Source organism: Chelmon rostratus, chromosome 10 (assembly GCF_017976325.1).
Source record: "Chelmon rostratus isolate fCheRos1 chromosome 10, fCheRos1.pri, whole genome shotgun sequence".
Classification (NCBI taxonomy): Eukaryota; Metazoa; Chordata; class Actinopteri; order Chaetodontiformes; family Chaetodontidae; genus Chelmon; species Chelmon rostratus.
In genome coordinates this window covers 19,233,848-19,376,698 of record NC_055667.1, presented here as the reverse complement: position 1 = coordinate 19,376,698, position 142,851 = coordinate 19,233,848, and the positions used below count along the sequence as shown (strand labels likewise).

General features: G+C 44.0%; 6 protein-coding genes across 7 annotated transcripts in view; 3 read left to right on the top strand and 3 right to left on the bottom strand.

Moving 5' to 3' along the window:
• The window catches only part of nup210 (nucleoporin 210), a 25,632-nt gene extending 4,669 nt beyond the window's left edge, over positions 1–20,963 (bottom strand). The window contains exons 1-35 of the mRNA XM_041945378.1: positions 20,379–20,963; positions 19,933–20,072; positions 18,734–18,865; positions 18,048–18,144; positions 17,606–17,756; positions 17,105–17,237; positions 16,717–16,875; positions 16,382–16,450; positions 16,172–16,278; positions 15,373–15,513; positions 15,099–15,236; positions 14,755–14,910; positions 14,165–14,363; positions 12,998–13,143; positions 11,829–12,047; positions 11,407–11,580; positions 11,084–11,276; positions 10,660–10,766; positions 10,227–10,331; positions 9,686–9,787; positions 9,402–9,530; positions 9,016–9,143; positions 8,797–8,932; positions 8,638–8,700; positions 7,956–8,135; positions 7,759–7,839; positions 7,514–7,645; positions 7,059–7,217; positions 6,577–6,668; positions 6,245–6,419; positions 5,002–5,177; positions 3,488–3,708; positions 2,949–3,085; positions 2,031–2,145; positions 1,016–1,162 (exon numbers count right to left, since the gene is read on the bottom strand). Of these exons, the coding sequence (XP_041801312.1) occupies positions 1,016–1,162; positions 2,031–2,145; positions 2,949–3,085; positions 3,488–3,708; positions 5,002–5,177; positions 6,245–6,419; positions 6,577–6,668; positions 7,059–7,217; positions 7,514–7,645; positions 7,759–7,839; positions 7,956–8,135; positions 8,638–8,700; positions 8,797–8,932; positions 9,016–9,143; positions 9,402–9,530; positions 9,686–9,787; positions 10,227–10,331; positions 10,660–10,766; positions 11,084–11,276; positions 11,407–11,580; positions 11,829–12,047; positions 12,998–13,143; positions 14,165–14,363; positions 14,755–14,910; positions 15,099–15,236; positions 15,373–15,513; positions 16,172–16,278; positions 16,382–16,450; positions 16,717–16,875; positions 17,105–17,237; positions 17,606–17,756; positions 18,048–18,144; positions 18,734–18,865; positions 19,933–20,072; positions 20,379–20,539 (4,900 nt within the window). The 5' untranslated portion in view covers positions 20,540–20,963. The remainder of the gene's footprint in view (positions 1–1,015; positions 1,163–2,030; positions 2,146–2,948; positions 3,086–3,487; positions 3,709–5,001; positions 5,178–6,244; positions 6,420–6,576; positions 6,669–7,058; positions 7,218–7,513; positions 7,646–7,758; positions 7,840–7,955; positions 8,136–8,637; positions 8,701–8,796; positions 8,933–9,015; positions 9,144–9,401; positions 9,531–9,685; positions 9,788–10,226; positions 10,332–10,659; positions 10,767–11,083; positions 11,277–11,406; positions 11,581–11,828; positions 12,048–12,997; positions 13,144–14,164; positions 14,364–14,754; positions 14,911–15,098; positions 15,237–15,372; positions 15,514–16,171; positions 16,279–16,381; positions 16,451–16,716; positions 16,876–17,104; positions 17,238–17,605; positions 17,757–18,047; positions 18,145–18,733; positions 18,866–19,932; positions 20,073–20,378) is intronic.
• A 5,702-nt stretch (positions 20,964–26,665) lies between these two features.
• Positions 26,666–49,952, top strand: LOC121612516 (fibulin-2-like). The gene is made up of 17 exons (XM_041945445.1): positions 26,666–26,739; positions 29,002–30,462; positions 36,578–36,692; positions 37,027–37,156; positions 38,302–38,491; positions 39,374–39,592; positions 40,350–40,460; positions 41,016–41,117; positions 41,870–42,001; positions 44,862–44,999; positions 45,789–45,929; positions 46,155–46,283; positions 46,876–47,001; positions 47,412–47,528; positions 47,637–47,765; positions 48,177–48,300; positions 48,499–49,952. Exons 2-17 carry the CDS (start codon positions 29,118–29,120, stop codon positions 48,854–48,856), a joined length of 3,606 nt encoding a protein of 1,201 aa, XP_041801379.1. The 5' UTR covers positions 26,666–26,739; positions 29,002–29,117; the 3' UTR covers positions 48,857–49,952.
• A 25,027-nt stretch (positions 49,953–74,979) lies between these two features.
• Positions 74,980–82,880, bottom strand: LOC121612384 (protein Wnt-7a-like). Its single transcript, XM_041945233.1, has 4 exons — positions 82,544–82,880; positions 81,685–81,911; positions 78,814–79,085; positions 74,980–76,650 (listed from the first exon to the last, which is right to left on the bottom strand). The coding sequence occupies exons 1-4, from the start codon at positions 82,612–82,614 to the stop codon at positions 76,168–76,170; spliced, it is 1,053 nt and encodes a 350-aa protein (XP_041801167.1). The 5' UTR covers positions 82,615–82,880; the 3' UTR covers positions 74,980–76,167.
• Positions 82,881–83,651: 771 nt separating this feature from the next.
• Positions 83,652–87,185, top strand: fbxw12 (F-box and WD repeat domain containing 12). Its single transcript, XM_041946382.1, has 10 exons — positions 83,652–83,826; positions 83,911–83,948; positions 84,051–84,217; positions 84,313–84,437; positions 84,849–85,055; positions 85,154–85,318; positions 85,454–85,664; positions 86,112–86,293; positions 86,396–86,526; positions 86,643–87,185. The coding sequence occupies exons 1-10, from the start codon at positions 83,728–83,730 to the stop codon at positions 86,740–86,742; spliced, it is 1,425 nt and encodes a 474-aa protein (XP_041802316.1). The 5' UTR covers positions 83,652–83,727; the 3' UTR covers positions 86,743–87,185.
• Positions 87,186–87,758: 573 nt separating this feature from the next.
• Positions 87,759–93,785, bottom strand: ptpdc1b (protein tyrosine phosphatase domain containing 1b). Its single transcript, XM_041944908.1, has 9 exons — positions 93,761–93,785; positions 91,219–91,378; positions 90,986–91,066; positions 90,746–90,864; positions 90,532–90,669; positions 88,953–89,980; positions 88,261–88,443; positions 88,050–88,160; positions 87,759–87,935 (listed from the first exon to the last, which is right to left on the bottom strand). Exons 1-9 carry the CDS (start codon positions 93,783–93,785, stop codon positions 87,759–87,761), a joined length of 2,022 nt encoding a protein of 673 aa, XP_041800842.1.
• A 2,916-nt stretch (positions 93,786–96,701) lies between these two features.
• LOC121612594 (protein bicaudal D homolog 2-like) lies at positions 96,702–139,540 on the top strand. 2 transcript variants are annotated; one of them, XM_041945589.1, is made up of 11 exons: positions 96,702–97,206; positions 114,277–114,489; positions 123,304–123,456; positions 124,248–124,462; positions 124,561–124,801; positions 126,589–126,846; positions 126,964–127,167; positions 127,280–127,828; positions 128,365–128,516; positions 133,718–133,949; positions 137,262–139,540. In XM_041945589.1, exons 1-11 carry the CDS (start codon positions 96,967–96,969, stop codon positions 137,262–137,264), a joined length of 2,460 nt encoding a protein of 819 aa, XP_041801523.1. In that variant the 5' UTR covers positions 96,702–96,966; the 3' UTR covers positions 137,265–139,540. The 2 variants fall into 2 exon arrangements, with proteins under 2 accessions (XP_041801523.1, XP_041801522.1); XM_041945588.1 differs by having other exon boundaries at positions 133,718–139,540.
• Positions 139,541–142,851: the final 3,311 nt, after the last annotated feature.

Genomic DNA, 142,851 nt, shown 5'->3' with positions numbered 1-142,851 from the left:
ACAGTATTTTCCCATCAATCATGCACAGCATGTGCATAAACAGTGTGCCTTTGTTAGGTTTCAAATAAATTTTTATTGTGGAAATTTAGAATACTTCTGGTTCCAAAAAAGACGGGACACTTTGTAAAATATAAATAACACAGAATGTGAACATTTGCTAACGCTTTTTGACATATACTAAATTGAAAACAGTACAAAGACAATATATTTAATGTTTTACCTCGTTAACTTCATTGATTTTTGTAAATATCTGCTTATTCTGAATTTGATGCTGCAACACGTTTCAAACAAGTTGGGAGAGGAGCAACAAAAGACTGAGAAAGTTGTGGAACGCTCCAAAAACATCTGTTTGGAACATTCCACAGGTAAACAGGTTGATTGGTAACAGGTGATAGTATCATGATTGGGTATGAAAGGAGCATCCTGAAGAGGCTCAGTCGTTCACAAGCAAGGATGGAGCGACATTCATTGCTGTTCGAACACATGACTGGATAAAGGATGTTACTGCATGGGCTCAGAAACACTTTGTAAAACCGTTGTCGCTAACAGTTCGTTTGCAAATGAATGTTTTCTGTTTATTTATGCTTTACACAGCGTCCCAACCTTTTTTGGAACTGTGGTGGTAAAAAATGATTGGTGGTTGAAAATGATGAGAAAGACAAAACAATCAATGTTAGTTATGGACAGTTAAGAGATGTTAAGAGGTAGTCTTCAACCACTAACTTTAAAAAGGGACGATCTGGAATTTAAATGTAAAAAGAAGGGTAGCCCGACACCACAATTAAAAACAAAGGATTGGACTGTGCTATGGTGCATAAATTAATTGACTAATGTTAGTTATAACAATTAAGGTTCGTTCAGTGCTGTTTGTCAATAAGGTTTGATGAGCAGCATCTGTATATAATGAAACAATTCAAGACAGTCAAAACGCTCACAGCCTATATACAAATATAAAAGACTCACTGCTTCTTTGACCGTGAACATGATTTCTGGTCAGAATTAAGATCAGCCTTACCAATGCTGGAGTCAAAACTGGTGTACGATTTGAAGACATCATTGGCAGAGAAGCCAATAGCATCACTGGTAAAGCTGAGATGGCAGCTGACAGAAGTCTCTGGCTGCAGCTGAGAAATAGCTTCAGCCTGTGCAGGGGAACAGGTTCCTGCAGGGTAGAACACACTGGCATAAGATACCTAATCTGTTTGCTTCAGTGCACACTTTGTCTTTAAATCAAGAAAAAATATATTAATATTAATGACTTATTTATAAATCTAAGTTGAGAAGAGTGACCACTTTTGTATCTGTCTGTTAAATGTGAAGCAGCTGTTTAGCTTATTTTAGCACAAAGACAGGAAACGGGGGGAAACAGCTAGCGTGGCTCTGTCCGAAGGAAAAAACATCCTCCTAAAATACATCTGAAGTTTACTAATTAATTCTTTATATGTTGTGCATTTAATCCAGGGCTGCTCAAAGTGGGGCCATGGGACAACATTGGACTGCCATAAGGTCCAATTTGGCACACCAGACATTTCTACGGAAAGAAAATCTAATTGCTGTTTGTGTTGTTTTATATTTTGTGTGGTAAAAATGTGTAAGATCCCTAATTATTAATCGTTTTTCATAAACACAGTCCGTGGCCCACCATTAATTTTCAGTTTGGGCCCTCTGAGGGGAAAAGTTTGGGCAGCCCCGGTGTAAACTGCACAAAAAGCGAAGTGTAAAAATGACACTTGGCTGCTTTACGGGGGTTTATGTGTTGGACTATTCCCTGGCTCTGAGCAGTTGCCAGTCAACCAACGGACACTCTAAAAAATTACAGGTTGCAGTTAAAAAAAAATAGTCCAGCCCATAATCATCTTTAAAAGAGCAAATTGTTGGTTTTACACTTTGACAAGGTAGATGCTAAATGTGAGCTCTACAGAGATGATCAATCTCCTTGTCTAACTTTAAACAAGAAAGCCAATTAAGTGCATTTCCTAAAATGTGGAACTATTATTTGAGCGAATGCTTCACTAAAACCAAGTCAGTACCAATGAGGTTGGTTCCTTTCTCTCTGGTGGTGAGTAAGACCTTTGTTTCTTTGCCGTTCCTGACAGCTGTAGCCTGCGCCATAGCTGCTGTCCTTGAAGCTGCTTCTACTATTACCTACAGACCCATACAGAGAAAGAAAACAGCCAATAAATCCTGAGAAGATTCAGGTGTGTTGCTTGCAGTAATCACAACATAATTCAACATCCAGAACTAATTGCTTACATCAATCAGAATCAGACTGTCAGTGAAACATAACTAATTAAAACACAGCTGAGATTTTAATGTAACATTACTGCTACCTCTATCAATGACTCCTCTCACACTGTTGAAAAAACATCTCTCTGTTCAGTTCATTTCATCAGAATTCCTGTGAGCACCTTTCTGTTTAAGATAAAAGACCTCACACCAAATCTCATCAATTCTTGTTCTGCTAATCGGAAATATTCATAGAAAATTGCAGGTTACATTCAGCTCATGAGCAGGAAGGATAGAGTATGGTGACACTCTGAGGCAGAGCCAATTAATCCTTTCCACACTCAATCATGTATGAGAATCTCAACAGCCGCAGTGCTGTGCACACACGTTAGCTTGTGCTTTCCTGAAAGGTGATGATGGATATACTATATACTATACACCTGTTGTCGTCTGATTCTCATTATGATATATTGCTGAAGACTGATACAGGATGATGCACTGATGAAGAAGATCAAAGTCTCTGGAGAATAGAGATGTCAAGAGAAGAAATAAAGAGACCGGAGAGATGTGCTGTTTGCATAATTAGAACACTCAGAACCTGTTTCTTGTAGCTCATTCATCACAGCCATGATTAAAAGGGAAACAATAGATACCAAGGTAGACACAGTCTCTCAGTGAAGAATTGCAGCTAAGACAGCAGTTACTACCTACTGATAACATACCTCTGTGTATGTTTTCAAAGTACCAGGTATCTCGTAGTACACAGTAACTGTCCCAGAGTCTCTGGCTACTGCTGCACCACTTTTAGGGTCCACCTGAAGTACACTATCAGCCGAGGAGCTCCAAGTACCATGAACACCTGCAGAGAAGAGAAGAGTGTCCAGCTTTTAAACAATATTTACACTTTGCTAAACTAAACCGGCTTATAATATGCAAGGTGTAAAATATATGGATCTCCTCAGCCAAGAGGAGTACTATAATTTAAATGGACTTAAGATAAATAGGTACTTTATCCTTACAGGAAATTCAATAACACGCAGAGCCAGAAAGATGCTTGTACTTCCACTTTAATCACAGACAACAAATCAAATAAAATTGAACTGTGTAAAGATAGTGGAAGAGCACAAAAGCAGATAACACTTTACCATTAAAGCCAAATCTGAAGGTTGCATTTTATAACTTTCCAGATTGTTCTCCTTTGTTCTTATACATATACACAATGAAGTGTGTGTGTTGACTAAAGAACATGTAAATCTCTCACCCTCTGGACTGGTTAACTGGGCGGTGAAACAGACCACATCCCCCACCACCAGTCTGTGGGCCTCATGTGGGTGGATGGCATGCTCGACAGGTATTGGAACGTAGTCTGCCACACCCATGTTTCCACTGTCCCACACGGCAAGTAGAGTGAGGCCTACATTGACGGTTCTCACTGTCAGAGTGTGGTTACCAGGCCCGACCCCCACCTGTACCAGGTCGTCTCTGCAGGACAGAACCGAGGTGCAGGTTGAATTATGGACTGTGGATTTTGTGCCCCGTCACTTGCATTGATAACATGTTTGGATATGCAGGAAGTAGGGACAAGTACAGCAACCAAAAACTGTTAAATCCTTCATCCACAACCCTCATTCATCCCCCTACAACTTGTCATTTCAATAAACTAATTTGCAAACATAAATGACATTGTCTTTGTTACTAGCAGAGTTGGTAAAATTTGGCCAATACTAATAGACATGCATAACAAAACAAGCTTCTTGTTTTGAAAATCAATACTTCTCATTCCTTTGTTTAGATTATGTTTTCCATTGCAATAATTGTTCTGAGCCCTATTTTGTTTCACATTTTTCCCTCTTGCTTTTTGTTTCACTTGGTCTGACGAATAGGGCTCAACTGCTACCACATCAAAGACCAGTAAAATCCAGTCCTTTAAGACTCAGTATGATCTTATCACAGGCAGGCCCCCTTAGTCCCAAGACTATCAGTCCTTTACCACTATGATTTTGATGGTTTTCCCCTAAAACTGTCTGTCAACACCTTGAGAACAGGGTAATAGAATCAATTTATTGTGCAGACAGGTGAGGGAGTCCCTCATTGGGTGAACAGCAGTGCTCCTCCCTGCCCACCCACCCATTAGTTTAGCTCACTCACTCAGCTGGAAACAATCCCATCTGAAATGAGGTTGAAGGAACAGCCCAGTAAATTAATGTTGTGAACTCCATGTGCAGCCTGCCTCTGAACCCTGCCATGACCTCAACTACTCTGGAAGTACTCTACAGATATTAATGCACACAGTCAGAGGAATGGTACAGTGTATCATAGCACTAGTCGAAAATATTGTTGTGTGTAGATCAATATCAAATCTATACTGTCAAAAGAAATCATGTTTTAACAATGTAGAGAACAATGATTGATTCCAAATGAATACATTTTCTGTTGAGCTGGTAGAGGGTGAGTAGTTTGTGGGTTGACATGACTTGTCTGGCAGAATTTGAAATAAGGGGAGACATTAGGTCACGCAAGGCTGGGTGAGGTTGCACGAATGGACCACTCAAAGAGAGGCCATGCTACTCTCTCTCTATATATAGCCCAGAAGAGCAGGATAATAGCTTTTCAACCTTGGGGCACTAACCAAACTGCAAAACATACCCTCCTCCATCCTCTGCCTGTCTACAAGTCATGTTTCACGCGTTGAGTTGCACTGTTTATGAATTATGTCAGCAAATAATACCTGAAAATAGTGTGTTAAAGAAACTATTGATTGTCGTGGTGACAGACCTGTTGGTGGAAAACGTAAGGTGGGAGTTGGAGCTGTGTAGGGCCTCTCCAGTGCTGGCATGAAAGTGGACAGTGAAGGTGAGCACTATGCCCAGGGGGAGGGCTTTCAGGCTCTCTCTGGTGTTCGTGTGAAGCACCGGACTGGTACTGAAGCGCACGTAGGACACAGGCACCACCTGAGGAACGAAGGAAGAACCAGTGTCACAGTCATAACTGCAAGGACAATGTCAACTGTTATTTCAAGGGTCAATGCCACTGGTGATGATCGCACAGTGGCAATACTACTCAGCTCACTGAGAATTAATCTGGATGTGAGAATACAGGCAGCTCATGGATCAGAATGACAGATGACACATGGCTACTTGATACACTGACACAATGAATGAAAACAATTTTTACAAAGATGCTGCATAAAAATCTATCATGTCAGAACATCCCTTATGTATTCTTGCTAGGGCCTGACGTATGGGAAAATAGCGATTTCACTTTCAACCATTGCTTTGTCTTATTTTTGTTTGGTGGTTTGGGGCAAAATGAAAACTCAAAATGGAGTGTAACTTATTCTAATAAAAGTGATAATTGGTGCCAGTTTTGGCGATGCTACATTGAGTTACTGCTAATGCAAACTGAACCTTTCCTACTGTTGCAGCTTCACATTAAAAGCATTTGACTGGCAGAACATGAGCTGACTTTTATTATGAAGTAGTCACAAAAATGCATGTATAAAACAAGACAACAGTCATTTTTGGCATTTTTTGACAGCAGATCAGTAATCATGGAGTAATGGAACAAGAAGGAGGAGCCACAGTGAGCTGTTAGGTACAGGCTGCAAACTTCCCAACAAGGTGCTTCACAGTAAGATGTTTGCAGACTCCTGCCGTGTGCAGCATAAAATCAGATCACCATTGCTCACAGAATGATGAAAAAGGCCAATTATTGACTGTCTTCTTGTCTATGTATACAAAAATAGTTTGTTGAGCTGCCCCCAGAATTCTGTGACCTGTAGTATTACCCACATTAGCTGTTACCACTAGTGACTACAGGTGTCACCAAATCAACCACCTCTTTAACCTGGGTCGATTGGAATTTGAAACATATAAAAGTTTAAGCAGATTGACATGCACAGCTTATATAACAACACCAGGCAACGGGTCATGGAGATGGTTTTTGCTGTTAATAACCACCAGATACTGCCTCAACCAATAATGTGAAACACTTTCCATCCAGTGGCTTTCGAACTGACCTTCACTGCAAGGATGAGAGTCTGATTGACACCAAAGGTCTCTTGTGAGGTGATCAGCAGAGAGGAGGTTCCAGTGAGAGAGCCAGAGAAGAGGAAGCCCTTATCATCCACTTGAGCGATAACAACCTGGTCAGGGCAGTCCAGCATCCGGTAAGACAATGCACCCACACCATCCCTATTAGGCAGAGAAAGACAATCACATCAACCTTATCTGATTTCTGTACATGTTTCTATCATTTTGCACTGTCCAATGAAAATTTTTGAAAAGAATAATCTCTCTGCACACATTTTTTGAACACACAAAAACCAAGGGGTAGGCAGCTGTAACTCACCTGTTAGTTTGGAGTTTGAGGGCTGAGTTCGGAGCCATCAGTAACTCCTCAGCCTCTACTTCGGGATTAAGCATGTGCAGTTTGTCATAGACCTTGATCAAAGCAAAATGTTGAAACTGCAATTATTAGAGGGCTTTAATCATTCTTTGATGTTTCCGCACTAGTGACATGTCATAGTTTAATGCATTCTGAGGCTGGATGCATTCAGCTCCGACTAATCTGCAGTCTTATCACTTCACAAAGTTAACAACTTCAGATATTCCATAGCTCAGCAAAGATCAGTGCACTGCTGCCTTAAATGACGGCTTTTTCTATTATAAAGGAGCAGGGGGACATGGTCATGATTAGCACAGCAGTCCATAAATCTTCATAAACTATCTGCATATACAGTATTTATAATACTGATGCTCAGATATGATGTTTACAGTATTGCCTTTTACTGGTGTATCCTTATGAAGAGAGCTGTAGCCACAGTGCTGTACCTGGATCTGGATTTCATCTGTGAGCTGCTGAAGATTCCCCACTAGTTGCCCTGCACTGGGGTCAGACACTCTGAGCACCACCTTCAGCCCTGTCCGCCCTCTTGTTCTTCCAGTCACCCTCATGCCAAAGTTGTGCTCTGACTGGAGCTCCACATTAGCCTGAAGGAGACAGGCACCGTTATGAGAATGGCAAAAATAGCAGCAGCAAATCAAATAAAAAGGCAACAGTGATGAGGAAGTGGGGACAAGGCAGAAGCTGACAAGGAAGCAGAGACAAGGCAGATGACGTTTTTGTTTTTTTTGTTTTAATCACACTGTAATGCAGGGACAACACATCTTACGTCAATCTGATAAAAGGATCAAAGGGACAGTGGGAACCAAAAATAGGACTGGTTAAGTGGCAGAAACTGCATGTGATATGAAATGCAACCTCAAGCATCCTGACTTAAGAGTACCTCAGTGTGTCTTGGCTGGACATCCAAAATGTCTCTCTTGGTGGTGGACCAGTGGAAGGTGAGGTAAGGCAGAGCACTGCCAAAGGAGAATGGTGTTTGACTATTGGTCAGACCCATTACATATACAGGCATCTAGAAAAAGAAAGGAGATGAATAAAGCAATCAGTAAGAACGATATCGCCCACAGACAGGACTGAATTCATTTGTTTCCAGATAAAAACAATCATACTAAAGAATAATCTTACCTGTGCTCCTGTCTTGATTCTTGTGATAGGTGCTCTGATCCGAATGGCCACCAACTGCACAACCTCAACTTCTACTTGATCCTGAGGACACAAGAGGGTGGACCTTTAATCCGTAAAATCTAAATCAGCCATACATGAGTCCACATCATCTCTATATATATATATCTCTATCTACACACATGCACACACTTACTTACCTGAGACACAACAACTAGCTTCCCAGTCTCGGCATCAACAGCTTGGACCAGTCCAGTCACAGTGACATTACCGATGGTAACACCCCTGACATGGCCCATGCCATTGACAGAGGCCATTTTCTCATTGGAGATAGAGAAAAGGATATTGGACTGAGGCTGAGGGCCACCCTCTGATGTGATCTATAAATGACAGCAGGAATGAAGGGGGTGGGTGCAATAAAGGGAAACAGGAAAGGGAGGAAAAAAAAGTATCATTATTACATGATTGATCTTGACAACACTGACAGGTTAGTCAATACCTTCCATTTCATTTTTCCATTAAATGCAAGGCCTGATAATTTGCTGAAAGCTAGTATCCTTTCTGTATTAAACTACTGAAGATCAGAAAAATGGAGATCCAACAGAAATAATATGCAGTATGTGTATTACCAAGTTTAATGTCAAGCAATTGGGAGGCCTCTTGGATGGATGGTAAATGATTTCTTATTAAAGCATGAGCTGAGGCAAATGAAAGGCGGGCTGGATGTTAAACCAAGAGCAATTAGGCTAATGTCATCTTCCAGAAGAGTCCTGGCAGAGGGCTCTTTTGGAAGATAAACTGAGGACCAGATGAACTCCTCTGGCAAGATGAACTGAGGCCAGCTGTTTCCAGACTACGCTTAAGCATCCATATCATACATACCTGCATCATGGCTCCGATTAACAGAGTCATTTTCCTTGGGATGAGCTTGAACGGCGGAAATACCTACAAGTTAAAAAAAAAAAAAGAAATAAGAAAAAAACTTCAAATATGCAACATATGCAAGAGTCAAAATATGAACTGACATTTAGGAAATTGTACCTCAATTTGCTGAGGTGCGGATGTAATTTCTTTGGAATCTTTATCCACAACAACCGCTGACAGAGTGGTCTGACCAATTGAAACACCTTTCACCAGGAAAACAGCTGTATCATTTTCTGTGGACTCCGCTAATGGCCTGCAAAAAAGTATTTAGACATTTACATGAAGCCTTGCAAGTGCTTACACCCTCAACCTAAACAACAACAACTTAATACTTACTTTAGAGAGATTATTGCAGAAGCTGCCTTGAGTTTAAGATTCATGAAATGGAAATTGATGGCTGGGAAGGGCTTCTTATTAGAATCCAAGACTCTGACATAAGCTCTCACAGATTTGCCAATCTCCACCTGTAATACAGATGAATGACATACATCATTAGAGTATAATCATTTTGGTTCACAGACAGGACAAATCTAATGATGCTAATTCAAAACAGCCTCGCTTTCATGAAAATAGGGAAGGAAAGTGCAAGAAGAAGACTACCATATGTAGTGCTTAGACATCACTGGAGCATTGCAAGAATGTGTAGTACTGATAATAGGGATCAGTTAATCAAGCGGGGTCTGGACCCTCCAAGATGAGGGATTATGGGGCTGGAAACTGACCTTGTCAACCACTCGCACATAAACCTCCAGGATGTCAGAAACGTGTACTGTGGCCATGGCAGGAGCTTGAAATGCCAGACAAAGGTCATGAACCATGACCTTCACCTTCCCTGGGTGGATGGAAGAAACCTGGGCACACGCAGCAAATCAGAGAGGATGTTTTCATTGTCAAAATCTCTATTCTCTGCATTAGATGGATTTTTGAACAGCGTGGAAATTATGTTGCTCAATATTCTAGTTGTGTATTTCCATGAACTAATCCCATCACAGATGCTACGTCTTACCTGAACTGTTCTTTGGGCCTCCTGGAACACCACGTTCACAGTCCCTTTAACACTGGTATTGACAAAGAAATAACCTGAACCTTCGTGCAGGGCCAAGTTCGCCTGCAAAACAGAATACAATCAATGCCTTTTGACTCAAATCATTACATGTTGCTTTCCAATTCACAAAACCGTCCCAGTTCAACCTCACGTTTTCCTGAAAGCCAGCTGGCCCCGCATGTGACATCAAAGGGGACCTCTGACCACACTTGCTCTTTAAAATCCTCTTAGACAGGTCACTAGCTTTTATTTAACCCTCACACCTGCCAAACACTGCTCCTATGTCACACAGGATTAGGAGGGGGACTCCCACTGGGGGAAGGGGGCAAGAGATATAAGTTTCCGCTGTGTCTGGAGCAATGATTATTAACATCTGAATTCCTTGGGTTGAGTTGAGAAACAGGCCATGAAAAGCCAGTGTTTCCGTGTTCACACATTCGAGTAAAGAGATGAGAAGTGATTCGTACGTGAGGGCCACAGGACTGATAAAACTGTGTCTTACCCGCACATCTGGGTGGTTGTATATGGTCACTGTGTCAGGAAAAATCTTCACATCTTCAACTAACAGGAGCTCCAGAGTGGCTGAGACAGGGGTCAAGGGCTCATACTGTCCAGAAGAAGAAGAATTGAAAACAAATTAGTTCAATGGTTATACTAACACACAAGCAGTATGCTGGTAATGCCAGATTATGAGTACAAAACTGGATCTATAAATGGAAAAAGGAAGTTGAAGCTGAGCAGCTTTATAATCACATGTGCAAATTGATTTAAATGGACAACATTTCCATCAGTCAGCTCTTCATTTGGTCAAAAAAAACTCAACTGACAAAGATTTGACTGGGAGAAAAATGTTTGCAGATCAAAAGAACATTATACTGAGGTTCAGCTTCTTAAGAGGGAGTGGAAAAACTTTCTGACGTGGTGTATTCACTTACTGGACTGGGAACTTTGGCTGCTGCCAGATGTGAAACCTCGTAACCCAGAGTGGTCACTGTGATGGCAGCAATGCCTGTCTGGTGATGGACAAGAACTGGCCGGCGTCCTGCCACAGACAAAAACACAGAAACAAAACAGTAATTACACAAGCACCAATCCAAACTATTTGTCACCACTAATCTATGGAAACAGACAGCAAAAAAAGAACAAAAAATGTAGTGTCCCTTTGACAGGTGAACGGATAATTCTGTCTGCCTCCGCTGTTTTAGAATTAAATCCTGCCTTTCTCTCCTGCTTTTGCCTCATTACTCTGCAAATGCCTAAAGAAAAGAATGAAGCTAAGCTGACAACCCACTCTTTCTTAAAAACCACAACAAAACACAAACGGACTGGAAAGGTTTAAGGCAAGTCACAATGTTTTACCGTGAAGTTTCATCTGTTTGTTGCCATCCGCGAACAGCAGCAGCTCCATGGGCATTGTAGGTTCAATACTGGCCACCGACACCTTGGTCGATTCCCACAACATGCTCAGAGAGCTGAAGTTGTCAAACTTCCTTCCTTGTTCATCAAAAGCAGCCAAGTCCAAAATGGGGTTACGGTAATTTGAAACAGGTACCTAGACAAAGGTATTATTGATCATTTTCCAAAAATTACACGTCCACTGTGGACAAAGGTAAGAAATAAATGCAAAACAAATGCCAGTCTTAAAAAGGGAAGGCATGTGTGTGACGGGACTATATACATACCACTTGTTTGTTCTGCTGCAGCAGCGGGCAGGTCAGGTCCAACTGTGGGCTGGTATACACTGGGACCAGGGTGAGCCGAGACGGAGGGGCACACACAAATTTGACCACTGCCAGCTCCACAGCAGGATAAGGATTGGTCACACTGGCCTCATTTCCCACCGTCACCTCCAGCACCTGAAGAATAACATCATGACAACTTCGTTGAAAGCTATAACTACTCTGAGCCATCATAGTACCACAGCAAGCACACTCTCGTATACACAGTGGTAATATGAATAACTATGGTTACATTATAAAAGCTTGGTGTTCAAGATATTGCGTTTATTCTCAAGGTGGCAAAAAGCTTTTAAACCTAACCATACAATTCTTCAGTTGGCTAAATGAATGGTAAATAGAAACAATATGGTTTCAGTAGATCCCACCTGCTCTCCCAGGGCCCTGCAGGTTGCTCTGACCCAGTGCTGGTTGTAGTTGTGAGATGACGGACTGGTCAGAGTAAGGCTCACGCTGGCCTCGTCCTCGGCTCTCAAGTTGCAAAAGAACTTTGATGGCTCTAAAACCCAAGGCCGTGGGCCGCCCTCAAACAGCATGTCTTTAGATGATCCGAGAGTCACCACGGCCACAGATACAGGGTCAATCGCCTACCAAATAACATTATCATGATGTGTACAAGTTCATACAGTTACAACAGGACACTTCAAGGAGGAAATACTTTTAACAAATGTCAGCAACGAAAAAGAGAGAGATTTTCAATCTCAATTGCACAATTAAAAAATGAAAGCTGGTATTGGTCTGTATCAGCTTGGTCATTCTAGTGTTAAGAGGAACTTAGCTGGGGAATGTTGAGTAATACTTCACAGCAAAGAACCAAAAATTGGGTCAAACTTTAGCTGCTAGGGCAAAACAAGTGGAGAAACATCCCAAAAATGTCTGTAATATTTTGAATAATACTATTCAATGCCATGAAAAAAAACACATGGCCTGAAAAGTGGTGCACCAAACAGCATGTTACTATACTTACAAACGGTTTATAGTATGCAAGAAAAGCAGTTATTAGTGGTTCAGGAGTAGCAAAATGTTTCTTGATGGGGGATTTGGTCACCTCATCGTTATACGCATCATACTGTTTAACTAAGTGCTCTACCATAACAACTGAAGACAATTTAATTCTCTTGCAGCACTAGAGCACAGGCGTAGAAAACAAATCAGAGTAGCGAGTGTATAATGTATAATTAAAATGCACGGAGCACAGAAGAAACCCAGGAGGAGAACATTTTAACACTCGCTGATCGTCGCGTTTCTGCCTTGATTGTAAGGAGAGACTGTGTGTATGAACGTGCATGAGCTGGTTTGTTTCCTCAGGAGACAAAAGCTAATTGATGGTTTGAGGTGAGAATAAAAGCAGATCACAACAAAGACTTCAGGTACATTTCAAGATTTTTCCACCATGCAGATGCCCCATAGCATTCAAGCAGAAAAAAAGTATTCTATTAAATAAACAACAAAAACTTAGCCACAAGGAAATTAGCAAATGGCAAAAATTATACACCTCAAAGTTCAGGTCCTAGAAACGTGAAACCTTTACACTCACTCTGAGAGGAACATAGGCAGCAATGGTGATCTTGGCACTGAGGTGAACGTTGCCATGGGAGTAGCTGACCGTAAGCATGGTGTACCCAGAAGCCAGGGCCTTGGCTCTCACCCCACTGCAGTGGTCCTGGCCTGGAGTCAGCCTCTCTGGATCAGGACAAAGAGGGTTGGAGAAAGCCAAAAAGTAAGAGATAAAAAGATGCAATATAACAATGTACAAGCTACTACAATCGTTCATACAGGTAAACTCATTAATCTTCATATCTTAAACCATACTGCAATACAGCGAAATATTACTACTTGTCCCATTCCAAGTCTTCTGATTAATAATACAAGTAGACTGTAGATCTTGCTAACAGGGGAACTTTCAGAGAGATAAATGTTGCTATGACAAGCCATAAAAAATTAAAAATGGCTCAATGTTAGAGAGGATTGTGCCCATACTGTTTTTCAAGCAGGGCACTTCCAATGTTTGCCATTGAATTCATTTGGGTGGCTGACTAACATGGATTTGCGAGTACTGAAAAAGATTTTTGTACTCATTATTTCTGTAATTCTTTCTTCCATAATGTGAGACTACAATTGAAGGTGTGAACTGATTAAAAAGTTTCCTGTACTAGTGTTTTAATGGGAAATTGTACAAATGGGAAAATTGACTGTAATAATCTTTAATAACAATTTTTATTATAAAGGTTTTTATTACAGTTATTACTGAGAGAACCACGATGAACACAAGGGGGGCCCCCCTCCCACATGGCACACAGGACTGAACACAGCCGCACTTTGGTAAGTACTTCACATTTTCATGAATGAGAGTCAGCAACATAATTAGCCTCCTCACGTAAGCCCCACGAGTATGTTCACTCCAGCACTGTTAAATAAAACATACCCACAACACATTCGTGCTTGACTCTGGTTAAATCGGCCATCCATTGGCTAACAGTCATGAGTCATATTGATTAACACTAAACGGAGTGATACGTGAATGAGTCCCACGACTGGGCATCCATCAGTTACTGATCTTAACTGAATACCACTCGACCTGGAGTCCATGAGTGAATGCACAATATGCGAAGCATAAAATCAGCTGTTACACAACAGGATATTGTGTTCACTCTCTGTTTTTAAAAATTTGTTTCGACACGTGAGCCAGTCAAGTCAGACTCACCGTCTAGTAGTTGGAAGACGCCGTGGTTGTCCTGCTCGACCTGCAGGTCAAAGTGGGAGCAGTCACTCAACATGACGCGCTCTTTCTCCACCTCCTCCAGCACGCCGAAAATCCTGAGGGGCAGATCCAGAACCAGGCCCACCCTGGCCTCTACTGGGCAAGGAGCAAAGTCCATGGCCACAGGCTCAACAACAAACACCTGAGGGAAAACAGGATCAAAAGAGTGAGAGAGAAAGTGCATTGGATTGAGAGCAGGCTTCAAGCTAAAAGACCGTAATGTACTTTTATGGGACCACAGTTATCATAAGTTAGAATAGTGTTTTCAGTTCTCTTGAATTAACCTCTTTAAGTACACAAAATACTTCCATTAGATATGACAAATCATACTTTAATAAAAATTAAAGATGAAAGGAACAGAACGAAAACTCACTTTTATTCATCTTTGAAAAAGTTGCAGCGACAAGCAAAATGAAAAAGAACTGACTTAAAGAAAACACTGCGTATAGGATTATCACTCACCATAACTTCCACATGACTATTTAACAAGTGTGTTGTTTCACATTCACAGTGAGTTTTAAAGGTCAGCCTACCTTCATCTGCCCAAAGTGCAGTGGGTTGCGTAGATCATGAGCATAAACTATGCTGACGCCAATGTCACTGACTGTTGTCATCACTCCTTTCACGGTCACTGTGGCGACAGCTGTATTGGAGGAAGACCAGCTGAAATTTCCGCTCCCTCCTGTCGCCTGTCACAAGCACCAGACAATAGGATATAATCATAAGCACCAGAGTGACACCTCTCTGAGTGGCAAAGAGTAACTGCTGGAAACACAGTTTCACAGAAAAGGAGTCCCACGTTGGACTCTTTAGCCTTTGACAGATTCAAAGCCATTCAAGCAGCAAGTCGGCATGCGGTCTGAAAAGGAATAATTACCTTTATTGTGTACTGATAAGCTCCAACCTTGGGCTGCCATGGAAATGTGAGGATACTGGGGCTAAGAACTATAGGGTTATAGATTTCTACATCCTGTTCATTGTGGACTGGGTTGGCGAGTGTGTGGACTCTTCCAGTCTGAAATAGAACAGAGGCCACAGGAAATGATCAAGCTCTCGACTGAAGCGGAGGAAAAGGGGCAGAAGGTTAACGCAATAATGACACTCCAGCTGAAATACAGACTCAAAAGGGTCACGGTTGCAATTTAACTCACTTCATCCACAACAGCACTTAGGGTAGCATCGATGAGAGCTAGGCCCTCTTTGAGCGCTTTGACACGATGATATGATCCATTCAGAGAAGACTCCTGGAGTTCAAAGTACTCCGCAGGGAAACCGGTGCCAATACGGACATTCTGAAAAATCAAAATGACCCACACGCAGATTTTTCAAACAAGTGCATGTGACATGACTCTAGATAGAAGCCTGGTTTCAAATTATTACAGACTCTGAGGTTATCTTTTTATGTTGTGTTAAAATTTTGATTTATCCATACTTCAATGGTGACCATTTTCTCATCACTGGTTTGAAATATTGGCTAATAAAATGTGCACTAAATCTCTTCTCTAATGTCTCTCAGATGTGTTTTCGGGCTGCTTCCGATTAAAGATGACCAAACCTTTTTGCTTTTTTCCATTATACATCAACTAGGAAAATCCTATTCAATTTATTGGAATCCAGGCCTGTTATCACAACTAATAAAAATAAGCGAGTTAAAACAGAGCAAATGAACAAAATATCTGCGTAAGAAACAAGAGAGAAAAACAGTATTGACTGCTTACATAAGTACAGCAGAGGTTGTGCTCTTAACTGATAATGAAATGTGAAATATTTGATTTTATCCACACTTAGCACAATGTGCTGGTCACAGGGTGGGTCCAGAGTTTATTTCACAAGAATACTCAACTGACTTTCACAATTACCGTCAAATTCTCTAGCGTTACATACGCCATTCACACATGCACAAGTAAATTCTTCACAAAATAAAAGCGGTGATTTTTACTGCGTACTTACATCCGAGAGGTAGATTTTGTTGCCAGATTTATCAAATACTTCGATGAGGATATCATATACTCTGCCTGTTTCGAGAACCCAGCTTTCTCCGGGATGGATTTTAAAAGCTAAACAAATTACAGAGAAAACAGATGTTAGCTACATCTTTTATGCACTGAGACTACGAAACACTTCCCATTATGCTTTCAATGGTAAGAGTAAGACACAGACCTAGGTAGCCTGGTTCAACCACATACAGAGTGCTGTTGGGTAGGCGAGACACTCCTTGCATTCGAAGGCCTAAGCAGATGCCACTAAGGAAAAGGCACACTTCATTGAAAATGACAGCTCTAAACTTACTTGCTTGATTTTTGCCAAACACACAATTCTACTCCTGGTTAGTATTTCAATCAAAACCTCTGCTCACAGATTAAAAAAAACATGTGTTGATGTAAAAACACTTCATTACTGCAGTTAAAACACAATTCCAAACAACATATTATCATCTTAAGATGTCGAAGTACAAGAAATTATACCATAACAAGTACAATTTTTCAGAAGGATACTCTTATGATCCAGCACCACGTTGATGTGTCCCAGCTGCATAGCTGTAACTGTGGAAGTACTTTGATCCAGACCAGCCACAGCAACATCTGGGTTTCCATTTGCACCAACCGCACTGTTCTGAAGGTGCAGTTCATACTGATCACAAGGCATAGAGAGCTCTGGACAAATGCAACACAAGCACAAATTAGCTTAAGAGCTGGCATTCCTGCACTAGACAGGAAACTGTAAAGATGGCACAGGTGCTCTGTGACATCAATGACTGAACCACATTTTTAATTCACATTTTAGGCATCAAACGGATGCGTCATGAGCTGGGAGTCATACAGTGCAGTAACAAAAGTAAAAAATAAACAATGTACTTTGCTCATCAATAAACAAGAGTCCAACCTGTGATTGTGCCCTGTCTTATCTTCAGGACTCTGTATCGGATGGAAGTTCCCGCCAACAAATAGACATCATGTGCAGGACTCAGCATGATGTTCTCTAAAATCAGCAGTCTCACCTCTGCTGCACCCACATCCTGTGGTACAGATGCCATGGTCACAGAACAACAAACAAACCAAACTGAAGTAAACCGGTTGCAGTTTTCGAAAGCAGCTAACAGAAAGAAATACGACTTTCACAACTGATTTGACGTCATTTATAAGGCAAGAAGGAGTCGTTACTTTTATGCAATCTTTTGCTATCTCTATGATGTGTCTCAGGAGATGAGCTACCGCGCAATTTAACCAGAACTTATTCTACTCTTCTGATTTCCCTTTTTCTATTAAAAATAGACCAGAAAACCTTAAGGCTGTCTGTGACCGTAACAATACAATGGAATATTTCAACTCTGTGCTGGGGTCAACAGGCAAAAAAAAAAATCGTATGTACCACTTAACAGCTTACCTTATATAACGGCTCTTGTATTTTGGCCTTCAACTTAGCATGTCCTGTTTTCAGTCCTGACACCAAAATAATATCGCCCTGTTTCCCAACACGCTCCATTTCAGATATGTATCCAGGGGGTGTGTATGTGGACTCAGAGAATTTGAGTACCCTTGAGGAGAGAAAAGAGACAGATTAGAAAATATATAGAGACTCAACTCAGTATGGTCCCTCGCATCTGATTTCAGAATGATTCATTTTCTGGGGAAGAGGAATCAAAGATTAAAACAGAAGCATTACACTATTTCAGCAAAACAGGATAACTGTCTCGGTGGTTTTATGGTAGGTTAGCAAATCATTGTAGGTTCATCATTTTATCTCCTGTCAATTTGCTATCAGATTAAAAACAAAAAACAGAGTGCTCAGTGGAGTTCGAGTGAGGGATCAACACAGGGAAGCCTACCGTAATGAATTGTAGGAGTCAGAGAATCCATTCACATCTACATCTTTCACTAAGGTCCAGTCAAACACTAGACCTGAAAGGGTGCTGAAGGTGTTTCCTGCAGTATAAAAAAAGAGGCAGACCTTAATTCTAAACACATGGCTTTCTGAGAGGGGAACACTATTTGCATGGACATTTTAACCTGTGTTATAAGGCTGAGGTCACGATCCTTGAATGCATAATGGATGCTGAGCACAACTTTCTGAAAGCTCCTGGCAGTCGAATTAGCAAAAACAAAACCAACAGGCATTTCATTACGGGATACTAGCCGTCCTTTTGCAATCTACTCCATCTGATGAATCTAAAATGCACTTTTAAAACAAAGCAAACAAAAACAAAACACCAGGCCCTGGAGTCATCATCAGAAAGAGTCAGGCTGTAGCTACAGCTCATTAAACTAAGTGTGTCTGCCCTAAATGGAACCAGTCACAGTAGCAGCCTGAGGGTAAAGAAACCCCTGTCTAAAGCCGGCTCAGTCACCATTACTCTGAAAAGTCTGAGGAGCAAATAAACAATACGGCATGGACTCATGGAGTAATATTACAAGTATTGATGTAACTTATTCTGAATAGTCTTAAGGGGATATTGAATTATCAGTAGGCTATGACGAGAATCACTTTATCCTGTGAAAAGTTCATATGTGTCACCTTCAGAATCCAGTGCATGAATTTTGAGTGCCAGTGGTGAGTCCTCAAGATGTAGCTCTCTGGTCGTCGACACTATCTGGATCTCACTGATGATGTCGACAATAGCGTCGCAACGCAATACCTGTCCTGTAACTGCAAATGGAAGTGGAGGCAAAACATCTTATACACAGCACATACTGCACAGTATTGCACTTTCACAAAACAATAAAAAAAACCCAGAAATAAATGGCTTTGAAGGAACCATAATTCAAAAAGGCAGAGCAGTAATTCTTGTTGAGGCACAAAGCATAGAAATTTATTCCTCCCTAAAACACATACTTGATCATATGCATGGAGATTGAAATGGAGATTGATAGCTCTAAAGCATCCTCTTTTTTTGGCAAAATGCTCAACACTTACCTACCAAGTCAAATGCTGGGCTGTTGCAAGAGCAATACATTACATCACATTGTGTTATGGTAAACAGAAAACGTCCGGAGCGAGTTTGGCCACATTCGGCAACTGTGATCTGAAGAGATAGTCTTTGGGTTTTTTTGTTTAAAAGAAACAATTAAGATGCATGTGCGAGGGCCATTGTGTCTGATTTTTCTGATTACAAGGAAAATGCTCACAATTGTCAGTCACCCATGACTGGCTAACAGTGCCACAGGCAACAGATGACATACAGCATTTCACAATAGCAAAGAAGGAAGGGGAAAAAAGTGTTGTGCAACAGAATGACATTATGCTCACTAGATATGCTACTCTGAAGGGAATTGAGCTCATTTTCCAAATGCTAGACATTTCTATATCACCAGCATTTTGATTCTTAAACAATTTGAAACCCTCACAATACACATTTCAGGGTTTCAGTCTTTTCAGGAGATAATGGTCCAGGACATAACAGACAATATCCCACCGTATACTATTAATCTCATATTGTATTGTACTGCCAAAGTGCCTGTGAGCAAGGTACCGAACCCCTATCTGCTCCACGCCCTGCACTATGCAACAATCCCACCACTCACACCTCTCCAAAATTAATGCATGTCTGTGGGTCCTGTTCGTGCATGCGTGTGTATATCTTGGCCTGTGTGTAAGTGCAAGAAAATAATAGAAGGAAAAAATTGATTTTCCTCAAGGTAACGTCCCAACTCAAAGACAGCAACAATTCTTGAATGAGCTACTGTGTCATATTAGCAGAGCATCCATGTATTTACCAACATCTTCAGCCAGAATGATGCTGGTCAGTCGGGAGGGCTGGGTGGAGAGAGCCTGGAGAACAGCTCTTCGTGAGCAGCCTTTGCTGCTGTCTTCATCCACAGCCTGGATGCTTGCTACCTCTGGTCTGGTGGAAGACCTGGAAGAATATGAGCAGAAAAACAGGGCATGTTTACAGGTGGAGTTGCCATTTATCACACCAACAATGTAACCTTATACTGGACCTCACTCTTGGGGTGGAGGTGCAGCTTTACTGTAAACTTGAATGGATTAAAAAGTGAACACAATAAAGGCTAGCAAAGGTAATTTAGACATCCATATTCACTTCAAATGGATTAGCAGTTTTATGGCCCCAACACATTGCCATGAACTTACTACAGTGTATACAGTACAATATACCATGTGGCCTCATGCCTCATGCAATGACACACGTTTTTCTACTCACCATCTGTAGCAACCTTCAGTAGTTTCCAATGTGAAGTTAATTTTTGTACTTCTAGCAAGTGGTAGCAACACTTTGGGAATATTTAGTTTCGAGGAACTGTTAACGTGAATCACAGTTTTTAGTAACAGCAACACGAACACCGATAACTTGAACGAAATCATTTCCGCTCATGAGATAGTAACGATTTACTGAGAGCGAATCCAACGGTCGAATGAATGAACGCTGACTTTCTGTACTAGCTAAACTTCCTTCGTGCCATTAAGTTAGCTGTTTGTGTAGTAGTTCTGGAGCTGTGGCTCTGAGACAGACGTACAGGTGAGCTAACATTGCTGCTGAAGCTATTTCTCAACTAAAACACACGCTGCCTTTCCTGCTCAGGTTCAGTTTGTGTCAGTTGGACGGCAGCCACATGATGATAGCAGTTATAGTCCTCTAATTCAGGTCCTTCGCTTTGTTTATCCTCGAAGTTGCTTCGAAACACACAGCGCCTGTAAATCTAAAATTCCTACTTTCACATTAATGTATACAGTCAGCACACAATAGCTTAAAGTGAGCACATTTCGTACAAATACCCGCCATTAGCAATAATTGGACTTCCAGTGTGCATGCCGGGAGTAGGGAAACGTCATTGCCGAGGGCGGGCATCGGGGCGGTGACGCGTTCTCTTAAAGGTACAGTTCGTTTGTTTTGTTTTTTCAGATTTCCTAGTCTAGATTTTAAGACTCTACTAGTGCTGTTGAGTTGTGTTCTGATAATTATTTGTGATCTTTTATCCCTCTCATGTACTTTATATAGTGGTGGACAAAACTTGAAACACCATACGAAAAAATTATATAAGGAATTACCATAAAGTTGCATGCACACTGAACTGACTGTGCATGTAAGTGTTTGATTAATTCTTGACAATCATAGCCGATAGATCTACATATCCATGTACTCTAGCCATGTAAGATAACACAAACCAAGCATTGCTACATAAGACATGTCTGTTTTAGGACTTGGTTGGCATTAGTAACTGAATCATTTGTGTACAGTATAAGTGATTTTGTGTTATTTTATATTAAGCTATAAATCATTCTAAATAACCAGACGAGACAGACCATCATGAACTGGTTGCCAGTCATTCATGCATTGCATCTTTCTGATGCATGCAGAGTTTGCCTGTCTGGATCTTCAGCATGCAGTCGAGAACATGCAGTGCATGATTTTTCACCTCTAGGTGTCACTGACAGCTACCTGTAAATTATTCTCACCCAGGACAGCAGTGAATAGGGGACAAGTTCATTATATGACAGGTTAAAGAAAAGGGGACACGTCATCAATGCCCTTGAGCCAGTGAGATGTTTAGGAAAAGAACAGTGGTTAAAAAGACTACTGAAACTGAGATACATGGCAACATGTTTAAAAGTGTAATGCTGTGTAAAAGCATGAGCAAAACTCTACGAACACAAAGCCTATTTTTCCACTCATTTGTTTGTGTGTGAGATCATTTTCTGGCATTAAAGTTGGCCCTGAGATAAAACATGAATTGTTAACAGAATGTTAATTATACAGTCCCCGTTCAATTGGCTGCATTATTTCTGATCCATCCACTCATCCGCTTTGAAGTTATTATAGCAACTCTCCTTCTGGTTTGTGCCTGTAGTTTTTGACACACAGAGGGATGCACTGCTCTATTTGCAGATACACTCTGGTATTGAAGTGTTTTACATAATGCTGCTTTGTGCCAAAGGTGACATATTGTTGGAGTCAGGGAGCGCTAGTAATGAAAGCCCATCACTGGCTGGTGCACTGTTCCAATGGGTTGGCTTTAATGACAACCATATAGTTGCAACTGCAGCAGTCTACACATATGCTGTATAGGCATACTTCTAAGGTGTAGTGATGTAAAGTGATGGCTGGTCCAACTTGGTCTGATGGTTTCAAGTTATTTTGGGTTGAAATAAAATGGCACATTTCTTTAGTACAATGACGGCAGTTGAGGATGAAACCTGAGAAGTCAGTACGACTTTATTTTATTGTGGGCTTCAGTTCTACATTTAGTTTCGTCCTTGTGCCCTATCCATGGGCAGTGAATGCACAATTGATGTTAGGAGTGAATGATGTAATGTCTGAGAACATGGAAACAATACCTGAATGCCATGCTCTGTGTCTGTAGCACTTCACATGGAGGCTGGTGTCTAGACAACACAAAGTGCAGCACCAGACTGAACACAGTCAAAAGGAAAAGTGCTTGTGATGTAGAGTTGTTTCTGGGCCATGGACAGATTGTTACGTGATTTCCTCATTTCAATCTGGCAGAATTGGAGCTCAGCAACCTTTAAGCATATCCTGGGATATACTTTAAATTAAATCAATGTCTCTGCAATTTCCCAGCTTGGGATAAATAAAGTATATCTATCTATGTGTTTGTGTTTTTTCTGTCATAAAAACAACAAATCTGCTACTATTTTTTAAAGGCTGGCCTTTCAGATTCTGCTTTGTTGTATACATATAATGGTCATCTACTTTTATATTGGGAAATGGTGCCGCATTATATACCACACCTGAAGTCATCAAAGCATTTCGACTGTGCTATTAGACTTAAAGCATGAAGTAACACCCATACATTGCACATAAAATATTCTCCCTGTGTCACAAATGGCTGCAGCTGCTTTGCAATCCTGTCTAGTGTCTCCTCATCTGGCATGCATCAGCAGTCACATCCTTCCTGGTGTGAAGTCGGGAAATTTTCTTGGCCACCATGCTTGGCTTGGTCCAAACAAGTGGGTGCAGAGGGCCATAACACTTACTTAAATGCTTACTCAATGGCAATATTCACAACTGGTGGCTCAGCTTTCACCAGAAATGTAATAGGCTTTGGAAGGGTCACTGCTTCAAATAGTTTGGGAGGAACACAGCTTAAAAGTCCCCTAGGTGTGAGGCACAGTTAAAACTGCTGTAGGTAGGCATTATAAAAGGTGTTACGATCCAGTGAAATCAGCCTTTGCCTCGGGGAGCTCTCTTGTGCGTTCCAGTAATGTAAAAAAGGACAAGGAGGTGGGACTAGCTCAAATGTGTGATAAGACTACTGATGTCCGCAGGGTCTTGACTCTGCAGCTTTCTCAGCAATCTGGTGAACTTCCTGATTTACTGGCTATAATGAAGGGGGGGGGGGGTCCTTAAATAGCAAATGCTCCCTTGAGAAGTAGTCATATACCTTTTCACTTTCAGATTAACTTGGTCTACATCAAGTGAAACACAAGGGTGGGTCTACAGAGCTGTGCTGTAAGTATTAAATCCCATTACAAAATCTAAATTGTGGGCTTTAAATCCCCATTTCCATGGTATAGGCATTAGGTGGATAGAGCTGGGTGGGTTAGTCTTTCATGATCATGGACAATAGAGGTGTAATCTTTCCAAAATGCTTCCATGTGCCTGACATTTTACTCACTGCTCTTCATTCAAAATTTAGAGAAATTAATTTCTCATCTGAATTCACATCAAGTAAAATTCCACTAATATTAGTCTGTTTTAGACCGTGACCATGGTGTTGAAATCACACTGCATTTCGATTTGTTAAAACGCGGAAATACACATTTTGCCTATTTCAAAGCTAAACCAAAAGCTGTTGCAAAGTGGAGCTGCAACCCCACAGCAGACGTGCCATTTAACTACACCCTGGAAAGTCTTTACAAGACACAGGTGGGCAGTCACTTTCACCACATTACACTAGGGTCTTAATTTCCCATGCTGTAGCCCCCCGCAGAGCAATAGTGCCTGGTCTTTGCTGGATCACTTTAAAGACTTCCCCTCTTCATCTTATTGACCATCAGCCTTGTGTTGACTACATACTGGTAAAATGTTTTTTTTTTGAGACTCTATGACATTTATTGGTCATTAGCCACATGCCAAAACACTATTATTAGATAATTAAAAAAAATCATCTGGCACTTTGTGTAAATACTTGTTGCTGGGGTTCTTGCATAATTCTTATATAATACTGTAATGGGATGATGTGTTAGGATGATTCCACATTCAAGTCTTTGTGAAATGACTCATGAAATGAACAGATAGTGGACTGGGGGATACAATTTATCAATTTAGACCACCCCACACCCCGTCTGTCTGACTTAACAAAGCTTACAACAAACACTAAGAGGCTGTATCCACCTGTTTAAACAAAAGCAGAGGATCAGGACAATGTATCATGGACAGATAACATTAAGGCCTGCTGCATTAGGGGGCCCAAGCAGACAATGATGTCACTATCGCTGGCATCAGTTTTAATGAAAACCCTGAAGAATATTAAAGCTTTGCGATCGTCAAAAGAACTGAGGCAAGAATGACTTCACTCTGCTTGGAGAACAAATAATAAACACAGCGTATCAAACCTTAAACTTTAATCCAATAGTGTGAAATAGAGAAAGTGCCCATTAGATACATTATTATGGGACCGGGTTGCAGTCAGTGGGCTTGGGCAATTAGTAGTGGCATAAGTCACCATTCAAACATGCATGAATGAGAAATTACAACAGAGTGGAGTGCAATTACCTCTCCCAAATCAGTGCGTGTCAGATGACATTATCTCGCAGGCTGAGAGCCATTACTGAACTGAGGGTTTCTAGCCCCAGAAGAGTACTGAGAGGTCAACTACTGTGGGGGGAACAGACCATTTGGTCCCTGCCTATGACATGAGGACATCTCCCTGGAGACAGAGGGCCTCAAATGTTCTGAACCGACAAGGCACTAAGCATTTAGGGGTTCATTTCTGCTTGACCACCGATTTTTATTACAGCGCTGATTTATTTTTATGTTGAGACTGTTGAAAGTGTACAATCGAGAACAAAAAGCAGCATGTGTGGTTGTTGAAATGGCACAAGGGATAATTTACATCTGAAGTGGTAATTGGCAGAACAGCACAGCGTATTACGACAGACATGTTACTGCAGGTGGCCATGGATAATGTGTGTTACGCAATCTTTGTCATTTGTACAACATCTGTGGAAGAAAGGCTCATGTAAAATTTCCTTTGATGGCGTTTTAACTTGCCTACCATTCTGAGGGTCAGCAGCTTATGGGTGTTGCCTGGTTGTGTTTTTGGCTCCATGGCAGGGCAGGGCTGCGCAGAAGAGTGACAACAGCCTGGGATTATCCAAGACCACTTAGCTCATGTGTCCACGTTATTAACGATCACAAGGTCGGGTAAATTTCTAGCTGATCTCGCATTCAGTGCGCCTGTGTCGTGCACGTGTCTCCTCCTGTAGGGGTGTAACACAGCTTGAATAACACGCACAGGTCAGACTGATGTTTAACTCTGTACTAGGAAAATCAATAGGATTTAGAGAGTCGTTATGTATCGCAAGAATCTGCAGTTCTTTTGGCTCCAAGTCGGAAATATTCAAAGTGGAGAGTAACTTTAAAGCTGAATTGTGAATTAGATGAGAGATAAATATTTCATTCAATCAGGAAAGACATTTAAGAGCACCTGGGGGGGTCTTCACAGTGTGTGACTGGTGCAGCTGCATTTGATTATAATGAACAGAGAAAACTAATAATGGGGCCACTGGCTCATCTCTGTCATTGATTAGTCAAGGGAGAGCCCTGAAACAAAGTGGCCAATGGCCCCTGTGGCCCCTGTGCCTGTCTGATCAGTCTATTCATCCACTCTGGCTGCTTTTGTCTATATTTATTCTCACTAGTGACTCAGTGACACTGAAGCTGAAACAAAGAGAGAACTGGAGAGATACTCAAAAGCTAAAATCCACCACAGTTTGTTTAGGACAGACTCTTGCACCAGGCAGTATATCAAATACAAACGATTACAGCTGTAATATAATTAACCCACCCAAAAGGCTCAGTGGATAAAGATCACAGACATCATGTGGTGTCTGATGATGCCTGTATGGGCTTGAGTTATCAGAGTGGCTTGTTGGCATCTTGTGGAGAAAACAGCATATCAGTCAATAAAGTGGCACCTAAGATGTGGAGCTGTGAATATACTGAAGTCAAACTGCGAACATGCACATATACAAACCACAAACTGTAATGTTCTGGAAAGATTGTATGACCAGACACAGCGTCATAATTAAGTGTCACTATCACTTTTTATAGGTACTGACAGCACATGTTTCCACTGACGTCGCTACATGGTAAGTTATTTCTTGTATTTTGGATGATTGTAATGCAGAAAAGGGAACAGAAACCATTTAGACGGAGCTGGAAATAATTCTATGGAAGTTTTGTCCCGCCCTCCCAAAAAAAAAAAAAAAAAAAAAAAGGGCCGGGGCGCTTCCAGCTTGCGAAGTCGGAGTCAGGGCATAAACTTTACGCACAAGTTTCCTTTGGGAGCACATCAGCACTGCAAGGTCAGAGACGCAAGGTAGGCAAAGTGATTTTTCTGCATAAAGACAATCTGTGTCAGTGGACGATCTGGCACATTGCGCATTTTGATTTCCACTTGACGTCCCTCCAGACAACATGTGAGCAGGACAAATATTTAGATTTAGATCAGTACGGTCATATTTTGAACCCTGTGTGATGTTTGTTCGTGAGATAATTCATCGTAGCCTACTGTTAAATGTTTTAATTATCCTAGACTCTATGCCCTATTTAATGCGTGCCCATACGACTGTAAAGTCTAAACTGAGAAAAAAGTGAGGTTTGATCATAAGTGCTGCTAATCGGTCCTCGGTTTGACGGCGAAGTGTCCACTTTCAAATAATACTCAGAGAGACATTGCTATTGACGTGACCGTCATTGACACATTTGGGGACTGAGGGACAGCTTGTTCGCTCGTGGGTTGAGGAATTAGTTGATGCGGGCAAACACTACTTGCACGTGCGTATGTGTGCGCGCGGGTCACAGTGCGCAAAAGGATAAAGGTCAGTTTTTGGCTACTGGGATGGCAAAGCACACAGCTGCTGTTTGAAATGCGTTGCAGGACATTCCCCGAGCTGCATAGTTGAACAAACAACCCAACAGAATATTTTCATTCACTGAAAGCAGCTCTATCGTGGTCTTTAAAGGTACAGACAGATGAGCGTCATGCTCAGTCCATCAGATTGCCTGATCACAAAGTGGCCTTTTGTCTGTGTTAAAATTCCCCTGTCAGTTTTTATGAAAGGTGTAGACAAAAACACAGTTTGGGCTTCGGTGCTTTTGGGTTGAGCACACCATCGCAGTGGGCAATGTGCCTGTGAAAGACTGCAAGATCTGTTAAAATGATTTTGAAGCAGCACACAAAGACATCATTGATTCTGTAAATGGAGCTGCAGTGCACTTTGTGTTGTCCTGTGGCTATGCCTGTTTTGTAAAGCAAGGCAGAGCTACAGATGTTATGGTTTGTTCTGATGACCCCTGGATGATTTTGAAGGGGGCTTGATTTTATTCGTGATTACTCTTAAATAGATTCACTGCATGTTTTGTGCTGCACAGGCTGGAATTAGGTTTGCCAATATCAGCACACAGGCACAGGATGATGCACTTGAAATAACCAGGTTCCCACATGCCTTTTTATTTTCTAAAAAGATCAAGATCTTACCTATGTACTTCTAAATACTATATTTTGCAGCTCCACACTTTCAAGAACACAAGTATAGTTGGAGAAAAAGTAGTCATCATCATTTTTTGCTCTCTGTAGCTGCTCCTCTTTTAGTGGGAATCTATCCCAAGGACATGCTGTTTGGGAAAAATGTGATAACAAAATAGGCCGTGAAAGAGCACCACTGAAAATTGGTTAGAAACATTCCAGCAGGAAATGTCTAAAGAAAAGTTTGTCATGCAGAATGATTTTGAGTTAATCTCTAATTCTGGACCAGACCTTTCAGCATGAAATGTCACATAAGTCTCTCGCCATTGGCACAAACGCAAGCAGCGAGGAAAAACAGGAAAAGTAAAATAGAAAACACCTGGTTTTCAATATGCTCTCATTTGAAGTCACATCACTTACTCACAGGATCAAGCCTGTCACAGTCTGTCTTTGTGCTGCCACTCTGTATCTGAAGAGTGTATCAGACAAAGAAGAGCTCCAGAAATCTCATCAAATCTATTCATTTCTATTATTTTATGCTTTACAGTAAGTTTTATTTTGTCATGATAGTGTTTCTGCTGGTTTACAGCAGATGCAACAGTGTTTGTTGTGTGTTGACCTTGCAAAGAGCACAGTCTGCTGGAACAGTTCATGCTCCACCAGTTATCACAGGCAAAAATTAATAATGGACTCAAACGACTTTACAGTATTTGCACAACATCCCTGCCACATTCCACGGAAGTGTGACAAACTGTAACATTGTCGTGGAAGGGAGGTTTTGTTATTTCAGCATTGTTTCTTCAGCAACTGACAATTTTTGTTGGGCTATTATTGTACGTTTTTCCCTCAGTCAACCTTTGGCCAAATTTTCAAGCGCAATCAAACATAAACCACAGCTTTCATCTCCTGTGGTGCCAAAAGAGTAGGCACGGAAAAATGTATACTTGGCACGAGGTCAAATTAAAGCAGACAAGTTATTAAGTTAAAACATGTGTTTTTGATGATAACCGTGAAAACAAACCAAAAATAACAGGACACTGATTGTTATCAAGCTGAGCGCCAGACAACTTTTTGCACTGTGAATATGTCATTAAGCACTGTTTACTTTCACAGGCTAAAAAGACACAAATTCTCTCTCAACTGGAATAAAATCTAGCCTGAAGAGACGCCTGCTTTGGAGAACGGACTTGAAGTATTTCATATTTTTTTAAATACTTTTTTAATGCAAAATGAACATTCAGAGGGCGACGTTGTTTTTCTGTTGGATGATTCTGTGCATGGACACCTGTCTGAGCCAGAGAGACTGCACAGGTGTGGACTGTCCTGTTCTTCAGAACTGCATCGAAACGGGTTTAGAACAGGGCGCCTGCTGCCCCACCTGTACGCAAAGGGGCTGCACCTGCGAGGGCTACCAGTACTACGACTGCATCCAAGCAGGGTTCGAGAAAGGGAAAGTCCCAGAGGGGGAATCTTACTTTGTGGACTTTGGAAGCACTGAATGCTCCTGTCCGCAGGGAGGGGGGAAGATAAGCTGCCGTTTTATTCCATGCCCTGAAATTCCCCCCAGCTGCATCGATATTTTACAACCTGCAGATGGATGTCCTCAATGTGGGCGAATTGGCTGTACGCATGGCAACAAGAAATACGAGGCAGGACACTCCTTTCAGATGGACCACTGTCAGGTGTGCCACTGTCCAAATGAAGGTGGAAGGTTAATGTGTTCACCTATCCCCGGTTGTGACCTTCGTAGTTCTAATAAGCCCATGTGGGTTACGACCACTAACAACAACAACCCTTTGAGAGATGTTAGCAGTCGCCATGACAGCCGACAAACGAGTCCTGTAGAACCATTTTCCAAGCTGGCGCTGGGAAACACTCTCCCACTGTATAAGCAGGACCCACCCAGTCTTGGCAATGAGGATTATGACTATACGTTGGCAGGGCCGACGTCTTCCACTATGCAAAAGCTGGCCCAACCACTGGAATCTACTACAGTACCACCAGCTTACCCAGAGTCAAGCTCCACTTCATTTAAATCCCATGATGACAAGAGACATGAGCTGAGAAGGACGCAAAAAAGCCCTGATCCAGAGCGGAGCAGAGAGTCTGAGGTCACACATAACATGGATCCAACCACTGCGGGGACTCAGGGCGAAACGTCAACGTCGCTAACAACCACACAGAAGGTGACCACAGAGAACCACAGGCCGCAACAGGAAAGCGGCGAAAGGGCCATTAGACATAGCAGTGACAGAAACAGGGTGGTGCAGGATGCTTTAAAAGACACAGCATACGGCGCACGTGCAAACAAGGGGTCCAGGCACAAACACAGTCATGGCGGTCACACTGGGAGTCACGGCGGCTCCCGTTCTGTCGGCCATAAGGAACAGGAAAAGGTGTCGGTGGAGCGCAGGCAGCTGCTCGGTAAAGAAGAGCAGGGCTCATACCCCACGATACAGTTCAGTCCCACCAGCAAAGCTCCAGTCAGGATGAGGGAGGATGGAGAGCAGCCTCAAAGACAACCCCAGACCCTCTACAACTACCAGTCTCAGGGTTTGGAGGGAGACGCAGAGGGTAAGTTAGCACCTTTTTAAGGGTTTTAAACAATCCTGACCTTTTACGATCAACAGTATCCCAACTCCTCTGCTTGAAAAAAGTGCCTGAAATCAGTCCATTTGAAAAGAAATCGGAAATCTTTTGATTCATTCAGCACCTACATCACAATACATCACGGCATGATGATTTATAGCCTGATAATGACAATGTTAGGTTGTTAGTTTTTCAGAAGACATCTTCCACTTCCTTCTCTCACATCCTGTCTTTTGAGGAGGAATTCATAATCACTCTATTCAAGCTGGCGGCGGTCCAGGAAAAACAATTGTCCGTGGAAAGGCTGTTTTCCCTAGATAGCATTTATCTACCTTACTCAGAAGACAAAAGAACCATACTAAGTATGTACTCATGCATTCAAGTTGAGAGAGTGCTGTATTTATTTCTCTAGAGGGTTGTAAATAGTGAGTAATAATCAGCCTGACGCCGTATTTGCATTCTTATGCTTCTAATGTATCTGATAAACCCCGTAAGAGCAGCTGAAATTGCAGTTTCTCTCCCTACTTTGCTTCGGTGGGAGCTCTAGGGTCGTGCCTCCTGCCTGTGTCCTTCATGTGATTATCAGCTTGTTCTCAAGCGCATCAGCCCTCCTCAGGCCATATAGGCCAATCTGCTACACGCACAGAGAGACAAAGCAGATGATAAAGTGATTACAAGGATGACACTGCGCTGGAAAACATCACGTCTTATTACGAAACATCATGTTACCTTACACATATGCAATACATCTGAAAAATCTTTCCCTTAAGATTAATAATAATGCCACATAATAATCCAAATGTTGTAGCTTTAGTGAATAATGGGATTTTTTGCAGTTCCATAAGTGTTAATGATTAATAAACTGCCTGCCAAGGAAAACTGTATGTTACTAGACTTCACTATGAAGTGAGTGGGCTAAATTATGAATGAGTGAAATGTATTAACCTTGCCATTTCATCCGTATAACCACTTCAGTGACTGGATTACTCATTGGTTCAGGATTCTGAGACCTCTTTCTTATTGGTGGTGTTTTGTCCGGCTAACCACAATCTGTAGGTGTGTGGTTAACCTACTTTACAGCACTATGATGTTTGTTGAGACCTGTCAGGACTTTTCTTTCCTTTCAGCACCTGGCCTCCATAGGTATGTATAGCATATGCTGAATGCATGTGTGAGATGTCTCTGGGGGTGAACTTCAGAGGTACCTTTTACCAGCGTTAGGTTGGAGAATACAGGTTAGAAATGCACTTTTTTTGAAGTCTTGGTAGAAAATGTGAAACTGTGGCAATATAGAAGCTATTCTAAGGGGAAAAAAACAGATATTTGCTTTGACAGACGTCCTCAGAAGTTTTCCACACTGTCCATAAGTGCTGTAGGACAAAATCCAGCTTTTCAGCTGTGAATTATAGCTTCATGGAAGAGGCTTTGAGTTGAAAGTCAAAGTATGATTTTTTTTTTTTTCTCCTGGGATAAGGAGCTCAAACTAACTGGTCTGGCCACTCAGTCAGTAGGATTGACTGACACCGTGAGGGTTCACTGTTGAAGGTCATTGGACTAAGGGAAGATTTCCAGAGTGGTGACATGTTAAAGTACAGGAAAAAGCCATCTGATAAGGCTCTTGACTAATGCTTGTTATCAATGCCATTAGCAGAATATGCCGGGGTTATTCAGAGAGGAAAAAAGAAAGCATGAATAACAAGAACACAACCATTTTTCACTGAACATAAATGGACTGCCTCTGCAGTGGAACACGGCCCAAAATAAATGTTTTTTCTTTCAGTCAATAACTCCTGCCATTTGCCCTCTCTCTTTCCAACTAGACGCAGTGTGTGCTCAGAAGGGGGATGGGATTGTTTAGGCTTTCTGATGCTGGGCTGGACCTGGTATAGGATTTCTTGGGAGCTGTACCTGTGAGCAGTATAATGCCCATGTGATGAATGAGACCACTGTTGTGGCTTGATTGCCAGACGCTACTCACTGCTCCCTCACGAGCCGGCGTGATTACCCGTCTCCCGTGAGGCTGCTGGTTTCCCAGTCTTCCCCGCAATCACCTCATCTGAAGCACGACTCCGCACGTTGTCCCCTCAGTAACTTCCCTTCCTACTTTACCGAGCGTAACTTTGAACAAAACTAGAATATGGACACACAAACTGAAGCTTAAGCATCATCCGAGGCGAGGTGGAATCACTGAGGAAGCGCTTGTTCCTGCATCAACAGCACTGTCACAACATGCTGCATATGGGAGCGGGCTGAGCAGATGTATAATTTTCCTTAAGATAAAACGGAGGGTGAATTCCAGAGCTGGTCATGTGAGAGTTCATTCCCACTGTACCGCTACTGTGAAGATCAGTTTGAAGGAGATAGCTCGCTCTGGCCAATCTAGGGTGCCTTCCAGGTCACTTCCAGGAATTTTGGCGTATCTCCCATCCACAATGTGTCCTTACTGAAAAACCGCCCGATCCACATGTCACCCATACTTATAAATAAAAAACCATCTGCTCCAGAACCAGGAAGCCGCTCATAAAAGAGAGCCACCGTATAAGTAGAGAGAGATTGATGATATATTGCAACACAATAATAGATCAGCTTCTTGCACCAATGTGCATTTCTCTCATTAACGTACAAGCAATGTGCAGCTGTATACAGATGTTTTCAAACTTGCAATGCACGATTTTTCTCCTCCAAATGTGAAATAGAAATATCTTTCATATGGAATCTGGAACATTTATATTGACTAATGTGATGATTTCTAATGCAGAAAATAGCTGCTTCTAATGTGACTTGAAAAGGTAATATTATTATTCCTCAGTGTTATTTTCGGCCATCACGTCCAAAATCAGGATTTGGACGGATTTCCTCTAGCCAGAAATGAGCAGATTTCCTGTGTTCTGGTTTATGAACACACCTTGGAATATATAAGGCATAATAAGGGAATGGGAAACAGGTTCAGATTACAAGACTGGGGAACATTTTGTCAGAGGCGTGCAGGGGAATACACTTAACCAATTTAATATGCAAACAGAATCTCTGATGCTGAGGGGTCTATCAAGGACATATGTGGCATCTTTAGGAAATTCAAGCTATAAGTTATAATAATTCAATGCACCGTTAATGACAAATCTTGGCAGGGTGTATTTTGGTGTTTGGTGCAGGATATTTAACCACAAGGAGGTGTAATTGGATCGGAGGTTGTGAAACCATCAAAGACTGAGTCGAGCCCTCTAGGCTCGCATCAACTAACCTTAACCCCGATTAAGACTACAAAAAGGTGGATCACATGATTGCTGACTCACAGTCTCAGAGAGATTAAGACATTAGTCGGCAATAACTGAAACCTGAAATCATGGCGACAGCAGTCCTCCCAGTTATGTCACAGCCAGCTGCTCTTGGACAGTGATTGTGTGTTTCAAAAGACACTATCTCTGCAAGTAGTCATGTCGGAGGTGAGAAGAACATTGTGTCAGTCCCTCCTGAGCTTCACACAGGCCTGCACACACACACACACACACACACACACAAAGAAACACATGCTTTTAAGCTTTCAGCATCAATCATCGGACATGTTCGACCACATGACTTTGTACGTCACAGACACTCAGCATGTGCTGTTATCCGCATTGTTGGTCCTGGTCTCTCCAGCCCACCTGTATTGTAAATCACTGCCAAGTTCACAAAAGCAAAGACACATGAGCCTTGATTAGTGGCAGCACGCTGCTTTATGACACCTCCAGACATGTTGAGAGTTGCCCCTTTTAGTTGTTATTCTGGCTCCATATTTTCAGAGGGTGTGATGTCACCAGTTTTGGATTTGGACAACAACAAAGCATCTGGTGTCAGTGCTTGTCTAATGGGCAAATATAATGACAAGCCTGGAAGAGAGAGATGCTCCTCAGCCACCTTTCAAGTGCGTAATTTAGATCTCCATTGTGCAAGCACAATAAATCAATTTAGCTAATTATTGCACAGCTGAATGGAACAAGTTGTGATACGGCCTTGATTAGAAGGTCTGTCAAAGAGACAGGAAGAGACCTTGTTAGACTGAGATACAGCTCGGCTAAAACAGTTTAGTATTGTTTTCATCCCCAGCAGCTATTTTGGTGAAACAAAGTCTTGCCCCAAAGTCATTTCATCCACTGAAACCTCATGAACTGTATGTATTTTGACTGCATACATCCCACATTCTGGATGGGCATATGGAGCAAATTTGTATTATGTTCATGGCGGGTGAACTGATTCCACCTGGAGAAAATGAATGGGAGGCAGAAGAAGGAGGATGAATAATTATGTTCCCTGTCTTTTAATATACATTCACTCCGGTTCAAAGGGACTTGTTTAACTGCACAGCTGGCACAGATACTGTAGTTATGTATCAAACAGTCATTGTGCCTTTCAAGGTTTAGATTCTCTCATTTCTAAACCTTTAAATTATGCACGCTGCAGCAGTCACTTGCTCCATTCTGAGTCATTGCCTCAGTCTTATTATGCATAGGTGAGGTGAGAGGTGTTTCAACAAACATAAAGTGGATGTGGGAGTTCAAAAGCTGGCATGACCTTGGGAATAGATTTGGAATAGCCTCTGCGTGACCTCCAGCCTCATTTAGCAGACCATGCAATGATTAATTAAAGGTCAATTAAAGGTTTTAAAAGGTTTGATTTTGTCCAGACTGAAATATCACAGCTAATATGTGATAGATTGTCATGAAATTTTGAATAGATTCGTCATCCCCATAGGATGCATCCCACCTACTTTGGCAATTCTTGACTTTTCTAGCGCCACCACAAAGTTCACATTTTAGTTTTTTTTTAAGTGAAATGTCTTGGCAAATATCAGATGGATTACCATGAGATTTAGTACAGACATTCATGCTAGTGACATCAATTACACTTCATCTAATGCCATTATCAGCTCAAAATTTTAATTTCCCTCATAATCTTCTGACTGACCAAATATTCACTAAACTAATGACATCCCCATCAGCCTCAGCTGTACTTAACATCCGAATTTCCCCGGCTGGGGATTAATGAAGTCTTATTGTATCTAATTGCATATCTTACTTTGTGTTTAAAGATAATTTGCAAATGTTTATGCTAGCATGTTAAACTGAGATGGTGGGCAAACACCTGCCAGACATCAGCATGTTAGCATTGTTAGCATGCTGACATTAGCATTTAGCTCAAAGCAGTAAGTGTCTAAGTACAGCCTCACGGAGCCACTAGCATGGCTGCAGACTTTTTATAATCTGTTCTCTGTTACGGTTTTGCATCTGTGCTACGGTACATATTTACACTATCAGCCTGAAAATGCAGCAAAAAACAGTTGCGCATTACATTTTGATTATATATAAAAGCAAAGTCTGTTCTAACACTCCAGTTTGACATAGCAGTGGTCCAAATCTCACAGCAAATATAATTATGATCACGGATAGTCATAAATCAAGTGGTCTGGTTCTGAAGAGATTCGACAAGTTAAAGTTAAAACACTCAACGCTCCCTTAAAACTCTCATCTTAAAGAGAAAATTGTGTTTTGTGCATATCCTGCCTGACAGACGTTTTGTCTCGTATGGTGTGACTGACTGTGAAGGCATGAGTGTCATGAGATGAGTCTTCAGTAGTGCAGGAGCTACAAATCAAAGCTGGAATGCACTGCCCTGTTATTGAAGGAACACGTATACATTTTCCTGTCTGTTCCCTGACCCAGTTTAAACTGAAGCGCTTATGTGCTGCTCTTTCACTCTGCCCAGGCTCTTATTAGCCAGGATGTAACAAAAAAAGGACGATTTTACTCTGAAGGTAATTTTATGGAGTCTTGGCTTTCATATATTGCCAGTGAAAGTTGGTGCAGAGTCGAGGGGTCTGAAAAGAAAAACACAGTCTGCACTTGCTGTTCTCAGCATTTAGTCACCAAAACCGGCTTCTGAGACAAGAGTTCCACTTCAAATATCCTGTAACCAGATTTTACAGCATCTCACTCGTGGGACTCTGAATGTTAACCATCCTCCTCCAGCTGAATTGTAACCATGATTTTTATGTGATTCCTCTGAAACACTGGCTGCACAGAGTGGGATAAATGTGGAGCTGTGTGTTTGTGTTTCATTACAGTGTCTGCCAGGGAGCTGGTGAAGACCTGCTGTGAGACAGGGGAGAAATGGGCTTCAGCTAATGGTCACTGCAACAGCATGGAGCCACCCACAAAAGATAGCCGCTCCATCTGCTGGTGAGGCCACTATTAAACTCCTGTTCATGTCATTTAGCTCTGCACACGGTAAATCATCTTAAATAGTCTTTTGTGGAAAATTATGCTGCTTATCTATTTTATTTGACTTATTAGGAAGGTGAATTTGAAGATTGATTAGTAAAGTGACATAATGACCAAAAAAATTTCAATTTCTCCCGATAATTAAATTTAAAGAAACATGAAAACACCTTTCAGCCGGCTCTGTAGCAGCACTCGTGGGAAGAATAGCCTGCCTGCTCGTTGTTGCCGTAGGGCCACAGTTGCAGTCCAAACACTTCTTCTGTTCTTTCTCCTGTGTGCCTTTCACTGCCAGGACTGCCCAACAACAGTGCTGCCTCGGCTCCCTGGGAGAAAGTCGGTGTTTGGCTGGAATTAATGCTGCCCGAGCAGGAGATATGTGTCAAGAGAATGCCAGCGATAAATGTGGGATCGATTCCTACAAGGCAAGTATTTGTGACCAGATACCGCGGCAAAGGAATTAGGAATTAGCAATTGATAAATGCATTCCTCACAGTAGAATTGAAAACATGTGTAGATGGTACTAGTCTGCAGCCAATAACAGTCTTCTGCAGTGTTTGAGCAACTTTATTCAACGGATCTCCTCTGAGCTTCACTGCTGTGGTGCCAATTCCCTGTTATTCAATTACCTTATTTAATTTAGACAAAATGATTTCTGGCCAATTACAAGTAAAGATTCCCACAGTCCTATCTTCCAAGCAGACCTCAGCGATTGGAAATGTCAGATGTGAATTGCTTGACCCCTCTGAAATTGGAAACACGGACTGATAATTGATGTGGTAAAACAGCAGCAGTGGTGGACACGGGGCTATTATGGCTGTTAATAGGGGGTCAAGTTCTGGTGTGTGTGTAACTCGTCCAGATTGGCAAAGCCACTCGTTTGCCATCTGACCTGTGCGTTGAAGGATACTTACTCACCTGCCCAGAGGCCCTCGAGCAGCATGGGCTCATTGTCGACTCTATGCTGCAGCACAGCTGTTAAATATTGGCTTTCACCACCTTCCTGTCGGACCCCTGTAGATTTAGTAATATTATGCCATCCTCAGCCACAATACATCATAGTGGTCGTTACTTCAGTTTTATGTTTCACTCTGCCCCCATGCAATCTTACTGATGATCTTGCTGAGAGCTACAGAGTGAGAGGCTGTAAGCAAGGGGAGAGTTGCACCAAATTCATGCTTGTAACTATCAAAGTTCACTTCAACGAGATGAAAAGTTTACAGCACGCTACTGGCTCCGGAAGGCCATTTAGACATTTCGCCAAAAAACATGTCTATATCATGGTGGCGCTAGAGTAAATATCAGGGGATCTCCATAGTCTATAATCCTCTGCACGCCATGATGCAATATTTTATGGCGATCCATCTGATAGTGGTAAAGATATTTCACTCTTGACCAAAGTGGTCAGACTAGCATCTTTAGAGCCGTGCTGCTGGCGTAGCTAAACACAAACCACGCATACAGTGACAACTCAGTGCAGCTTTTAGGTGCTCTGTCAAGCACAGCAGCCGCTCTAATGAGCTACATGATCCATGACTGCATGTGTAAAGACTGACTGTGTGACCTGCAGGAGTGCTGTGACTGCTGCGCTCTGGGGCTGCAGTTCCGCAGCGAGGGGCATCGCTGCGAAGCCCACCCGTACCTGGGCTTTCACTGCAGGCACGTCTTTGTGACGTGCTGTGAGGGGGAGGGCAGTCAGGACGACTGGCACTCTGTCAGAGAGAGGCCCGCTCTCACCTCCACTCCAACACCTAAAAAAGGTACTGTCAGCGAATATCACAAAGATTCATACACAAAAATGCTAATGCATAGTTTGCTCCATGCCAAGAGAGGGGATGCTGTTTGGTCAGGGCATGTAATAAACATTGGTGCGCTGCTGGGAAAAACACTGATTTAAACCAAAGACAATCAATTTTCTTTATACGAGCTCTTAAAAGGAAGCGTTGCAGTAAGATTCCCTAACCCTGCTGAAAAATGGCACGTCTCGGTGGCCTCCCAGAACAAAGTATAATAGCCCAGAACACCCCTGTACTGTAATTCTAAGAGATCTAGTGCCTGTCTGCCTGCATGGCATCACATTAAATCTTTTTAAACCATTACCCTGTCGGTAGTATTCCTGCACTGATTTGGTTTGGCTATAGCAAGGTGAAGCATTTCAAATACATGTTAAAACAGCATGATCTGTCTTGTGGTCATGGGGGATCAGATGTCTTTCATTAGGATGTGTTCCTCTTTTATGGTTGGTTAACTCATTTTTATTTCCACGTGATGACAAACACTCATTCGGGATTAGACACATAGAAAGCATCTGAAACACAGCAAGACCTCCTTCAGTTACACAAACACAAAGCAAAATACATTAATGCTAGCATTATATATGCTGCACTAAATCTACACAGCTCTTTTATTGGAACTTGTATTTTGTGCATCTCGGTATGCCGTGTATGTATTTTTAAGAGCCCATCTAAGGAAGGGCGTTGCAAACTTGTTTAGGATATGAATAATGTGGTATGTGGCAGTGGTTCGTGCTGCGTATTTATCCCTGCAAAAATAAACATTCCTATGAAAACAAACGAGAAAAGAAATAATTTTTATGCAGTTTTACACCGTTATGCAGTTTTATCTCTGTCCATGTGCTGCAGTATCTGACAGCCCGTACCCTAAAGAGGCCTTCTCCATCGGGGAGGAGCGTGATGGGGAGAATGCAGTGGAGGGTCCGGTTGAGGTGGAGGACATGGACGAGTGCCTGATGTATGAGGGCAACATCTGCCACCAAAGATGCATCAACACGCCAGGCTCTTTCCGGTGTGAGTGCTTCCCTGGATACGTGATGCAAGAGGACGCGTTCACTTGTGCGCAAGGTAAAGTGAGGACCACCAATCTTGTTTTGTCGCACAGTGCTAGCAGACATTTCCAGCGATGCACTGGCAACAGGAAAGCGACTCTCTGTGCCAGTTGCTCTTTGAAATGTGATTTACAGTCTGCATTCCTGTCAGGAAGACCCCATTTGTTGTAATTTGTCTACACATTCACAGTGTATTATTTTCCTGGTCTCTTTCCTGAGTTCCTTCCTGTCTGCAAGCGCTGATACTGCCTAATAATAGTTATTTTAATCACCCACTAACATCCCTTTCCTGGACTGACAGCAATGCTCAACTAATCACCTCTCTGCTGTTGTCACAAAGCTCTTCAGCTTTTCACCATTTGAAAATCATTCTTTGCACAAACCGAGTGTCTCCTCATATGTGCAGTTTAGACGAGCTTTCAGGTAACGCCGTGCGACGCTCTTGCTGCAGTGTACCAGACTTTAATCAACGGTGGCTTTCACCAACACAAGCCTGTCTCAACAGGCTACTAATGCCAGAGCTCTCAGCAAATTACAGTGAGGGATGGGGCTCACTAATAAAACCAAATGTTTGTCTGCAGGCTGTGCTTTTTCCTGCCTCACCTTCGCTGCTATTCCAACTTTCATCTGCAGCCACGAGCCTCATAGCGTTGGATGAAGATGCAGGAATTGCACGAGGTTTAAGCCTCTAACTAAGACCGCAGTAGACGGAGAGGTGGAATTCTTGATTACAGTGCATAGCTCCTCTGATGAGATTATTCATGTTTCTGCAGAGACGGTGGACGAGGAGAACAGACTGAAGGAGGATGACAGAGCGGGAGCGGAGCCCACTTCACCGCTTCCGCCTCCCACCGAGCGCCCCGTCCCACTCAACCCCTGTGAAGGTTAGAAACGTGCAGCTTAATGAGATGAGAGGGAGCTGCAGGCATGACAGCCCGCAATGAGCACTTTCGTTCATCCTCTCGTCTTAATCAGAGGCTGGAACAGCTCGTCTCGATGTGGTCGAGTGTGTTCAGAGGAGAAGCCAGCACGGGCTGCTATAGATTGACATGTTGTTGTTTCAAACTCAGCCTTTCCACGAGACGTAATTGTGCTGCAAATGTCAAACACAAGCAGTGAGATGGTATCAAAGGTTAGCTTGTTTTCAGCGTCGGCCGCTCATGCTCATGAGTTCTCCATATTATAATCGGAGCAGGGTCACTTTTTGTTTCTCTTGTTTGGTTTCCATGACAACAGGGTGGAGGTTTGCAACACTGTGGGCCAAAAGTAGGAAATACAATATGACCAGGTCAGGGATCAACCTGGAAAAAGGAAATGAGTGAACGGCAGTACAGTAAATAGCGTTCTTGTCTCCCACCCAGAGCCACAGAGCTCTCCTCTCTTTCACCCTAAATACTGTTGTTTGGAGCAGTAGTGCAGTATGTTTCATTTGTCCTCAGGAAGCAACCCATGTGAGCAACACTGCACCTCAGTGGGCGGAAGGCCACAATGCTCCTGTTTCCCAGGATTCTCCCTTATGGCTGACGGGCGCTCCTGTGAGGGTAAGCAACTAAAACCGAGTTGTAACGCTGAAAACATTTTCTTGCGTCACACCAAGGTCGCATGTGGAAGTTTTGTGCGGTCATGCATGTGAAAAACGGCCTCAAACTTAAGCCCTGAGTTTTGCTCCAGTTCGGTAGAGTTTCTTGGCAAAGGCTGTGTGCCACTGATTTGTCTTTTTCTCGTAATCAGTGCTTCTAGATTTGCAGAGGAGATACAGCCATAACCCCCTTCACTCTCAGCAACACACTGTGATGCAGAAAAAAATATATATATATATAAATGGGAGACGTTCTTTTCATCTTGTTCCTGAACCGAGTCTCTACTGGAGGGATCATCCCAACTATCCATGCATTATCACAATATATCTCACCAACTGCATCCCGTATATACCCGTTATTCCACTCAGAATGCTGATGGACTGTGTCTTTTATCTGATCAGATACTGCTCAGTGTGTCCAAGCTGTCTCCCTGGGGATATATCTTTAAGTTAAGCCATAACCACCGGCCTGTCTCCTGCTCGACAGCAGCCGACTGTGTCACAGAGAGTGGCTCAGTATGGTGACAAATTTCTCAATGTATGTAATCTCTCTCCCAGAGGAGGGTCCGACCTGTCTCTTTAATCTGCCGCTAACTGCTGACTGACACACAGACCTCAGTATTTTTGTACATCTCCTTCTTAACTTATTCATCCATCCTCCTCTACTGTGCACTGTGACACATGCGTTTTTTATTCTTTTTCTTAAACGTCCAGACGTTAATGAGTGCTTGTCCGCACGTGCCTGCCAGCTGAACGAGCGCTGCGTGAATACTGCAGGGAGTTATGTCTGCCAGAGACTGATCACCTGTCCCCCGGGACACCAGATCAACAATGATGTTTGTGAAGGTACAGCACACCTTATCAGCATCAAAGTATTGACTTCCACCCACTGTGAATATGTTGTAAATACCAGCAGGAAAGTGCGTGTATAACTGCATGTTCACAATGTAAGGAAAGCGCATTGTTCAGGAAAACAATCACCTTTACCACCCTTGAGAGTAAGTATTGAAAATTTGATTTTTTTTTTCATTCTTCAAATCATGTAGTTTCACATGTAAGCCATGAGGGAATAATAAGAAATATTACTCCAAAGAGCTATTTCCATTGAATTTGCTTGCTGTTAACTCTCAGTATTAAGAGCTGCCTGCTCTTAGTGGGTGGCTCCCAACTTTGAGATGCAATAGTAAACCTCCCAACACGTCTCATTATTTCCATGCACCATAAATTGTGCCTGTGCAGAGGTCTCACTCATAAAGCAGCGGCAGTGTTCAGGAAGAAGGGCCTCTAAGATGAGTTTTAGATGTGCTATAAGTGCTGTTTGCCCCTGCGAATGGGCGTGTGCAGGTAAGGAGACCCAGCTAATCTGCAGCTACTTGTGAACTTAAAAAATGTTCAATCAGGCAAGATGGGCATTTAACTGGAAAGTATGTTTAACGGTAGGCCTCCAAACAGCTGCAGCTTCAGGACATCGGCTTAAGTGCAGAGTGAGAAAACATCCCCTACCCATTCCGTATTCATGACTTACTAAGAGGCTGTAATGAAGCGTTCCTTTTGCCTGCTCTCACAAATGAAGCAAAGTCACCACACAGAGAGAAGCTGAATTATTTCCCACCCCCTTCTATAAAGAGAATGACTCAGTTAAGACCATGAATTAATTGTGCAATTGTGTTCATCAATATTCGCCGTCTTCCTAACCCAGTGTGTTCAACAAGCTTTAATACTTTGCACCAGATTGACACATTTTGTGCCAAAAGTCACACCCGCTCTTTTCTGTGTCATAGCTCAAAAGCAACATGCCCTGATGTCATACAAATATTACTTAAAACGGTGCAACCTACTCTTTCCAGTTATAGCAGTTTCTTATTTCAGACCTTGAGTGATCAAATGTATTCATCAAATTGCTGGGAGCTACTGCAGCATGAATTTCTGTAGTGCAGATTTGCCAAACATGTAAACAATATTAGGTGAAGAGGGGAGCTCATGTGTGGCCCACAGCTGACTCAGGTACCCATGGCAACATTACACTTCCTGCTTACATCATCTAAAGCATGTAGGGCCAAAACACACAATTTGGATTGAATGTTTTTCACAATTATCAGATTTTTTGACAACATGGCATCACAACATGCTCACCTGCTGATGGTGTATAATGTTCCCTATCTTTGCTTAGGTTGACACTAGTTTTGCAGGTGTTTGGTCATAAACTAAAGCACTAGACACACGAAACATTTGACTAGATGATGGTGCTAGATGAAAGGTCAGAGAATTCCCAGAGGTATTACAAATGTCTGTACTGAATTACATGGCAATCTGTCCAACAGTTGTAGAGCTATTTCACTCAAAACCGCAAATCCCCACCTCATGGTGGTGCTAGAGGAAAAGTCAGGGGATCATCAAAGTCTTGAGGATTCATCATCTGGGAATCATGGATCCCTGCAATTTCATAGCAATCCATCTAATAGTTGCTGAGATATTTCAGCCTGGTGGATCAACTGACCGAACAACAGATCGGCACTGCCCTGAATGGAGCCACAGCATTGCTATTAAACCGAAATAATTTTAAACTGTGTGAAGGTCCTCTGTTCATAAAAAAGCTACTTGCACATCCATAGTATCCTAATGGCATCTCAGCCAAACTTATTCTGGAAATAACATTATACTGCATGTCTTGCTAATACATGTAGTGAGGATGCATAAGCATGAAAACAAAGGGAGTGAAAAAAGGGGGAGAAACAGCCAATTTGAGAGGTTAAACTGTCACAACAAGTGGACTGTTTGACGTTTGTAGGTTCCTTTAGCCTGCTGCCTTCGCTGGGAGGTCACCGCCAATCCCTCACACATTTATCCTGCTTCCTGCCTTTTCTCTCTCTGTCTCCGTCGGTGTCAGGCTCACTCAGCTCCTGCCGACTCTGCCAGGCTTGCGTCACGAGCGAGATGCTCAATCACTATCTGCTGTTTAGGGACCTACCCTATATCAGCAGGGCTGCCTGCCAGAGCAGGTTTAGGCCTCTATATGGCAATTACAGAGGTGAAATCCTGCTAGCCTGCTTAAAAACTGAAGACATTCATGCATTATGCACACACACACACACACACATGCACTCGCACACACACACACACATGCACGCCAAACCACATTTTGTGTTCTTTTTTTGAGGTGGTGATTTCCCTCCAGCTTTGGTTCATACTACCACAACAGATGTGGAGGGCTGATTGACAGGAGGTAAATCCCTTAGTAGACAGGTGTTAGAGGACTCGGGGGGAATATAGTGCAATGTTCATTCACACACTGCACAAGAAGACTATTGCATGTGACTTCTGCTGGTTTTGAACTCATTAGATACATCAATCTAGCTGAAATATTAAATCGTCATGCAGGCTATTCTGGCTGTAAAGTGTGATTAGTATAGATACGATTCCTAAGTTGTAATGCAGCTATTTTACTCTTGATTAACCTCTGGAGTGTTGACCGGGAGAGCGTTATGATAGAGGAACTGCAGTAAAAGCGAGTACCTGTACAATCTGCCATTTAACCACAGTGCCATCCAGTGGCGGAATTTGTCACTACATGCACATCTTGCAATGTGGACCGTGGTTAACACATGCGGTGGATTATTAGACTCAAACTAATAATGTTTGATTTGTGCTTCATTTGCAATTACTCATTTCTTCAGTCCTCATTAGCTCATGTATTCATCTTCTCCAGATATCAATGAGTGTGTGCAGCAGAGCCATAACTGTGGACCCGGCTTTGAGTGTGTGAACACAGAGGGCTCGTTCAGGTGCAACCCTAAACCTCGATGTCCTGTGGGCTTTAACCAGGACGCAGGGGGCAACTGTATAGGTAAGGGCAATCACTTTCTTCGTAAGATGACGATTTGATTGCTAATGTGCATTAGAGTGAGCTTGAGGCCAACATGGAGGTTTTCACTCCATTATGCATTTTTTTTCTGGTTTTAATTGTGCTCGTAGTGGAAATTAACTGATAAAGTGTTTGTCTGGGATTGAGAAAAAGCCGTTGAGCTATGAATATGCGTCAGCGTACAAGGGTGAAAGAAGCAAGCTTTGTTTTACATAACAGTCAGTATTGTTTTTTGTTTTTAGAGATTCCCGATCTTGCACAAATGAATGAACGGGGCCAAGCACAAAATTTCCCCACCGGTGAATCACTGTCCGTGCAGACGCACAATTTTACGCCATGCAGGTGAATCAGCAGGGCTACAGTGACAGAGGGGTTAAATGCCACACAGACAGGAGATCAGAGAGGTTGCTGTTAGGGGCTGCAGAGGGGTGGATAAAAGCCAATCCTCTGTCCTCCTCCAGTACAAACTGATGCTGTGGAATTAGCCCCCAGGGGCAGGAACTGGGGCATGTCGAGGCAGCCGACGCCCCTGTAAGAGAAGCGTAAAAGAAATGCTCTGAGAAATGAGAAAATCGAGAAAATGTCAGACACACACACGTACAACAAAGGTATCCAAGGGAATGGAACTGTGTGATGTGTGTTTGCTTTGATTTCACTGTGTGGCTAAAGAGCTGCCCTCCGGTCTCTCATGTCCTGCCTTCGTGCCTTTGGGTCTTCCCTCTCCTTCTGTCTCTCTTCACCTTCATCTCTCTCCGTCTATCTCTGTAACAGACATTGATGAGTGTGGCACTTTGGCCCAGCCATGTAGCGTGGGATTTAACTGCATCAACACAGAGGGATCCTACATGTGCCAGAGGAAGATAATATGTAGCCGTGGCTATCACGCCAGTCCCGATGGATCCAGATGTGTTGGTATGATTTGTAATTGTTGCACTTGAAGAATGTGTAATCTGATGGTTTGATATAAAGACTTTGAGACTGTTATGTTTTTCCAAATTAGCAAAGAATGAAAAATATGTGACACTAAGGAGACGGTAATAACAACAGATCACATGCAGTCATGAAGCGACAGCAGCCGAATGTCGCTGTCACTTTGCTGAGTTTTCCATCTTTCCACCGTTCGTGTGTGTCTTGTAGATGTGGACGAGTGTCAGGGCAGTCTGCATCGATGTGGAGAGGGCCAACTGTGCCACAATCTGCCCGGATCCTATCGTTGTGAATGCCAGACAGGCTATCAGTACGACTCATTCAGGAGGTTGTGTGTAGGTATGTTGGACATCGTGCACATCATCATGCAGAAGAAGAACAAGTGCTGCTTTTAAGACCCTCCTGCTTCTCCATTTCCTGCTCATTCTGCTCTCTCCACTCTTCCATTGCTTTTTTTTCACCCTATGCACTACTGTAGAGCCACCCATCTTCTTCGTGCGCCTCCTCTTCTTTGTCTGCCTACTCTGCTGCTCCTGTTTATTATTCTGTGGTGGGAGAGCTGCTGCTGTTTCCCCCGACTCCGCTGCTGGCTCTTGCGCTGTCCACCGGGCCGATCGTGTCTCCTGCTGAAGAGGACTCTGTTCTCCCCCTGCTGCTGCTGCTGCTGCTCCCTCTGTTTGTGATTCACAGTGTTGTGACTCTCATGATAATGGACTCTGCTCAAGTGTTTAGACTATCAGCAGGCAGCTGGTCCCCTCACAGCACACTTGCCATGCACGCAGGCACACACAGGCATGCACGCACACAGGGTCGTGCAGGGCAGCAAACCCGCTCATGCTCGGCTGCACATGTGCACTTGCACACATGGGTGCAGACGCACAAATGCAACACACACTTACAGTGGTATGACGATGCTGCTTCTTCCCCTCAGATGTAAATGAGTGCTGGCGCTACCCAGGCCGCCTGTGTGCCCAGACCTGTGAGAACACCCCAGGCTCCTATGAATGCTCTTGTACCTCTGGCTTCCGCTTATCCGGCGATGGCAAGAACTGTGAAGGTGCGTGTGTATTAACGTCTGCCTGCATGGGTGTGAGAGAGCTTGCGCATCCATGTGTGCATGTTGGTGCATGCAGTTGTATTTTTTTGTCAATCTACGCGTGAAAATATGCCTGTGTGTGTGTTTGTTGGTGTACCAGGCTTGTGTGTGTGTGTGTGTGTGCGTGAACAGTACAGATTCCTAGACTGAGCTGATATTAAAGCTGGCCACTGCACAGCATATTGCTGAAGAGAGACGGTACTTAGACATAGTGTATTATACTCCACTTCATGCCATGCCTTCAAGCAGAAACCAGTAAAAGCATAATTGGCTTAATAACAACATCTTGTTTATATGTTAGGATAAAAACATTGAAAATCCTTTGATCAAGTGAATTGTGACAGTAATGAGCTCTAACCTCTAATCTCCAGATATGAATGAGTGTTTGGCCAGCCCATGCAGTCAGGAGTGTGCCAACATCTATGGTTCCTACCAGTGCTACTGCAGACAGGGCTACTACCTCAGGGAGGACGGGCACACCTGTGAAGGTGAGGCACGCTCTATTACACATCACAAATCCCGTATTTATACCAAACCTATGTTTGGACAGGTTTATGAATCAGTTTCACATGATTTACTGCCCCCTTATCGTCCAGACATCGACGAGTGTTCGCAGAGCATCGGCCATCTGTGCACCTACAAGTGTGTGAACGTTCCTGGCAGTTACCAGTGTGCTTGTCCTGAGTATGGATACACCATGTCTCCAAATGGACGCTCTTGCAGAGGTGAACCCCCCCCCCATCCCGCAAAAAAAACCAAAACCAACAAAATGCATACACTCACTGCCTCATTGCAAATGCAAGAGTTCTGCTCTGAGGTAGATTTAGTAGATAAAAATGCCTTTGCACCCATTTATTTTTTACAGAGAGCGTATAGTAATGGTTATACACAGATAAATATAATTGGTACTTTTACAGTGGCTCAGTAATTACACAGGCTGTAAAACTTTATTGGACTAAAAACCTTGTCTCGCTAATTTGAATTTTTTGCTTGAGCAGCCCCCCCCACAAGGACTAGTTTTAGTCTTACATGTTTCAACAATGAGGCTTCAAAGTTCAAATTGTCCCGTGAACACACATTTCCTCAGCTGCAGGCGCTAAACCAGCCCTTGTGTATTTATTAATTATGTATTTTAGATATTGATGAGTGTGCCACAGGGGCCCATAACTGCTCTCTAGCTGAGACCTGCTACAACATCCAAGGAGGGTACCGCTGCCTTTCTCTCAACTGTCCACCAAACTACCGCAAGGTGTCCGACACGTGAGTGATAAAAATCTGTTTGCCAGCTTTCAGTATGATGCATTGTGATCTTGTTATCCATGTGAGGTTGGATAATTCTATGAAGGGTCTATTTTTTTCGTTTATCTTGAACTATTATCTCAATGAATGGCTTTTATCTCTTATGTAAAGAAGGGCTATATAAATAAAGTTGCCGTACCTTCCCTGTGTCCCTTGTAGGCGCTGTGAGCGGATCAGCTGTCCCAACTATCTGGAGTGTCAAAACTCTCCTCTGAGAATCACCTACTACTACCTCAGCTTCCAGTCCAACATTGTCATCCCTGCTCAGATCTTCCGCATCGGACCCTCCCCCGCCTACTCCGGAGACAACGTTATCGTCAGCATCACGCAGGGAAACGAGGAAAACTACTTCAGCACCCGGAAGCTTAATGCCTACACGGGTGCCGTGTACTTGCACCGACAGGTTGAGGGTCCGAGGGATTTTTTAATCAATGTAGAGATGAAGCTTTGGAGACAGGGGACGTTTACCACTTTCCAAGCCAGGATCTACGTCTTCATCACAGCCAGCCCGCTCTAACCGTTGGAGATGTGCTGCGGCCACTATGGACCTTAATTCAGTTGATGAGGACTTTTCACATCACTATTTAACAATGCCATAAAGTATACCACTGTTTGTCTCAAATGGTTTGAGTAGTTAATCTTGCTTATGTCCAGTTGAAGTTAATATTAAAACATTGCTGTGAGAATAGTGGAACATTCAGAGAGAAACTGTTGGTTTGTGCCAGTTTCTGTTTTCACTGCAATTGCATGAGAATCCCACAATGTCAATGTCTTTATTTTTCACTTGAATTGCAAATATACAGCACATGTCATTAATTTCCAATGGAAAACACATTCCGCGTTTGCAAAAACCTATTAAGATCTAAATCCAAAATAATATGTTTGGAGCTGCAAAGATATTTATTATACCACCAGGATGAAGCAATTAGCCATTACTTTGATTATCTTAACCAGATGTCAGTAAAGCGTAAAAAATGATAACAGGCAACCTCTAGCTTCTGCCTGTTTTTCATACTGAGAGACTTTCTGTTATCAGATGATGTGTAATTTGACAACACTGTGGTTAAAGCAGGAGAAATTGTTTTGTACGAGTTCCCATTACAGTGCCTAATCAACTATATCTCTTTTCTTTGCCCCTGCGCTGCTGTTTTTGTTTTGTCTTTGAAGTACTTTATATTGTATAATTTTATATTACTCTATATGGTGAGTTTTTTTTTTCTATAAGACACATTATAGATGGATGTATCATATTTGTTATGCTAGATTCACAAGCTGCAAAGTATTTTAGTAAAATATTAAAAAAACACCAATGTGATTTGGTGACTATCGGCTAATTTTATTTATCAGTATCGCTTGTGTTTTGTTTCACAGTCATTCCCCACTAATTCTCACTCGACATACTTGTTTGATTATGCACCAATTCATGCCTATACACGGTATATAGTCAACATTATTTCTCAGTGAAGCTGTTAAACTATATAATCCATTCTTGTCAGGGCATGTCACACAGTAAATATCCATGCCCATTTACATACCTGTTCACACCTTGCTAGTGAGCTCAACATGAGTGTCACCCATCAACACACGCCTGTTTGACGCATACACACACTTAATGAAGGCTAATAAAAGCAACGATCGTGTGGTGCTTGATTTCTGCAATAAAAGTATTGTAGTCTTCTTATATTTATGTGTTACATCTCATAAACTCTGAGGTTTGTCTCCATCTACTGTAAGTTATGACAAAGAAAGGGTTACACTGCCACCTACAGGATGAATGCAGTCCTACACCCTTAAATTTGGTGTTGCATTAGTGCCTTAAACAGCAAACAGCCTTTAAAAAAGGTGCACATAATTGTCATTAACATGCACCAGTTGAAGTATAAAGATTTTATAAACAAAGGAGCTAAGATCTTTTTCTTTTTAATAAGCTCCACTTGAAGCTGTGAGCTGTTCTTCTTGCCCTACTCAGAGTTCAGTGAACCTCCTGGACCTGCTGTAATCATCGGAAAGGGTGTGTGTGTCCCTGTGACAGCTGTATTAATGCATGTTGCACATCCAAACAGGGCTCCTCGCCAGTTTTCTGGTCCCTGAGATGAATTATGCTGTCGAAGGTCATTTCGACTGATTTCTGCACTAATTTTAGTCCCTCGCTCCATGCTGGGTGAAAATATTGATGGCCCAAAGTCCCAAAACAATCAGCGAAACATTCAATACAGCTTTCTCCTCATGGAGTCAAAGATGTTCCTCCTGACATAACTCATAATAATAGCTATGTGTGTGTGATTTAATCAAGCTTTAAAGCATGCCCAGTGGCTGAGAAGCCACTCTTGGTATGTACAATACATACAACGAGCCCTCCAGCTGTGATTGATGTCTCTTTCCCCTAATTAGCTTTATCTGCTCTTCAAGATTAGGTGGTGCTGTGTTTCAGGGACAGTGAATCACGCATCCTAGACAAGGGAAGATACACACATCTATTATGGGTTTAGGGACACTGACAGGAAGTTCTGAAATCTTCTGGACAAAGGGAGAGGGTCTGCATGAGGGTTATGGGACGGGATGGTTACCGAAGAGAAAGTTATAGTGCCACAAAGTCACTGTGCTAAAGATCGCTACGTAGCCTCACTGTTTGCCTAATATCGACTGATAACATCTCCTATTAAACAAATCTTGAGTAAGGTAAAGCAGACCCTTAATGATATGATGCTGCATGATGATTTCTGCATGAAATAGATTTGTGTTTGGTTGCAGGGGATCTGGGGGACGGTCTGGGGAAATCTGGGTTAGGAAAATGAAAGGGGAATGCTCTCCCTTCAGTAAATGATGACATGCCCCTCAGCAAGGCACTCAGCCCACATTACTCCAGTGAAGATGCTTTTTAGCTGAAAACAGAGGACTATTTCTTAGTGCATGTGGATGATTTTAAATGATATGTGTATCGTTTGCAATTTTTAATGTCCCACATATCTTTTTGTCCAACTAACTATATAAAATTGTGACAAAATCTAACTCCTCTTAAAATGCCACTTTTGGAGGGAAACAAACAACTGCAGGCGACTGCACAGCTTGTGTCTGGGTGGAGGTCGGAGCAAAGGCGGGGTGGATGGAGTGTGATGAGAGGGGGAGGAGGAGGAGGAGGAGGAGGAGGAGGAGGGGGGTGTTACAGACACGCTTGTCTTTGATAGCTCAGGTGGTCATCACCTGAGGGGGAAAAGAGCGTTAATGGGCATTCTCAGCAGCAGACAAGCACAGGCTAGCGCTCCCTCTTCCCCGGCTGCCATAAACAGGGGGAAGTATGCATCATTAGATTAGGCTGAGGGTAACTACATGCAGTCAAGCCCACTTCATACAGTAGCCAGCAGTGTGCAGAGTGCACAGACTCATCCTCTGGCCTCCCACCGCTCACTGCGATTGGCTGGGTGGGAAGTGGGTCTTGAAGCACGGCTGTGCAATTGGTCACCTTGTGGAGTGATTACGTGCACCACAGACAACGTTATTATTGTAGATTATGTTATGTGTCAACATTTCTATTAGAAGCAATTATATATGTACAATAGGGTATGATGATTGATCATTGACAGATCACCTTAATTACATTAGGAGACAACAGAGATGCCAGCAGAGCTCAGTCTGTGAAAAACCCAACAGTGGAGGTTATTAAAAGGTGAAACAACCCTGCAGCAAATATGGCTTCAATGGGTGGGTCATGATAATCTGCCACAGGAACTGGGCATGAAAAGACACAGAAAATATCAGTAAGGTTTTACTTCAACAGCATAGTATAATAAAAACAATAATAAAAACTTGGGACAGAAAAGCAGAGTGCTTAATGCTGATGGAAAAAGAAAAAAGCAAAAACAAGAGAAGAAGAGCAGAGAAACACAAGACTGAAAGACAGCAAGAGAGGAATTTGCCTGAGAGGAGAATGAAGGGAGGTATGTAAGGTTGCCTGTCACTTCTGAGGCGCCCGATAGCTCTGCCTGGGTGTCATCGCATCACACTTCAGAGGATATTGCACCATATCCGTAATATTCCTCCTGTTTGAATGGAACTGATCAAACTACATGCACGGAGGAACCTAATCAGGCCCTTAAAACTGGCATTTTGCCTCTAGTGTGACCTGTGAGAAGGCCAGAAGGAGGAGATCCAGGTTAGAATATGAGATTTAGCCCTGAGGACAGACACAGAGTACAGCAAGGCTCATCCCTGCGGGAGCGAATTGACCAGAGGGGAAGCTCTTCTCCGAGGCTCCCTGGGTGGGAAGATTTACTGGAGCCTTAATCACAGGTCGACACTCTGACCAATGGGAGAGGAGACACAGGTGATGCGCTGCCTTGTTAACTGCTATTCTGACAGAATGTAATGCCAGACATCTTTGGCATGTGTGACTTTTGACACCACAAACCGTGTTTTTTTAACTTTCTGGATGTACTGTATTGACTAACTCACAATCAGAGTTACATTTACGGGGCTGTGTAGTATGAAATGTGTCAGTTCATCAAATTCAAAATGATAAACTGGTGTTGTGTAGCCATGCTGAGTTTTTGGTTTTATATGCTGAGGTCTTTAACATATCCTAAATTGAGTTAATGATCCCCAGAAATTAATACATTTGTTGTGCTGAGTATCTTCTTTTGAAGAAATAGTCCCCATGAAAACTGTTGATGGTGTGTTCTGTAGATTATCCACAGTAACAGACTGTTTTAATTTTATAAAATATGAAAAAATGTAAAATGTAATGATTATTTTAGCAGTAGCTCATAGGTAGTAGCCTATGTATGCCTACCTGCCTTGATCTCCTCCCTACACCGACTAATACTACATCACCTCATTTCCTAAAGGCTTCCTGGCAAAAGCTTTCTGGTAAAAAAGGCTTGAAGGAAAACTTCTTCCACATGTTGTAGGTTGGTCTCTGTCAGCAGGTCCTTCACTTTGATCCAGAATGAAATATCTCAACAACTGTTAAATTAATTTCCCTGAAATTTGGTTCAGATATTCATGGTGCCTAGAGGGTGAATCCCACTGGTGATTCCTGGACTATTCCTCTTGCACCACCAGCAGGTTAAAGGTTGACATCTTTGGTTATGAGTGAAATGTCTCAACAGCTACTGGACGTCTTGTCTTACAGACACGTCCACTGAGGATGATTTGTAAAAACTTCGGTGATCAGCTTTTCATCTAAGGTCAACATCAGTATCATCAAAAATTTGATATTTTAAGACTTTGCTTTATGGATTTCGTGTTTAATGCTAATTAGCAAATAGTAGCATGCTTACCTCCTATGAACCTCCTAAGCTTCAGTTTCTAACGTTACCATTGTGCGCATGTTAGCATGCTGATATTAGCATAATGTATAGTCTTCCTGTTTGTCGTTTGGAAGAGCTCTTCAACAATCACTTTGCAGATATAAGATCAGGCATACATTTATGTGAAATAGTTGATTAACACAATCCAGTTTTAAAATCTGACAATAATGTATTGATAATAACAGAACAGAAAAAAGCATAAAAATAGGAATTGTGAAGTCAATGCAGGGTGTGTTCACCTCTGTTCAAGCTGATATTTAAAAGCTTTAACTAAATTATTGGTGCCAACATCTGTACGTCATAATTAAATTATTATTTCGTCTCTTTGATGATGATGTTGCCGATAATGAGAATGACAATGCTTCGGTATAGCAGTGTGTGTCAGTAAATCACCTGGCATCCAGATCGTTTGTGTTTATCTAACCGTACCAGCAGTCCCTCGAGTTGTGATTTTTTTTTTAAAAAAAGGGCCTCCCCAATTTAAGCGGTGAAATTTCACAATATTCAGTAAATGAATTTGCAAGATGCAACAGGTACCGTGCTGCTTTCATGACTGTCTGCATACCAATGTGACCGCAGTCTAACTATTACTCTCTTTATCTCTGCCCCCTCCGGCACCAGGGTAGAAAAGCCTCTGTTCTCTTTCCAGAAAAACTCTTCTTCAAAACTCCTGTGGGATATGTACATTTGTTTGTGTTTACCCCTACAGCAAAGTCGTTTTATGACAGGTCTGTCATTTATAGAAAGCAAAGTAAATACGGGATTCTGAAAAATGGCATTAGGACAATTCTGCCTGCGCTTGAATGATTGGATATGAAACAGAAAAGCGTATCTGCTGTTGTACTTAAGACAACATTCTCACTCAGATGTGTTCTCTTGCCCGCCACAAGAGCGCTGGCAGTGTTTCGTTAGAAAGATTGATGCCTGTGTGTTTATCTGGTGAAAATCCTGTTGTGTGTGGCAGTGAGCAGTTCCAGTCTGACTGACAGCTGCTCAATATTCTTATTCACAAACACAAGCAGCAATCAGCATAAATCATGTCATTCATTGCACTTTGTGCGCTTCGAGAGATATTTTTTTAACGACAGGTTGATTTGTTGTTATTTCTGTCTAATTGTCTAACTTGTCACTGATGCACACGCTCATGACTCACGAGCAACACGCCCAGATAATGGTCTTGTTGCACTGGGAAATTTCCCTAACGCTTCACGATGACTTGCGGGCAGCCTAGCGGACTGTAAGGATGCCCGTTTGCGCCCGAGGCTTTTAAGATAGTTCCAGATCCGTTCTGGAAAACAACTTCACCTGACATACAGCCGTTCTTCTGGCTGACAGGGGTGGGGGGGCACCAGTGGAAAGTCTCATCATGTTGAAACAGTGTCACTGTAAAGGTATGACAGAGAGTTCTGAGGCCTGTCATATCTGTTTTCCTCTCTGACGGAGTGGACAGTGACAGTTTGTGTGTGTGTGTGTCATTGAAAATAAAGAAAAAAAGAAAAAAAGAACACTTACCTGCATAGAGGTATGCAGAGAGCTTTGGTTTCATCTGGCCACGTTTTGAGATGTCCGTCTTAGGTCTAGAGACTATATGCAAACGTACATACATAAATACATCAGTTGTGGAATTTATAGTCCAGTATCATTAGTATACTTGTACTCCACTATATCTCAGAGGCAAATGATGACAGCTTTTAAGACAACATTTTTTCATACCCTTCCGGTCCGGTGAAAACAACTTATCTCCGAATGTGGTGATGTTTGAATGCTTGTGATCAACTGAAGGATTAAGTGTTATTTTATGGGTTGAAAGAAATCTTCTACTTCTAAAACTGATTAAACCACTCAAAAGCCCTGTTGGATTAGCTGGAAAATGCGTTGTCACAAAGCTGAAAACAGCCTGTACTCTGTACAACAAACAAAATCTCATTCACTTCCACTGGATGAGATGAGGCGGCAGAAACTTACAGGCTGATATGTCGAAACCTAAAAACTATCCGCATGGCCAGATGCCACTTTAAGTCAATGAGAAAATTCACTCCATGAGCAGTTTATTAGGTTTTATACAACAGATCTGCCACAAATTCTACATTTAGGTAGAAGATTATAACGTGGATCGTTACAAAATGTTTTGTTGTTGTTGACATCGTCAGACTGGTCTGCAGTCCAGTTCAACACCTCTGCAAACTACTGAAAAGGTAGAATTTATGACTGAACATGATCTGAATTTTCTCTGCCGTTTGAGTGAGCACGTTGACATATGTTTAAAAAGATGCTGCTTTTCCTTTCAGTTCTACTCAGTAAAATAATAATAAGAAAAGCAGTCTGCCAAAATAAACATTTAGATCAGCCTATGGAAAGATGGCAGGACTCCAAGATACAACTCCACCACCCACTCATCATCTGTGTTTAGCACCACTGAGTCACTGTTACTGTTCTCACCCTCCTATCTCCACCACCTGCCACATATCTCAACGTTACAGGTGTACTTTCTCGCTGCTTTGGCAAATCACCATCCACCTGACGCACGCGACCTTGAAGTTATCCATAAACGGCCGTTCCAGTGCACCGACAGCAAACAGAGCGAAGATGGAGACCTCTTTGGTCCTCTCACTGGTGCTGATACTCTGCTGATGTCTTCCTTCAAGGTTTTTTAGACCGAGGAAGAGAGGGCTGAGATGCCGAGGCCCAGGACTGAAGCTGATGGAGGTGAAGAAGAGCTGGAGGAATGTGAGCGACATGGTGGTGGAGCGGGGAGTAGATCTAAGGCATCTGACAACTAGAGTAACAGCTGCTGAGAGCCTGGTGGAAGAACTGCAGGTGGAGAATACAGGTACACTGTAATTAAGGGCTCACTTTATAGCAAAATAGATGGAGCTGAGCTTACATGAGCGCTCTCATTGCAGCCATGGAGGGCAGGATAACCGCTGCAGACGGTTTGGCAGAGGATTTCAACCCAATCACAAGTGGCCGGATTAGGCTTATTTCATTTACTTAACTGGCCTGTTGGTTTCACTTCTATCAGTTGTGACTGTTCTTTCCTGTCTGTCCTTCAGGTTACTTCACTGCACCGGTAAGAGGAGCGTATTACTTCAGATTTACTATCCATGTAGCGCACACTTATGTATGTTAATGAGAATGGACAAAAAATACTTGTCACAGATGACCGTCACTCCACATCCAATGACGCTGAGGACAATGTGTCCAATGGTGTAGTGCTGCAGTTAAAAGTGGGAGACGTTTCGATACAAGTTGGTGGACATTTTTTGGGATGACCAGTATCACAGAACAGCTTTTAGTGGATTTCTTCTCTTTCCTTTGTAAGATATTAGAATTGCCAACAGTTTCATTTCACCAGTGACTATTAACTACAGTGTCTTTATAACGTCACAAAAAGTGCATTTTATTTATTTTTTGCACCATAAAACAAGGTTTATGACAATAAAAGCAAAAGTTTTTATTGACCTCCACATCTGATTCTTCTAATCTTTCTCCCATTTTCTACTGCTTTCCTCCATTTTATTAATGGAAAGAAATTCAAAAATACTTACACTTACACATAATATGGACAAAACGGTACAACAAATGGTTTACCGGCAAAAATGAATATTCACAATATTCACATAATATTCACCTCTAACATCATCAATAACATTTCAAAATCAGCTGAGAAAATTAACTAGCAGCCATAAACAGAGGCTGCATAGGACAGCCTGACCACACTGGGATAAAATCACTGTGGTGAATAAATGAACTGTAGTCTTGTTTTTCTGCTGTATTTGTGTGTATGAATTCTGAAACAATATATATTTTTTAACAATCTAAATATTTTTTTGTCTGGACATAAGCATGATATACCTGATATAACAAAAGCCTTAAAGCCAGCCCCTTTTATGGTGGGTTCAGACTGCACAAATCTAGCCCGATTTTCATGCTAAACGTCCTGTCATGCAGTGTCTGGGATGCTCCACGACACCCTGACAATAAGACTAGCATGTCAGATTGCTGCCTCAGTGTTCAGGCTCAGATCAAGAAACTTTCAGCCCCAAAACCCCAGCTGAGAGGAACGATGACATCGGGGAAAGGGAGCTGTTAGCAGCGAAAATGGTGCTGGAGAAGTGGTGCCTCTGGCTGGAGGGCTCAGAGCAACCCTTTGTGGTCTGGCCCGATCGATCACAAGAACCTTGCTTATATCCAGTCTGGGAAATGGCTTAACTCCTGTCCTAACCGTCTGTTTGTGCCTGATTCTGTCCATTCGCAAGTCCTGCAGTGAGCTCACATGTCCTGGTTTACCTGCCACCCTGGTGTCAATCCAACCTTAAAGGTTCTGAAGAGACACCTCTGGTGGCCCAGGATGGGGGCTGACACCCCCAGTGGAGTGTGAAGCAGCCTGTTCTGTCTGTGCTCAGAGGAAGGTGTCACATCAGGCACCTTTTGGTCTCCTCAGACCACTACCCATTCCTGGCAGTCCCTGGTCACATATCGCGCTGAATTTCTTCACTGGCCTACCTGTTTCACGAGGTATCACTGTTATTCTTACCATTTCTGACCAGTTCTCTAAGGCTGCTCACTGCATTGCTTTGTCCAAGCTCCCCTCTGCCAGGAAAACTGCAGGGATATTGGTACAGCATGTGTTCTGTTCGCATGGAGTTCTGTCAGTCAGCCTGTCCTTCAGTTTTCATTCCCAGACCAAAGGCCAGTCAGAGAGGACCAATCAGGACCTGGAAGCAGCCATAAGGTGCATTGGGCCTAGCCTCCTCTCCTTCTGAGCACAGCTGCGCTTAATCACGCAATCAAGACTCACCTACCTTCACAGTATTTAAGCACCAGGGTCCCAACCAGTATTCACTGAATCGTCCAAGACCCAAATAACCGTAAAGTACTTTTTGTCAGTTTTTGCTTCCCTGCAACCTGCTCTCACTGAAGAACCTGGACCTGTTGCTACCTGGACTCGTCTTCTGCATGTTCTCCTAATATTTATCAAACTGCCAAACTTTTCTACATTCTCCTGTCTACTCTGTTTGAGCGTGTTAACGCAATTTTCTTTGCAAGTTGTTAACAACCCTGATTCCAAACAAGTTGGGACACTGTGTTTTGACATATACTCAACTGAAAACAGTACAAAGACAATATATTTGAAGTTTCACCTCATCAACTTCACTGATTTTTGTAAATATCTGATTATTCAGAATTTGATGCAGCAACATGTTTCAAACAAGTTGGGACAGGAGCAACAAAAGACTGGGAAAGTTGAGGAATGCTCCAAAAACACCTGTTTGGAACATTCCACAGGTTAACAGGTTCATTGGTAACAGGTGATAGCATCATGATTGGGTGATTTCCACGAAAGAAAAAATCAAATTTTTATGTGAAACAAATCTTAAAATTACATCTACATAGTCTTTCTCCCTCACTGTTAAGTTTGACTGCTGCACACAAGATGTCTCTTACACAAGACTGAAGCGCATTTTTCAGTGAAGGTGCTTTGGAGGATTCGAATTTCCACATCACGCTTTTATAAATTCCATACTGGACTGTGATTGGCTTCCAAAGGGGCTGTGATGTCACAACTGTGATTGTAGGCACATGTTTCAGACTCTAGATGTAAAGTGCATACAAAGAAACATTCCCCATTCAGCAGATTCATGTAAAACTCTGCACATCATTCTGCACAGATAAGGAGCTTCAACCAAAAAATATCCTTCATGTACTGCATGATTCTCAGATATTAAACTTATGAGCCTCTCACAGTCAGATCATTGTACTGTATATGAAATACAATACGCCTGACATAACCACAGTACATGTATATGTAAGGATGGATGCTACTGTAGAAGCAACTGACCTGCACCTTATTAGTGAAAATGAGGTCAACCTTTTTCAAACACAGCCTTCCAACAAAGACCCACTTTGGATAAGGTGGACACATTACGTTATGAAAAAAAAAAAGTAGGAAAAAAACTCAACAAATTCCTCAGATAAAAGTGGAAGAAAATGACATCTCATGAATGTGATCATTGTTTCCTTTCCTTTGGTGTTTCACATCATAAACCTCCCGGAATGCAGCTGCATCAGCGTTTGAGCTTTGACTAAATCCATTCAGACTCTTTGTTGTGCAGTCACTCAGATCGCACAGGCACACACACGCATGCACACGCACACGCACCTACACAACACCACACCTCAGCTATCAGCCATCTACTATGGCTCTGATAACCATGATCAACACACAACACAGAGCCGTGCTTAACTACACCTCCATTCACGGTCAGTGTCTGTGGTGAATTCCTTCTCTCTCTTTCTTTCGCTGCCCTCTACTTTCCCTGTTATTTCCCACAATGCACAGAGAAGACTATCAGCCACAGCTGATCTACAAGCTATCAGATGACGGTGAAAATTTCACACCCTTGCTGGAAGATATACTCTGTAAAACACATGTACCACTGTGGGGTTCGTCGCTTGTTGAGACTCCTTCTGCCTTTTGAAAGAAAAATGGAGGCCAGTATCAAGCGAGACCGCTCAAAGGAATAATTCAGCTGTGTTTATGGAAAGAGCCTGGAGTGCACTGGAGACGCGGCGTCTCCTTTGAATCTGATGAGGAGTTTAGATCAGACCTGCAGCTATGGTACAGCTAAGGAGCGCTGTTAGTCTGATCAAACAGCTGCCAATATGAAAAGGACTGCCGTATCCTCTCAGCACCCGGGGCTGTGTGAAATGAATACAGCTTCTCTGGTTTCCCTCTCACAGGCACCTCTTGGGTTGGAAACATTTTTTCATAATTGCATTTAATTCTATGTTAGGTGTCCCCACAGTGCCACTATTAAGGTTAAGGCTAAGCTGGAGAAGCTTTTCAACCTTTGTCATCGGGGCTTTTGCTCATTTAGAGGTAGTATCATTGATCCGACGCTAAGAACACAAGAAAACACACAACATATTAAGTTGTATCCCTGTTGTTTTCAATATTCCAATTATTCCCATGAACACGGTGTGTTTTAATTGACTATGTGTGTGATATTGTGAAATCCCCCTTCGCGTTGGCATATTTTTTAGAGCTGATGAATCAGATGGCTTGGGAAATGGATCTTAGTTAAGAGTCTTTAATGAGAGTGGGTATTCCCAATTTGAAAACCTTAGTCATTGTTTCATTAAGGTAGTCTTTCATTAGACTTTTTTTTTTTTTTTTTATCTCTGGGAAGCTTATAGCGTGAGGGCTCATTAAAGCTGTGACAGTGCTGGGAAGGCTGCGTGCCTCCTCCATCTCACTTGAGGCTTTTGCGAGAGGATCTATTGAACTGTGAATGTTTTGGTTCGGGCCTAGTTCACAAGAAAGGGTTGTGTGAAGTATCGTCGATATAATTTGTGGGCATCGTCTTGGTAGGTCAGGGATTTGTTGTTAATACAGCAAGAAAATCACACAGGAAAAGCACAGCAGCAGGCGAACATGTTAAATTGGTGAAAGTGTACAGACACACTCATGCCTCCACTTGCATGCATGTGCCCCCCCCACCCCCCAACCACACACACACACATTCATACGCACATACACACACACACACACACACACACACACACACACACACACACAAAGGGAATGACAGTACATCTTTTGACTTTAAAATTAAAGGACAGATTCATTATAGGATTATAAAGTCAGCTCTGGAAAAAAGAATCAGTATTTTGTGAGATTAGCATCAAATCTTCATGGAGAATAACTAATTATGGGGTAATTTATGACAATAGCATTACAGTATTGCAAAGTAAATTAAAAATTCAAGTAGATCGTCCTCTTAACCTAATTTTCTACACATTAACAGATGCGAGACAAAGTAGTTGAAAAGTGAATCTGAGTATATTTTGCTCAGTCTACCCTTTTATTAGCACATTTCAGGAATAACTGTTTGCGATTTTTTCATTTGTATATGATATCATAAAAATATAAATTCACTCTTACAGGAGAACTTGGAAAAGTGCCATAATAGCAGTTTATGATACAGTTGTATGCATGTGGGAGCCCCCAGTAGGTGCTATTAGTCTTCTTTTCTGTACTCCGAAAACATGTTAGGTGCAGGCCAAGGCCCCAAGGCGAGCCGAGAGTAAATGTGCATTCCTTTCTGCCTGATTTAAAAGAGAAGTCTCATCTTTTTTTATGCACTTAGTTGATCAGAGATCATCAGGAGGCATTCCTTGATCAAAATCATGACTGTGAAAAGGTAGAAGTCATGTCACCAATCTGGAAATTTACTTTCAATGCCAATTTTTTGGAAGTTTCAGATGCTCAAGGGAGAGCATGCAAATGCTGAGAGATTGAAGATAAGAGCAGATGTAGTTTAGGGCCCAGCTCAGACTAGAACATCTCTTTTGGCAGCAAATGAAGGTGTGTTTTAAATCATATGCATGGCATGTTTGCGTATAGCAGAACATTGTGCAACAATACAAAGGATCCAGGCAACAAATGTACACGTCTGCTTCCCCTGCCCTGTTTGCACTGTGCATTAAGTCTTGGTGCAGACAAGGTGCAAGCAACAAACACACAAAGAACCACACACACACATGCAGAGACTAATGCACAAGCACAGGTATGCACACAGAGGGCAGCTCTGAGCCAACAATTCAGTGGAAATGAAGCCCTGCACTGTGGCCAGAGTCTGCAGATGCATATCTGCTCAGAACCCTGAAAACACCTGATTGTACTCAGATTCAAACGCTGAACGTTGTAATTGACCAGACAACAGATGGGCTGCACAAGCAAAAACACTCAGGAATGTTTCTGCTTGCTAAAGCTTTGAGCCATATTCAAAATTATTCTCATGTTAAATGATTTTACCCTGGAAAAAGCTGCACTGGTGTCCCAATGAAGTAAATTGTTATTACAATAGATCTTGAAAGAGGACACAGTCTTGCTGATGGAAGATACCTAATCCAGGCTCAGTCAGCATTATCCACCATCTCCAGGTAAAAGAGAGGAACAGCTTTTGCAGTTTTGAGACTTCTGCCATCTGCAGGCAAAGTGTGACACAATGTTGTTCCACATTTATTATAGATTTTATCAGGTAGCACAATTGTTAAGTGCAAAATTTCACACAAAGTGTCCAAGAGCTTAAAATATGATCTATCATGTTCTATCTTGTTTAATCCATATAAAAACGTATACTGTAAATACGGTAAAAACTACACCAGCACATGGCTTCCCTATAAAACAATTATTTTTACACTATTTTCAGTACATGTTGTTCTATGGATTAAACACATGAGCTATAAAGTATTAATTAATTAGCTGTAGAGGTGCTGGTAGGCAAATTTTGTTACCTTTGGCCAGAACCATGCTAGCTGCTCAGTCGTGGTGCTAAGATGACTGCAGCTTCATATTTACAACACAGACATGAAAGTGATTAATCCTCTCACGGGGTGTTTATTTGCACCTGGGTGAGGATACTCATAAGGAACCTGTTCGGCTATTTACAACCATCAACAGGTGACCAGGTAATATAAACAGCGCCGGAGTCTGCATAAGGAGGAGGTTGTGGTGGATGAATGGGTCACCTGGTTGCTAGCAGCACCTGCCGTCTTCTCATCTCACTCTCGACTGGAAAATTAAAAAGTGTATTTCCCAAAATGTGGGACTATTCCTTTAATTTATTTTGGATTTGGATTGAAATATTGGATTGGGATATCACAAATCTACATCTACAGCTGACATTGCTTTGCTTTCCTGTAGGTGGCGCTGACTGACATTTGTGCGACTGCTCTGATGAAGACCAAAAGGCTTCCCCTTGCAGAGAGACAGCGTCCCACTTTATGTGAATGAGAGGCTTTGTGAGTGAGTTACAGCGCAGTTCTGTGAGACGCCTTTCATCCAAAAACAAAAAATAAAAGACGAAGAAGAAGTAGAAGAAAAACACTGACGCAGTCTTATTTGCTTTGGCTTGGTGCTTATCTACCGTGATGACATTTGTTTGGTGAGACACACAGTTGGGTGGCCCCATGAGGTTTCATGAGAATCAAAACCTGGATATACAACTGTGACTATCTCCTGTATGTCAATCTCAGTCAGGCTTTGAAGTTGCAGTTCCGCAAACACTTTGTTGATTATCTTGTGTCCTCGCCATTCAAATCAAGTGACCTTGTTGTGTGTGAGGTAAATTCATGATGGGAACAGATATTTCACTATCCCACAGCTCAGTGAGACACATCGCCCCTGGCACAAGACGTTCTGCTTGGTCTGAATGACAAAATAAGTGATCTGCCAGTGTTTCATCTTAGATGGTGGCTAATTTGTGTTCCCGTTGCAATGACATAAAATTATGCATACATTTTCTTCCTGTTCTGTTGACATTTAACGACATGGCCTTTTCCCTTTTTGCACGGCAGTCTATTAACCAGTTTCAAGCTTCCTCTTCACATAAGTATTTTTACCTGCAGGGCTGTGTTTTCTGTGTTTTCGCTCTACTCTGCCTCATTGACTCTAATATGGGCTTCCTGAATGGGTTATCTTCAGACTTGTTCCCACAGGAGCTGATGACTCAAAATGATTTCAAAGATGCATGATGAGAATGCAGATCTTTGTGGTCTGAAACAACTGGATTTGTTGTGATTTATCCTACAGACCCTAATCAAAGCTTCAAAGAGAGCTAAATGTGGCAAACACGGAGCACAGAGGCCTACAGAAAATGGCAGGACAGCTGTGTTTCTCCTGCGCTGGGTGCAGATTAGAAGCCCAGAGGTCCTGAGGCAAGTGCGTTTCCCAGTCCACACCCTGTCACGTTCCCCTTCGCATTAGATCGGTTATGCAAACAACAGAAGCTTCTGAAGAGAACTCATTTAGTTTGCAAATTGAAGTTTGAGTGACTCCAAACAAAAAATGGCAATATCAGCAAAATATGGACTGTGATTCAGCATTGACATGAACTGAGACTAAGGCTCACCATAAAGTAAGGTACATAAAGCAATGCTGTTTTTAGTCATGCTAGCATTCTAGCGCTTTCTTGGGGGGTGATGGGCCCACCACTTTGGTCCAGACTGGAAGGCTTTAACAATCTTTGGACGGAGTTTTCCTCTATCGCCACCATGGGGTTGACATTTGTGGTGAAATGTCTTTGCAGCCATCGGATGGATTGCTATGCAATGTGCTGCACACATTCATGCTCCCAGCAGGTGATCCCTTTGGTGATCTCTTGACTCTTCATCTTGGGCAACCGTCAGGTCAAAAGTTTAATTTGTGCAATATTATGATTGACTACCTGCAAAACTAAGGACACTCCCACCAGCCTCAGCTGTGCTTTGTATTGAGTGTTGATTGGCTAATGTTATTTATCATTATAAACATAAAAGCCACTAAACATCAGCATGGTCACTGTGAGCGTGTTAGCATGGCGATGTCTCAAAGCGATGCTGCACCTGAGTACGGCGATGTCTCAAAGCGATGCTGCACCTGAGTACAGACAGAGCTCTTTGAATTTTAGCCTCATGATAACCGACACATTAACGCGGTATTGTTTTCTGTTCTTTAATAACTGCGCTTATTAATCTGCGATGAGCGCTGGAGGTGTGGCTTCATACCTGACATCTCATCAGCTGGCACGAGGCATTCCTCACACAGCTCTCGCAGCCAACCTGCTATGGAATGCATACTGTCTACGTGGATCTGAGCGAGAGTAATAAATTTTTCTGTGGGTGAGCAATGGGAAGAGTTGTTTAATGATGAAGAGTTGAGGCTTGCCTTGGAAGAAACAATGTCACCCGAGTAATGAGCTGGCGTCAAGTGTTTGTTATTTCAAAAGGCATTCTCCCTCTTCAAGGTGCAATCGTCATACGCTTGTGGACTGTGCTGTGGCATGTTGTTCTCAAAGGAAAACGTCAAAAGGGATTTGTTATTGGGATTCTCAAAATACTGTCAGTCTGTAAAAAAAAAAAAAAATCCCAAAATAGTATGACTAGATTAGATTGGGATAGATCGCAAAGTAATGATATATTTTTAAAAAAATTAGAATGAATAATAATAAATTGAGCCCTTTTACTAGCCATTATTGCTTAAGGACAGTGAACTTCTATTATGTGAAGTTGTTGTTTGGCACAATGGTCCTTCAGGTGGCTGATATCTGATGCACTCACATTTGCACGCCTCTAGCTGACTGAAAGCAGGCCTGTTGTGTTTCTAGACTCTGCACGGATGCATTGTTTCAAACCATGAACCCTTTGAGATGAAGATGTTTCAGCGCACAAGAACAGGCAGGAACCACCACGCGCGGCGGAGTTAGGACACGCACATGACGACAGGTATGCCTTAAACAAACTCGCTAACTCTGCTGTTTGCGTGCGCGAGATGAGGATAAACAATGATAAATAAACAAAAGTGTTTACCACATTTTAATTAGCCCCTGTGGATGTAATGAGCAGCTTCCAAATCCCTCTCTTAGGCTCCCACAGGGTGCAGGGGCACTTATCCTTCCCATAAAACGGAGCACAAGCCTACGAACCTAAACACCCGGGGCTACTTAAAGCACACTGCTGCATTGTGGCACGTTCCCACCGCTGGATGCTTGTTGACTGTTGCCACTTGATTAGTTGATTATAGCATGAAACACACTTTGTGACTGTTTGTACAATCAGACAAATGTAAAACAGTGAGTTTTCTTACCGTGAGACACCCTGTTTACCTCAGACAGAAAGTCATCAGGCAGCGTGTTGACTGTTTCCTTCGCGTTTACCATCAGCAAGCATCTGCACTTTTGGTGTTAAATCACTGTGTTAATGTAGGAGGGCTAACCCTCTCCTCATGGCAGTCCTTTTATTGCCGTTTTCCTACACATGAAAAGAGGCTTCCATGTGCAAATACAGTTATGCAGGTTGGCTCAGAACTCAGGAGGAATGTGCTGCTCTTCCTTTTATTGAATGCATAAATTCAGGAAGTCCAAACATTAGCCGACAGTGCTCGCCATCTGGGAGAATTCTCGGGCAGCGTGCATAGATGTGCGCACGCAGTCAATCCCACTCATCCGTGCTGGGATGATACCTCTGTCAGTGTGGCCCTCTCAGATGGAATTACTGTCATAGTTGGCAGGATGACTCTCTTCAGGTGATAAAAGAGGTGTTGATACAGAAGCATCTGGCAGGCCTCTGAGCTCCAGACAGATTCTGCTCTCACCCAAATCTATCAAGCCACAGACGACACCTGCTCGGGCCGTAGATTAGCCTTGTTAGCCAATATTGTGAATTTCAATGAGCTCGCGTCTTGCGTGTGAAACAAATATTGATTGTGTTGACATAACTTACATTAATCACAAATGCTCCCCGGAGAGGAGGGTTCATACTCACCTAAGTCATCTCCAACAGCTCCAACACAGCTCCGACACAGCAGGGGTTTTCCTGAATGTGTTGCCCAGGGCTTGTTTTCGAAAAGTTTTGATTGATTACCAGGATTTAGGGAGGAATCTCGCACAATTCGCAGTTTCTCCCACAAGGATTCTTGACGCCCGTGGCATTTAGAGTTGTAGCTCGAAACAGACGGCGGCGGTACGACTGGTCTTCTTCGGGATGCTGACAGATCTGTTCATTGAGATTTGACTGATGTCGGTTTATAAACTTCGCTGACTGTTGTGTACTTTGCATCAAAGAATGGCTGACAGCCGGTGTGACTGCTGTGTCAGATCAAACTTGTTAAGGGCTTTTCAGCTTTGTTATCAAATAGGCAGGTAACAAAACGAGAGATGACCAAGCGCATACGCACACTCGAACTCCTTACTGTCTCGTCTGTGTCTATGCATTTGTCCTTTCTGAATCACACACACACACACACACACACACACACATCTAAGCATGCAAAGATACCTCTTCTATCTCTCAAATGTGGCCAAAACCCCGGAGGGACTAAAGCCATTTTTCATGTAATTACAGAAAACCTGCCTGACTGGCTCTGAGGCAGCTTGTGAAAGGAGGGACCAAGGCTTTCTTACACTGTACAGTACATCTAACCAGTTACTGTTACTGCAAAAGCTAATTTCACTCATTTCACTTTCAGTCATTGGCCCAATTCTCTCAGCACAGTGGCTGGTTGAACACCGCAAACCTCAACTGCAATATTAACCACCTCCTGATACTTCTCATGTATTTAAACGTAATTTGGGCTTTAAAATGTGTTCTTTTGTAAAGGATTTTTAATGAGGTTTTGTTATTGGATGACAGCTCGGCTTGTACAGTCCAACAAGCAGATTTCATCCGAGCTCCGTGTTCTGCGTCGAACACAGCTTGTCTGATCCCCATCTTTACCCCGCACGTGTCTCCAATCTCGAGCTTTCGGCCTCGCTGCTCATGCATGTGTTCACGATGGTGGAATTTTTCCGCGCAAATATATCATCATATGACCCAATGCTGACAACTGCAGTCTGCTGCAGTGAGGGACAGTAGTAGAAAGGAATTTCCCCCAGGACAGATCAGTACAGACTCAGTGAACTGACGCTGTCTTTGGGGTGTGCGGCAAGTCTGCAGCAGCGCTGGAGGAGGCAGCTCTGAGGTAATGTTTGTCTCTGTCTCCCTTCAAGTTAAACCTGTCATTAGAGCGCTGACGAACCTGTCACAATGTGACTCCTTTTTCCTTTTTATTTCTCCTCGGAGAAATGGCTCCTAACTTGACAGAATACTGTGATCCAGTGCAACGCTCATCAGCAGCAGCAGAGGAGGCTCTCGTTGCTGCCGGTCCCTGACTGTAGGGGGCGACGATCACTTTGTACGCTCTCGTGATGCATCATTCCTCTCTTCCCTGATTATCAGTAAAAGTGACATCAGCGGATAGAAAGTGAAAACAGGCTATTTTATATGCTCCAACATACCAAATATCACCCAGATTTGATCACATAAGCCATATTTTCCTGTGATGCTTTTTTGTGCCCCAGATTGCCTGCTCATTACCATTCACTTGTAATACTCCTCAGTGTTGAATGCAAAAGTGAGACATGATAATTCCTCTGTTTATGCGTCAGGACCCCGCTGACCCCGTGGGTACTAATGATTTTACAATGGCAGCATGCAGCATCACAGCCCATATGTGCTGCAGTACAGTTGTTTGATGTCTTAACACGTCTCCCGCTGATGCCTTTGAAGGCCTGCCACCTGCAGCAAGCTTCCACCTGTTGTAGGCTCTGGTGTGGACGTCTCCAGCTATCTCCTGCCAAGCTTCGTCTTGTAAGAGTTGTAGCTCTCTTGCCAAGTTTCTTGTCATCAGCATAAGCATCTCTGGCCTTTGGTTAATGTTTTCTTTATACAGCTATAATTAATATTAATTTATTAACGATGAATCACATGACTGCTCTGGGAAGGGGGTCACCCATAGTGATGCATGCAGCTCCTCTCAACTCCACTGGGCTTTTTAGCCTCTTTCAGCTCAACAGTTTGATTTTTACGGCCCGCAACTTTGCTGTTTCGCAGCTAAAGAGCCAGATATTCTCTGAGGAGTTGGTGGAGACCAAAAACAGAGTTAGAAGGAGCGTAATACTAGAATTAGATTAAATCAAAAACATATTGATTGAATGCTAATATTTGTGTTATGAGTTATGGTCTTACCTGTCACACACTAATAATTTGATTGCTGATTAGCAGCCTACACAGATGAGAGACTTTTCTTAAAATTTTAAAATGACAAGTGAAAATTAAACATTCACCATCGTGTACATTTCAGCCACTGATAACATCGGGCTGCCTCGACATGAAGAAAACTTGTTCGGCACAGTACTCGAGGAAGGCCGCCGATCTGGATACATCCTCATTCTGCTCTGCTTGTGTCCTTGGCAGAAACCATCGGCTCAGGTGCTACGAGGAACAGCTTCCACTGCGTGTGAGTTTCTGTCATAGCAGATGCAGCTTTGTTCAGCCCACTCGTCCTGTCATCAGACACCCATCCTTTTGAAGAGGCATGATTCATAATGGAAGTGAGCACTGTGGTTATCTGTGCCAACTGACAATCCTCCAGCTGCTTTTGTTCCCTCTTCAGGAGTCGCGGGTGACATCAGATCATAGTCCGGATCATGTTTATATGCTTCCCCTTATGGCATCTGTCGGCGATACACCTCTGCTACCTCGCTATGATCCCCATAATGCAGTTTTCTCTCTCCATGTCCTGCTAATATCGCTGTCTGCACATGGTAGGCTCATTTCTTTGGCTGAAAAACAGCAACGAATCTAAAGACTTCCTGCCAGAAACCCTTTAGGGTGTTTGTCACTGTCTGGCACAGTTTCAGGAGTCACTGTTCATCAGGCTTTTATTCTGGATTTAACTAGGCCAAGAGGAGACACTCGCTAATGAATGGCCAGCCAAAAAGAAAGCCATTTGTATTGCCTGCTCTCGCTATTGTAAAGACAACAACAGCAATATAACATTACAAAAAACCATAAATCACCAGACTGTAGGTATAAAGCCTCTGTAAAATCATTAAAGGCGAGTGAAAGTGAGATTCTCTCCCCTCAATCGCTCTCTTTATCCCTTTTCCCTTTTGTCCTATTCTTTATCTCATTACCATCACTGAAGCTGACCTCAGAGCAGAGCATCCAGCTGTGTTCCCCTGCCCTACAGACAAACCTCTGACCCCGTGCTGAACTGTAGGATCATCCACCACTGTCACGGCCTCATCTACCACTGTCACCGAATGACCTCCACGACTCTCTGAGGTCACTCGGTGCACATTACCTACTCGTTTCGATCCAGTTCTTTTAAAGTGGATTAGGAGCTCAATAGTGGCCGTGCGTGCTCTGCAGGGGAACAGGTGACGAATGGAAAATAAATGAAGTATGTTTAGAGGAAGGAGCAGAATGACCGGAGGTACCACCTGTCAGACATCTCCACAGAGGCCTTTACCTTGTTTACAGCCAACACTGGCTGTTATTTACAGGGAGCCAGAGACATAAAACTTCATACAAGTGGTTATTACAGTTCATGACATCAGTGAGAGGAGCTGTGTACGCAATTAACCACATGCAAAGGCCACTTTGTGACCCACACACACACAAAATGTAATTGTGCAGAACAAGTTTTTTTGCATGTTGTTACAGCAAAATCTGCTTCTTTGAAAGTCTGTTCCAGGATATGCATTTCAATCCAGCAGCAGGGGATAAAATGAAGATAACATGATTGAAAAGGTCTGTGGCACTGACTTCAAAACACTTTTGTCACCAGTATTGTGGGATACATATCAAAAGAAGTACTTTCAGGTATCTCTTTACCTTTCCTGGGTTGAAGGTGAGGGTGTTTCCACATCTTGGCAAAGCATGAGTGGAGAGGGGGGGAAGATTAATGATATAATAGCTCTGACCACACGGTTTAGTTATTTAAACTGGCAGCATCAGCTCAAATTGTTTCATAGCTTTCTGCAATGATACATTTAGGAGCGTGTCTGGACAGGTTACAAGACGCTAGAGGAGAGAATTCATTGCAACTCCCTCTGAACTGTTCAGCCAAGAGACGGGAGCTTGGAAGCTATGACACCATCAGTAAAGTACACGCAGGATGTTTACTTCCCAGCAACTTGTTTGTGCACTTTTCCCATTGTTGACAGTCAACCAGCAATGTTTCCTGATTAATCGATTGTCTAATGCGCAGATGGAAACAATCATAATTCAGTGTGATTCCAGTTTAATACTCTTGTTTAAAAGTGAGCTCGTGTGCGGAAAAAAACGTTTCACAATCAGGAGGCAACCGAGGCGCGAACCTCACAAGTGGAACTGTGGTTACTAATGAACCTGCTGTCTTGTCAAACCAACAAGAAACAATCAAATCAAGGTGAGGAGGTGCCAGTTTCTTCTTTGTGCGGGCAGAGAAGGGCTGTCAGGCGAAGAATCTGGCTGGCAGGCAGACTGACACGACACTGGATGAAGATCAGTGATATTTCCTAAGCGTCTCTGAGTCTTACGGGGTTGTAGTGAGTTTTGTGTTTTTGTTCAAAACATCCCGTGTCAGGACGCCTGAGACGTCGGAGGATTACTGTAAGCTTGGCTCAGGTGACGTCTTCTGGGGGTGGGGTGAAGGGGGGGGGGGGGGTATGAGGGCCCTCCATAGCCCTGTTCCAAACTACTCCGACAACTGGGAAAAGTATCATATGGGGTGCTCAGATCATTTGAAGATACAACGCTACAGAGCATCAAAGGCAGCTTTTAACATACTCACTCAAGGTTCTCATTACCCCATTTCTCAAATGCATTACGGTTCCATGATTACATATTTCAAAAGCTTTCAAAGGCAGGTTAAGCGGGCCGGTATGCTCACTCAAATCATTGTAAATGGCTCCTTCAAAATCCCCCCAAAGAGCTGATCTAGCCTGTGTTCTTACCTTAATGCTGCTGACAATAGCTCGGAGCTATTTGACCACTGTGTTTACCCGTAAAATCAGATAGACCATGGGAAGTGAGATAGACCCTGTGAGGGCCAAACAGTTGTGGATCTTTCTTGTGGGGAGTGGATATTGTCGGCTATCTCTGGCTCCCATCGGAGAGTCTCAAACAAGTACGCTGTTAAGAGAGTGCATGAATGAGCTCTGCGCCCATACAGTATCTCTGGAATCACATAAAGACAACCTTGTGCTCTACAATTTACTGCGCAGCGCTCAGGTGCTTGTGCATGTCTCAACCAGAGGAAAAACAAAAGTATGACTGACATAATCATGTGTCAGAAGATTTATGGTCAGAGAGAGCGGAGGGGAGAGAAAAACTGGAGAGCACATTTTCTCGCTCCTCCTCCTTCAAATTATTGTCTTTAGCGTTGTCCACTCGTTTGAGTGAAACGTTGGAAGCGGTTGAAACGGAAAAGTTCACACATGCACACACAGACGGAGCCTTGTGTTAATGAAGGCCCTGTTAAATGTATGATTTAACAACTCTTTTACTGTGAAATTGTGAGTCATTTCCTTCTTCATTGGTGGCATATTTTCAGTCCTCACAGGTTTTCTTTGGAAACAAACGTTATGTTTTGTATGTGACCTTAATTCCGTGTGCAGCTCTAATGCAGCCAAAAAAAAAAAAAACAACAACAACAACAAAAGAAATCTGATCGCTTTTGTACGTTGTAATTAAGTTTAGGTTCAAAAGATGAATTGGAAGTAAATCCCGAATGCTATCACTGGTTTCAACAAACGTCTGCATCGTCTGTTCAATTTTAATTTCAGCTATAAATCTGATCGCTGGTGCAGTCAAGGCCAATCTAATGATAAAACAGAAAGCAGGATGGATCTTGCTTAGATATGTTTTCGAAGACTCGTTGCCGGCTTTGACTCCTTTAATTGCTGGCTGGAGCGCACCGCCGGGCCGCCCTGATGTAACAGGTCATGGGAGCACATAGGGAAGCTGTGGCAGGTCTCCAGCAATAACACAGGGAGTGAGCCAGACTACCAACCATAAATCTGCAGCCACCACCAATTTCCAACTACTGCAGGTGACGGGTGAGCGCGCGTGTTTGTGTGTCAATGTGTGTGCGTGTTTTTATAAACAAAACTCCAAAGGGTAACGCAACCCCACTTCAGAGCAACATGGATATTACACCCCAGAACATCTTGGCATGGGCCCGGTCCTGTTTATGGAGAAACACAGCTAAGAGTATAATTAGCATTTCAGTGATCCTGCAGGGTGTCTGACTTAGGCTGTGATATCAAAGAAGGTGGTGTTTTGTGCTTGTGACTCAACGGGGGATGAAGTGACTGTGGCCTCTGTGTGGTGGTGTTTTACACCTGACTGGAAAACGCTGCAGGTGGATTATCTGCAACGGTAGCTAAACTTCGCTGTTTGTTAGTTTGTTTGTTTTGTTAAAAGGCACGTTATGCTGTGAATTACAGCATCAAATGTTCGACGGCGTGAATCCTCACGATTAATCTGCTTTGGCGGAACCTAAGGGCACCTTGCAACCTTAGAGCGCCACATTCAAAGCGCCCACACAAACCCGGGATTTTGCCCTTGTCATTCAAATGTTAGATTACGGCAAGTCAAAGCAGATAAGCGACACATATAAAGGACTCTTGAGATGTATGTGTTTTGTTCATGAGATAATGTGATGTGCGTCTTGCACACAAAACCCTAGTTTAGGTTTAACCAAGGCTTTTTGAGCAGCTTCCTATCCTTATGTGTGAGTCCTTTGTATCAATATTATGAAAGCTGGAAGCTTTTGTCAGACAGAGACAAGCCTCTGTTATTATCCCCTTCACGCCCTTTTCTCTTTATTCTGGGCAGATTATCATTGCCAATGACACATGATACTGCTAATCTACTGTAAATTAAACCTGAATTCTCACATGTCTCAGCTTTTTAAATGGAAAAGGGGGAAAAAGGGGGTTTACAAGGAAAATGCCAATGTGGAAATGCAGCACAGGTGAAACTTTACAGGCTGCATTTGTCAATCCCAGGAGGTTACTGGGAGCAGGTTTTCCGTCAACACCTTGGGCCCGTCTCCCGACTCCACTTCCAGGCCGATGAGAGTGGAATCCGTAACGACTGTGGGCTTTAGCATCGTTAACATTTCCCTGACACGTCGGCCGGCCTCTCTTGGAGACTGCCCTGCATTTTCTCTGCCGCGCTGGAGTTGTTGTAGCAACTAGTGGCCCAGGAGTGAATGAAGCAGATGTGCGAGTCATCTATCACCTGACAGCTCCCACTCCCCCGACTGAGCAAGTCATCTCCGTGACAGTCTGCCCGACCAGTCTCATCAATTACACTGGTACCCTACCATTAGAGCACAAACACTTTTCTCCTCTGACACATTCAACTGCTTCCCAGTCTGCAAGATGGGCCCTCAATTAAGCCTGAATAACTTTCCCCTCTCAAAGGACGTCTCTCTTTCTGCGGACGAGCATTGCACACATTGGACTTGTAGGATAAGCTCTTTGAAATCTGATTTACCTCCCTGGTGACCACAAATTTGACAATTTGAAGCCCTATTTTATGACTTCATGATTGCCTTGTGATGATACAAACCACAATATAGGTACCATTAATAAAGATTTACTTCTATGCTCACTTGAAAGTAAAAGTAATGACTCTGCTGGTTAATTGAGTCCTATATAATGAGCAATTAAGGCAATTTATGACATAAGAGTTCAACAACCCCACTGCCACACTGGTTTATGGCAGGAAAATGGTGAGATAATATTTCTTTTCCACACTTTTCAAACATTTTACACACTATGGCATTTTTGTACTGTTATCTAGTCTTTCACAGCACATTACAACTGTTCAATGATATTTTATCCTTGCAAAACTACTGCAAACCTAATTCTCCATAGTTTTTTCTTAATGAGCATTTGTCATTTTTCTCATGATCAGAGTGAGACTTCATTTACAAGGAAGCAATGACGGAAATCACGTCTTGTTAGTGTTATTCTGTTCCTGTATTTCATCAGTAGTAGTCATGAAACGCAGTAAACACAGACGTTTGAACACAGACACGTATAAACAGTTTCTATCACTTACAGTATACAACTATGGCAGTGACAGCAGGGGCCAACTTACATATCAGCTTTTTTTCACAAGGGTTTAAAAACAGGTGTCGGGGTCGGAACTTGACATAATGAATATGCAAAAGATATAAATAAGACATTCATATAAAAATAGGCTTTTACAAAATATACTCTATTAACCAATATTTACCAAAAGTGGAAAATGTGCCTGTGTTTTTGATCAGTGAATAAGTCCTGTTAAGCTAAATCGGCTTGAAGTAAGCAATGCCACTGAAGGCAGTCAGTAGAGCGTACAGCCTTCTACCTCAACAAGGGGGATTCTCTAGACTAGCAGCAAACAGAGGGAAGACAAACTCATGAGAGGGTCAGAAGGTCAATGTGAGTAGCCTACAGTAGTTTCATCTGGAACAATGTTATTCTAAAAGACATTATTCCAGGAAGATTCAAATCCAGTGTGTTAACCGTGGGCAAGTTTTGATTGCTTTAATACACTAAAACCTCCCGACATTTAGTTATTTTTTTTATCCATAATGGACAAAATCAGTAGTTGTTGTTTCTTTTAATAGAATAAATTAATATTAATTATTTTCATTCTCTAAATACAGTATGTTAAATATTCCAAATGGCTGTCTCATGTCATCTGTGCACAGAGTGAGAACTACAGCAGTGTGTCCTGCCCAGCAATCACATCCACCATATTTCGTTAGCATCGGCGAGGTCCGTTTCATAAATGTCAGAACATGTCTGTATAGCTTAAAGTCTTGACGTCACGCCGTGGTCGCCGAGTCCCACGCGCCGCGGTTGCAGTTTTTCCATTAACGTCGTTTGGTTGTGCCGCTTCGACATCGCACCCCAACAAACACAGCAGTCCGAGAAGAGGGTTGAAGAGCTTTGTGTGCAAAAGAATCCTGACGCCCCATCTTCAGCTTACTGTAGACACAGTACAGTAGTTCCTCATTATGTGTGAAAAGACTGTAACAACAGCCTTCTTGTAAAGTTTAACAGTTCCAGTTTGTCCATGAAAACGCAAAGACATGAACCCACACGCTCCACATGCATCATCACACACACACACACAATCACACACACGCAGCATCCAATAAATATTCTCATTTGCATGTGTACACCTCTGTCCTCTCGCTGCAGGTGTTGCATTTAACGTAGCAGCACCACAGGAACTTGCAGTTGCACTGCCAGACGCGGGAGTACTGGTGTGTGTTGTACCCCCGGCCGCAGCACATCAGGTCACAGCCGCTGATGTGCTGCATCATAGTCTTGTTACACACCCTGCCCTGCGTGCCCAAGCTCCCCGTCAGAGGGTCCGCCTCGCAGTAGTTAGGCGACTTGTCTATGTACACCAGGTCTGTATCCATGGGCTTCCGGTAAGAGTAAGGCTTCTTGATCTTGAGGAATTTAGGGCGCTTGTTGCGGCTGGCTTTGACTGGTTCCACGTGCACGGCATGGGCATACTTCTCCTTGAGAATGTAACCGAGCTCGCGGAACTTGGGAAGTGTAGTCCAGCAGGTTTTGGTGGTGCAGGAGCCTGAGACACCATGACACTTGCATTCCAGTTGCATGTTCTTCTCCAGGATCTAGACACACACATAAAAACAACTTAGTAACGTGGTAACCGCCAGCAACTGTAGAAACACACTAATGATGAGTGGTAGTTACGCTCTCAGGATAGGTTAATAACAGCCATGCTAGATTATTAAAACCAATTACAAGAATAATGATTTCAGAGTTTTATCTGCTAAAGACATAGAAGTTTGTTATATATATTTATTCATACTTGAATTATATATTTTATGAAACCCTGGTGTGTGTCTCAAATTCACATTTCAACTCCTGCACTTCGAGGCAAGGGTGACAAACGTGCAGCTTACTAACAACGTGATGGACAAATACACTACAGTTGAGGATTAAATACAGCCCCACCACGTAGCTGTGTGATACCATATACACAGAAGCCAAAATAATGTATCAGATTTCAGGCTCTGTGTGTGTAGTTACCACACACAACACACAAATGTCAAGAGTGACTGTACAAGGCGCCGAGTGACTGGGATTACTGCTAAACCCTGAACCGATGACAATGAGAAGTGCCATTGACTCAAACTGGAATTTTCTTTAGCAACAAGGTCAATTGCAATTTCCTTTTGCGGAAAAATGCTAGGAGTTTGGTATGCGATATGGTCCCCTAAAGCCATTGACGAGATATTTATGCTTCTGTGTTCTTGGCGACTAAACTGTAACGATAAAACCCAAATACAGACGTGTGAACAAGGACCGAAAAAACAACTTTTCCCTGAGCAAACCACTTCATAAAACCCTTGGCTTCAACTCCCTAATCCATCAGTTGTTCTGTGACCAACACTTGTGACAGCCTTTGTCTGGACGTCCTCAACCAGGGAGCTGTGAACGGCGCTCCTGCTCAGTGTCACTGCTTTTGATTAGCATAAATAAAGGAGGCGAGGTGGTGGGGGGGGGGTATCAAAACAGAGGGGCCATTTATTAGCAGAAAGAAGAGAAACGAAGGAAAACCGTGCAAAGTTTGAATCCACGAGTGCAGTCTTTTCCCTGGGAGGCAATTTAGCTGTCCAGATAAGCCAATTTGAATTCATGGTCCTGAAACGCACGTAGAAAATGATCTACTAGGTACAATTGTGTGCGAGGAGGCTTTTCAGCCAATGTGGGGCCGGACGTGTCAGTTGTGTGAATCAGGCGATTTTGGCACGGCGAGCCGAAGGGAGAGAGGATATGAGTTAACTTGGGCAAAGCTGCTTCTTTATTCTTCGCTAACTCCTACCTCACTTTAGCTGTTTGGCACATCATCCCGCTCAATCTCTAACTTCTAGACTTACTGGAGTCTCTTTGTCACTCTGCAGTGTTCTGCAGCCAGGCATGCACAAAAGCCACCAAATGAGCGGGTCGGCTCGTCAAGAAAACCATCCTTTCCTGCTGAATTTGTCTTATTTGTACTGTAACAAATTATTATTGTCTCTTGTTCTGGTTTTGTGTTGTGATGCACAACTTTTGCTCTAAAAAGAAAAAAAGAAAAGTGTAGGCTGTATTATTGTCTGACAGTAAGCATGGTTGTGTCATGGCATACTAAAATTAGTTTTGGCTTGATGAATATGCTATTTGGACCTCATACCTGAGTAAAACTGTGGATTAGAGTTGGCATGCAGGTGGAGTGCATGTCAGTACACTCTTCTATACAGCAAAGACACACATTGTACTCAATGATGATCAAACCTAAAAACCAAAGAGTAAACACTCCTGTGGTGCATGTACAAGCACATTTCACCTGATGTGGGTTTATGATGTTGGAGAAATTGTGGGTGGGGATTGTCATAAAGGTAACTGTATACTGTCCCAGTGGTGCAAAGCATGGCGGTGGCGGCGGGCGGGGGGGTTAATGCCTTTTTGTACAGTGTCAATCTGTTTTCAGCGCAGAGATCTGGGTTGTAATCAAACCCTGCCACTTAGACAGCTCTTCCCCTAAAAGCAGCCTTTTATTCCACTGCTTGTTCAATCTTGGCCCCGCTGCCCAGATCTTTGGCAAGGTTCGCCGACACCGCAGCGTGGCAGAGACTGTTAACTGTGGCCGAGGCCAGCCGTGGACTGGTTAACCAGCAGTTCACCTTCACATTTAGCCTTCACCTATTTTCACCTATTTGGAGAACAAATTCTATGATCCATAAAGTGATTGTGCTTAATAAAGACCCATTCTCCTGTTTCTGATCACTTACCTTGCGTCCCACCTCGTTGTTATGGAGGTTCATGAGTGTCCTCGCGTTCTGTTTGACCTCCCGAGCGTCGATAAATACTTTGGAGAAGCCCAGGCCGTAGCTGATGTCTGCCGAGCAGCCTCCCCACTTCCAGCCTTGGTCTTTGCTGTAGAAGCCCTGCTTCTCCTTGTCACAGCTACAGTCACTCAGGTTACCCTGCGTACAGGCCGCCGTGATGGCATGTGCCACCCCTGCCGCAATGATGGCGTAGGTGAACGCCGCCTCTTTACTGCCTGGCGGAGCAGAAATAAAAAGGCGGTGAATAAAATGTTGCAGGTACGCATTGAGAATTTTTGTATTTTGCGTGTTTGTACGTTTCTCCTCCAGTTTAAGGGAACTACATTAAGGAAAGAATTGGATTTTTAAATGAGAAAACAAAATAATTATTAACAGTATGTGTGCTTACATCACAATCTTACTGACGTATCACTCAAGGGCTGCAGTGTTTTGAAACCTGACCTGGAAACTGTCCTGCCCGTGAACCAAAATGGCAGCTGGCGGTATAGTCAACAAAGCATGAATAAGAGGGTTGTCGGCAAGGAAGGCCTATTGATCTGCTCAGAAACATTCACATTCTGTGTAAACTCATAAGGCAGTGACATCAGAATCTTCGTCCTGCCGTTATCTCGCCAAAGTCCAGCTAACAAATCATTTACGCACACACGGAAATATCGACAAATAACTAAGCTGAGAAAAAACACTCCAAAGAGATATATCTTAGTGGAAACCTTTTATAATGCACACAAAGCGATATGTTTCCCTTTGAATACAATGTGAGAACAGCCCATAATACACTGAGCATGCATATTCAGAAACATGATCATGTAGTATTGTTTAATTCTCAGATCTGTGCTCCAGTATCATGCAAACAGGAAACTCCCAGATGTAACATCCATCATATCTGTGTGTAAATAAACTCCTCTCGTCTCTGTTTGTTCAAAACAAACATCATACTTTCTTCGTGCTTCCTCCTGCCACCCGGTTCATCTTGGATTTGTGCTCTTGCCATTTAAAAAAAAAAACTCATATTGAGGCATCAATTATGTGGACGTTTTTATAGACTTGATGGGCTCCGAGCCAAAAAAGAAGGTGTGTCAGTGCAGTCAGCCAGTTCTGACTGCGCCGTTGTTAATTTTTCCCCTGCAGTTGTGAGTGCACGGGTTCACCACAAGAGATGGTATGCATCCCTCATAACCTTGTAATGAGAGGTGGAAGATATTAAAACGAGAATCAACAGCCTGTATAAGTTGAACTAGAAGTGCCAGTTCACTCTTCCTCTGCCATGTTTGTTTCTCTTTCATCTCTGCAGAGTCATGCTCCTCTCCAGCCCTTTTTATTTGGACCTCATCTCGTACAGCTTAGTGTATCTGCACAGCTCAAGTACAAACACGGTTGGGGCCTGAAACGGCTCAAAGCCGGTGCACCTTGCATTGCACATAAGCATTCTGCCAGTTTGCTGGTCATCCTTCCTTCGCTTTAAGAACAATTGCAAGCTCCGCAGCTCCGCTTGGCCTGGACAACAACAATGGCGTTCATTTACAGCCGTCGGCCTTCCACGCTAATCTGAGCGGTGAAACCAATCTATTTGGTATGGCTGTCCAAGCCATAGACTTAAACTCCTGTCTTGGAAACACAGACCAAGACTCTTGATGGGCTAAAACCACTCATTCATAAAGGAACAGACTGTCAAATACCGCTGTTTTCATTTCAGCAGCATGAGCAGATAATCCTTTCTTTCCAACTCCGGCGGGCAAGATGGCCTCAAACAGCTGGTCCAAGCTACTGACCATTGTGTTTTACTTCAATAGTTCTGGCGCAGCAGAACTAAAATATGTTACATTTCTTTGAAAGTTTTCATCAAATAGGTTTTACAAAGCCACCTCTGTGGTTAGCAAACTCCTTACTCACTGTCTGTAGCCATGAAGGCATCATTAGACAAAAGATCGTCATTAAACCCTTTTAGGTCTTCCTACAGATACCCTCAATATCCAACAGTCTTTAATCCACCTCATCAGTCAGCAGCCCCAATTTCAGCATCCCCTGACGATCATCCTCTCTTCAGAGGGGACTGTTGTCTCAGCAGTCGGAACATTGATTTGCACTAATTTGTTCCTCTAATTTAGCACTTTTCAGGTCCTGCCTTCCTCTTGGCTTTGCCCCACTGTAACTTATACCCGTGGTAAGAGCTACATCCTTACAGTGACAGCACCCACAGGATAAAGACCAGTGGAAATGCGTCTCCGGAGACTCCGCCGGCCTGAAAAGAAAAGGCTGCAAACATTCACAAGAGCTTTGTTACAGCGCTGGCTTCGGATACCTTTTATACATGCTCAGAAAGCCTCGCTCTGTGAAAAGTCTGGAGCAAAACTAGGCCTGATGTAAATGACACTGGCTCCTTATGGGATGCTCCTGAAACCGTTGATGCAGCAATGCAGCGCAGATGATCATTTATATGCAGAAGTTTGCTGGTGCAGGATTTGGCTTGAGATCAGCTATCATATTATATTTTGTGTAAGACACATGTTAAAGGATGCATGCCAAGGCAATAACGTTACAAATAGATGCATTTTTCTTTCTTTTTTTTAAGCATCAGGTCTTAATTTAACTTTAATGACAGGCCTCTATCTTGCATTTCATTTTGGCTCTGCGTTTTGTCGTTATTGACCATTTCTGAGGGAAATCACAAACGGGCCAAAAGTAAAGACTGCGCGCATTTTACGCACAAATACGCATCGAGGTGACTGATAAATTGTGTTTACTGCTAGAAGCAACAACAACAACAAAATAAAAACGTTTCAACTTGTAAACAAACGTTAACAGACAGCAACATACCCACTTTCAACTCTTTTCCGAAGACTGTCCTCTCTCCAAGCGCAGAGCAGTTCCAGCGCCCGTTTTTGAACTGAAACTGACACTCGTTGATGCCCATTTGGGCTCCCTCTCCGATGACGATAATGGCATCGGGGCGACTCTGGCAGATAATCCGTTGTCTGGGAGCCAAACCGGGGATCTTGTTACAGATTATGCTCGCACCTAGGGCCACCACCGACGAGAAGCCACTGTGAATGGGAGATGGATATGACTGAGAAAAAGTAGCCGGCAAAAGATTTTTGTTTTTTAAATCCTTATATTTTAAAGTTGTTAGTCTAAATTTGTTTTTCAGAGTTTCCATAAACGTTTAAAATACAATGCGTAATTTCGTTTATTAAATAATAGCTGGTGGTCACGATCTAAAATTTTTAATACAGGCCAATCCGAGTGGAAAATACAGTTTTACTGACTGAATTTTAGCAGGTGGAAATTATCACCAAAGTTATTTGTTTCACTTTGGAAGATATTCCTCAACATGTCTGCACCTCTAGACTACTTCTTTTCTGCCTTATTAAAGTTGCTTTACTTCTAAATTTTATGTCAGTGCGAGCGTCAGCCCAACAGCCTTTAAAGGTACCATGAAGGAAATGTCATTAAGTGATAAGGACGCAGCTGCCACGAGTCTCGCCGAGATAAGTTCACGCTCTTCCCTAAATGTTTTATTTATCGTTTATAATATCTACCGCCTGCTTTTCAGCAAAAAACTGCAACAAACCAGCAGCAAATAAAAGGCTCGCTGTCAGTCGTCGGTTATTAAAGTCTTTTGTGTCTGAGAATAAGCTAAAGCAAACTACAGAGAAGCCAAACAAGCGCAGCTCACCCAATTTTCAAATAAACAATCCCCAAACAAAGTAAAACTCTTAGAATCCAGCGTCGTGTTCTCCGACTCATTGCGGCCCCGCTCTCAGTTTCATGCAACGATTCGGAGCTGATGAGTAACTCGCTTATTCTCCGATCGATCACAGCACAGGTAACTCCACAGGAACTCCAAAATGACGAAAAGCATAAAAAAATAGAACACGGTCGGGAAGTTTTTTTTTTTCTTGCAAATTGCGGGCTAGGGTATCATCCAAACTCCTTTTACTGGCCCCCTTTCGCTGGGCCCTCTTGTCATTGCGAGGGTGTCACAGGTAACCCTTGGGGTGAGCAAGTGCGATTATCTCTCTCTCACAGTTCCTCTGCTACCCGCAGGTCTCGGTTATATATCTGGCTCATCTATCTGGGGCGTGTTCACAGGAGACATGGGGCCCTGCTGAAGAATCCCGCCAGGGCTGAATCTCAGCACACACACTCATACACGGTCATACACACACTCACACGCACACACACACAAGCACGCACATACACACTCATCTGCTGTGAATTCACCTTGACTGATTGGCATGGCGTTTTATTTGGTTATTAAGTGGGTCAGGACTCATAACATAACGTGACCGCAAGCTTGATTTGTTTTTTTTACGCAGATGTAAAAAAAAGTTATTGAAATCAACAATATTTTTTGCACACTTGCCAAAAAGACGCATCAGAAAAAGCTACAAATAAGTAATATTAAATCAAATACAAATAAGACGCATTGACGATTCTTGCAAGTAAACAAATTGTTACCTCAGAGTGAATTATATCTTCTGCACAATGGTAGCAGGTGGTTAAATCAAACATTTATGAGATTTAATACATGCATTCGTGTCATTTAGTTTTATTTATGTATTTTATTTTTAATCCAAAATTTTATTTCATCCGCTTCTCGGTTTTATAACGCATGTGGCGCGCGCTACCTGCGCTGCGCCTCCGTCCTGCAAGTCTCTCTGGATCGCTTACCTTTTATAACGGCGACATCTGGTGGCCGATTGAGGTCATTGCATCCTAAAAAAGCTGAACGAACCGCTTAACTTGTCCCCGTGTTCTTCCCGTAGCTTGCCAGAATTTAGAGCTGCTGTCAGTACTTTGACTGTACAGGAGGGAGACAGCTGGTGAGTGAGGGGGTGCGAGATTATTGATGTCAGCATGGACCTTCATCACCCCCACTTGATCGGTGATTGCCTCATCCATATTTTTACGTTCCTGACCGAGGAAGATTTAATCAGCGCTACGAGTGTGTGTAAGGTAAGGAGCGGCCAACTTGCGGAAGTAGCTTATGTGCAATGAGAGCGAACATATTATGATTCCCCAGACTTTATTATTTTTTAGGATTGGCATGAAGCTGCAGAGACTCCTTGGTTATGGAGGTGAGCTTTCACGTCTGCCATTTCCCACGAGACGTGAATCAGATAATAAACTTTCATGTGAAAACATGCGCATGTGAACGTCCAGGTGTGTGGTCCCCTCAGGAGGATGTGTCTGCAGCGCTGGAGCTTCTGTAACTTTGCCGTCCCGGGGAGCGAGCACGTGAATCACTCGTGGAAGAGATACTTCCTGCGCCGTTGCCACTTGGAGATGAAGATGACTGAAGGCCGTTCAGGAGGTTACATCTGCAAAAGCCTCAGAGGACACACAGGTAGGCTGTCTCTCTGTGTGTGTGGAATCTCCTCTGTGCGCCTTCACTGAGTCTCTCCTCTCAGTTTTCTCTACCTGATATATGCTCTCCACCAGGTAGGGTGGTGGGGTTGGTGTACCTGCAGGGGAATTCAGCTCAGCTTCCTCACCTGTGGAACAGCAGTGCCACAGTCTGCAGCGCCTCTACAGACGGAACAGTCCGGGCATGGAACATCCAAAAAGTCAGTGCAACAGCTTCAGCTCATCATCCTGCAGTCTCAGTATAATCGTGTGAAAATATTTGTAGCGATGCAAAATGTTTTCTCGTTTAGAGGCACATACCTCAGAAAACCTGCAAAACTTAACATTAAGCATGAAGATTGGCATGCTGTGAGTCATTATCAGTGCATCTCTGCTGTAGTACCTGCCCCAAAGTGAACCCAGGAGTGAAAGTGACAGCTTTTGTGCTGCATTCTCACCCTTTATCAGCACTAAACCAGAGATATGAACTGCAACCCTGTGCCACTGGAAATCCACGTTTGTGCTGGTTTTATTCCAGCTGAGTTTCTCCAGCGGCTCCCCCTCCTTGGATGCTGCTGGAATTGGTGCGCTAATCGAGGCGTTTATCTGACGTTGCGCCCTTCCTCCCTCAGGGCGAACTCCTGTGGTGCAGTCCTGTGCAGAGTCCTTTGACGGCGATTGTAAGTGATGAACAGCGTGAAGTTGTGATCACAGCAGACTCCACAGGCCTCATCAAGACCTGGCAGAGTCGGAGTGGCCAGGAGGTGGCCTCCTTTGCCACAGCATCTCCACACTGTGCATTACTACAGTACAATGTCAACAACAACTGGTTTCTGACTGTGAGTAACCTCAGACTCTCTGGGTTCATAAATCTGAAAATAATACCGTTTCCTTTTCTAGTAAAACAGCACGTGCTTCTCTTCATATTCTCTTCCAGGTTGGAACCAGTCAGGGATCTGTGTGTACACTAGCTGATTCAGCTTTGACTAAAAGCTCCAGCGTAATGGTGTGTGACACCTTTAAAGTCAACCTACTCCTAGTTTCACCTGACAAGAAATGGATCACAGCTGGAACCAAGGACAACGATGACTTAAGTCCAAAGGTATTTCTTGTTGCCTGACTGGGTTTAACCACATTACCTCTGCGCAAATTACACGGCGGGAACGTTGGCGATCACAGATAAGAGCAGTGAAACGTTAATATGCATTCTGTAGCTTCCTGTGTGGTTTGTTGGCAGGTGATTTACACTGAGAGTGTGACCTCGCCGTCTGAGGATGAGGATCCTCTGTGCCGCTCCGTGCCAGTCGCTGGGTGCCAGGCTGCTGTCTTCATACCCACCCAGCCTGCCAGACTGGCTGTCATCCACCACAACGAGCGCCCAAACAACAAAGTCCTCTCTGTCTTCGATGTCACACTTAAAAAGACTAAGTACAAGTCAGAGATCCAGGGTGAGGACTGAGATGTGCTAAATTCGACTCATTTGTGTATTTTGCTTATTCCCCCGAATGACTGGCCTGCCAACACTTTCCAATACAGTGATATTCAATCTTATAAAGATGTTCACCTATCTTAAAGATCACATTTAGCATCAGCTCCTTAAATTTAGAGCGCAGTGGCTTGTTTCTAGACTCAATATAAAACAGTGGCGTTCAACAGAAACTGAGAGAAATCTGCAAAAAAAAGACAGTAAATAAATGCGAGTTCCCGCACTGACAGCAGACTGAGAGCACCCACAACAACTGTAACACCTGTCACACTTACTGCAGCGGTAAAACGAACAGTATGCGACAGCTCATCATCACAGAACAAATCCGTAAATCTGTCGCGCAAAGTTTTAAAAAGGTGGATTTGTTGGCATGTGCTAGCGCATAGGCTCGAATCTCTTCTCCTCTCAGTCCAGCAGGTGGAGTCCTTCTCCTTGACACTGAACACCTGGTCGTCAAACATCCTCCTAGAGGCCAGAGACAGCAACTGCTTGGTCCTGGCAGCTGACCAGACGCTGTGGGTGTACTCTCTGAAAGGAGCGCTGCTTGCTAGCTTTAAGGAGCACACTATGCCTATCTCTTCTATGTGTGTGGTAGGCTCTTTTCTCATTTGGAATTGAGATAAATTCATACAGTTTGATGATGCACTGTCTGCGTGAAGAGAGCCAAGTGTTAGTGTTGTCTTCACTTTACAGGATAGCTTTCGCGTGGTGACGGCGTCTCAGGACCTCTCCTTGCGAGTGCTGACATGGAGAAGCGACAGGGACCGTGGGTTGACGCTGGAGAGCCGATACCACTTGCTGGGAGGCTCTCACACAATGTCCAGGTACTGTGTGCTTCAGTCTGGGCCTGCTGTATCCGAGGCAGCTACGTTAGTGTCAATAGTTAGTGGTAATGCAACAGCCTGAATACTCTGTATCTTCATTGTGCCCTGCGTCCTAGAGGGTTCACTCATGTCGCCTGTGACTACTCCAGCATCGTGGCCTCAGCAGAAGGGAATGATGGGAAAGACGTCTTAAAGGCATATACTTTCACCTCCTGAGCAGCACTGCTCCGCAACAAAAGGTGCCTACAAGCAGTTTGCACAAGCCACTGGAAGGAGGAACAATTGCTTTTATTGCAAACTGTCATATATGCTCACACTCGGATGTTCTTTGATGAGTCTATGTTTACAGAAAGCAGAATGTATCACTTGTTACAGAAGAGAGATGCTGTGTTATAAAGGCATTGATGCACTGTGTGAAATTAAGAAACTAACTATGCTATTGGAGCAGAGGTATGTCCGTGTTGATTTTGACCGGTCTTAAGGCATAATGTATTGCAAAATATATTTTGGTCTCCTGTTCTTCAATGTTACCTCCACTCACTACAAAGGGAAGAGAATACCGAGGCGTGTAAGTTCTGCATTAGTGACAATAATCTACATACGGTCAATGTTTAGAATTAGCCCACACTGACAAAATTCCATATTAAATAATTTTGTTACAAGGCACAAAAGCATTCTTATCTCTCTCATGCCCCCACATGGAGGTACAAGCACAACACCACATATATGTGACTGGTAATACCTGCAGTCCAGTCCCAAAAAAGCTGGGACTCTGTGTAAAACTTAAATACAAACAGAAAGCAATCTTTGAAACACAAACTGTGTTTACCGATGACGGCTTTTACAAAGTGTTCCTGAGAAGTAACATCCTTTATCCAATCATGTGTTCACAAAGTGGTGAACGTCGCTCCATTCCTGCTTCTGAACCACTGAGCCTTTCCAGGATGCACCTTTCATGCCCAATTATGATACTATCACCTGTTACCAATCAACCTGTTTACCTGTGGGATGATCCACACAGGTGTTTTTGGAGCGTTCCACAACTTTCCCAGTCTTTTGTTGCTCCTGTCCCAACTTGTTTGAAACGTGTTGCTACATCAAATTCAGAATAAGCAGATATTTACAGAAATCAATGAAGCTGCTGAGGTCAAACTTTAAATATATTCTCTTTGTACTGATTTCAGTTGAGTACATGTGAAAAAGGATTAGAAAATGTTCACATTCTGTGTCATTTATGTTTTACACAGCGTCCCGTCTTTTTTGGAGTCGGGGTTGTACGTTGTAGAGAAAGGAGACACAGGCGTCTTCTCCGCTTCGATGGCCGTGCATCTCATGTCCTCGAGGACACACCGTAGGACTGCAGTCACGGAGTCGTACACTTTGCTTCCTTCCTCTGAGTTATTTTCCATCTGTTCGAATGCAAACGAGACTCTCAGGTTGTTGAAACAAAACCGCTGACGAGGAGGACATGAATTAAATAGCTGACCTTAATCCCCGATAATTAGGTGCGCTGGTTTTCTTACCCAGGTGAAAGCCTTGAAAGTACGATTCAGGAACGTGCTTTCAACCTCTTCTGGTATCATCAGCAGATTTGCCATACAGTCTAGTATGCATGTTAATGTCTCTTTAGGACCCTGGAAAGAGATGGAAAGGAAGGTTAAACTAAGTGTACATTTGCCAACTTTCATAGTATTGTTGTTGTTTCAAATGTGAACCAGCACAGCATGCGCTGACCTGGTCAAGTGTGTTCAGGACAGTTTGAGGATCGGCGTTGTCGGGGTTCAGGGCTTTGGCTCCCTGGATGGAGATCACCGGCTCTTTAAGCTGCTCCAGCCACGACCACATGAGCCCAGTGAGGATGAAGGGATCCCGCTCCATACACAGCCTTTCCCAGCCGCCGCCTTGGTTCAGTTCTGCCTGCACACATTCGGGCAGCCACGTTAGACCCTGTCTGCCTGTACGTGACCGAGGCAACTTATTCATTCTGTAATGTCATTGAAGCATCTTTGAAATTATTCTGAACATTCTTTGATGCTACCTTCAGGAGTCACAAAGCACAAATTCATCGAATAATTGACATTTCCAAATCATGTACCAGTCACTGAATGGATCAGTGTGTCCTGTGATTGGGTTTTTGTCCTTCACGCCTCATTAGGAAAGGTCATTTTGTTATTGCAGAAAAAAAATCTAATTACCAACGGAAAATATAATGTCATGTCAGGGGAAGGACTGCAGCTATTGGACTAGGATGCGTGCAGTACTGCCTTTGTTGTGGATGTGACTTGTAGTCCGTCAACAGCTAAAAAAATTGACATTTTATCACAACATCGGTCTTTGTGATGGGATGTGATCATTTTTTATGCTTTTCTACATATGTTCCCTCTGTTTGTATCAGCTCCACCACATTGCTGCTGTGGCTCAGTTACCTGCCAGGCCAAGACTTTGTTCTTGTGCTCTTCTTCCCCATCAAGAAAGAGGTCCACTGCCAGGGCCTGTGCCACGAGCAACCTCCTGGCTTCCAGGGACAACTCTGACTGCAGGGTGATAAATGGCACCTCCGACTTCTCTGACTGCTCCGCTTCGTAACGCTGAGACTTCACCCCATTCATGGCCAACTCCTCCCTCTGCTCTGCCTTCCACCTGGACAACTTGCTACCCTTATTGCTGAGTTCATTGTTTCCCACAGACTCACTACGTTGGATCGGTTTCTGCTTCACTTTCCTCAGCAGGATGGATCCACCTTTTTGGTTTTCTGCATCCTTCATTTGCCAGATTGAGCCTGTTGAACCTTGTGAGACGTCCGATGCGTTGCTGTTGCAATGCTGACTCCTGGTTGCAGGGAGAGTGGGCTTGGATGGGGAAGTGGACATTTCAGCATTGCTCTGTGACAAGGAGCTGAGAGGTTGTGTGAGGAGGTTGAGCTGCGAGCCCAGCCTTGTCAAGTCGGACTCACTGTAGCTGAGACTTTTGCGATGGTAGAAGATGGCCGGCTCGTTGAAATGTCTTGGCAAGGTGGGCGTACCTGGTAAACGTGGCTCCTTCGCAAATACCTCGGGGCCCATCTGCTCGATGATGCTGAGAGTCATCTCTATGTCATGAATGTCAGGGGCCTCCAGAATGTCTTCCTCAATCACCTGTCGATTCTCTGCGATGTCCAGCAGCAGCCTGCACACCAGCTGGACAATCTTTGGTAGATGCCTCAGCTCCTTCCTCTCAACACCATGCAGTATGTGTCTCTGGCGGTTCAGGTACTGGGACAGGGTGACCGGGCTGTATCGAGGCTCAGCGCAGGAAAACACGCTCCTCAAAGGGGCGAGGAACTGGACAAACTCTCTGACACAACGCAGCTGACCTCGAGTCTGGATGGAGTTGGGGCGTTTTGCACGTACGTATAAAATAGCCTGGTTAGCAGTCATCCTGGTAGCATAGGCCAGGAAACTTGCTAACAGCACACCTGGAGGGAAGAAAGCAGCAGCAATCAACAGCAACGCATCACATTCTGTGAGGTCATATGTTTGTAGTGTGCCCGTCCTGTGAGAACCGGACCAAAAAGTCAACTTTTCATGAGCTCAGATAAACAGTCCTGTTTTCAGCTTTGCGACAATGCATTTTCCAGCTAATCCAAGAGGGTTTTTAAATGGCTTATTTATCGTAAGAAGTAGGAGATTTGTTTAATCCATAAGGGAATGCTTAAATTTATCAGGAAAATACAAACTCAGAATCACCAAATTTGGAGCTACGTGGTTTTCAATGCTCAGGAAGGGTACGAAAAATAGTGGAGTAGGAGTATAAAATGGCATATAATTGAAAAACTAAAAGTACAAGTCCTGAGAATTTGTAGGCTACTTAAGTACAGTACTTGAGTAAATGTACTCAGGTACTTTCCATCAATAGAAAGGAGAATAGAAAGGAGAAACCCTTCGCTGTGCGTCAGATTGTGCAGATGAAAGATCAGACTGTTCTGAAATGTCACAGCGCTTTATGCAACATTCCTCACAAGTCTACCTGTTCTTCCGAGACCAGCGTGACAGTGGACCGCTATCTTTCCCTCCTGCAGCGCGAAGGCCATGACCTTCACCATGTCCAGAACAGTGGTGAGGTTGGCCACTCCGTAGTCGCTCCAGCCGAAGTTGTAGAAATATACTGGAACAGTAAGATGTTTGAGGTGAGCCTGAGCGACAGTGCAGACTGATCAAGAACGACCGTATAAAGCACCTACTGTTGTTTTCCATGAAGACCTCTGGGCGGTACGAGAAGCCGCTCTCTGGCTCCAGAGGGTTTCCACAGCTGGCGTGCTCACCAGGTATCTGTAGGTTGATCACTGTTTTAATACCACTCCTTGACACAGACACACATGCACAGACAGAGACACGAACACTTCATTATTCTCATCCCCTCTGCTGCTGCGCGTTCTTCGTCAGGAGGCTGCTGAAAGACCTTGAAACTGAGTTTTGGATACCTTCTGAACTGATCAATGATGTTATACTTCTCAATGATTTCCGTTGAGGGTCTGGACATGGCGAGAAGATTGTCACTAACCCTAGAACAATAGAAAAAATAGTTAAAGATAGTTAACCATCCCCTTCTCAGTTGAACTACTGTAGCATGACTGAAGAGAAGATCTAAAAACATGTGAGTGAAATAAATAATGTGGAAAACTGTTTTCCAACTGTTTTGTTAGAGCATGTGTACCAGGATGAGTAGAGGCCTTTTATGGCCTGTTGGTCGTCCCTCCAGTAACTTGGGTTGTCATACTTGCAGGCTTGACCCCCACAGCCGATTGAGCATTGCATATGTCCAGGGATTACATACCGTATAGCTTCTCCTACTATTGTATACTTCGCCCTGGGGGCTCTGACTGGAGTTATTATAAGGGGAGAGAAAAGAAGGCAAATGTGATATCACACAAGAAATATTTCATTTAAAATGATCTGCAATTGACCTGTTTATTGTGTTCTAATCTGCCACGTTTGTTCTGTTGTAAAAACGTAAACTGGAGCTATTATCTTAGTGTTTTCTCAGCAGAGCAAACAGGAAAAATACGTTTAAAACCCAAAGAGAAGTTTTTATATCCTGAGAAACGACAGTGCAGACAGAGATTCCATCAAAAGTAGGTTGTTCTGTAACACCTAAATGATTAAGATCATCTGCGGTGAGTGTTCACTTAGAGGTGTCTAATCCTTGTCTGGCATTGCAAGTCTGTCATCAGAGCATTACAGTAAAAATAGTCGCTCCTCTGGAACGTTTGACACACTTTCACGTTGCATTTCAGTTGAAGTGAAAACCTGGAAACTGTGGTTGCAGCTGACCCCCGAATTTCACTTTGAAGTCATTTAAATGACGACCAACTTACTGTATTCCATCAGAGCACCACCTCTTGTCCTTGTATGGAGCGCCATGGGAAGGAGTCAGGCTGACATCCACAGTCATAGCAGAGCCTGCACGCACATGCATGTGCATCTTGTTACACTATATATGAAGGCCTGACCTTAAACCTCAAATACAATGTTATAACCAATCAGGGAGCGGGATCCCATAAACAACTAGCTCTGGATTTTACTATTTTGGACTGTGAAAGTCTCAGTTTGCCACTGAGTGAGCACTATGTTTTTATACAAGTTAGAGAGAACCACTGACAAATACCCATTCTGATCAAAGATCAATATCATAAATCATATTCAGTCAAATGTAAAGCAGACAATCTGTTTGAAAGGATTAGCAAGATGTTATTCTTACCTGGTAGTTTTACTGAAGTAGCTCATCACAGTGCAAAAACTCACTCTTCAGGACAATTGTGCAAAATAAACAACTTTGAATGAGCTATTAAGGAAAGAAATTCGACCAATCTAATAATCAACACAACAACAACAAAAAGATTTACCTGTAGTAAGTGAGACGAAATGCTTGTAACCACCATCTCAGAACACACAAGGTTCATAGCTGCAGTCGCCAACACTTCTGACATCAACCTCCACAGCTCTGACGTCGTCTCTCCCTCTCCGGCTCTGTGGAAAGTCAATCCCGTGGCTTCGCTTGATTTGATTCGCCTCAGATTATCTCCGTGTTGTCGGGTGGGGCAGCGCAGGTGCCCACGGGATCCCTCACGCTCCTCTGTGGAAAGTCGTGGATCTCAGCAGGACGACAGGTCAAGAACAGGCGAGCACTGACTTCAAGAATGTGTTGAGAAGAAGCAGAGATTGTGTCTTTTGCAGTCACCTCCATGCACATATTCCTCCAGTCTGCAGCCCAGGGGGGGAGTGTAGGGCTATTCCTGACTCCTCCTGGATTAGACTACTAATCTTATTACTGAACAGGTATAAAATAGACCACCCACTCCTCAACAAAAACATGTACTATACCCACATCACTAATGCCTACTGCTAGACTGATATGATATGCAGTGATCAACAATATATTCTGTCTGTTCATGTACATATTGTCATTAATAAACATCTGTCCAACTGTTCACTTGACCGGATTCACGCCGACTATTCGTCTGACTAATGATGTGCAAGTTTGTTGTTATGAATAAGAGCAGATAAACTTCAGATCCTTGCCACGAGAGAGTTCAGAGGATTTCTGAGGTCGACAAACTAAAACTCTTCTGGCCCGCTGCTACAAATAGTGGGACCTCAGTGACATAGCAAGTAGATAAAATCTGATTGGCTTACCCTGCACCTCGCTAAAGCTGGTTGCATTTAGGTTACTGAGGAGAGATCAGTCTATGATGTAGAGCATTTGGAGACACTTCAAGCCAGAAACTCTCATTTGATTTATTCATAAATCAATTTATTCTCTTTAGTTCTGAATATGCTGATTGTGTGAGCAGATCTGTTGTTACCTGCTTTTGATATCAGAGGTTTCACTTTGTTTCAGCCTAATTTTGTGGATTCCTGCACATTTGTTTTAACTGTAACACTTATTCATGGTCACACAGCAGGTCAATACCATCATAGTATAAATGGCCACTATAAATATACTGTGTATTTCTACTAAACCATATATTATAAATCCTATTATCTAATTTGAACTATTGTGATCAAATTATTTTGATCAAAATTAGAAAACATTGTGAGTATGCAGCTTACAACTTATGAGTAATATATATATACAAATACTCACATCTCTGAGGGGCTTTGATTGTTCCGTTCCAATCATAATTATTCAAATATTTGTATATAATTCGTGCAGTAATTTTCCTTAAAATTACATCTTGTCTGTCACCTAAAACCACCAATTGTGCATCTCAGTTTGGCCATGAGCAAGAAAGAACGTGTGTGCATGTGGTGTACAGGGTATAGGGTGAGATAAGGCCCAGAGTAAATCACAGGCCAAACTGTGATTTTCCAGCATGCTGTATCTCATTAGTCTTACCGTGACAAGTACAGTGGAGCGCAGAGCCGAGAGCCAATCGTAGGTTGCTGCCATATGAGTCTGAACAAGAGTGAAGGTGCAGCGCAAAACAGAACACCACATCAAGACAACAGAAAACACACCAACAGTTCATACAACGAATAAAGAAAACTGAATTCACAACATCCAACTCTGCTTCCGATGAGGCCGTCATAGTGTTAAGAGTCAAAAATTGGAAATGTACTGTGACCTTCCCTTTTCCATTATCTGAAATGTTAATTTGTACAGGTGGTCAGTATGCAGTAACATATTATGCAAATCAGTCTATAAAAACAGAAAAAAAAATCTATTCACTGCAGCCTCATTATTTTTGACAGTTATAAAACTTACTGTACATTGTAGGATGCAAACGTTCAAGCAAATGTTACCACAGACAATCCACACTATACTGCAGATTTTGGGACATTCTGCAACTATGTGAGTCAAATCAGATCTGAGGCAGAAAAATTACACTACTGTTCAGTCACAAGGGACAAAGCAGGTGTCTTCGCGCAATAGTGACATGTGATCCCTTCAAACAGGCATGTGATGCTTTAGATTTCATCCGCAAGGTGAGCACACTTATCTGTAGACTGTAGACACTTATCTGTAGACACAATAGTTATCATTCAGCCGTGAGTCTTATTCTCAAGGCTCACTGAGCAGTGGTGGAAAAATATTCAAGCTCTCAACTGAAGTAAAAGTAGCAATACAGCAATATAAAATACTCCATTACTAAAACGTAGCAATAAACATCTTGCATTGAGCAAGAGCAAAAGTAGGGAATGGACTTAAAATATTCAAAAGTAAAAGTACTTGTTGACAAACTGCCCCTGTGAGTGTTCCATTACATGTATTACTGGATTATTAATACATGCATTGATGTATATTTTGAAGTATAAAGCAACATAAAATGGAAATGCTCAATTATTTCCACTTTAAAGTAAAAGTTTGAAGCACGGCATCAAAATTATATGCAAGTACATTATTTGAGTACATGTACTCAGTTACTTTCCACTGCTGACGACAGACCTTTTTCACAGCAGACGTTTTGACTCGCCATAGCAGGGAAAGCACCGGTGTAACTGAAAAAAAAACATGGCTATGTTCTATTTACTAAGTGTCCCTGTAAGCAAAGCCAGTGAGCCAGGCAGCATCAATAAAAATAGCAAATAGCAAGGGCAATGGAAAGTAAAAAATACAAAATACAAAATAAGAAGTTGACTACATACATGCACATTTTATAAAAAAGACCATGGAAAACATATTGCCAATGAAAAGTACTTGAGAAATTGAAAAACTGGACAGGGACAGAAACAAAATTGCACGTGGTTGTGGATAGATTAAGTATAGTATTTGTTCTATTGCACGGTAGATAAATATATGCTGTATATATGTGTCACCGTAAAAATAAAAAATATATGCATACTGTAGTATTTAAGGAAAAAGGGATGTAATATTGCACAGGTTATAGCATGTATGAGACAGAGGGATATGTTTCAGTAGTGCAAAGGAAACAGTATGTGTGTGACCACAGTGCTCGTTACACAATGCCTGAGTTGAATAACCTGACGGCTGCTGGAATGAAGGACCCGGGGTAGCGTTCCATTTTACAGAGTGGATGCTGCTGCTGAAGGAGCTCCTGAGGGCCACCACTGTGTCATGCAGGGGATGAGAGGGGCTGTCAATGATAGACGTCAGCTTGGCTAACGTCTTGGCCTCCTCTCGCCTATGTTCTCAGTGCACAGAGGGCAGTCCAGGACAGAACCAGCTCTCAAATCAGAGCCCTTCATGAATAAAATCAAAAGAGGCTACGGGCGAGACTAGCCTGATTTTGGTGTAAATGAGACCTTTTCATATGCGACCCCAGTGGCAAAATGAATACCTGGATGTGTGGACATGTATAATATTTCCCTGAAAAAAATATTTCAATTCATTATTTTTCCCACCAGGTGGCAGCAGAATATGTGGCAACTGCTACAGAACGGTTGCCACATGCTACGGTTATCTTTATATATGTACTTTTTTCCATCAAATGTAATATATTACATGATATTGCATATAAAAACATATTTTAATTGATCACATTGATAAATTATCATTTTGACGTGCATTAAACAATAGTATTTAATATAATTTCAACAGGAAAACAAAACAAAACAAAAATCAGCTAGAATTACAATTCAGACCATGTCTTCTAATGTTGGTTTGAATTTATTAAAACTCTGTTCGTTATATTTTTTACAACCAACGGCTTAGACAGAGATTTCCGTGCTCCACATCGGCAAATAAACAAAGCCTAATGGGAAATGAGTCCAGTTCCTGTCGCCGGTAGACCCCTTTAAGGGCTTTACGTACTGTAAGTACAACATTTCCCGACAAGCACTGCTGCCCTGTAGGAGTTATCCCAGCTGGCTGCGTAGGTGCATCGCATTACAGCAAACGGGCCATTCAGCTGCTCCAAACAAGCCGGTGCTGATAACGTGAACATACCGGAAGTTAATCTAGTTTGCCTTCAAAATAAACGAGGGGACCGCTGATATTTTAAAAAATTATCAATGGCTTATCACACATTACATTATATTTCTCGAAGACTTTTTATTCTGACTTCAGTGCGTGAAAAAATCGAAATGAAACAGCAACCACACGTGATCTGAAGCGTATTTTCGTCGCCAGTTGTTTTTATTTTGAAAATAACCACCAGAAGTTGTATATCCGTTTTTTTTTGTCTTGGCGGTTGGTACTCCTGCTCCGGCGCTACAGCTCCGACAAGCCGGGGGGAGAGGAGAAGGAAACGCAGGAACTCAGCGATGGAGCATTTTTAAGAGATAACGACGAGCTCCCCCGTCGGAGATAACTGAACAGAGACATCTACATGACCAAAGAAGCAAGACCAGCAACGAGAAACGTAACAATCATGCAATTTAAATACAGACGAATTTAAGCAGCCGCTTCTTCTTCAAGGTTACACCTCTTGAAGACGCCCCGGCATCCCCGTTGTCGCAGATCAGCCGGCCGTGCGTTGGTTGATCGTCACAGGTACCGACCATGTCCGTGGAAGGGCAGGGCTACCCCGACGCTATGCTGCTGCTGGAGGCCGGGCCGGAGTGGATGCGGGCCGAGATCGAGCGTCTCTCCCGGGAGCTGGGCGAGACCACGAACGAGAAGATCCAGGCGGCGGAGTACGGGCTGGCGGTGCTGGAGGAGAAGCAGCAGCTCAAACAGCAGTACGATGACCTGGAGATCGAGTACGAGGCCGTCAGGCAGGAGCTCGACCAGCTGAAAGAGGTAGGCTTTATTTTAAAATCAGAATATGCCTAACGTATAATAATATCGTCTGGTATTTAGAGATCATACGCAGCAAGTAAAACCATTTATTTTGGGCTGTATATCCAGTTGTTATACTAAAAAAAGGGTGTCCAATGACCTTGTAATTTATATGCTTTCATAGTTCATATAGGGACTTGGTTTGCTGTGACACCACTGCTGGTATCAGCCATGAAATAGCTGCTTCATCCTGCAAGGTCAAAACTGCAAGATGAGGAGGGGATGCTTCCTCTGCAGGCTGCTCCCCACCCAACCCCCTCTTCACTCAGGTTGTCCCCCGTTGCACTGCCACCTTTATTTATTTATGCACCTCTCATGGCCTCTTCTTCAAGACATTCCTGTCTAGCTCGCAGCTATTCTACGCCGTCTGTGATGTCTTAATCTTGAGTAGATCTGCAGACTGTGCGGATATGGCAGGCAGTGCTTTGTTGTGCATGTTTGATTTGGCACATAAGAAGCAATGTGAGTCATTCATTTGTACCCTGTGTTTGTATTTTGTTGAAATCAGTTCCTCAGGCTCATTTTAACTTTTTAAATTGCATTGAAATGTTGATATCACACTCAAAACCACCACTTTTAAAAGATTGATGGGCATTAGATATGTTGTCAAAGTGTCTCCCAGCTCCGTGGGCCCTCCTCTGCGAACGAGAATTACTAGTTTAGTTGAAAGGGGCGGGAGTAAGTTTGAATTTTTAAACCTTCCCGCTCAGAAGAGAGAGGGATGAGCAACATGCAGGAAACCAAACGAGTTGCGACCCTTCGGGAATGGAAAGAATGTTGAGAGTGACGGTTCAAGCTGGCCCAGGGAGTCAGATAAAGGATGGGTCTGTTTTTCTCAACGGTGGCTGCACTTATTCTCCACTGTTGTGCCACACTGTCCAATTTTTCCTCACTAGAGCTGCAGTTTGTCACTGTCTTGTGATTTAGGAGAGACGTATAGCTCTAGAGCGACGTTAGGAAGCCGGTCCCGCCAACGGCTGCAGCCTGTGCCCACAAGTAGTCATGGAAAAAAAGCAGATTCCCGCTTTGACGCAGGCTTGTTCATGGTTTCTCACATCCTCCTTTGAGATGTGGGTCCCTCCTGTGTCCTCCCACTAGGCCAGACAGCCAATAGCTGGCTTCATGGTAAACCCCTCATTGCCTTGCCAGAAACCTGCTCAGTTCTCCGTTGGGTTTTTGTGCGTTTCAGCAGAGAGACACATAGAGAGAGGGTTTCCGTCTCTCTGCTTCTCCCCCTTCTCTGTCCGTCTTCCAGTGGCCCTCTCTCTCGTCGTTGTTATTGCTGAAAGGAGGGGGTCTCACGGCTGTCTCCGCAACTCCTGCTCCGTTTCCCATGCATGTCTTTGGCAAGAAGGCCCAGCTCCACCACAGAGGAATGACAGCAGAAAGCTCTGAATAGAAGAGACAGCTTGAAAACGTTCTAAAAGAGTAACCATGACAGCCAATGAAAAAGAGTGGGGACATTTGTTTTTTCAAAATTTGAGAGTTGAAGTCTTATTTATAAAAAAGACGCTCTCATTGAGAGACTGGTTGGACTCTCAGGCTGTGTCTGATCTTTCCTTCTGTCTCATAATGGAACACAAACATCCATCTGTGTGGGCAATAAACTCAATTGTTTGCTCCAAGCTGTGGCAGAGGTCCTTTCTTTTGCCTCATAGTCAGGTCACACTGATTGTAGATCACAGTTCAGATGACCATAAAGTCCATAGTTATGTTCTTTCATCCCTCTGCCCATCCCCCCAACACAGCCTCTGTATGAAGGGCAGAAGTGATGCTATCACGAGAGAAATACAAACACATTCTTCTGACATCCCTCTGCACTTCCTCTTTATTGTCTGTAAAAGAACAGTAGGTAATGGGGAAGCAAACACAAGATAAGCTACTGTCAGCTGGGGATAGCACGAAAGCTTATCACAGTGGCTGCTTTCCTCTCAAAATCCAAGTATACAATTCAGGGTGTCACTGAAAAAACAAATGTCATATCAATCAGCCTTGCAGGCTTTTGTTGCTCTGATTTGTGGGACGTTTTGAAGGAGGTGGGTCAAACTGACCAGAGTGGCTTGGTCTGCAGCTGTTGCAAAAGCACATAAGGCAGTTATTTCTTTGGTTGGGAATAAATTCCATGTTCTCATTGGTACACGACTACTGTTTGCACTGATGGCGACAGTGTTTGGATGTCATTCTCTTTTCGAGGATGTAGACAGACTGGACTAGATTGTCTGGGAGGTTTACAGAGTAGCTGAACACTGGATCCTCTCCAGTGACCATAAACCCCTCTTCAAACTTGCTGGTATGCACAAACACACCACAAAAGAAAACAGCTCGAATTTATGTGTGTTCGTGGTGATTTAAATGCCCAGACGCCACTCTTTTGTCTCATGCTGGGTGTAAACAGCCAATCAGAAATCATCATGACAGCGGGCAAACTTCCCCGACTGTTGAGCCAATCCTCACATTCTCACCTACGCCCGCACAGGTCACTAATATTCACACTGAAACACACCCCCGCATGAACGCTACTCCGTAGGCAGGAAGATGGAGGGATTCTGTGCGCCGCTGTTGCTTAGTTACGGCACAGCTCTGTGCTTTAATTTGAGCAGCGGCACTGCTTCCTCAGCAGGTGTTGCTTTGTGAGTGAGTTTGGGGGTGACTGCTGAGAGATCGTCTCACAGCTAGCTGTAATGGCACACATACACATTGTAATTGGCTAGAAGTAACCATGCATCAGTTAATGATATTCATAGGATGTTCCTTCTCTGATATAGCTATCATATGTATGTGTAATATATCTTCTGGTCTATCATTGGCCTACTTCTGCAGCTGGGACAGTGTCAGCCACCCCCTGCTTTCCCCCTTTTTCATTCACTTCATAGCCCTCCAACCACAAAATCATTCACCAATTACTTGTGCATTGGATTTGTCACTGGGGATATACTGCAATGTACAAGTTCAGGCCTCCTTATCCTTATCCACCTTCTCCCACTTTCACTCCACTGAAAAGGAGGTAAAGCACTAAGTTGCGCTGCTAAGACTTGACTTGATCAGCATTGCTTTGTGAGTATGCAACTTTTTTGGCACACAGTGTATTATATCATAGGTCAATAAGTGATTTGTACACAGTAACTCTGATAAGGGCACCCTTCGTGCCAGTGAAGATATGATAGAGCTGCGTGGACTTTCACCCAGTTATCATGCTGATCACAGAGCACAGACTCAGTCACAAGGCAAAGAAGCTAATGACATTACACTACGCTCTACACAGCAGCGTAAGAGCGTGGGGAGGTGCCCCCGTAGCTGTTGATATTCTTAAGGTAAGCCACTCACAGATGACATCATGTGCCACACCTCCAACTGTTAATGCAGCTCTGAGGGACGTGAGGGCTCCTGCATATATTGTCTGCGCCTGTATGGAGAACTGGAGAGGCCTTGGTATCTGTGGTGGGCTCCATGTTAACCCCCTCAGCCTTGTTTAGGTCTGTGTGAATATAATGCGATGGAACAAAGTGGCCACAGACGTCATCTTTTATCCGAAGACAACAGACCCGCAGAGCATCCCACAGTCCTCACTTTTTATTTTTTTCTGATGCTGGTTCTTGCTTTTTCAGACTATAGTCGCTTAGACAATGGTTCTTTAACAAAGGCCTGGAGCTCCTCGGGTCCTTGTTGAACTGCAGCGACTGTCAGAGAGCACACTGAAGTCATCCAGCCACACGCAGACCCTGTTCCTCCCCTGCAACTCTCCTACAGCTGTGCACTGCGTTGTGGAATTCAGCCAGACAATCAGAGCCCTAAATATTGTTAAGCTCAGTAAAACCTGGGTTCTCTGTGCTCTGCCCGCTGGCCTTTTGTGTCTTTGAGCCAACTGGGGTTAACAGGTCTTGGGTGTCACAAACGAAGAGAGGGTTAAATGCCAGCAGAACACAGTGTGTGACAAAGGACAGATTGAGAGAGGCGGCCCATTGTGGTTACATTTGAAAGGATTGGTCACTTTTGTCCCTTTTGAAATGGCAGATCACTAAAGGATATATCCCAATGTCCTTAAACAAAGATATCTGGTGCGACTCGAAGCCCTTTCTGTGGTGTTAAATGGGTCGGATGCTGATTGGACGTCAGTAGAAAATACGAGGAGGACACAAAACCCATCTGGTCCCTTATATGAAGAGTCATAAAAAAAGTCAGCCTCATATGATTGGATTGCCACTTGGAGCTATGTTTCATCGACAGCTGCTCATCTCTCACTCTCATAATCTTCCCCCTTTTTTTCCTCTTTTCTAACTCACATCATTCTTGTAGCTTGTCACTGCCTCCCAACTCTTCCTAGTAGCTCATTCAAGACACCGTGCTCAACCACCTCATTTCAATGAGCTTTCAGTCTGTGTTCAGTAATATTTCTGCCTGTATCCGTGACCTAGCATATGCTAAACCTTTCAGCATTGTGTCGGGTCATTCTGATCGACCCTTTTATCTATAATGTCTTCTGCTGGATGGCAAGTCCAGCAGTTAAGGGGTAATCTTTTCTAAATGGCACTAAATAAAGTCCCAAATCCCCTACACTGTTCGCCTAAGAGGATGAATCCCAGCCGCTATGCACAGGGCTTACGGAGGTCTGGGAGTCTGCCAGGCCCCGTCGCATTCACCAGCCTCCATAGCCACGGGCAGGTAGGTGCATTTTGGGGTAAGGCTGCACAGAGGCTGTCAGGTGCTCTTGGGAAACTGCCCTGTTCTCCTTATCCTGGCCCAGTAGCCTACTCTAATGGCTGCCAAGCCTAGCAGTCTGTTCTCTGAGTGCTGTCAGGCCTGACACTCTGCTATATGACTCTCAGCCTCAATAAGGATGTGCAAATTATTGTAAAGAACGCCCACAAGATAATTTTGTGAAGACATCTTTGCTGTTGAATTTGTGCCCAGACAGGCTGATCTATCCGCAAGATCCACTCACATCCACATGGACTAATGTTGCCGTCTGTGTCACAGAAGGACGACCATATGGTATTGCGAAGTGATGAAAGAATCATTCCGCCCAGTTTTAGGTAAAATGGCCCGCTGCTAATCCGTAATGATTTGAAGGGCTTTTGTCCTTAACTCTGATAAACAAAATACCATCAGCAGCCGTCCACAGTTCAAGCAGAGGCCACATTTGCTGTGGAGCATTAGTGGAAGGCTGCTCGAGTGTTGCACGTCTCAGTGGGTGAATTGTTCTGGCTGCTTGGAATGTTTTTGGCCTCATGTGTACAGAGTGGAGTGTTTGCACAGGGTGTGAAAATAATCATGTGTTTCTGAAATGTTGCATCAGCGATGTACAATTCGTTGGTTGTTTACGTGACTGAGGGTCCTCAGTCAAACAGACCCGGTTTCCCCTCAGGCCTCTTGGACGTTGTTGAGGGCTACTGATAGAAGAGGATAGCATTGTGACTGCTCAAGTGGTTACTGTATAATCTAACTTCGCCTGCATCATCAGGTCACACACAGACGCCCTGCCTTGTGGCTGAAGTAAATATTAATGAAATGATTAGGTAATCTCAATAAAGTGTGTCCATAAAGTTTAACCCAAACGTAGCTGAGCAGCAACGAAGTGGATGATTTTAATTTGGGTATATACTATGCTTGATCCCCCAATTTGTAAAGCCTACAGTTACAATTATTACTCATGGTTAAGGTTACACCTTTTGTTAAACTCTTGTGTGTAAAATTTTCTTTAAAAGCATCCACAGAAGTCAAAAATGCATGTAGAGAAGTGGTACGGCAGCCCAGCAGGTTCATGATTCTACCGGTGTAATCCAATTACTAAAGACCAGGGCCAGATCAGACAGGACTTCAGAGGATGAGGTCATAGTAATGGCTGTGTGCCTCCGACAATCCAACATGGTTCACTCAAGCAATAGGCCAGTCTCCAGTTTCCCTTCTCCTACACTACAGCGAATATAAACCATTCCAAATCAGTCCACAAAGGAGCCAGTGTGCACGCACGTGATCGAGCTAGACGTGTGTGTGCGTGTGAAACAAAGTGCCTACTTATCCCTTCTCCCCTACACGTCCAGTTGTCTTTATTGTGTCGTTTCATTGTCTCTCTCGCATCCCATTTTTAGCAAATCATCAAACCCAAACCAGCTCGTAAGTTTACTTCTATCACAGTTGATTTTGTATTAAATTTATAGATTTTTTTATAGCTATGTTCTGTATTGAGGGAAAAATAAAACATAAGTCTATGTGTTAGGTAAGCTTGCTCCACAGTAATACTACCTTGCCGTATACAAGATACCATGTTATATAAAATGTGAGATGGATACTCTGTCTTCTGTTCTCATGGTCCAGTTAGCTCTTATTCTATGAGCTGCTGTTCAGTTAAGGTAGGGCCATATTTATTTGTCTTGAGACACAGGTGTCTTATATAAGCAGATGAATCAGCCGGGCATGTGGGTAGAGTGGAAGTTTGAGGCTGAGTTCGTTTTGTACTGTGCCTGCATCATTCACGCCACAGAGCATCATGATTTAGCCTGTGGGCTGCGACAGATTGCCTTCAAACTGTCCTCATCTTCTCTGCCACAGAACCCAAGCATAATGATTGACACATGAGTGACACCTTCATATAAAGTGTGCCAAAGAGCTCTCCAGAATGCCTGTTTATGGCTTTGTGTTTGGATAATAAATCTTGGTTATGCGTTTCCTGTAACCATAAGGACTCCTAGCAGAGCTCTTCTCCATCAAATCTTCCTTCTTCCTTCTATTGAAATGAAGTCACTTCTCACATCCCCTGCCCCCTGCACTGCATCCTGTTTACTTGTGAGTAGTATGGCTTTTTATAGCAGCTAGGAAGCATATGAAATATGGCTCCGTATCTGTCCGGATATCTTTTTAGCGACTCAGAGGAAATGACCACATGAGGTTCATCAGTCAAGTCACCTGTGCTCAACAAGGACAGGACAGTTCTTTTAAATGAGAGGAACGCGCTTGCCTTCTCCGGTGCTTTACCATGAACACTCAATATGCTGCATTTCCTTACAATAGTCTGGCCGTTGCCACAGCAACAGAGACAGAAACTAATATTCAGTGTCTGTGTAGTCATCAGCCGACTTCACTAACATCCCAGATGCGTTAAACTGGTTAAAGGTGGATTTGCACGTTTCTATCAGCAGCCTGATCTTATTTAATCTTAACACCCATAATAAACAATCTTGTCTCTGATTGTTTATGTTGATGTCCTTTGAATGACCCCTTGAAATGCAATCCACATTTCCCCATACTGTGGGAGTATGTTGAGGTTTTCTCCTCGGGGTATTTTTAACCCCTTGAGTTTCAGGCAGTATCCCAGAAACAAAAGATATGTGATAGACGGTGACTTATTAGCATATACAAAGAGCAGGAATAAACTTGTGGTTGCTATAAGTGGACAGATGGTGGGTGCTCCAGCCCCACCCTTAGATATACACACACACACACACACGTCTAAAGGGCAGGAGTTGCCCCACCCATATCCTCCAACTAAAGAGGTTTTGTTGTGCAGTTTCCTCCCTGCAGTTTGTCCCAGTGCGTTCTACATATTATAAATTCTACATAGTCCACTCATCTCAATTATCTCCTGACTGGCAGAGCAGTGCCTCCCGTCTCACCTAAATTAATTAAACCAGCGTGCAGATTCTGAGACGCACCCCCTTCGTTTTAATAGGCCATCTCTTCAAACATTAGCAAACCCAATTTCAAAGGGTTGTCCCTTCGCCCTGGGGGTCCTTTTAACTTCAACACCACAGTGCAATCAGAGAACAGCGGTATATCTACGTTCCCCACCACCCTCCTCCCCTCCTCTTCCTTCCCCAGGCTCCTACTGTAAATAGGCTAGTGGGTCCGGGTCCCCCTGTCGCAGTGTGCCCTACCCGAGTCTCACAGAGCCCACGCTGTGAAAACCTCAGGCATGGCTGAACAGGGGAGGGAGAGGGAGGAACTGGGAATAGAAAAGGGATAAAAGGGAGGGGAGATAAGAAGACAGAGTTGTATAGTCGGGCAGGGGGCTGCCTGTACAGCAATAACAACATTAGAGTTTGGGCTCACAGACAGCAAGGAGAGGAGGGGTTTTTAATTGGATGTGTGCCAGCCTCTCAGGGGTCCTTGAGAAATGTTGATAGGAGACAAAAAAGGAGAGAGACGTTTCCTGTGGGAACCAGCTCTCGCTCTTGTAGATGGGAGAAGAATAGGGGTTTCTCTGTCAGCTGGCTTGATGAGTTTAAAGTGCCGGGACTTTAAATAGAGAACAGCCGGCTTGTACAAACATACCTTAATAAATATGTGTCTCATGTTTTCCAGCATTTGTTTAACATTGACTTAAGGGCATTTTGCTCCAGCTTATCTTTCATCTTTTTTTCATTATTTTTCTTGAATGCTCCGTTGTTTGAAAGAGGTTTAGGTATTGTAGAGTTGAACAAGTATGTTTTGATCACAGAATGAAAGAACTTATTGTTTAATGCAAATCAAACACAATTGTTCATCTGCTGTATTCAGACACTGTTTTCTGTTTAACCGTAAGTACTTTATTTGCACATTTGCACAGTGGCACTGAGGCCCCCCACCTCATTCTTGCCACTCTGACCCAAGATTTAACCTCACTGCTAGAGAGAATGTGCATGCACACAGTCACATACAAGATTTAATTACTTCAAATGGGGAAGGGAGGTCATTAGTCTCTGTCTGGCCGGGAGGAAGGGCAGGACCTACCCAAGAGACCAGCTTCTTGGTTTGGGAGGGTGAATAGAGAGATAGGAGAGGCGAGTTAGGGACAGCACATAGAAGAGAGTTGGAGATAACTTTAGCCTTCTCTGGGGGTGGAATGGATCAGAAGTGATTAATAGTTGCATTCAGGTGGCAATACATGAAGCACCTTAGGTGGAAAACCCCAGGAGGACGGCAAAATCGAGTTTCTGCAGCCCCTCCCCCATCCTGTCAATACTTCAGACTGATTGATTAGACACGTCTCAACACTAATGGGGTCTAGGATGATCAGGGGAAATGCATTAGGGTCTCACATACAATATTAACCTAATAAATGATTATTGGTAAGGTTACATGGCGGCAGGCTAAGGGTCTGATAAGAAAGCCATCTAGACTTACTGTGAACACACACACACACACACACACACACACAAACAAACAGATTCAGTGCCTGCTTCACCTTCTTGCAAACCTGACTTTGTACTTTGGTAGAAAATGTAATCATATGTGTGTGTGTGGGTGGACGTGTGTCTGAGTTCACAAATGTATGCAAATACTTAAGTGTTTGCATGTGTGTGTGCCTGGCCCCAGCTGTGGGCCCACCTGCTCCCCTCTTCTGTCATTTATGTCAGCTCAGCTGTGCAAGTCATGTGTAAGGGGCTCCACAGGGACCGGTGTCTTTTGCGAAATATACTGAAATACACACTTAATAGAGAGTCAGTCTGATTCACTGCTTGTTTACAGTGATATAGGCTTGGCCAAATGGCAAAGAGCAAGAACAAAAATACCTCAAAGCAGCCTCAGACCTCAGCGTGTTCTTGCACAAACAAGCCTCACATGGGACACGGGTGAGGACCGTTGCCAGCGAAAGAGGGAGGAGAGCAAGCTGCGCTAGGCCGAGCCCCGAAACAGCCATCTGTGTCCATGGCACTCCGCTGCCCTGCCTCTACTGACCGCCCCTCGCTCTGTCACTGTAATTGGCATAGTAACCATAACGACGGCTGATCCCCTGGGGTGCGGGCGCGTGGACCTGGGAGATCTCATCCAGGCACAGAGTGTCAGGCAGAAAGGGGAACCGACAGGCTGACTACGGGCAGGCACAGATAAGGCTGCCTTTGCATTGCAAATGACTGAGGGTTGTGAATGCCCAGAGCTGGTATGGAACAGTGCTGCGATATGAGCGATGATAAAGAGCCCAGACTCCAGCCCAGACGCCGATATGGTGGCGCAATATATCAGGCCTATTGAATCCCCCCTCTCCCTTGAGAGGCCGGCTTTTTCCTCCATTCTGTGGCAGATTTAACAGCTGAACAATAGACCCAATAAACAGCCAGGGATAAACAGATGCTTCCCTGTGATTAATTGACTGCTAAGTTTAAATACTGACAACAATAGTCCAATATAAAATCTTGTGGTTCATCTCTCCCGTTGCACAAGACAGAGTTTTCAACGTTCCTTTGGAGAAACAAAAACAGTAACCCGAGTCAAGACGAAGCTTCTCAGGAAACGCTTAACCCCACCGAAATCTGCTTTTTCTCTAAATGTTGATAGAGGAGCGTGGTTTGTTTTTAGGCTTGGCTTGTATTTCACTCATGAGCGGCGTGAAAATAATCGTTTCTCATGACACAACCTATTCTGTGATACGTATAAACTACGTTCACCTTATATATCTTAACACCCAAGGGCAAGCAAACTGTGCTCTGACCAAGGCTCTTAAGCTCGCTGCTAGGGCCGTAATGACTGTTTCGACCCTGTAATAACACCGCAGCCAGACCGCGAGCACACACGCCGTTGAGCCTTCAGTCCGACACAGACGGCGTAACGGCAGCGCGCTTGCTTGATTGTCCTCCTTTTTCAGGTGTTTCACCTTTTAGAATACCATGTATTTTCTCGGAGCTCCTGTCGTTGCAGATGTATGATGAATATAGATTAGCAGCGTGTCTGAACACGATGCCTGGTATGACCAAAGACTGACTTCACACAGAATCTCAGATGCGGACTTCGGATTAGTGGCCCGTGTGAAGTCGGAATAAAATATGAGACGTAGCTTTCCCCAGCCAGATCTGATGAAAGCACCATCTCGCGCTTAATCATTACACCCTGATGCAAGCAGGGAGAATTTATGTCGAGATTTTGTATCGCTGAGCTCCTGCAGGCCAATTAGGCTATTCTGATATATTTTATGGTTGAGGGCGACTTCTTCAGTGAGGCGTGTAAAGGGCCTCATGAGTCTGATTAGTGCAACGCTTGTACTCAGAGACCTCTGTGTGTGCGTGTGCATGTGTGTACATGCATGTACATGTGTATGCTTCAAGTACATGTGTCTACCTTCTCCCTGCTGGCTCCATCCCCACCGGCGTTTCTCTCTTTCCCTGTCCTGCCCTGCAACTCAAGAGATCCACAATCTGGCACAGCTTTGTGGTTGTTTTTCGGGAGGTTGACGCCCTTCAAGTCTCATGATGAGAGGGTAACGCTCAGCCAGTCTACTCGAGGCTAAATAATTCCTTTTCAAGGAAATATGTGTCTCCTAAACCCACGCGCGAGGATGTGCCTCTACCCTCGGCCTTCCTATATTCCCTGTAGTGCGTTCCTTGCCATGGGCATGCAGTGCATCCCCTGTATGTGTTGACAACACAAGTTGCACGCAGCGTTGCCGGAACCCCTACGAGGCTTTGAACATTCACCTCCTCCACCTTTTATCTCAGAAGGGAGAGCAAGCCTGAACAAGGATGGAGCACCAGGTGCTGCAGTATGGCTGACTGCGGGGCACACCGGGAAATATTGGAAATGGGTGTGTGTGTGAAATTGCCCAGGCCTGTGTGCGAATAATAGCCCAACGGCTCTGTGCTATGCAGTGAATCAATGTGGCTCTGTGCCAGGCAACAGCTAATATCTCTGCCTCCCTCATTCGCATGTCTCTCACCCTCTTCTTTTTTCTCCCTCTCTGTCCTCTTTCCTCCTTCTGTTCAGCACACATGACACCTCACACACATCTAACTGCTAAACACGACAGTTTCTTCTACATTTCCAAGAGTTACTCCTCATATATGTTTGCCGTAGAATATCCCTGCTTGAAATGTCCAGATTTCGAGTTGCTGTGTTGAGAAGCTGTCAGGAAAGCAGGAAGGGATAATTCAAACCAGTGGGGAGTTAAGATAACCTCCAAGGATTTGTCAAGAGAAGAAAGTGAATCTCTGTCTTTTCCAGTTCCATCCCATCCCCACTGAAGAGGTAAATAATTAGCTTCTCTGTTACTCATTAAGGCAAGTGTCATTGGCTTCGGCATACCCTGCACAAATCATCAACAGTGCTCTCAGTAAAGTTAACTAAAACAAGCAGACACTGTCACGTGATGCAGTTTTCTCTCCTCAGAGAAGCGTTTCATACAGCCTGTTGATGCAGGAATAACACAGTGAGGTATTGTGGACTAAAGGGGTGAATGAAATCTAGAGCACGGAGGCTTTTTAGTGTAGAATAGGGGGTCAGCCTGCAGTGCTAGGTCATGGGCATGTTTTGCAGGAAAGCGTTGGCTTGCTAGATGCTTTTTAACCTCATGCCCCAAGAGATCTGCATTATGAACAGTTGATAGTGGACAGCTAAATATAGAAGCAGCACACACCTCGAGGCAATCTGTCCCTTCGAAGTCGCTGGCTGCGCGGTGGCCTGAGAATTTACATGGAAAGGGAGACAGAGAGCGTGTCTCTGTTTATCATCGCAAACTGTGACTGCACGTGAGCTGCGCCTCACGAGGCAGGCGAATCCATTCACTGTGGGGTTGTTTTTTTTTTTTTTTTTTCTTCCCGCTCCAACTCTCTTCCTCCGCAGTCGCCTACAATGACTAACGCTGACCAGCCTTCAGTGTTTGCCGGAACACTGCTTCGGCGTCCAGGGTCAACCCCAACGCTCTCACCATCTGTATGAGTAACTGAACGGATCTAGATGACATAGCGCTACATTGTTCAGCGTTCGTCACAGCAGCGTCTTTGTCTTAGCACAAGAATGTTGCTGAAGAGACTGAAAATCTCAGCTCCACTGCAGCCCACTTGGGCGCAGAAGTCTCAGCGAAGGCGTTTCTCATATCGCACATCTCACAAGGCCGTGTCGTCTGGTATTGCACAGTAGGCGCGTCCTGCCGTGCCCTATCTGGCATCATCTCGTGAGATTATTGTGTCAGCTTTATGCCCCAAAATCAGTGTTTGGATAAGGGAAGCCATCATGTTTTGTTTTGTTTTTTCATTCCGTCCTGTCAGATTTAAATGTGGACTCTTTTCCCTCATAGAAATGACTTTATGTTCTGTGCCAAAAATAATTCTCACTAGATGAGACTTTTGTTGGCTTCAATTTTCTTAGCTCTTCATATTTTCCTTTGCTTTTCCCTCCCACTGACATGTTTACTGCCAGTCTTTGAGGGTTCTGCTTTTACCGTCCTCCAGGTTTTGTCAATCCTTGTCTCCGCGCTTGTGCTCGTCTTTTTATTTGGTTTCTATCTTCCTCACTATTCTGATCGCAGCTCCTTTCAGTCTGGCTCAGCAACAAAGAAGCTGACTGGCTCCTCTCTCTGTCTTATCCTGTTTCCATTTCTCCATTTGTGTCTGCCTCTCCTCCTGGTTCTACTTTCCCATTAGATCCTGGCTGTGAGACCACAGGGGGCTAAGTGGAAACTCTTAACAATAAGATGATTCGAGCTGGACCGGAGATAGAAGAATCAGATCCAGTTTTCTAATTGGGTTTTGGTCCTAAGGCAGAGATTTTCAAGAGTACTCACTCATATTGATTGAAATTCTCCTGGCCTGTTGTGTGTGCATTAACCTGAATGGTCCCATTAGTTTTATTCTGCACAATATCTCTGGATGCATCTTTACCCACTCGCTGTTCTCACGTCATGCCACAGAATCTCTGCTCTCTGCCGGCAGGACAGAAACTGAAAATAGAATTTCAGAATCGGTTCGCTTCAGCTCCACAGGGCCTCTGAGACCGTCGGTATTGATCTGTTTGTTACCTGTCAGAGACCCAAAGCCCATCTCCCTCGTGCCCCTGACTCACCGGATCAGAGGAGCGTGCACAGGAGGATTCTGAGCTGTGGAAAACCAGAGTCAACTCTGTGACCTATATTCTGCTTTAGCTTCCTTGACCATGTAAGGTGCTGGACATAAACAGCAGGGACGTTGCCCTCAGAACTCAGTGTTTAACAATACCCTTCAATTACTGTGCAGGGATCACTTATCAAGAAGGTGTGATTGACCGTTGAGTCCTGATTTGTCCCACTCTGTTATCAGTGGACTTTGCCTCTGAAGGCTGTGTCTTTGGTCAGATTAGAGGACAATGCAACGATTACATCCTGTTCCAGCATGCCTTAAACACAAACACAAGCATTCTTTATTAAATCCAATCGTTTCCTGTCAGCGCTGTCGTAGCAACATTTGTTTAACTGAAATACAAACCTACAGATAGCTGATTGTGTTGAACACCCTGGGTGTAAAATGAACTTCATTACCAGAGAAGCCAGTGTTTTGATATCGACTTCAGCTAAAACAAAAAATGAAGGCATAGCAACAAGATTGTTCCTTAAATTGTCTGCATTTGCGCACCCATGCAAGAGTCTTTTTTTTATACCTTTGAAGGTTTCCATGTGCTAATCTTGTGACCAGTCAGTCTCTGTTATGGTGTGAGCAATCTATGGGGAAGTAATGAAAATAATTCTGACAGCTGAGAAGAAAAGAACTAAGATCAGAGGTGACTCGTCTCATTTTATCAACTCCTCAACCACATTGTGCTTTTGATCGCTGTGATTATGCGCTTTGATCTGCGCATGGCAGCCCACAGCATAAGGACCAGCCCAGCAGGGTGCTTAACCTCGGCCCGTAATGTATGCACTCATCCAGAATCAGACCCTCTGGTTCTGTGGAGGCATAGAGCTGTACAATTATTGACTTTTCCTTATGTGCCGTCATAATGTCAGCCACAGCCTTCCAGTGAAGGGAATCTGTGAGGAGATCCAGTCCAGACAGCGTGCTAATGACTAAAGACCTGCCTTTGATTAGCTTTACAAGAGATTAATAATCCATGCTCACATGTCCAATGTGGGAAAAACCTGCAACATATGGCCAAACTAAAGATGAATTATAAATTGGGCGGGCAGCTCACTGTGGGATTATGAGCTTGGTCGCGTGCGTCCACAGTTTACCCTCCCCTAAAAGTATCCTAAACCCACGCTTGGGGCGTTGAGATTAGAGGCCTCGGGCCAGTGGATTTTGGCTGGGGGCTCTACTCCATGCTTGAAGGACAGGCCTTTTAGATTGGATTGATTGGAGTCCCTTTGACATCCACCGTGCACCAAGATTATCGCGATGGGATTCTCCTGGTTTCTGATTGGGTTAATCCTGCCTCTTGTAATGACTATCTAATCAAATGCAATCTCCTGCTGATTGATGGTGTGATTTTCGGAGAGGAGGGTGGTGGTGGGGAAGGTATGAGGAGAGTTATTTAACAAATATATATTTTTTAGAGTAACATTAGTTCTTTATTGACCAATACATTGAAAGAACAACATGTGAACCTTTCGTTATAAGATTACTGAAGCATCTCCCAGTGATTAAATCATGATTGCTCGCCTTTTTCTTTTATTGAAAATGATGTATGTACATGCATATAGATGCTGTATAGCAGTTGTGTACTAAATGCAGGTGGTCCAGTCAATGTGTGTTGTGGGGCAGCAACTATCAATCATCAAAAAGTTTCCATTTCTTTTTTCTGTCACTTAACTAATTGATTCATGATCTAATTTCAGCTCCAGTGTGTTGGCTCAGTCGATATTTTAGCTGCTGTAACTGGGTTGAAAATGTTAATATGTACAAGTGAAAGAAACATGTGCTAGTATAATAGCACAATCAGGTATGTGCTAACATGCAGTTGTTTGTAGAAGATGAGGTAGAGCTTCCTCATGTTACTGACAAAGTTAGCACCTTTTCAAACCGCTTTGGCTTCTAAAAAGAAGCACGTCTCGCCTCAGTGTGAGAGTCTATCCGTTCATCACTGCTATCACCTCAGTGTGGACCATCATCTTTCCTGGAATGTGAGAGATATTCTAGCCACCCTGCACGAGACATGATGTCACGCACTTCTGTGACCCATTAAACCAGTTCTCTGCATTCACATATTCGTTTAAGTCCCGCAAGTAGGCCAGTTCGACTAATACAAATTTTCCAGATTTTCCTTTCTCTAAAGGAATTACTGGGATTAAAGCGATATGCAGTCAAACGCAGAAAATCCCGCCGCAGCCAGTCACGTGCAGATGTGAGGGGGTAGCAGGTCAGAGAGAAGAGAGCGAGGAGCGAGCGCGCTGCAGATGCAAACAAGGTCAGATCCAGCGCCTCAGGTGATTTCAGATTCGCTGCCTGCGCTCGAGCTGTGAAGCGAGATGAGAGTCAGAATTTCCATCGGATCGCTGGTGGTTACGGGATTGGAAATGAAATCTGTAATCAGCGGGGTGATTATTTTGAGAAGGGAGAGAGTAGCCTAACCTACATTCAGTTAAGATCTCTCTCTCTCTCCCTCTCTATCTCTGTATCTGTTTGTCTCTGTTCATATGCTGCTGCCTTACAGGCCATAAACAAAAAGGGTCTAAATTAAGGCAGCACTGATAACAGTCTGCCCTATTGCACAAGCAAACGTGACAGTTCTCAGCCTTTTGACAGAGAATATCCCCCTACAGAAGGTAGAAGACTTAGCCCGCATGTCTACCTTAGTTATTTAATCTTCGTGAACTTCATCCCCCTTAGGAAATCCGTAAAAATCGAATAATATCTGCTGACCTTCCCATACTCTGCTATGATCTCCTAAGGTATTAAGAGCATTAGAATACAGGCCTCTCATGATCACCCAGACGCTAGTCCATTTGCTCTACTTTTCCTGCTCGGTTTTCCCATCTGTGGAGTCACTGCAGAGCACGTGCAGGGGAGGCCACCGTCCTGCGGGTAGGGGAGGGAGGGATGGGGGAGCAAGGGGGAAGGCGGGATGATGCAGCCCAGATGGAGCCGAACTGATTATCTCCACGGGGCGACGGCAGTATTTTGGGAGGTTTTTGAACCCCAGTCCCGAGCTGAACCACAGCCGTAGAGATTAATGTCACTTTAAAATGGCTGAATTTCAAAGCAAAACCTTTGTCAATCCTGATATTCAACATTTTAATAGCCAGTTAATGCTTCATCCCCCTCCTTTACACGTATCTCTAGTTTGGTAATAGTATTAACAATAAATTTACCGCAGATCCTCCTGTATGTTTTAACTCTATAGCTTCTAACCAACAGGCCTTTTCCTCCTTTACTGTCTCTCCAGGCCTTTGGACAAGCCTACTCCAACCACAGGAAGGTGGCAGCGGATGGGGAGAGCCGAGAGGAGTCTCTTATCCAGGAGTCGGCCTGTAAGGAGGCCTACTATGAGCAGAGGGTCCTGGAGCTGCAGAACGAGCTCCGTCAGACGCGCAACATCCTCACCAACACCCAGTCTGAGAACGAACGCCTGAACACCATCTCCCAGGAGATGAGAGAGGTAAGAGTCGGGGGGCGACACAACCAGAATTATTCCTGGGCTGGGTTACAGTTCAATCTGCTCAGTTCAGTCAAAGGGATATGTATCAGGATGCTGCTACCCCCACACTGCATGTGTGATGTTTGTAGCATCAACACAGAGTTGAAGCAGAGGGCAGCGTCGTTTGCGTGCAGCTACTGAGAGCGATGGGTGTGTTTGTCGATGCTATCATCTGGAGCTATTTATCTGTCTGAAGCTGCAGAAAACATAACAGATGTTCATTACTGATCAATCTCAAGCTTGCTGTGGTCGAGCTCAGGAGTGGAGTGCTGTGTAATTACTGCACCTACAATCGCTTACCTCTGATACTTTGAAAATCACCGTCAAAGCCTGTATTATTTAGGGTGTGACTGCAGAGTCGACAACTGATGTTTTTGACATGCTAAGACAAGATCACAACTGTTATGACAGGAGGACAGAGACCAGGCTGATTGAAGCAACACCTTAGCTTCAAGCCTAATGTGATGTCCTCCACCCTTACTGTGATGCAGGGGTGGAGTTATAATTACAGATAGAAGAAAAGCACTGAGTCCATGGGAAACATGCTCTATCGCACAGGATGGCGTGATACTACATGAATAATTATCCAATTAATATCTTAAATTTGTGTGAACCATTGCATGACAATAATGCTTAACCTGTTGCCCCAGCTGTGGCATAATTGGGGGTATGCCTCATTATAAAAACTCACTTCAGACAAGCCCTTTACCAGCCTGTTAACCAGAATCTGTTTTGCTGAAACTTCCCCAAATCAGAGCATTCCCTTTCCACGTTCCAGCAAACCTTCCCTGTTCTCTTAAGCTTCCCTAACTATCATAATGCGAGCCTTTATTGTCTGCGCCCCACTTTTTGACAATGTCTGACCCCTCCGCTGTTTCCGTTTACATCGAGTCACAGCTAATTGACCTCATTAGAAGAGACAAGAATGTGGTGCAGTGCAGTGCAGAGCGAGGGTTGTGCGTCTTTGCCAGTGGCCGTGCATGCGTGTTGCTGTGTGATGGAGCTGCCGATGAGGGGATTGAATTAACAGGAGAGCAGCGCAGGTTGGCTGAGGGATGGAGTGAGCCTTGAGGAAGCCTGTTTGACACAAAGACAGGGAGACATGAAAGGATGAAAAGCGATGAACAGAATCTGACAGGAGGGGCACAGGGGAGGCTCCCACTAGCATGATAAAGAGGAGGGGTTTGAAGTAGCAACTTGTTTGAGGAGTTTGGCTGTATGAGGAAGGAAGGAACAGACTACTCAGGGTAGATTTAACTTGATTTATTTGACACTCACAGCTCTAGATGTGCATCGTACATCACACGTCGAACCAGGAAGGAGCTCCATTTACAGCTGTTGCATCAGATCAGTATTTTGTGCAGGGATTCTTTACCACAGCTGCCTTTTGGTGTTAAAAGATCAACGTTGTTGCCTGTTCCATGTGTTCCTCTCCACCCATGCACCAATGCAGTGTGACATTCAGCACAGCTTTTTTTATTTCTGGTCTCCCCCTTCTCTCCTCTCTGTATAACTCTCTTGCTATGTGGCAGTTAAACCCATCAGCTTTTCAAGTCTTTCCCTGTTTGTGCACAGCAGATTTCGTTGATCCGCTGTTTTGCAGGTCATGTTGGTAATTCCAGTGTAATTGGAAGGGGGGGGGGGGGGGGGGGGGGGGGGGGTGGCAAGTTAAAAAGGGTCTCTCTTCTTCAGTGAGTCTAAAGACTTTGGCAAGCAGCTGCAGAAGTCACTGATGTGTTTCTGTGACTCACTGCTTGAGACAGATGTCAGCAGCGTTTCTTACTGAGATTAGCGAAAAAGACTTTAAAATGGCATGTCCCTCACAGCAACTTAAGTTCAGGAAAGCTCCAAATTCCACTATAATTAGGTCAGCTGCTGCTCAGCTCTGCATAAAGTGGGTATAAGTTGGGCATTATGGAGGCCAGATGTGCCTCATGGTGTTTTTGTAACAAAACAGGAGTTTCCCCTGTGTAAAACTTTACTGCCTGCAGCCATTCAAGAGTCAACATGAACATGACTAGTTTCTGCAGAGACGTTTTGCCTCTTAAATCTCCCAGCTGAGATTATTTACTCCTCATATCTTTACTATAAATTTTGAGACACAAGGGAATACACTGCTTGCTGCATATCTGGTAACTGGTGCTGCGCTGGTGGCCTGCCTGATGGCCTTTCTGCAGGTGCCATTCCCATTATAAACACCCCGATGCTGCACCATGGGCCCCGGCCAGCTCTAATTGGCTAGATAAAAGGGGCTGGAGTGTAAATCGCCCCATGTATGGGAGATAATGACACCCTTCTAATGGTACTTCTGTGGGTGCTAGGAGGAGTGTGTGTGGCGGGCAAATGGAGGGAGCCTGGGCACTGAGGCTGGCATTGTGACCAGACTGACAGGACTGAAAGAGGCCTTTGTCTCCTGGGTTTCAAATTAGCCCAGGAGCTCAGGCAGAGAGAAAAGGCTGGGCGGGGGAGTCAGGGACGATGAGAATGGTACGAAAGAAAGAGAAGGAGGCCTGAAATCCGTTGGAGAAAAAAATGCAGCAACAGTGTTGAACGGTGCTGCTTTTCTGGGATAGCGTGGTTAATCATATTGAGTCAGGAGGCCGATTGAATGACTCAATTTCAGCGTGGAATGCAGCTGACAGTCAGGCTGTAACTGCTGCCTTGTGCGTTTGCTTGAAAGTTTCTTCTCTGCCCCTGCATATCTGAAAGGTTCCTCTGTAAAGTTGTATGCAGGCTGAGAGCTTTCACTGCATCAGTAAAGCTCATGAAAGGCTTAAAAAATGTAATTTGACCGTGTGCTGTTCACAAATCAATCACTAGATAACGTCATAATTCCGCCATTTGGAAGCTCCACTCAGTGTAAAACGTTTTTTGTCTCGACACAGGCCCGTTCTTTCACAACCAGTTAGTTACAGCATTTCTGCTGAATGCTTCCGTCACATTTAAACCTCCCAGGCAGTCTCTCATGCCAAAGACTCCAATGATGGCCCCAAGCGCTGATAAGACATATTTCACTGCTACGGCGCAGTCTACAGGATTAAACCCCCACAAAAGAGCCAGTAACATTGTAAGGAGGCGCACTCTAATAGGCATGACTTCATTAAATTCAATCTCATGTCTTGAGAGGAATGTGCCTACAGTGATGGCTGCCATTATCCTCACAGAATGGGGATCCCCTTTCTCTCCCTCATGGGCAATTATCAATCAAAGCCAAAGATAAAAAACGCTGAGAAATGATCGCAGTTTGTTTCAGTCTATCTTTACTCCCTATTTAGAGTCGGAGAATACGTAATGGGCTTCCACCTCAGCGTGACCACATGATTGCTTGCTGCACTTCCTTTTTTCATTCATGTCGCTTAGGATGCTGTGCTGGCTGACACACTGTCATCCTGAAATAATTCACTCCCTTTCATCAATTGCCATAATGTGGAGCCTAGTCAAATGGTAAACATGATTGGTTTTCCACCTCATTGACACAGTGAATGTAGCTGTCAAACATTAATTTAAGTGCTGTTTCAACTGGCTCGATTAAACAGAGAAGTGGGGGATTGGCGGGGGGTGTCTGCATTGATGGGATGAGTTTAAAAGGTCGGGAGAGGGCAGAAGCTCAGTGTTGCTACTGCAATCAGAAGAAATTGGAGTGCAAGGCTGCAGGTTTTGAGTGCAGCAGATGGACACGAGAGCAGAGTTCCAGTTGTCAGGACAGCGCTGAAGCTTTACCTTGACTACTGAAAGGTCAGAGTTGAGAGGTAAAACGAGCCAAGGAGGTTTGCTCTTTGTTCCCCGTCATTATCATCTGACGTGAGGCTAATGAGACTCCCACAGGGCTCTGGGGTGCTGGTGTCGACTGCCTTGTTATTTCTTGTGACATTAACGCCAAGACAGATCACCTCCTGTCTCGTGCTAGCAGGAGGGAGGGGGCGGTGTAGAAAGTCACCCAGAGAAAAGGTTGAAAAATTGGTATGTAAAGAAAAGGACTAACTGGGGCCGCAGGGGGATATCATGAGTAGTGTGAGGGACGAGGTGTGGAATAAAAACAGGCTGTTTCGGTTCCCATTTTTGCAGCAGCAATCGCTGCCACAACCTCCTCTAAAGCCACCAAACGTCATCCTGGTCAGCCGGTCGCTGCACCCAACATCACCAAACTTGCTCCCACTTCAGCTTCAGCCTCATGAGTCACATGTCACACAGATTGATGGCTATTTTTAGCCCTTAAGAGGGGTGCGTCTCTAAAATTCATGTCGCAGATTTGCCATTGATCCCTATGTCATTTGGTATCATCTTTATGGACACTCTGAAAGTGTGTCCTCCTTGATTTAAGCCCCAGGCTCGCAGCACCAAAGAGGTTTTTCACACCCGATCAATGGATCCTAACAAATCAACAACGCATGCAAACAGAGCTACACATTCACTTTGACTAATGGGTGTAAACGTGCTCACGCGCACATTTCTCCACGCTCGTCCAAATGACCTAAAAATCCCTAATTCACTGTTAAGTGCATGCAGGCACACTTTCTCCCTGTGGGCTTTTCAACAGTCACACACTGGGCAAAGTACCATCGGCCACGCACTGCAAGGTTCATTTCACTTTTTCGTTTTTAATTGTCTCGTTGAAAAGTGTGACCTTGACTGTGTTTTCTCTGCGCAGTGGAGGCTGGGTAGGCTGAATAGAATGACAATTGCTCGCAGCGAAGAGGAGGATAAAAGCAGATCTGCTTTCACCCACATTCTCGACTCTGACAGTAGCACTAGGCCCCTGAGCTTCATTATTCCTTTGCTCTGTCTAAAGCTATATGGGGAGGGGTGGGCTGTACCGCATCTGCGATTCATTTCGCGTCACTCCGGAAGGTAATCCTGGGATGGGTTTAGCTCGGAAGAGTTGGATCTAACTCGGGCTGACATGACCTTGCATTGCTGCAGAGCCTACAGGACATAAAAGGCTTTTTTTTTCTCATCAGCTCAATCCAAAAGTGCTTTCTTGAGCACAGTATCACTAGAGATCTACAAGCAGCAGTGAGCATGGTTGTCCCTGTCCACATCTCACAGATAAATATGATGGGACTAAAGCTCGGCACGAGGAAGGAATTCAACCGAGGCTGATGCATGGAGTCTAAAAGCACAGTAGCACAGTCGGAGGAGAGAGGGGGAGGCGGGGGTTGGAAAAATGAGAGCAGTGATGTTGGTGAAATGGCAAAATGGAGGTCAGTGGTATCAGAAAGAGAAGCAGAGAAAGAGGGTTAAAAAAAAAGCAGTATTGGCCTGCACATGGTACCATACCATCTGGGATCTCCTCGGCACTTTGTAGGAATAGTAATTTTGGAACAGAGAATCCAGTGCATGTGCATTTTCCTGAAGTGCAAAGTGAGCAGGATGGAGAGTGAAATGGAGGTCAGTGGAGTGAGTGTGAAAGAGAGAGAAAATTATTTATAGGCTTGTGCCATCTGGGAGTCTGGGCTACACTTTCAAGGGAACCAAACCAGGGGGTAAGAGGCTAGTAAATATGGATTTTGCAAATATGCAAGCTGGCTTCTCTGGAGTTATTAAGAACAGAGTGGAGCCTTTAACAAAGCATTAAAACACTCCTAATCTACACTTGTGTTAATCCTAAAACTTTGCCACTGTGGCTTACCCTCCAAAGTAGCGGTTCCAGCAGCTCAAACACATTGAGAAATTACTGAGAGCTTTAGCGAGATATAAGCAGGCTCAGCCCCACTATGCTGTCAAAAGCATTTAATGGAGGAAAAGAAAGCTGCAGAGTCGAAAGTGAGAGAGTTCATGCAGTGCGGCTGGAAGAAAGCTCTGACCCACAGAAATCGGAGCTCTCTTGACATTTTGCAGCACTGTATGACCAACACACAATTCGCTTTATCATGCATATAAACTGCACGTGCATGCACTATTCGTCGCTTTGCTTTTAATCACCTCATACATCACACCTATCCTGCAAGTTTATGGTAAGGCTGTGCAACTTGGTGCTTTTACTGCCACCCACTTTGCATGGAAGTGACACATTTGTCTGTGTGTGTGTGTGTGTGTGTGTGTGTGTGTGTGTGTGTGTGGTGTGTGGGCTTATTCCAGCAGCTGTCCAGACGGCACATGTAGTGACAGCACAGCAGGCGGGGGGTGGTCATCACTAACCACACATAGTCAAAGGCTTGTCATTGATGAGCTCTCTGTTGGTGGCACCTCAGACGGCCTTCAACCCAGTGTCTAAACACACACACACACACACACAATCACAATTTGTCAGAAGCATTCCCAGGAGAGCCGTGTGGTACTCGTATGATTAAATGTTATTCACACTGTGTAGCGAGGCGCACATGGCCATCACAAACACTGATGAGTTTACTCAAATCAGCTGCTGTCAGGCAGCAGGGCAGTGTGCCCCCGCCCCCTGTCTCTGAGGGGTTCAGTGTAGCAGAGGAAGTGGAAGCGAGGTGAAAGGTCAACGCCCCGGTATGCATTGTAATCAGATTGGAGGAGGGCTTTAATCAGGTTCAGTGGTGGTCTGTATTTACTGGGACCAAACAGCACTGACCCTCCAGCTGAGGCTCATAACCCTGGCCAGGAAAGACCTGAACAACCAGCTGGTGCAGCTTTGTTGAGTTAAAAACAACGGATTACTCCTACAATGCAATCATAATGTTGAAAATCTTTATGAAATAATTGTCCATATGTTGTGTGATACCCCAAATCTGAGAACTAGTATCTGGATCTACTGATGGTTTGAGTGATTCCACCTCTTTTTTCGATTTTAGGTTGAATTCAGCTCCCTCTCAGAAGTCAGGGCCGCTGTATAGAGGCTTAGCGGTGGGACTGATCTGTATTGTAAGCTCATGCATAATGCAGTAATGCAACATCAGGGCTTTCGAGCAGCAAACACCCACGCTCATTAGACATGCGCAAAACCCCGATGAATATTAATGCGCCTTCAAACGTCAGCCTCAGCTCAGCCCTGCACACAGTGATTAATTATTACACTGAGCAAACGAGGAGCATGTACTCTTCATCAGCGGGGATTTAGCAGCATCATTTCAGTCGGTGAATTCCTCTCTCAGGAAGACAAATCTGCGAGTAGATTTGAATTACAAAGAGAGTAACAAAAACAAATGGTTTTTAGTTGCGTGAGTCTCCTGAGTCACATTAGATATTTTGGAGCCTGAATTATATTTGTCCATTACTAATAATACCGCACTAGGAAATGGTCTTTATTGGGATCCGAGCACATGGCTGTTAAGGGGATCAAACCAGTGATCTAGTTATTAAAAGACGTGTGTTCAGTCTCAAGGCAGCGATGATGTGAGAAAGCCTGCAAGTGAGAGCCTCTCAGGCGTGACTTCCTGCGGTCATTGAAACTATCCGAGAGCAGGGATTGTGACGCGGCCAACATGGTGACGGCGTGAGAGGAAGGGGCCACCTGGTAAGGGATTGGGAGGCTAATTGTCCCTCTGGTGTTGGGTTATCTCTGCCAACTCTCCTGTGTGTGTGTGTAAGAGAGAGAGAGAGAGAGATGCATGCACATATTATAAACTCTGAGACGTCTCTTACTGCCTCACACATGTAAACGCACACATTCTGCACCTGATCAAGAGATCGCAACGCTAGCCCTGTGTGTGGATTCAAGCTTTGCCATTGAATCCATGCCGACAGAGAGATGCCCTGCGTTCACCTGCACGCTCTGAAAGTGACATGCTCGCTTGCACACACGAACATTCAAGGTCAGCTCAGACAGCGCTGAACACAGAGATCTATTTCAAGCTATTTCATGCTTCCCCTCCCCTCTTTCTCATATTACGTGCACGCTACATGTGCATGTTCGGCCATTGAGTTGAAAAACAGCAAGCAAAACACCCTCCTTCAGTGAGTATCCCCTTTCTTCAGAGCTTTTATCTATTCAGCTCAGAACTGGCGGCTAAGATGTCCCCCACCCAAATGTCCCGTGGGGCTCTTGTGTTTTGGGACGAGCCAATCGGCAGGGGTGGGAGGGCAATGATAAACCTCGAAAGAAGAGGATGGAGGGTTAAGCAAGGTGATAGATGAGGTGGTAGGGGACAGGTGGCTCAGTAGGGCTGATCAGATCCTCCTGGCTTTCAGTTTGTGTCTGTGGCTACAAGTGGGGGGAAGGGCAGGTCTTAGCAGACTAACCTTTATATTATTGATGATGTCTTTCCTGAGCAGCAGCAGAGAGGCAGCTGCACTTGCAGTATATTTCAAACACTAGTGCTAGCTTAGGAAACACGATACTCACATTTCTTTGTGCATTACCTGTAGTAGTATTAGCACATATTAACTAAAAAAGGTCAAAATATGAAATATTTTTTTCCACACTTCTGATTTCCACAGCTTTCAGTTCAATTCAATTGCACTCATTAGTCCTTGTGTCCTCCTGTACAGCCTAATCTAACTCCTCTTTAGAAAATTAGTCCATTACCATTGAATGCCTGTTTCCATGAGAGCGATAAGTAGGCTTCAGTCTCTTTGGTGCCATCAGAGCTGGCAGGCAGGCACACTTGTGGCCCAGTGCCCAGAGAGACACCTGGCACCTCCCTCTCAAACACCAACAGGCGCACACACCAAACGCACACTTACGACGGGTTTGGCCAGATGGGAGCCCTTTCTTATCTGGCGAGATTTAGTGTGCTAAAGAGCCAACGTGACACAAACAGTTACACTAAAGCAACGATATCCAATCAATCGCCGTCACCCCCGAGATGATATACCGGTCACTGACAGCTCTTCCTCTTCTCTCCCTGTCTCCCTCACTTGGCCCTACAGAACAGCCAGATGGTGGAGCTCCAGAGGAATCAGCTGCGCGACGACATCAAGGAGTACAAGTTCCTCGAGGCTCGCCTGCTGCAGGACTACACCGAGCTGGAGGAGGAGAACATCTCGTTGCAGAAGCAGGTGTCCGCGCTCAAGCAGAGCCAGGTGAGGATGGAGCAGGGCTGCAGCTCTTAATGTGTTTGAGTCACGTGAACAGTGTGAGCGAGAGAGAGAGGTCGGAGAATAAGAGCAGAACATCCCCTTCTTCTAAATTTGCCTTGGTTGCTGGTTATTATCACACAATCTTATTAGTTTGGCATAATTAAACCAGTAGTTTCAGGCATCTCGTCCAAGTTTTTTTTTTTTTAATCTGCTATCTTACAGCATCTTGGTAGCCCTACAGGCCCTCCACCTCCCATGCACCAGCTCTGTCTGTCTCTGTCTTGTACTGATTAGGCTGCCAGAAGAAGCACAAGCACTTTAACATTCTGATTTGATTACGATAATGCAATCAGCAAAGAGATAAGCAGCTGCATTTTGGGGGGTTTTCGAATGCCCGGAGCTGCCGTCTGCTTGCAGAAGTGAGAATCTTCAACAGCTTTCGTTCTTCAGACCAAAGATTCTCACACTTCCTGGTAGAAAACTCACATCCAGGGAAAGAAAAAAAGAATCCCCTCTGCACATCTACAAAGATGGCATGAAACAAACCAAAGTGGCTTTTTTTTTTTTAGACATCCAGTATAAAATGGATTCCCAAATCCAATTAACTTAAGACTAATTAGAAAGGGAAATTAAATGGATATGTTCTTGATTAATATTATCTTGTTTCACTCTTTTTGATCCAGCTGGTTTGCCGCACATGAACGACCTAATGTCTACTGTGGTGCATCTAGTTGCATTTATTTCCTCTTCGGCTCAAAACTCATTCATGGCGTCGCCTCTCCTCCTTCGCTCAGGTGGAGTTTGAGGGTTTGAAGCATGAGATCCGTCGTTTGGAGGAGGACACTCAGTTCCTCAACAGCCAGCTGGAGGATGCCATCAGGCTGAAAGACATCGCCGAGCGCCAACTAGGCGAGGCCCTGGAGACCATCAAGACTGAGCGTGAGCTGAAAGCCTCCCTGAGGAAAGAGCTCTCCCACTACATGAGCATCGGAGACACTCTGTATCACAGGTGAAAGAAAAAAAGAACACAAACAAGGTGCTCACAGGGCCTCAGCGTTCCCAGCAAAGAACACTAAATGACACACTGTTCTCGCCTTTTTCCCTAAGCCCCCTTAGCATTTCCCTGGACGGTCTCAAGTTCAGCGACGACGCCGCCACCGAGCCAAACAACGACGAGGCTCTCCACGGATATGAGAACGGCTTCGTCAAACTGGCCAACGCCATCACCTACGACAACTCCACGGCCAAGAAGGAGGAGCTGTTCCACCCTGCGCCCAGCCTCGTGGACGACCTGCTGAGCGAGCTCAACATTTCAGAGATCCAGAAGCTCAAACAGCAGCTGATGCAGGTTTGTTCTCCATCAACGGCAAACATTGTGTGTCTGTCAGCAGCAGAGTATATCGCTGACCAACCCAACTTCAGTAAATATCTTTCTGCAGACAAGTCATTGAAAAAAGAGCAGATTGCTTTTACCGATGATGCTTTTATGATAAAAAATGAATTGTTTCAGCAGGATTTGTGTTCACTGTAGTTGTGTTTAGTGGAGAGGGAATCAATAGCAGGCTAATAGGAGTCAAAAGAAATAAAGCTTGACTACTCCTCTACAGCTTCAATTGGTGATATGTATCTGCTTATTTTCTCATCTAATCATGGTTTGTCGAAGCTTACAAATACCATGCTGTCCTCAAGCTAGACAGTAGTCACCACAAAATAACTCAAGACTGCAGTACTATGTATTTCAGTAGGCTGCAAGTGTCTCAAAGAGTGAGTGATTCAGTGGAGTCAGCCTCGGTCAGGATCTGGCCCTGCAGGGATCTAAATCCCCCTCTAGCAAAGTTAATCCAGGGGGACACACACATACCCTTCAGGCTCCGCTGGGCTGCAAGGCAGCGGGTGGTGGCACCAGCAGACCCTGCCATCTGCTTGCTCATCACCCCACGAGTCCCAAGGCCACGCCTGACTGGGCACCATGGTTACCAGAACGTACTGTGAACCTGTGGATAATAATTGTTTTTAGGTTCAAGGGATTAAGGTTTTTCTTTTTCTCCCTCATCAAACACAAACACGGTTGCTGGATTAATGTGTGACCTAGAAGTTACCTCGATGCCAGGCACCATTCTGGTTCATAACCCGACCATTGTGGTGAGTCTGGCGGGCTGTGACAAAGCGCCGTGTTTGATGTGACCCAGCAGCATGTCGTGCTGCCTGCTGAAGCCTCCCGCCAGCTCGTTCCGCAGATTCCAGACAGGAATCAGAGCAGAGGAAACAAAAAGATTCCTTCACTCATTCGTTGCTCTCCTGCGTTACCTCATTCTATTGATTAGGCACTCAGTGATCGACACTAGACAGCCGCTGTTTGGATATCATCCTATTAGTCCCTGGTAACCTACGACAACATCCAATATGGATTCTGCATTATTCTGGATAGTGTGTTAGCTGCAAACAACAACTCCTCCAAATTCAAGTAATGTTGTCAATATGTGAAAGCACTAGTGTCAGCACTGATTTGTGTTATGTGTTATGCGAAATGCATCATTCATTACACAGTTTCATGCTATCATACTTTGCATTTGAACATGTGATATAAAGGAATGTGAAGTCGGGTTCCTCAACACGACAAGCCATCTTAACCAAATGCTCCGTCTCCTTTTGGAACTAATCATCATTATATGTTCCACACTAATAAAAAATGTATGCAGCTGAGCAGGACCGTGATACTTTTATCTTATTTACAGATCAGCTTCTGAAATAGCTCAGCGCTTATATCAGCACAAACTGTGTGCATGTGTGTAAGACGACCCGCCGAGGGTCTCTGCCAACACTGAGCTGAACCCGGTCCAGCACATTGTCAAGGTCATCCTGACTCTGATGCTGGACTACTGGGCAATGAGCCTCACATACCTTGGCAACACAAGCCTGATCGTGGGTAGAGTTACCACATGATAGATAATCCACTGGTTTAATATGATCTGCTTTCAAAGTAAGAATCATTCACATGATCAAGTTACCAAGAAATCCAAATGTGAAGTGACATGTATGTGATAGCCAAGAAGAGGGTACTGTACTGTCATTATAGATATACAGTGTAATGACCTCTCGTCTTATTGCTCTTTGTGTCTCTGCCTCTTCCCTCAGATGGAGCGTGAGAAGGTCAACCTGCTGTCCACCCTGCAGGACTCCCAGAAGCAGCTCGAGCAGGCTAACGGCGCTCTGTCTGAGCACCAGGAGAAGGTCAACCGCCTGACGGAGAACCTCAACGCCATCCGCAAGCTCCAGGCCAGCAAGGAGCGCCAGTCTGCCCTGGACAACGAGAAAGAGCGTGACAGCCATGAAGACGGAGACTACTACGAGGTGGACATCAATGGCCCTGAAATTCTGGAGTGCAAGTACAAGGTACCTGTCGTCTCATAATTGAGGGTGGATGGGATGAAATGCCAGATTAAACGTACATATCGTCTTCACTTGTTCTTCACTTTTATATATCCTCCACCATTAATCTTGCTTTGCTAGGTTGCTGTATCTGAGGCAGGAGAGCTGAAGGAGGAACTGAAGACACTGAAGACAGAGTACCAGGCCTGTCAGTCCCGCTACGAAGAGGAGCGCACCCGTCTGGAGAACGACGTCACAACGCTGGGAGAGAAGCTGGCCACTCTGGAGAGGACAAGTCAGATGGAGCGAGAACAGAAGGCTACGCTAGAGAAGGAGCTGCGCAAGGTGACATGTTGCTCTTTATATTGACATTCTGATAAATGCTAGATTTGGTGTTTTTATGACCTCTGTAAGACAAAAAGTTGCCTCATTGACGCGTTTCTCTCTGTGCCCTCAGCTGAGCGATGTGGCCGGCGAGTCCCAGGGCAGTCTGAGTGTGGCTCAGGACGAGCTGGTCACCTTCAGCGAAGAACTGGCCACCCTCTACAACCACGTCTGCATGTGCAACAACGAGACGCCCAACCGCGTCATGCTCGACTTCTACAAGGAGGGCAAGGGCGGTCGGAGCAGCCCAGAGGGACGTGGTCGCCGCTCTCCCATCCTTCTCACCAAGGGCCTCTTCCCCGAGCCCGGGAAGACCGACCTCAGCGACGGAGCCCCTTCGCCAGTCTCCTCCCTGCCTTCTCCTGTGTCTGACCACCGCCGTGAGCCCATGAACATCTACAACCTGGTGGCCATCATCAGAGACCAGATCAAGCACCTGCAGCTGGCCGTGGACCGCACCACAGAGCTGTCGCGCCAGAGGGTGGCCTCTCTGGAGCTGGGCACTGTGGCCGACAAGGACAAGGAAGCCTGCATGGAGGAGATCCTCAAACTGAAATCCCTGCTCAGCACCAAGAGGGAGCAGATTGCAACCCTGAGGACCGTCCTCAAGGCCAACAAGCAGGTCGGTTGATCGCTTTTGTCGTTTGTGCACTCGGAATGTCTGTTCAGCTAACTGTGTATCGCTGCATTTGTCAGTTTTGCTTCAAAGACAGAGACAGAAGAAGAGGGTGTCCGCTATTTCAGGTCTGTTCAGCTGTTGCAACAAATGTGTTGCAGACAAGATCTATAACAAACACTGGTGGAGCCAGCAGCCTCATGATGTCAGCTGTCCAGAGTATCTGGTGGTTAGGATGGGAGAACAGCCTTCCAAAGCATAAAGAACCATAATCCAGAGATATGGTGTTTGGTCAGTTGCTCTGGTAGCCCTTAAAAGTGTCTGTGTGGTTAGTCAGTGACCATTAAACCTCGTAAACCACCTATGGTTTTTAGACCAGCAACTAACAATAGCAGCTACAGGCTACTGGGCTACCACAGTGACTTTAGAAACAGGAAAAAACAGGTCCTGTGGTCCATATTAACAGGCTTCTTGTGAGAGGAAGTACACCCCCGGCACCCTCCAGCTGCTTTGACCCTTTTGTTCCCCTCGTCCACCCACAGACAGCTGAAGTTGCTCTGGCCAATCTGAAGAGCAAGTATGAGAACGAGAAGGCCATGGTGACCGAGACCATGATGAAACTGAGGAACGAGCTCAAAGCCCTGAAGGAGGACGCCGCCACCTTCTCCTCTCTCCGCGCCATGTTCGCCACACGGTAAGAGATACGCCGCCTGCTGCTCAGTGGCCATCGCTGGAAAATATGTTTCACTCATCCTCACTTCCAAGACTCGCATCAGACACAAGAGCGTTTATCTGACACACAGCCCTGAGCTCACAAAACGTTTCCCCACTTTGTGTTTCCGGAGGACATTGTCACATAAGCAGTCTTTGTTGTTTTAGCGCATGGTTTGGCGTGAATCCCAAACCGTGCTGGTATGCTGTGTTGCTACTGTAGATAAGCCTGAAGAGGCAGCAGTAACACAGCATGCTTTATCCGATTCTTAAAACTACATGCACCGTACAACGACTACACACAATATAACCAGGTAATCTTAAAATCATTATCATAACGTAATCCATGTTTACCACATGCTGGCGATGTCTCTGTGGTGTTATTGTAACATGACATGTTTAAGGAGGATGTTGTTTGTTTTTGAGAATCGCGGTCAGGAAGGCATTCGGGCATTGATACTGCCTGAAAACACAGAAGGTATCTAATCTGGGTGTCCTTTAAATATGTCAATTAAGTAGTGTTTTTGACCGGTGATTTTGTGTGTGTGTGTGCATGTGTGTGTGTGTGTCAGATGGGCTGACACACAGTCACTAATCTTTTCTGATTCCGAAGAGAAGCCGGTCAAAGGTTCTGTGCATAATCCCACCTCATCTTGGTCTGGATTACACATTCACCGCTAAACACATAGTATACTAAGTGCTCACACACTGATGGTCTGTTTGTTTATTTGCGTGTGTGCACACATGCATATTGAGAAAGGTTAGAAAATTGAGTGCAAGTGCACCTGTTTGGGCACTCTTGCGTATTTTTAGATATGATTATAGTTATTTCTCTGTGGATGCTGCTCCACTCACTTTTCAAGTTGCTTTTCCTCTCCGTGGATTTTTTTTTAAGGTGTTGATGCTCTAAATATCAGCTCTGGTCCAGATGGCTGTGCTGAGATGCTGAGACAGTCTTTCCTTCTGCACTTAAGACTCCTCCGCAATCCACAGCAAAGCTCAAGCTGTGCAGAGGGAGGAGAGGTAGAAGAGGAGGGTGGGGATAGACAGCATTATTGAGCGAAGGTTACACAGGCTGCAGGGAATGTGTGGGCTGCTCAGCGCCCCTCATCTTACCCATACAGCAATCTGATACCCACCTCTGAAGTAACTCCATATACCTGCAGTGTCTAATCAATTAGTAACAGGAGGAAAAGTCCTGTCTGCAAATGTGAGTGTGTGCGTGTTGTCATGGGCTTTTGGCGCACTGCAGAGCCAGATGGTTAGGGGACGTAGGTGTGATGCTGAACCAGTTGAACCAAAGGCAAGCAGGGATAAGACGGAACCAGATCTTAGCTCCTGCTAATGATACTATTTTTACCCCCTTGGGCCCAGGAGTCGTATCTCTCGTCATCGTTACAGCGGTGAAGGGAAGGTGTGAGATCATATTTGCTGTGAAGAAGCGCAGCCATTGTGAAGGGTCTGCGTCTGTAAGCCTCTTTCGCTGGAGGGGCTTAAGATATTGACAACACATTACAGCTTGCCTGTGTTTTCCTCCTTGTGCACAAAGCACCTCCCCTGATGATGATGTTCCTGAGGCTCCGAGCCCAGGATTCAGTCACCGTTCTGTCTATGCATATATTACATTCTGTCTGTTTATGGGGTTCACGTATTGGTATGTAAATTCTGTCCTATACGGCACTAAGTTGGGTCAGGGGACTCTTTGAGAGGCTGGGGGACTCGCCTGAGCAGGGTTTCCCACACTCCCCCCTCTTTGTATCCCCGTCGCCCCTTCCGTCCTTCCTCGCTGCCAAACACCCGGTTCCCTAGTCATCTGGAAAAGAAAGAGAGGAAGGGGGCAGGCTTTCTGTTAAAGCCCACTACAGGAGCCTAATTTGACAGTCTTTTTCTTTCTTTTTTTTTTCTTTTTTTTTAATTGTAGTCACCACAATGACCACAACGTCTGTAAGGGTGGAGTTCTGAGATTGGGAAAACTCCTTGATGCAAATGTGTGGTCTTTGACAAAGAGGAAGAAAGATGGAGTGGAATTGAAAGAGTGTTTTGTTTTTTGTTGGATCCTTTGTGTGATCTCGTGCTGCCTCCCATAGATTAGACTTACTCGAGTTTTTGTGAGTGCATTTCATTCTGTGCGAATTTCACAGGGCCGAATGCCCATGCTTCTCTCTTTGTTTCTGTATGTGCGTGCCTCTCCAGCTGCAGTCTCTGGTGTCATGTTAACAGTGAGCTCCTGCCTCTAACATTCCTGAGACATGCCTCAACATGCTCTCAGCTCCTGTTCCCCCTGATTAACAGTCAGACCATCAGCCCAAGTCACATTTTCTCCTCAAACTTACACCCTCAATCATCCCGCTGCTCTGTTGTTAGTTGTATTCCCTTTCCACCGTTCTTTCTGTTCTTACCTCCTCCTCCCTGCTCGCTCTGTGATATTGGTCCCACCGTGACCAATCAAGCTCCAGACAAGGCCACAGCTGAAGAGGTCATGTCTGTGCGTCGGAGGCATTATTGATTGTGAGCCACGTCTGCGTGAACGTTGAAATAGTTGACTTTCTTTGTGTGACCAAAAGTGACATTGGCTACTGTTATCACAGCAAAATGCAGATAAAGTGCTTGTTTGTCAGTGATGTGAATATGATGACTGTTCATCCTCAAAAGGCCAGCAGCCGCCCCCCTGCCCCCCCTCAGCCATTGTGCCACCACACCCCATCAGCAGCCCAGAAAGGCTCCTATTGTATCCCTCCGGTCCCTGGAATAGACTCCTCTGTTTTTTTTCCCGGGAAAAAACCCTCTCGACCCCCCATGCAAGAGTGGCTGAACCATCTGAAGGCGCACCAGCCCCCCCCACTCCTCCCTCCCGGGTCGTCCCCCCATCTCATACTGGGTTTAATGAAGCAGCACTGATCCTCATTGTCTGGGTGTGTGTCCCACTGGGAATCAAACTGCATACACAAGAGGGGAGGGTATGGTTCATGTTTGTATGGTGGTCTGGCAAGGCCAGAGTTCACGTGTCGCACAATCCACGTGCAGCACCACACACAGCACAAACCTATGCGGTTACTGGCTCTCAAAACAAGACGCCAGGATAACGATCACAAAATCACCCTTCAATCCAGAAAGTATTCGAAGCAAGTTAACTTTGGTTGGAAACAAGGCAAGAATCGCCTCACACAGGCAGATTTTCTCCTGTTTTCACAAAATGATCTATGAGTCAGCAATAAAGTAATATCTAAGTAGGATGCTTTTTTTATAGTGCAGCAGTTCAAGCAGCCACTGAGCAAACAGACATTAGCGCTCACATGTCTCCTGAGAATGTGACAGTTATAGCTTGCAGACATTAGAATACAGCAGATGGCATGGCATAAGTAAGAGTTCTGCATTCTTGTGGCCTTTCACAGTCTAAAAGTTTGTGTAATGTCACCACAGGTTGGGCCATTCCCAAATAAAGTAAATATACCTTAATACCAGAGTAAAGGGAGAAAGGTGAGGCTACCTACCTGCTGAATTATGTCTGAGCGGTTTTAGTGTGGCATCGTTGGAGGATAAGACGCTACACGACCAACCCCTCCCTTCATACAGGCGTGTCAGTCATTACTGGAGAATGTCACTCAGAATGCTTTGTCAGCAACACAGAAAGTAGGGATGATCAAGACGGGGGGAGAGAAAGCGACTGATGCAGGCAGGCAGACAGATGGAGACAGCAGCAAGGAAACGGCGGAGGGGAAAAAAAGGCCTGAGAGCCAAGATAAGAGCAGGAGGGAAGACGTGATTGAAAGAGGGATGAATGAGAGAGCAAGGTAACGAAAAAAGGGCGGACAAGGTTTGGCGAAGGAGAAAGGCGTGAAAATGAAAGGCTAGCACAAGGAGAGCAGATGGAGAGTGGAGATATAACCCTCCGCCCCCGCACACACACACACACCTCAAAATCCCTTTTGGTGACCCAGTTTTTATACCTGTCCAGCTTCAGACACACACATCCAAGAGCACAGGGAAACAGGTGATAATGCCGCAGTGCAGCACCCAGTGATACTGAGCAGCAGGCAGACAGCCATCATGTGAGATGGGAGATGGAAGCGATTGTGAGAAGTTATCCAGTTTCAATCCGTCGGAGTAAGTGGCGATCAGGTGTGAACCTCCTCTCTCTGACTCCCCTCCTCGGCCTGTTCCTCAGGTGACGTAGGAAGGATCTTCTCGGTGACCTGTGGGTTAATGCTTTCATCCTTTGTGTGTGTGATCTATTCTTAACTTCCGCCTCACACACACACGCCTCATATTATTCAGAGAAGCCGTAAGCCACGCTCAGGTGAGACCCTCACCTGTTGGCGAATGGCACTCATACCTTGTAACAGCAGCCATATAAACCCAAAACGTTGTAAGTAATTTTTCAGCAAAGGTAGAATGACATTTACTACTGCTGATAGCAATAAAGCTTTATTTGTATAGCTGTCTTCATACAGGCACCACATGCTTCCCATAAAAAAAAACAAGAATGAACATGCAAACAGGGAGAAAAAATGCAAAATAACATGGAGAATTAAATCTACTTTATAATAATACTAAAAATAATTTGAAATAAGGAGGAAAATCAAATGAAGAGAAAGCATAAGATGGAAAATTAAACCTGCTGAATAATAACAATAAAAATTAGTATTTAGAATGAAAAAAAATCAAGCATACTACAGTATTAAGTCATGCATCATCAAATGATGGCAGCTGTGGACAGATCAAATTACTCAAAATGAGCTGAGAACATTGCGAAGTTTGGTGGAAGGGACAGAAATGGCCAATGAAGTCATAAGTTATTAATGCAGGAGCTACGCAAGTCCATTAGGTCTGTGCTGTGTGGAGCGATAGCTCCGCCTGGTGGTGGCAACAAACCCAGGGGTGTAACCAGGGGAAAGGTCACAATGCAAGTGCAACATTTTCACTTGTTTTAGTCTTCAGAACTGGTCGTGTCAGTCTCACAAACATGCAGCTCAGGTATGCACATCATGTATGCAATAGATTTATGCAAATCTAGCAAAAAGCCAGGTAATCTTTGCTCCAATGATGCAAAGCCTATTTGTTATTAGTGGGTCTGCCAGCGCCCCCTTGTGGTATAACACAGGAAAGTATTGATTGTGTGAAAACATGTTGCTGACGTTCTTCCGTACATGTACCTGACTTCACAGTTTCCTCTCTCCCTTGCAGTTGCGACGAGTACGTCACTCAGCTGGATGAGATGCAGAGGCAGCTGGCGGCAGCGGAGGATGAGAAGAAGACCCTCAACTCTCTCCTGCGCATGGCTATCCAGCAGAAACTGGCCCTGACTCAGCGCCTGGAAGACCTGGAGTTCGACCACGAGCAGACCCGCCGGGGAGGCAACTCCGGCCGGGCCAAGACCCGCAGCAAGGCCTCCAGCGGCACCTCCAACAACCCCCACGTAAGTCAGAGTCTCACCTGCTCTGGCTCCGGCCGACCAGAGCACAACAGTGTCATGCCCAATGGCATTGTGGGAGGCCCCGTGGTCTTTTGCAGCGAGAAGTACAAGATCTACTGCGACTGAAGCGGCTAAGAAGTGCGGAAACGGAAAAAAACAGACTGCTGTGTACAGAGGGGAGGGGGGCCCGCCGGCCAGACCCTCCCTGCCTTAGTGTTAAAGAGCCCCACTCGCTCGCTTAGCTCCCTGGCCAGCCTGCGCTCCTCTAGGGACTGCTGTGTGACTAACCAGCTGCTCGTGTGTGCTAGTGTAAACGCTTAGGGGAATGCAGATATATGTACAGTGTGCACTAGACGTTTGGACTGTAGTAGACATATATGGCATGTGGATTATAGGGCCCCGGTTATGTTGGGGGTTTTGTGGATATTATGGAGTGTCTATTCTTTCCGCTGTCATGGTGCTGTACGTACGATGTAAAAGGTGGCAGCTTTTGTGCTCGTTCGTTCTGGCCCCCTGAGTGTATTGCCTGGTGACAGTAACACATTGTGGGCGTGGGGTCTTGTAAAGAGGATGACAATCTGACGGTCTTGTGACTAAATATGACATCCTCTGCTCTTTGGCTCTGTCGGCATTGGTGCTCCTTTAAAAAAAAAAAAAAGCCCCCTTCTCCTGGCCCTCCCCAGGACTGACCCATGTACAGCAGCCCACTGTCCAATCAGGTCACTCTTTAGGAAAAAAGGAACTTGAAGACAAAGGAACTTTTGAAGATAAAGGAACAAAAATATGCAATCTCCCCCTGCTTCCATGCAAGGGGAGCACAGTAGGATTCTACACTGAAATTCACAAGTGGGCTGGCTGCCGGTCTGACGGTTGTTCGGGCAGAAAAGGAGCACCTGTGACCGCAGGTGTTTATTTCAGGATCATTTTAAAGCTGTGATGCTAGCACACCAATACAGTAGGGTCAGTAGAATCGCATGGCTTCGCAGCTGAAAACGCTTTTAAGCTTTTTAACTGTTTTATTATTTTTTTCCTGTCGTCAGGTGTGTGGTACAAGACGAACTCATGTATTACAGGGCTCTACATTGTGAGAAAAGGGGAGTTATTTGGTGTCTGGCGAAATACAGGAGGGCTATTCCACGTGAGCCATTACGTCGCGATGGATTCTTTCAGAGCCATATATTGTAAGAGGGGAGGAAAGTTTGACAAATCGATCTCCACACCCAAATTAAGTGCACTTCAGCATAGGTGCCTCAGGTTCCTACTTCTGTTAAAAATGGATATAATGATTACTGTGAACAGAAATACAATATAGTTTTGATCAAAGATGATTTTTTAAATACGGAGCAAATCCTAGAAGAGCACAAATCGAGACGGCATCCGCATGTGGATAAAGAATCTTCAAACGAAAACCTGTGCCTGTCGACCCAAACACTTGATACTATATTTATCTATCTGTTGATGTAAAGCCCTGTCCTCGTGTCTCAACTTGTCACTCTTCTTTCCCTTCTCTCCCCTCTCTCCCGCTCTCTGTCTCTGGGAGATCGCCCAGAGCTCTCTAGTCATTCCTGTGTCGTCATGTGGCTGAAAACCCTTTCCTCATGTCTCTAATCTGTGTCTTGTCGCTCGGTCGCCACGACGACCTTCTCTCTTTTAGATTGTCAGCAGCTTGCTCCCCCAGCATCACCACTCACCCTTTAACTAGAATGAGGAATTGTGGGGAAAATTGCCCTCTGAATATTTTTGTCAGGTAACGTCCTCACGTGCTCCCGATGTTTTTGCCTGTGTGTTTTTGAGCGTTCAGCGTGGAGGGCCCTCATGTTTGTATGATGTTTTTAACCTTTGCAAAAGGAGGGTCACTCACTTCTTTTGTTTTCTTCGTTCATTTTGGCGTGTGAGGACAAAGCGACGTAGTGTTTTAGTATCCACAATAGCTTTAACCCCTTGCAAGCTAGCATTACGCAAATAGGAAAAAAAATATAAGTGGGGCTTGTGTTGAATATATCCATGTACTGCTTGTGGATAATAGACACATTAGCTTTATGATGCTAAAAGCAGGGTTGATGTTAGGAAATCCTGCAAGATTTCTCAAAATGATGCTTTTTCTACTACCACTAAGCTATATATTAAACTCTATATTCTTAAAATGATCATGTTCAGGTTATAATCTTGCAGGATCCTACTACAGTATTCCTTCCTCTCAAAAATGAAGAGAGGGAGCTTAATTATTCCTCCGACGATGGGAAAATATCAGCAGTCAACCCTGCTTGAGTGCGCATCCATAAGCCACGGCACACAGCATGGAGACGAGGCTACACATTAGGGAAAAAGAAAAAAACAAAAAGCAGCCTCCGTAGAGGTCGATCACTCTTAAGTTTGAGATTCACTTAACTTACAAGTGTGATATATTCTGTTTCTATCAGTTTGCGCTGACTGAGAAAAGGTTTGGGGAGTAGAGGAGGGAGAACTCCTCCTGTTGTAAACCAGCTCCTGAGAGCGGAGTTAAGAAAGCCAGACACGCTGGTGAAGAAAGCCAGATGTCTGGCCGAGAGCGGACTCTGATACTGAGGAGAAATGAGTCCAGGGGTTTCCTGAGGGAGAAACTAAAAAAAAACAAAACAAACTGAAGACTGGTTGCTCAATCGAGCAGAGAGGCATTGATTCAAATTAGCTGAGCCCCTAACGTGTCCCCTTGTATAGGCTCTGTGGAATACAGGAGCAGTAGATAGATACACAGGATGTGATCGTGACTAGACCCCCCTCTCCCGAGATAAATGAATCCCCACGTGGCTCCATCTAGTTTGAAATCGATGTCTGGCTTATCTGGTGTCATAACAGCATGCCACCTAAAAAGCTCCTCCTACCTCTGCTTGCAGGCTCCTCCCACTTCACCTTTAAGTTTTACTGCACATGACGCATCTCGTTTCTGATTTACAGTCAGCCTGCATGTCAAAAACATAACCCATTTTTCATGAACTTGCATGGCATTTGAGAAACACCCCTCTCCCTTTTTGACCCGGGCGGCGGGATATGGCTTCAGCTCTGTCCTATGAATGAAAGGTCGTGGTACTCGTGAGTCATTGGCTTCCCGGCTGCATCCGCAAGACAGTTTGTGGTGAATGCGCTTTCACATCGAGCTCCTCAGAGACGCCGTCCATACGACAGAAAAGGCTCCTAACATGGCTTCTGTTGCTTTGACTAACTCCAGCCGCCGCCTGCTTTGTCTGTGTGGACTCAGCCGCTGACCGTGTTAACAGTCACCCGGAAATTGACAAATAATGCTAACGCTGATCATTTGTTTGTTTCTCCATTTTGCAGTAATTACAGTAGTTCTGCGCGGATGACGAAGTACCCAACACGAGGCCCGTTCTCACTGCTGATTGAGTTCGCCGAAAAAAAGAGTTAGCACTCATAGGTCATTTGGACTTGAAGAGAAAAAACAAACAAAAACGCTAAACGAAAACACTGATTTCCAGTCAAATCAACTGTCCTACTTCCTTCTTACTCCTTTCAAAATGTGACGTCTGTCGGAATGACACTCACTTGTGCGTGCTGCTGCTGCTGGAAGCCAATTTCTCACAGGGCCAATGAACTGATTGCAGTTCTGACCAGAGGTTGTGATTGGCTAATCTGACCCTCCAATGATAAACCAGGGGATATGGGGTTGTTTCTCAAAGTAAAGCTGTTTTGTCTGGTTTCACCTCTTTTTTTTTTTCTTTTTTTTTAGTTTATTGTTTTTTGTTAATCTGTGCACTTTCATTATATAGGAGTATAACAGATATTATTAACCTATAGGAAAGCGTGGTAGTACTATGGTTTGTGAGTAAGGTTATAAGACTATAAGATAATAAGTCCTCCTGAATCATCTGAACCTAAATAACAGAAACTATTTACTTAAGTAAAGGCTCCACAAACCTACTATTACGACTTTATCCTCAAGATTTTATCCATCAAATAATCATTTTTAATCTGTTTTGTTACATCATATGTTATGCTGTTCTTTTGTGTTTGTTCTACTGCCATGTTCTATACAAAAAATCCAGGGTGATCAAATTCTGGGGTTTTTTCATGTATTTATTATTCCTAGGAATAGTTCAAAATAACGCAATGAAACTTGACAACGCTCTGACTCAAAAAGGTAAGTTGTGTTTTGGGAAAAATTCGAGTGTCGTGGGGTACGCTTTTCCTAGCTTCTTACCGAGGGCGTTCAACTGAACCGAGGATCACTGACTTTCAGAATTCTCTGCAAGTGCGACGATTAAATTCCAAATTGGAATTGTTTCATTCTCTCTTCGTTTATCGTGCCAAATCTTGGTACACCGTTTAGGTTGAAAAGAATCAAGACTCGGAAATAAAGACAAGCCGTCACTGAGGAGGACGTAGTTCGGGCCGTGGCTGCCCGTGCGAGCGCCGGGGTTTTGTTTTTGGTTCGTTTAGTTCTTCGTTTCTGACCAGTAGTGCCTTTCATTGTTTCGAGGGAGAATCTTAGACTAGGGTTTTATGTTTTCTTTTTTATAGGTGAGGACTTTGGGTTCAAAATGACTGTGAGCAGCAATAAGTGCAAAGGGAATTTTCCCCCGTCTGCATGCGTGAGATGATAGTTTTGAAATTAGCTCAATAAAACTGAAATTGTATTGAATTCTGCGGGTCAGTGATCCACTCAATAAATTCAGGGGTATTAAGAAAAGGTTGTTTTTTTTATCAAACTTTGGGAACCAAAAGAAGTCCCTTTGGCCTCCTGTTATTGAACAAAATGCTCCAAGCACCTGAAATGTGTTGGGGTAGATCAGTGTACTATTGGAAACATCTACGTATCTCTAGCATTGTTTGGTGAAGGTAATGTGATATCAATAGTATTGTTGAAAAAATGTGCAGAGAGCGCATTTTCTCTTTCTTTTTGTCCAATTTGAGTTTTGTTTGTTGTTTTTTTTTTATTACTCTTGAATCTTTTTTTTTTTACATCATCTTTGAGCATTATGTTTTCAGGAAACAGAAAACAAAGTAAGCATCAACAAGCTTGAATAGTGCCATTACAGCCAAAGCTTGTTTGTTGAGGCGTTAAAGTTACCAATATGGATGAGAAGCTAAAAAGTGCAATTCAGATGCTGTTTTACATTAAAAAAAATGACAAAGTTTTCTGTTTGCTGGAAGCGATAGCATTGTGATAATAAATTTAGCTGTGCAAACTTTATATTGTCATATTGTGTTTCAGTATTGATCCATAATGAGAGTTTGATATCTTTATATGAAATAACGACTTCACCTGTATGTTGGTATTTATTTGAATTGTCATGCAGTACTGTATTCTTATCAATAATGTGCATTATGATTAGTGGCATATTGATTACAGCTAAATGTCATATGCATGTTTTCTCAGTCATGGGACCTTTACACAGAATTGAAAACAAACATGTAAACTTTTGTCAGGGTGTTACAAAATATGGAGGAAAAAAAAATGAGAAGACAAAGAGTTGAGTCTGATGTATTACTGCTGAACTAAACCTATGAAAGTGTTTGTTTGTTTCCAGTAGGGAAGGTGGTATGTCTGTGTAAAGGTAGTCATACTGGCTAAAATCAATAAATGTGACTTAAGTTCCGATGCGTTTCAGTGTTGTTATTTGTAGCTCCTGCACAGCAGCAGATGAAGGGTTAAGCAGGGAAGTATACGGTCTGCAGCCCCGGTGTCTCCTCGGAGTGTTCCCAGCTGGAAGTCAGGGGCAGGGGAACTTCCCAGCTGTCTGAGCGGCTCCAGGACATGATCACATTTCACACAATGCACAAAACTTCCAGCACCTAATCCCCCACCCCCATCCAACCCCTCTCTCTCTCCCCGTCCTTTCCTCTGCTGTCTCGCTTAAACCTCGCTCCTCCCTCTCCCGCCTCGGCCTTTCTCCGTTTCCCATTTCCTTTCCCTCCCCTCCCCTCTCCCTTCCTTCTGGAGACACACCCACGCACTGATGGAAGCCGCTTGCTTTCGACCTTTGGTGCACCCGGCACTTCCTGTCCAGGCTCTGGAGGCCGGTGCTCTGCCCAATTAATGCAGCAGTCACTTTTTTTTGTTCTAGTCGTTTAAAATAGAGGAGAAATACTGTCGGGCTATTTTAAAAACAACCCATACTTCTGGACTTTTGTGAGTATCGTGGGATGTGCAAGTGCAAATACAAGTCCTCTTAAATTAGCAATGAGAAGCAAAGGGTGAACATATTATTAGGATACACCAGTAAGGCACAGATACTGTTGCATGATTTAAATCAGTGGTTCCCAACCTTTTTTTAAAGATAAATCCCCTCATCACAGCTGAGATCAAGCTACCCTTCCCCTCCTCGACACCATTTACCATTCACCATTCACCACTTACCATGTTCCACATGTGTTCTTCTAAAACTGAACTGATTTTAAATTGGACGCCATTTAACAATATTAATTATATAAAAGTGGACGTTAAATGTAAATTTTAGACATAGTAAACCTGAAATTGTCCGTTTTTAGATTTGTTTTTTTTTCCCCTATAGGTTTGATCAAGTCTAATTTGAATTTTCTCCTCTCTAACTAGTTTTCACACTCTCTCGATCGCAGCATGTGATGTTCAGGTGTTACAGCTGACTCGGGTTATTTAGAGATGCCTCCTGTGCAGTCGACGTGTTGCAGCTGGCAATTTACTGGTTATTATGACAAATTCTTTATCAAAGATAAGCCTCTCACCAGTGTGAAATCTGTGTGTTTATTTTCCTCTTTTAATTAGCTAGGCTGCTCCACAGTTTCCCCACACATCCCCTGGCAGCTGCAGAGACACCCCCCGGGGTGCACATACTTCTGGCTGGGACTCGCTGATTTAAAAATGACTCGAACAAAAATGAGCTGACTTGTCCTGAAAACTACAAACAATGCTCTTATGAAGACCGCTCTGACACAGTTCCACACCATAAAAGGACGAGGGTGTCTTTCTGATTTAAACCATTTCTCCTTTTTGGCCCTAACAGACGATTCCTCTCAAATTCAGAGAAACTCTACAAAGTGGCAACCATCTGTTATTTATTACATAAATGGTCAGAGGCAGCTCTCACTAATCCCACAGAAAGGTGAAGGTGTAGGGGGTTTCCGAAGCTATTTGACCATCTGACAAACAGCTCAGATGGAGTATGCTGGCCCTTTAAGAGATTTAGCAGAGATTTACTATCATCTTGAATGAACCATAACGGCAAACTGGACCTTCCCAAAGGTACTTCAACAAAAAATGGTTTTAAATGGTTGCTGCAGCAAGTGAGTGCTGCGCCTCCATCGAGTTGATGGGACATAAAAGTGACAAACTGAAAAAAGAAAGGCCCCAACTGAAGCTGCAGCAGCTGAGAAATTCTAACTTTTATTCCCTGGTGTGGGTCAAGCACCAAAAAACACTGGATACTACACCTCCCATAATGCAGCTGAATAGAGACTTCACAGCTAAAATAAGTGAAAATGAATGCCCAGTTGCTGATTTTACAGATGCTCTGTAACCTTCTATCAGTTATGATGCTACAACATGAACACCTCCTGGTCCTCTCAGGATGAGAATAACCTGGAATCAGTTTCTTTAATCATCACGATACCCACGCTATACAGCGAAACCAGTCGCCATTTACCATATGCCCCGCTGATTGAATTTGAATGGCAGCGTATTAATGAGAGCCAGGGGGAAGAGATGTCATTTCACTGACATCACTGTGGCAACAGTGGAGCCTTTGTTGGAGGCAGTCTCCTCTTATATCCTCTCCACCCGGGACCTGACTGGCAGAGGAAAATATGGGTCAGTGGGATTCATTCCATGGCATCAGTCCTGCTCTATTAATATGCAGGTGTTGTGGCTATACTCGTGGATGGGGGCGGGGGGGCTGATACAGCAGAGCAGCTGTCTCATATCTCAGCTGATGCAATATTAAATTTCACCACTTGGTGTCCCTATCACACAGTTGTTGACGTCTTCATAAGCAGCCTGAAACCTTGAAAGTTACTTCAAGGCCTGGCGTTGGCCTTAAAAGAGAGACAGTGTGTGTGTTTTCTCTTACAAAGAGTCGCCTTTATGCGTATCAGCCAGCGCTGTCATGTGGTGAATCCACGCGGAGCCTGAGGGGACAGAGAGGCCTGATCAGCTGATCCGGAGCAGCAGCATTAAATCAACAACACCACACATGCCTCACATGGACTTGCTTCAAACAGGCACGCACAGAGACGTGTTCTCCACTGGAGCAGAAATAATACCACTGAGGATGTTAACAAATTTACGACCTGTGGAGCGTGAGCTCAGCCTCATGATGCATTCAAACATTCCTTCGGCCTGACATTGGACGCAGGGTGTGAGTGTCCTCCCATCTGTGACTCATGCATTATCTCCACAGAACTGCTGGTGTGGTCTCAAAATGCCAGGTTACCGCAGTATCGTCTGCGACAAGTCGCAGATGAGGTGTTGATTCAATCAGTGTGAGGCTTTCATTTGCACCTGAAAAGGAGGCAACGAACGAGGACTGGCACCTGAGTCTGGGGTGTGATCAGTCATCAGATTGGGGCATTTACACCGCAAGGATTTCAGATAAGTGTAAAAGGCACTATGCAGCTCATCTCACACTTATCCCTGTCGACTTTCGCACCTATCCTTCAGCAGGGCTGCTCATCTGCCACTCTCCTATTTGTCTTTTTCCACATATCTCACTCTGTCCTCACCTTCCCCCTTCTCCCCTTCATTCCCTTCCTCCCCGCCTTGTGAGAGCTGTTGTTTCACTCTGCTCTGCGGTTATGAGTGGAGGAGCCCCAGGGAAGCGGAGGAGAGGATGTATCCCAGGGGGCTGTTTGGTGTTCTGCTTTCTGTGGACCAGCATGCCCCGGACGGGCTGACAGGCACTCGGAGGCACCAACGGGGGCACCGGGCCTCTGCTCT

Bases quoted from the DNA above. Each gene is read 5' to 3' on its own strand.
- LOC121612516 (XM_041945445.1), top strand. From the start codon at position 29,118: ATGAACATTCAGAGGGCGACGTTGTTTTTCTGTTGGATGATTCTGTGC. The intron at 36,693-37,026 runs GTGAGGCCACTA...TTTCACTGCCAG, and splicing joins GATAGCCGCTCCATCTGCTG to GACTGCCCAACAACAGTGCT. The intron at 45,000-45,788 runs GTAAGGGCAATC...TCTCTGTAACAG, and splicing joins CGCAGGGGGCAACTGTATAG to ACATTGATGAGTGTGGCACT.
- LOC121612594 (XM_041945588.1), top strand. From the start codon at position 96,967: ATGTCCGTGGAAGGGCAGGGCTACCCCGACGCTATGCTGCTGCTGGAG. The intron at 126,847-126,963 runs GTACCTGTCGTC...TTGCTTTGCTAG, and splicing joins TTCTGGAGTGCAAGTACAAG to GTTGCTGTATCTGAGGCAGG. The intron at 127,168-127,279 runs GTGACATGTTGC...CTGTGCCCTCAG, and splicing joins TAGAGAAGGAGCTGCGCAAG to CTGAGCGATGTGGCCGGCGA.
- fbxw12 (XM_041946382.1), top strand. From the start codon at position 83,728: ATGGACCTTCATCACCCCCACTTGATCGGTGATTGCCTCATCCATATT. The intron at 83,827-83,910 runs GTAAGGAGCGGC...ATTATTTTTTAG, and splicing joins GCGCTACGAGTGTGTGTAAG to GATTGGCATGAAGCTGCAGA. The intron at 85,319-85,453 runs GTATTTCTTGTT...GTTTGTTGGCAG, and splicing joins ACGATGACTTAAGTCCAAAG to GTGATTTACACTGAGAGTGT.
- ptpdc1b (XM_041944908.1), bottom strand. From the start codon at position 93,785: ATGGCCAAACTGAGATGCACAATTG. The intron at 91,379-93,760 runs GTGGTTTTAGGT...CTCCAGTCAGAG, and splicing joins CAAACTGAGATGCACAATTG to CCCCCAGGGCGAAGTATACA. The intron at 89,981-90,531 runs GTAGACTTGTGA...TCTTCCCTCCAG, and splicing joins CGCTGGTCTCGGAAGAACAG to GTGTGCTGTTAGCAAGTTTC.
- LOC121612384 (XM_041945233.1), bottom strand. From the start codon at position 82,614: ATGAGTCGGAGAACACGACGCTGGATTCTAAGAGTTTTACTTTGTTTG. The intron at 81,912-82,543 runs GTGAGCTGCGCT...TCCCATTCACAG, and splicing joins ATTGTTTATTTGAAAATTGG to TGGCTTCTCGTCGGTGGTGG. The intron at 76,651-78,813 runs GTAAGTGATCAG...GTGTGTGTCTAG, and splicing joins ACAACGAGGTGGGACGCAAG to ATCCTGGAGAAGAACATGCA.